Here is a 141,084-nt window from a genome sequence, read left to right as displayed (position 1 = left end):
TCCCTACGATCGTCACACTTTTTCTGTTACAAACGGACACCGGCCCCCCATCACAGAAGGGAAAAGTTATGTGGCCCTTACAGGAAACAGTTTGGGGACCTATGCTCTAAAGTAAACAGTAACCCAAATATAACTGCATAGTGCCTCTTTCTGGAGCAGCGTGTTCTACGGAAGACACATTGCTACACACTGGCCAATAAAGATGTTTCTGATTCTGATAAATCTGGCCAACTGGGGTGAAGAATCACATAATATGCAGCGCATTTTATACAACAAACAAGGAAAATTAAACTCACGGCTGACTAACGTTTACTGCATGTGTGGTACAAACAGAAATTATTTTACCACAGTATCTGTTACCAGCAATTTATAGCTCCCCAGAAGCCATCTGCTGAAACGGCATTGATGGCTTCATTCATCAAGTTTCCCTCATAGCTGTTGCTAAGTTTAGAAAGAGGGAATCCATATAGCCGGAACAAGACTTTTTCTTCCCTCCACGAGACAAGCACGCACTTGCCACACATTATTTCAGTACTTGTCAACTCACGTGTATGGGCAAACAGAAACGAGATCGTTTAAATTGGTGCAATAGCGTCTCCTACTGGCTCATCACTATTGCATTCAACTCGAGGTATGCCTTTCGCAAATCCCAGTACTGTTCTTCGAGGAAAGGTTGAGTCACTCATTTAAGGGATGCGACACAAATGAGATTTCATCGATCATCATATCTTAATTCTTGAAAGGAGTTAAAGGTAATTCCATAGAGATGCCAGATACTGAGATAGAACAGTAGAAAGTGAAGGGAGACGAAGTGAAGAAGTGAAAACACAAAGCGTGGAAGAGGTAAAACGTGTGACAGAGGTGAGCCGAGAGAAATTGGAGACTACAATGAGCACGGTGAGTATGTGAGCGAAACCAGAAGAACATAAAATGAGCTGTTTGACTCATGACTGAAAATTTGTAGAATACTGAAAAATCGCTGCTGGATACTGATGCTGAAATCATTAATGACACACAGACAAGCCCCCGCCCCCCCACACCACGCACACACACACACACACACACACACACACACACACACACACACACACACACACACACACACACACACACACACACATAAAGGCGGTCATAACTTTTGAATAATTGATTAGCAGTGAAATTGCATGGCTCTTCAGTTTCCAGGATGTCATTGTATGTGTTTTGGGTCAATGGGTGGCAAGGAAGAAGTGAGGTGCTCATCATAGAGATGCGTCTCTATGCACTTATGACCACACTGTTCGCTCCATCTACCTCATATAATGAGAAACCAGCTTCATTTTCATCTCACATGTTCACTAAGGTCACTGGAACGCCGGCCGTGAGAGCAAAATGCCTCGCCACAAACTCTTCACAGTGGATGAGAGTAAGTACATGTCTCTTTTCTACATGGTCACCTTAGAAAGGCCCTCTCTTGGGAATGAAGTCATGGTGAAAATTGTATTTGCTTTTCCATTCCAATCTCAATCATTTAACCGATGTTAAAAATAAGCTCTGCACCTTTCTTTGGACTTTTGTTATTGTTCTAAAGCCTTTTTAGTCACCCTGTCTCCCTCATTTTGACTATTGTGTCCTCTGATATGCACGTCCGTAATGACCCATGACACCATGACTCTAATTTCATCAAGAACACACACTAAAGGGCTGATCTCTCCAGTGTGTCAGTCTTTGTTTTCAATTTATGGCCTTTATTGAAAACAGTGCTGGGTGTAAAATGAAGGAGCAAACTAATACAGTATGGAGCCAGTGCTGCATTGTGATGATAAAAATAAACACGATAGATAACATTTAACACAAAGGTTGAAATAAAAACCCTTATATCAGCATGAGCACGAATGCGCTTAATGGAAGAACGCATGAAAGGAAAAGAGACAAAAATTGAACTCCTGCCCAATAATTCAGGAAAAAAACTATGCTCCAGGATTTGTGTGTGTCTGTGTGTGTGTCTGTGTGTGTGTGTGTGTGGTCAAAGATTATATTTTTGTCATCATTCTGTAAACTCATTAAGGTGCAAATTTCAAGTATTTCTATTGATGGGATTTACTGTAAACATCATAAATACAAAACAGTGTTTTCCCACAACAAAACATAAACACCACCCCTTTGGAATCGTTTCCCTGAGAGAAGAAAAAAATCAGTCTACTGTCACGGTTTTGCAAGGTGGTGATGGCGGGTGCGGATCCCAAAAAGCAGGCAGGAGGGAGCAGGAGGTTGTGTTTGACAAATTGTATTAAAATAAAGGTCAGCAGGAACAAAATATAAAACATTGAAATCATCTGAACAGAAAAAATACAAAGTATCAAAAGAAGACCAAGAGTAAAAGTCCGCCAAGGTTAAACAAACACTTGCACAGCATACAATGTATACAATTGCATACGAAGCATACAACAATGACCCGACACCGGATGGTCGTGTCGGGAGTCCTTTGAAGTGTCACTGATTGTAACGACCAGCACCTGCGAGGCAGCAGGCAGGGCTGACAGCGCCACCCATTGGTCGCCAATCCGAACGTGGCAGTCCGCCAAGGCTCAGGACGACCAGCACCTGTGCAGGTGCAGGCGGGGCCGACAGCCCCACCCGTTGGTCGCAAACCACATCATGACATCTACATTGTGTCGTCCTTATGGGTTGTGCCATGGTTGATTATATGGCCCACCATTGTTACTTTAAGTTACCAGTAATTGTATTTTTTCCCCTCTCCTCCATTAATCACTTTCATGTGCTCTTTCTCTTGTCATTCCTGTACTGTACGGACACTTTTACAAAGTTTGTGTAGCACAATTACAAAGTTAAAAAAAGAAAAAAACTAGACAAAGAATATAAATAAATCCTTAACATATTCAGGATATGCATGTTAAATGTGTTAAGGATTTCTTTATGTCATCACATTTCTAATACTGCTTTGCACTCTGTTCTTAGTTCACATTGGACTGGATACATGTAAGTGTCAGTTGATCATCTTTATGCATACAATATCTCCCAAAACATTTGTTTCGTTGACAATAATTTCATGTATAAATAAATGCATGGCAATATTGCAAAGATTTAAGTGTCCGGTTCGAAATGTGCAGTCTGGACAAAAACAAAACCAAACCCAAACCACACCACACCAAACCACACCACACCACACCTCACCTCACCTCACCTCACCTCACCCCACCTCACCTCACCAAACCAAACCAAACCAAACAAAACAAAACACAGTTCAAACTTGAGATAGGTTAGTCAGTGTCCTTGACTAAACTACTACTGACATTGCAAATTCTATTATATGGAAAACAAACCCGTTTGGCTAGGGGTTTACCTACATCACACATGCTCTAACTACTGTTATGGTCAAGATAAATCTGGATAGGACTAGATCCCACCAAGGAAGGCAAGGATGAGAGTATACAGTATAACAAAATATTAACAAACAAGTGGTGGATGCTCGGCTGTCGATGAGGGGAAGCTCAATTTCAGCCTACTTTATAAAACGTGTCAGTCTAAATTCTACTCTCTGTTCCTTTTCAAGAACGCAACCCTCTCATACCAACAAGGCGTCTTTTCCAGAGACTTTACTTGTGTCCTCTTAATAGCCAGCAGAGCCAGTGCTGAAGCCCCATAATGTTGTGCGTGTAAGACTCCAACTGCTTGAAACAGGAGAAGCTCCTCGATCGATACACCTGCAGATGTAGCTCCAATCGTTGCCACGAATGACAGCAGTTTGTAGACCTGAGACAGTGGACTGTCTAACTCCGTGTCTTTCAGAAACAACACACTTTGCCCTGTTGCCCTTATTCAAGGTGGAGGGGCCCAGCAGCACCTGCTGATTGGTTAGGATCGAAACTGTGGTGATATTTGTCAGTCTGCGAACACGAGCAAGTACAATAAAACCCAAAAGTTATCAAATGTTAATTTGTCTCTAATTGTTTTCACCAAAGAGAATGTCGCAAAGATAATTAAAAGTTGAAAAATACTCCCATGGTTGCCTACACTAAAAGATCAGTGATACGCTCATTTCAAAAAGAGATTAAGCCTCATGATAGATCATTCGATCATTATGCAGAAAAGCATGACATAACCAACCGACCGACCAACCAACCAACAAACCGACCAACCAACCAACCAACCAACCAACCAACCAACCAACCAACCAACCAACCAACCAACCACAAATGTACAACTCAGAACGTTGTTGATAACAAAGAACCAGGCCCCCGCCTAACAGACCAAAATCATATGCAAACGCCAAGAAAGGAGAAAATTTAAATGGTTAAAAAAAACATGAAAATACAAACCGAGATGACATAATAATGAAAAAAAAAATGCAAGAGAGACATTGAACTAGGTGGCAGCACAATGAGGCAGAAATCAAAGCAACAGAACCGTGAGCAAGTTCTAAGAAACCACCAGCCAACTGTTGGCGTGGGAATCTTTAAAAGGAGTTGATAGAGGCAAAATTACAGACAGTTACGGTTCACCAGGAAAGCCCTCTACTGCCACCTACCGAAGACTAATAAAAACAGCATAATGTCAACTACAACTGCACTAATAATAATAATAATAATAATAATAATAATAATAATAATAATAATCACCATCATCATCATCATCATCATCATCATCATCATCATCATCATCATCATCATCATCATCATCATAATAATAATAATAATAATAATAATAATAATAATAATAATAATAATACGAAGAAGAAGAATTAATAAATACAATTAAAGTGCTGAATATGTGTTTTATTGTAATAATCACAACAACAACAAAAATAACACATTCAATTCATAAAAACGTTTTTATCAATGTAATTATATTGCAGGTGATGAAGATCATATTTGCACAATACGAGAGGAATATGAGAGAAAGAAAACAGAAAAGAAGAAGCAGGATGGTAAAAAAGAGCTAAAGAAGAAAAATCATGCGGCAGAGTCTCAAGGTGAGCTTGTGGACAGATCAGATAGGAAAGTAAAAAGCAAGCGGAAGAGAGGAAACAATGATGCAAATAAATCCTCAAAGGATAGTGAGAAGGAAGAAGAAGAAAAGACCACAAAGAAGAAGAACCTTAAGACTAAAAAAGTAAGGGCAAAGGTGCAGAAGGTGAGCGGAGCAGAGGATGAAAATGTCAAAAGGAAAAAGAAACATAAAGGAGACCAAAAAGGACAGAGAAAAGTGCATATTTGTCAACCTGAGAAGGAGAAACTACAAGGGGTAAAGATGAAAAACCAGCAAAAAGTAATTGAAACAAGGTAATTTCCTGTTAAGTTTTCTTGTAGGAAATATGTCTACACTCAAGGTTCATACATCAACAAACAAATTATTGCATCTCAGTTCAGAGCAGGAGACAAGTGAGGAAGACAACCAAAAGGAAGAGGACAGCGATGACCAAGAGATGAGGCCAGAGTCTCTAACAGCAGAGGATCTCAATGAGCTTGAAGAGGAAATGGATGAGAGGAAGAAATTGGTCCAGAGCCTCCGGGGAAATCCGTGGTCGATGAAAAAGAAGCTGTTCGCCTTACGGTAACGCCTTCAAAGAAGTCACAGGTCGACCTATTGACTTTAGTGAATCTGGAGTGAAGGCATCTTCCTACTTGCAGGGAGTCTCAGGAATTTGTGGAGAACTATGAGGGGGCTTTGGGCAAAGGAAAAGGTAGAAAGCTCTACGTATTCAAGGTCATGATAAGCAAGGTAAGAGGACTGTGGCTATTAATTGACTGAAATACCATTAGAATGCTCATTCGCTCAACATCTTTGTAAACTCATGTTTAGCACAACTCATATTTAACTTCATCTGTTTCAAATGTAAAATAAATGACATGGTACTTTTCATTACTGCGTATTTTACAATCAAGATTTCTTCAGATGTCTTATCCACAGGTTATTTTTGTTTGTTTTTCCCAAATTTTAGAAATGGATGAAGTTTCAACGAGACTTTCAAAACTTCAAGACTGCTTGCATCCCATGGGAGATGAAAATAAAAGAGATTGAAAGTCGGTTTTACATAATGTATTAGTCTTTTAACCTAACAATGGTTGTGGTGCATGTGCATCATTGAAGTGAGTATTCATGCATGTAACAGTGATCCCCCCCCCCACTTATTTGACACAAATTGTAGGTCACTTTGGCTCTTCTGTTGCCTCTTACTTCATCTTCCTGAGGTGGATGTATGGCATCAACATGATCTTGTTTGGCCTCACTTTTGGTCTGGTCATGGTGCCAGAGGTCTGTTGCTTTCAGGGTTTCCCTGTGTGTGTTTGGGTTTTCTTTTTCATGTCAGAGTTCGCTCTGTTTTCGTAAGTTAGGCATTAATGGGGCGACCTTATGGCAGCATCTCAAGAAAGACGGTCCCCAGAGCTGAGGAAGGGAGTGCCATGGACTTTGCTGTCTTGTGGGACTTTGGGGTCAGTTTATGTATATGTGACACAATGTCAATTTTACTTGCTTTTATGGATTAAAACATGTCTTTACAGGGTTATGCTCAGTATTCTGTCCTCTTCTATGGTTACTACGATGACCAGCGTGCCATTGGCTGGCTCAAGTTTCGTATGCCTCTGTCTTATTTCCTGGTTGGAATAGGAACAGTGGCCTACAGCTACATCGTGGTCATTAGAACGTGAGTTTATTCCTACTTTATATGAAGTAGAATGCTTTACTTTATGATTATCTCTTGTCTTTAATAAAAGGATGGCCCGTAATTCAAATGAGACTGGCGTTGGAGATGATAACAGCTTTAGTTTCAGCTGGAAAATATTTACAAGTTGGGACTACCTGATTGGGAACGCTGAAACTGCTGATAATAAATTTGCCTCAATCACCACCAGCTTCAAGGTGAAGTCATTGCATTGGTAGTGAGGATGTTGACATTCATGTAATAACTGGCAGAGATTAATAATTACTTTGAGTATCCCCTTCCTTGCTCCCTCCCCAGGAAGCCATCCTGGAAGTACAAGAGAACCATAAGGATGATCACATCCATCTGACGCGCTTCCTGCGAGTGTTGGCCAATTTCCTGGTGTTGTGCTGCCTAGCCGGAAGTGGATACCTCATTTACTTTGTCGTGAGGCGTTCTCAGAAGTTTGCGTTGGATGGACTAGAAAATCATTCCTGGTGGGAAAGGAATGAGGTACAAATAAGAGAAACCAAGGAAAGAATGATTGAAATAATGATATGTTTTTTGTTTTCTTTTTCTTCACGTACTCCTTGGTCACACTCATACATTACAGAAGTGCTTTGCCACCTTTTTTGAGTATTCAATCAAAACATTTTATTTTGCATTCTCAATTTGAACATTTAATTCTTTGGCATTTTTGGATTTTAAACCTCAAACAAACACAAACATTCGTCTGCGTCTGCTCTCAGTCATACTACAGGAGTGGTCCATCGAGGAAAAGGTTTCTTCAGCCGTCATCTGTACTTCTTTGAAGGTATCGGATGTTTCGCTCCTCATCCGAAGAGTTTCGTTAGCGAACTAAAGTTGTGCCGATAACCCTGGCCCTATACGCCTAATGGACAGAGGTGGCCGTGCCAGACCTCTGCTCTTATAGGTCTCCTGTTCTCTTAGGGCCCTGGTTGGGGGAGCAGTGGACCACTACCTGAAGCTTATCTGATCACTTCTATTGTTCTATCCCCTGCCCTGGTTTCACCTCATTAGCCATTCCGATTACCTCTCCACCCTGATTACCGCTATAGTTCTATCCCTGTTGTTAAAGTGCTATATAAATTGATATGTATTGTATTCTTGTATCCAACTCTCTCATTATCAAATCTATAATTATAGCTGAATATTTTTATTCATGGATGAAGCTGTCATTTGGAGAGATTGTGCTGTTACAAACTACTACTAATATGATATTTGTGCAATACTCATCATCAAAATCAAACATAAAAAAATGTAATTTGACTGCATTTCTGATGTGTGTATTAGTATATGGTTGAAAAGCAAAGTAGCAACATGAAAGATGTTCCAGTTATCTTCAATCTGTATTGTACAACATCTGCTGATGTAATCCCCTGAATATGGCAATCTCCAGAGGGCACCGCTGATTTTAACAGGAAGTGTTTTTGTTTTTGTTCTCAGGTAAATATGGTTATGTCATTACTGGGGATGTTTTGTCCCATGCTGTTTGACATCATTAGCAGCCTGGAGAACTATCACCCTCGAGTCGCCCTGCAATGGCAGCTGGGGCGCATCTTTGCCCTCTTCTTGGGAAACCTTTACACGTTCATCATTGCACTTATGGATGAGATCAACCTCAAAGTAAGAATTGTCGTCTGCACATGAGAGACCGTTTGTTAAACGGTCAAATCAAGAGTGTGGTGTGTTTCAGAGGGAAGAGGAAAACATTGTAAAAATTAATATAACACTGTGGGAAGCGAGTTTTTACAACGTCACAAGTCTATCAGGAAACTGTACTGCGTCACCTGCTGTTGATCCTGCCGATGTGCCTCGTGGGCCATGTTGGGAGACCATGGTTGGCCAGGTAAGACAATACTGTACACTTACCATCACATGAAACAATCAGAAAGTGATCTCTCGCATAACCACAAGCTAGTGTCTTTAAGTGCCTTTCGTTGATGGTTTTGCTCATACATAGACACATTATGCATGAGTACCTTGTATGTACAAGGGAAATGTTCCCCTTTAGCACAGTAAGAAACATTTCTTTCAAGAGAATGAACTCACAGAAGCACAGACCTTTGCAGGAGTTTGTGCGGCTCATCATATCTGACACCATGACCACCTATGCCACACTGCTTATTGGTGACTTTCTGAGAGCTGTGCTTGTTCGTCTTCTCAACTATTGCTGGTGCTGGGACTTGGAGGCTGGATTTGTAAGTCAGCGTTTTCTAACCACCTCCTCAAAATGTCAACGGTGGCTCTGAAGATATGTGTCAGGCGACATTTTTTCCTCTTCACTTTCTGAAAGCCATCCTACTCTGAGTTTGATGTCAGCGGGAATGTACTGGGCTTGATCTTCAATCAAGGAATGATATGGTAAGAGTCTGTGTTTTTCTTTTTTTTTCTTTAATAAAAAAGGTGTGACGGGTGTCACAACAGTGACTGTCTTCATCTCCACGATGCTGCCGTATTAATGAAGACGAGACGCGTGAATGTGTCTTTTTATTTCTTTTATTTCTGCAACACAGTATGGCAGAAGGGATGGGTGAAGTTGCATGGGTTTCGTCTTGTGATTAACCTGAATCTCCTCGAGATTGTTCTGGAAACTATGGGCGGGACATAGTGCCACACTGTGCGCCGTTGCGTCACTTCCTTCATAATTTAATAATCTAAGCGCACAACTCCGTTACATACACCCCCCTTAAATTATGCAGAAGTGAGGCAACATACACACGGAAGACAACAGAAAGACCAACATGCAAAATAGACAAGGTTATCGGGCAAGGATGTACAAGAATGCTGTCTAATTATGTCACTCATCTGACCAACTCCGTCAGGTGACTTGAGTAAGGGATCTGTCGCCGGTGTGTCAGGGTCTGTGCGCTCGTCGGAGATGCACTGCACTGGGTCTGGGAAGGAACTCTGTCCCCACTAACATAAGTGGCCTCAGCTCGCACCTGCCCATTCCCCTCTGCACAAACTACATCACCCTGCATAGCACTACATAACTGTGACAGACTGGAGAAAGGGATCTGTTGCTGGTGTATCAGTTGTCTGTGCGCTCGTCGTAGATGCACTGCACTGGCTCTGGGAAGGAACTCTGTCCCCACTAACATAAGTGGCCTCAGCTTGAACCTGCCCATTCCCCTCTGTACACCCTACACCACTCTGGATTACACTACACAACTGTTACACGGTTGGGAAGCCTCTACCTCTACCAACACACTCATTCAAAGGTGTGCTACTTGTTACTTGTAAGGAGCTCATTCTTAGACTTAACACACAAAACACGTACATGAAAAAAAAAAAACACACTAATTGCAAAACAGCAGGTCAGACAATTAACACTCTACATGTATTTCCAAAACGGGGGTCGACACACCGTCCACCGAGTGATGGGACTGCACAGCGTCTTCATTGTGCAGCATCGCGGTCCCGGTCCGAAGTGGAGAGTCACTTGTGATCCGGGTCACGGCACCAATGTGACGGGTGTCACAACAGTGACTGTCTTCATCTCCACGATGCTGCCGTATTAATGAAGACGAGACGCGTGAATGTGTCTTTTTATTTCTTTTATTTCTGCAACACAGTATGGCAGAAGGGATGGGTGAAGTCGCATGGGTTTCGTCTTGTGATTAACCTGAATCTCCTCGAGATTGTTCTGGAAACTATGGGCGGGACATAGTGCCACACTGTGCGCCGTTGCGTCACTTCCTTCATAATTTAATAATCTAAGCGCACAACTCCGTTACAAAGGGAAAACCGAAAAAATAAGAGTATTGACTGCAACTTTTCTATCCAGTGAACATGATAAGGAAGACAGGCCTTATCATGTTCAGTCCCACTCAAACATATACCATTCTATTCCATCCTATCCATGTCACTGCCATTGAACCCACAGTCCAAGCCACAGCACATTGCAGAATGCTCAATTGTGCAGCAACCCTAATGAGGAAAATGGATGGATGGATTGATGGATGTATCATGTCCCATCCTATTCCATCTCATCCCAACTGATAATGTCCCATCCTGCTTTATTCCATCCAGTCCCATCCGGGCACTCCGCCTATTCTGTCATGCATCGCAATTATAGTGTAAATATTCCCCTGCCAGTGTGTACAAGATTTTTTTTTTGTTTTTTTTTTGCAGGATGGGTGCCTTCTATGCTCCGTGTCTGCCTGCCCTGAATGTCCTCCGCCTCCATGTCTCCATGTACCTTCAGTGCTGGGCTGTCATGTGCTGTAATGTGCCACAGGAAAGAGTCTTCAAGGCCTCTCGCTCCAACAACTTCTACATGGCCATGTTATTGGTCATTCTCTTCCTCTCCACCCTACCTGCAATGTACACCATTGTCACAATCCCTCCATCCTTTGATTGTGGACCATTCAGGTAATGAATGGATCACATTTAAAATGCGGGTCATGGGCATTCACTTTTTCTTTCTTCATAGTGGCAAGAATCGCATGTTCGATGTAATCCATGAAACTCTTGAGTCAGACTTCCCAACCTGGTTTGGAAAAGTGTTCAGCTATGCCTCAAATCCTGGACTTGTCCTACCCATCATGTTGTTGATGGTGTGAGTAGAATTGATAACAAGTTTTGTACGTATAGTAAAACGTGATGCGTGGCTTTCATGTCTTATTGAGGGTGAAAACTACATTTGATTTTCTGATGATACAACCAATCTAGCTGAGTACAGTTAAGTCTAGTTGTGCTCAAATTAGCATTATCTGTGTGTGAATAAGACAGCAGTTGCAGTATTTTTTTTCCTACTAGCATAAACCAATACTGTGTTGAGAAACGACTAATATATCAACAATGTAATATGCATTTTTAGGTAGAAAAGCACTACACAGTACAGGAAATGCAGTTAACATTGCCATTAATTATGTACTCTTCTTTTCCTTTTGGCTTTTCCCTTCGGGGGTCGCCACAGCGAATCAGTGTCCTCGATCTAACCCGGTTTTGTGCATCCTCTTCTCTCACATCAGCTACCTTCATGTCCTCCTTGACAACATCCATAAACCTCCTCTTTGGTCTTCCTCTCGGTCTCCTGCCAGGCAGTTCAAGGCTCAGCATCCTTCTCCCGATATAGTCACTCTCTCTCCTCTGGACATGTCTAAACCATCTTAGTCTGGCCTCTCTGACTTTCTTTCCAAACCTTCTAATATGAGCTGTCCCTCTGATATACTCATTCCTGATCCTATCCAACCTGGTCGCTCCCAAAGAAAACCTCAACATCTTCATCTCTGCTACCTCCAGCTCTGCTTCCTGTCTTTTCTTCAGTGGCACTGTCTCCAGTCCAAACATCATGGCTGGTCTCACCACCGTTTTACACACTTTTCCTTTCATCCTAGCTGAAACCCTTCTGTCATACATCACACCTGACATTTTTCTCCAGCCGTTCCAGTCTGCCTGGAGACGCTTCTTCACCTCATTTCCACACTCCCCATTGCTCTGAACAGTTGACCCCAAGTACTTAAACTCCTCCACCTTCTTTATCTCTTCTCCCTGTAGCATCACTCTTGCACTTGGATCCCTCTCATTCACACACATATATTCCGTCTTGCTGCAACTGATCTTCATTCCTCTCCTTGCCATTAATGATCAATCTCTATATTTTATAGGCTGGCCATTTATTACCTGCATTCCACATCCAAAACATTTAAAGAAGCAAATGTTGAACTGAAGAGAAAAGTACAAATGGTAAATTTGTTGTTTTCTCTTAACACAATTAAGTGGCGGGCTATGGATTTCATCACTATGCTATGTCTGAATCAATCCAGACTGAAAAACGTGGGGAGTGATTTTCTACAAATCCACTAGAGGGTAGCATTAGCCATGAAATAACTGTCCGACCTTTCTTAATGATATCCACATTTTCTTGAAAAGTCAGTCTTAAAAATTGCTTTGACAGTAAATATGCAACCAAATTAATTTCTTCTCCTTCAGCCGTTGTGGGTTGACAAAACCGCTATTAAATCAACAAAATATATTTGCTTATGCAGCTTGCTACCAATACAGTGTGCTAGCTGTGGCCAGTATGCCCTTGTCACTGTTGGCTTCTGATCAGAGCAGTTTTCGCAAACTATGATTGTCTAATAACTAGCCAATCATAGTTAGCGAAAACTTTGACGTTGACCAGTGACTTCAAGAAGGCTTTGGTACCACTTTTGGGTTGCCAACTTAAAATCTGATTGGTTAAAACAACAGTTTGACCGACACATTTGATGCGGCAAGGCCCGCAGAACTGATTGTGAAACCATCCAAGTAGATTTCTGATCCTGGTAAATGATGGCCGAAATGTGATTGGTTAAATGCTTAAATATGAAAACACACATCTGGAAGTAGTGCAACAAGGGAACATTAATGACAGGAAGCTGAAAGACAATTGGAATTATTTAATAAAAATTTAGGGATAAAATATAATTAACATTAGTCCGTGATTTAGATTTTTTAGGCCAGCAGAGAAGGTTTTGCAGGCCTTGACGGTCCGCCTCAGTCACAATTTCAGATAATAATACTTTGAACACAACAATCTATATGTGCGCTGATGACCAGCCCAGAGTATATATTCTTGCGCAAAATTCGGTTATAAGGTACAGCCAATTAGAAAATGGATATCTGGAAGGACAGAATGCACCTTCCATATAGTATTCACAAGTGCACAACAAAAGCACGCTGACTTTAACCAGATAGATATGGATTTTCATACTGAAATTGGGAACATTTTGAGCAAATTTGATGTCCCGGTAAATGTTTCAAAGTCTTTTGGAGTACTACTCTTATGCAGAAATACAATAAATTAAATACATGTATACAAATGACGACACAAAATAGTTGTACTTGTGGCAGTTAACCAGAAGGTAGCAGCAAAACGAAGACGTGATTGGATCAGAATGAGAGGTTTAATTCATTCATAGTTTTATGATGTATTTCATATTGTCAGCATGACGTAAGTGGTTCTTATGAAATTTGTGTTTTTGATTTAAGCAAAATGAAGAAAACAAGAGAAAGAACAAGCAAGCTGCACTGAGAGCCACAATAGATTTTGAAGCCAGAAAAGTTGCATCTGAGGCTGCAGAAAAACAAAAGAAGGAAAAAGATTTGCTGCAAGACAATGAAAGTGAGAAAATGCACGAATCAACAATAACAATAAGGCATTTGAAAAATGAATTACAAGTTAGTGGATTTCAATATTTGGTGGTCTATTAAGGATTCCTCCTCCTCCTCTACAGATGGGAAAGAAAAGATTGTTGGAGTTCAGAAATCACATTGTGGCAAAAATGCTCTCAGAGACAAAGTACGCGCAGCAGCCAGAACCTCGACCTTCGGAAGTTCTCTTTCTTGGCACCACATCCATTAAACAATGGTGTCTTTTGATGGGTGATCACTCCGGTTTAATTCAGCTAAGTCCAAGTGTGCCCTAATTTTAAATCTATTCATCATGTTCTCCTGAGCTGATCTTCATCATGTTACAAGGATGTCTGACTTGAATTATCTGATAACGGTGTCCTGCCAGATCCAGTATCCGAGCGGCTGTTTTGGTCTGTGGTCCTGTCACTCAACAACCTCTCAGCTGACCCGTTGGTCAAATATTAAAATGTGTCCTGTAAGTTAATTCATGGATTCATTACAATAGGGCATTTTGTGCACCACGGAATGTTGATGACAAATATAAAACCTAATTGTTTGTGTAAATAAAATGCATCTCTGTATAATTCGTCCTACTAAAGAAATTAAATTACTGTACTAATCAATTCTTGATCCGCCTATGCTCATGATCAATTCATGTCAAGGAAGCATCAAGTTGTCACTCTTTAGTTATTTGAGAGTCACTTGTCAAGAATCATGACAAATGTTTGTCAATCATGTGATTCGCTGAAGGATAACGATCAGTTGCATAAAAAGAGCCTCCCTTATATACCCCTGGCTTGATCCTCAAAATTCTGTATGTTAAAACCAACCCACTGCTAATAACTCTGCTTCCATGTTGTGCCAGGTAACTGAACCTCACATTGGCACACTATCTGATATCTTAACTTTCTCTATACATGGGCATCTCATATTTCCTAATCCTAATAAAGGGAAGAGTAAGTCATTGTAGTACAACAGAACATTGATTTGGTTTCTCAGACTGTAGTGAGATCTGGTTGTTCGTTGTGTTAATCCCCAAAATTGAGTGGATGGAATCAAGTAAGGTGAGCTCAGGACAAAGTCCTCCTTTTTTTCAATAGCAAAATATTTATACTCAGCCCATTGACAGTTCTACCGTGTCCCCCTCCCCTCAGGTCAAGAGTCTGGGTGTCATGCTCGATAGCTCACTTTCCTTTCACTCCCATATTAATAACATTACTCGGTCTGCTTATTTCCACCTCCGTAATATTAACCGTCTCCGTCCCTCGCTCACCCCTCACTCCGCTGCTATCCTCATCCACAGTCTTGTCACCTCCCGCATCGATTATTGCAACGCACTTCTCTTCGGTGTCAATCAGAAATTTCTCCATAAACTCCAACTCGTCCAAAATTCTTCAGCCCGGATCATCACTAAAACCCCCTCCTTTCACCACATCACCCCTGTACTCCAGCAACTCCACTGGCTACCGGTTAAACATCGTATCGAATTCAAAATACTTCTGTTTACTTTCAAAGCCATCCATAACCTTGCTCCTCCCTATCTTTCTGACCTGCTTCAAATCTCTGTTCCCTCTCGGTCCCTCAGATCCTCATCCTCCCTTCACCTCTATGTGCCCTCTGCCCGTCTCACCACGATGGGATGCAGAGCTTTCAGCCGCTCTGCTCCCAAACTCTGGAATTCACTCCCACCCAACATCCGTAATATTGACTCCCTCCCTATTTTCAAGGCTCATCTCAAAACCCATTTGTTTAAAATTGCTTTCAATGTGTAATTCTCTCTGCTATTTTATTATTTATCATTTTACTTATGGTTTTATTGTTATGTGCTGTGTTCTATTGTTTTTATTGTAAAGTGTCCTTGGGTGTTTTGAAAGGCGCTTGAAATAAAATGTATTATTATAAAGATGAAGGAAATGACCCGGTTTATATTTTTATTCGTCAACTAAATGTTTTGGCCTGAAATACAGGTTTGGTCTTTGCTTTTATTGTAAATACACAAAGGTTTGAACTTTGAGCGTTCAAAACATGGACGTGCAGACACGACCTTTGAAAAAAAAACACTTTGTGGTGAGGCTTGAACTTTTAAATTGAGAAGAGAAACTCCTTTGTGGCCACAATTAACTACTAATGTGTGCGAATGGACTACAGTACTACATTGTGTACGCAAAAATGGCTTGCTGTGCAAAAAGTAGTCGTGGCTCCATACTGGTCATTTAAATTGGAAATCATTCACAGCTTCTTTCAAAGTTTAAAGGTTGATGTAAGGCTACCAAATAATAATAATACATTTCATTTATAAGCGCCTTTCAAAACTCTCAAGGTCACTTTCCAGTCGCAGGATACATTTGTCTGTGGGCGGCAGGGACGGCGTGATCAGAATCATTTTCGTGACTTGGGAAGAGTTATAAACCTGAGCATTTCAAGTAAACTATTATCATCAAGAGACTTTTGAATAGGCTGATGAGAGCCAGCTTGCTATCCTGGCTGTACAATTTGCACGCTTCGATCAATTTTATCTTCATAGCAAATGCAATGCTCTGTAAGGGGTCGTGGTTACCGGTGGATGTATTGTGTAAAAAAATGATAACTTTCTTATAATAAGATCGCTAATTAATGTTCTTATGAAATGCAATAATTTGTATGTTTTTGAAGGCACTGATTAGGTCAGTGACAAGGAGTTGGTGAAGGCGCACTCGTTTACCCTTTTGTTCAACAAGGAATCAGCAATATGTCATGTGCACACGAACTCGGCATTTCATAACCTGGGTTCGATTGAACCCAAGGAGTTCAGTGAATCAGTCTCACGGGTTGGCCTGTGCCAATGCGACTCAACATTAAATTAGTCACCATCATATTGGCCATCAATGGCTGCAGATGATCACAACATTGCTTGTCCAATCAGTGCTCTGGGAAATGTACTTTGCTTAGTAGTGAACATGTGACTGTCGTGATTGTCCGCCGTAAAATAAAAAAAAATGAATATATTCCCATCCATCCATCCATCCATCCATCCATCCATTCATTATATGAATCGTCTAATACTCACTGGGATTGCAGGGGGGTGATGGACAATCCCATCTGTCTTTGGGCAGCAGACGGGGAACACCCTGAATTGGTTGTCAGCACAGAGACAAACAACCATTTGCGCTTACACACACACTGAGGGGCAATTTGAAATGTTCAATCAGCCTCCCATGCATGTTTTTGGAATGTGGGAGGAAACCGGAGGGTCCAGAGAGCTCCACACTGGGACGCCAAAGCGGGGAATGAGCCCATGGTCTCTACACTGTGAAGTCTGCGTGCTAACTACTTGACTACCAATGTGGATCAATGTGGTAACTACTTTGCCATTCATATGAATTTATTTGGTTTATTAACACTTTTGTGGGAAAATCAAATGAGATTTGGAGAAGGATAACACATGATCACAAAAGTAATGCAGGTAGGATAGATTGAAATGGAGCGGACAACTGGGAGGTGCACGTTCAATGGACCAAAATGAGGGGGTTCTGGATGACTTCATATTGCACAGCTCTCTTTTTTCAATGCATTATTCAAAAGGACCAACCTGACATTTGACAACAGGCTCACATCACGGTTGTTGTAACACATCAGTACAACATTAGCTTCTCAATTTTGCATCTCCTCTATTAAATATCGACAGTATTCATGTAACCTATCCTCACCCTGAACTTTTACTTGAACATTTTACAGTGTTTACACCACCTGTCACCCAACTTTGATTGTTTTTATTTTTTTTATTTTTTCGCTCTGATTTCTCCTTTCCAGTTCAATGACAGCTTAAAACAAACCATTGTATGTGCTATGTGAGAGCCACTTCCCTTTCCAATGATCATCGCGTAAACAGTGTTGCACGTGTTATACATGACCCATTTAAAACGGGTGTCAAACTCCTTTTTGTCGTTGGTCACATTTTAGTAATTGTTCCACTTGGGGCACTGTTATCACTGAAACTACATAAAAAGTCGACAATAATGGTTCATACGACCATTGTTTAAAGAACAACTAACGTCACTTGTTTGTTTCTTAACTGACATCAGAAAAACGTTTTATAGCATCTAAAATACCCAAAACACGCAGTATGATATTTTTATTCAAATGCAAAGCACCAATAAAAATGACTCAAAGTGTCCAAAATCTGCGAAAAATTGAGCTGCGAATTGGGCATTTTCAGAAAGTCCCGCCCCCAGTTTGTGACGTCACGCCAAGACGGCTTGCATTGCTTGAGAATCAAAACAATGGCTTCAGATTCGGAGAATATGCTTTCTTGTTACACCTCCAGTTATGAATATGATTCAAATAGTTCTGAAGAGGAAAGCATACATGTTTGCAATCGATTAAAGAATTTATTCCATGCCATTTTGAGGCAACATTGGGGAGAAATGATCACCAGAAAAGAGGCACAAAATGGCGACCTCCCTTGGCCACCTCCGTTTCCACAGGCTGATAAATTCCTTATATGGAGCTTGGACCCCCTCTTCTGGTGGCTTTTGGGTGCAACACAAGGTTTTCAGACCAAACAATACAGCAAAATACATTGACGTGATGGAAGGACTGCTACAATGTGTCTTTTTTTCGTTCAGGGGGCGTTCCTTTAGTGACGTCACGTACGGACTCGTCACCAACTCAAAAACAAGACTTCCTGAATATTCAGCGCGAGTTTTAAAATGTAAAATATAGCTATATGCGGTGGAATCTTTTTAAAATACGCTCAGTAGAAGTCATTTGAAGCCATTTTACAAATTATGGACACAACTTGTCCGGAGACCTCGATTGTCCTTTAAGTTACTGTAAAGAGGAGTAAAAAGAAAAGATGCTTCCAATATGGATTGGACTGGATTTGCCATTATTAGTATTAGTATCATTATTATTATTTATTAAATAAGACAACTAAATCTAATTAGTGATTTTAGCAAGCATCATGGAAGTTCACATGCTTAATTTGCGCCGGACATAAAATGATGTGATATAAACCCAAAAAGATATAAACCCCACACCTTGAGTCTGACACCTGTAATTTATAAATTGACTTAACGTATCATTTACTATTTGGATTGACATGGCCAATGTCTTTTTACATGTTGTTAAAGTCATTTTTTTTCCTGGGTTACTGCTCGTCATCTGATGGACTTTGTTGCCAAGAAGCAGTCTGAACTGGAGCACATTTGCTCCTTCGAATGTGTGTGTGCATGTGGTTGTGTGCATATTTGCCTTCAGAGGTGGATGAGGCTCCCTCACTTGCAGACAGAGACTGAAACAGGAATAAGTCAATCGGTCAAATAGACAATCAACGACTGAGACAGAATGCCTTCTAAAAAAAGAAATGATGCAGCTATTGATGTTGAAGCCGGTGAGAATGCTTTTGTCAAAACGCTTTTGTCAGTATGCTTCCTGTTACATGGTTACAACTGGTGTCAGGGATCATTTGTTTGACTTTTTGCTTGTTCCAGTTGGCATGGAGGTGGATGCTGTCATCGACAGTGGAAGTGAAGGTGAGTCCGTTTTAGGTTCTACTCAAACTTGCCTTTTCAACTTATGTTTCAGTATTTTTTTTTTTATCTCCGATACAAGAATTGTATCAGAAATTCTGCTGTTGCAATAATAACAATTTTACTGCATTGTTAAAAAAGATTTCAAAAATATTACAAGTGACTTTCAGTATGATGCTGTTCAATAAATATTTCACTGACTCCATCAATTTAAATGGATTATTATTATGAGTATGAAGACACATCGTTGATGCTAGTTTCAAATTGGATATTGAACCGGTATTAGATTGCACATGTTGAACGGTTGCATTTTGTTTACATTTAAAGTTTGGAAATATTTTACACAGTAGACATTGTTTGTCTCTCTCTTTGCTTAGCTAAAGAAATCCACCGACATTTTGATTAACCAAAATGATTTTGGATTTTTTTTCCAGAAGAGACCAGGAGAAGAATTAAAATCAGAAAAGCCAAGCCTCAGCGTAAAGCGGAGCGGTACTGTGATGAGGATGATAGTGAGGAAGATGAGACACCGAGAAAGAGAGGAAGACAGAAGAAAGCACACCGTCGGGACAGTGATGAAGAAGAGGATGGTAACAAGAGTGTGAAAAGCAAAGCCTCCAAAACTCTTCCAAGGAAGAAAGCAGCAAGGGAGGAAAATGAAGAGGAGTGTGAGGAGGACCACAGGAGGAAGAAGAAAATACCAAAGGAGGTGTCAAAAAAGGACAAAGAGGAGCAGAATAAAGGGAAGAAAGGAGATGCTAAAGGGAAACAAGGAAACGATAAAGGTTGTGAGAAGGACAAAAAGAACACGGGAAAATTGAGCAGCAGGTGTGGTATTCTCTGAGAGCCTCTCTCACCCACAATACCCACAGACATTCAACTTTTGTAAAGCTCAGTATGCCCGTTGACCGTCGAACCATGCATAGGACTCCCGTTTGAATCAGTCAGCGAAGACATCAAATGTTGCCCACTATATTTGCTGTAAACTTCACAGCAAGTCAAGCATCATCCATTAGTCTGATTATTAACTCAATGATTCATTATTCCATAAAGCTCAACCTCCCATCTGTTTCATGGCATCCAGGGAACAGACTATTGAATGTGCTGACTTAAATTTGGGATTTGAAATGAGCACGACAATACTGTATACTGTGTATGTTGTTAACATCAGATATTTCAATCACTGAAAAAATAGATCTAATCTGCTTGATCATAAATTTTCAGTGAAGACGCATCCTTTCACTTTTATGAGAACTGTACCGTATTTTCTGGTGTATAAGGCACCCACCCTAAATAATGTTGTATTTTCACGTTTTTTTCCATATAGAAGGTGCACCGGTATAAGGCGCACCTTCAATGAATGACAATGTTTTCCAAATATGAGGCACACCACATCATAAGGCGCTACAGTAGAGGCTGGGGTTACGCACTACTTTTTCTACAAGGGGAAATGGTCAGTGGCTGCTGACAGTCGTTGCGAGACCTGTTGCGGCTCAATATTACTTCACATATAAGTCGCACCAGCGTAGAAGGTGTAGAGTCATCTTTTGAAGAAAATCAAGGCTTTTGGGTGTGTCTTATACACCAGTAAATACGGTAATTGTCGTCGTTGCAAAAAATCCATAGAACATGAATGCTCTTTCCCTTCATCAGCTCTTCTTCCTCCTCTGACTCTGATGAAGAATCTTTGTCTGAAGGAGAGATGGCAGCTCTTAAGGAAGAGGTAGAGGAAAAGAAGAAACTGATTGCCACTCTAAGGAATAAACCATGGCGTATGAGGAGGAGACTTATATTACTCAAGTAAAGAATGCAATCCTAAAAAACTAATTTCAACTCCTTTCCTTGAGACTGCACGTCACTGTCAGTTATTATGATGATGATGATTTTTTTATTTGCATTTTCTTTTTAATTACCGCATTCTCCGGTGTATAAGGTGCACTGGCCTAATAGGTGCACCCTAAACGAATGGTGCACCTAAATGGTGCACTTTTACCATATATCAGGCGCACGGGACTATTAGGTGCACCTTCAGTCATTTATGTTTCACAAACACTCTGATGAAGGCGGAAGTACACGCCGAAACATGTCAGGTGATTAAGCAACCAACAACGCCATTGTCTGTAATTAAATAATCCATTACAAATTAGATATGGTGAACAAAATTTTCCATATACGTATAAGGAAAATCACATTAGAAGGCGCGACACTAAAGGTCTTACGTTTTATATATCCCAGCATGGGCCACACACTACTTGGAGTTGGTGGCTCCAGACAGTATTTGCAAGACCTGTTGTGGTTCAATACCATTTCACATATAAGGCACATCGGCATATAAGGCTCAAGGTCATCTTTGAAAGAAAACGAAGGCTTTTGGGTTGGATTTATACACCAGAAAATGCATATTTTTTCCACGCAAAACCTTTCACGCGCTTCTCTTGGGGCCTCCCATCACATATGTCCTGTACATGTGATGATGACTGTGCGTATTAAAGCTTGTTTGTTGCTTTAACTGTTTATTTTGCTTCTCTTACAGAACCATGAGCCTTTACAAACTACTGACTGCACTTCATTGAGATCAAAGTTTTTGTTTTTGAATCGTATCTGCAATCCTGAGCTACTAAGTAGTGTGATATTCAAAGCCAAACCTTCTGTGTAGGTTTCAAATATGGTGAGCCGGACCATTTGTGTCACCCTATCATTTTAGTGCAGTGTTTGAACCTGTAAGGAATGTCACAATGGGCACACACATCTCCAGAAACCATCATGTGAGCTTTCCAGTTGATCAGTCCTACATGTGGTACAGTTTGTGTGACTGTTGTTTCGACGATTACTTTCGATAACAGTGTTGATTTTCAAGGATTTTAATCATTCCCAGTGATGGCGTGATGTCTTTGAAATAATAATAATAACAACAACAACAACATATGTTAGACTCTTTCACTGCCTTTCCCAAATGCATTCGGGAATTGAAAAGCGCCATTCCCGAATTTGTTCATATTTTGGGTTTTCTTGCTTGGGGGTGCGGCTCAAGCTGTGGTCAGACCTCTGGCAATGTGCTTCCCTCCCATAAGGGGGCAGGGTATGCCTTTTGTACAGCTGCCCCCACTTCAAGCTCAGATAACTCCAGATCCATATAACTTACAAATGAACAATTTTTTTCTGATGAAAGGAGTCTAAGGTTTCTTACGCTGTATTGAATGTTTATGTAGTCCTTCAACTCAATATTTTGTGGGTCCTGCAATTTGAGTGAAAATGACAAAAAAACCCTGCCACTGGAGTGGACATATTTTTCACATTATCTGGCAGTGAATGAGTTAATAGAAACATTTTTTTGTAGTTGGTACTTGAACTTAATGAAAGATAACTAAGAGGTTAATCAACCATACAAAACACTAGAAAGATAAAGTTTTGTAGCTGGTGTGAAAGTCGAGATGTTTGTAAGCAAGCACAACGGGACGTGTTGTCATTATTTTTTCATGAACTTGACATAGTTTTGTCTGTGGTGTGGTGGTTTCTGTCATGGTCATTCCATTTAGTACTATCACCATGTACAAAGTGTCATCCCAGAGTGACTCATTCCATCCTTCTCTCTTCACTTCCGGATTTCAACACTCATTAACAGACCGGATTGAACCACTGTTGATCGGTTCCTTTTCCCTGCATTCTCCATTTCTAATGATAGACTTTCTACGATTGCCTAATAGGGAGGCACAGGAGTTTATTGAAAAGTTTGAAGGAGCTCTCGGCAAAGGGAAGGGAAAGAAGTTGTATGCATTCAAAGTCATGATGACTAAGGTACTGTGTTTAATCGGCACATTTGTTGACTTGACTTGATTTGTTAAAGGTGTGACAAAACAACTGTTGGTGGTTTGAGACATGATGATATCAACATTTCACCGTAGAAATTCATCAAGTTCAAACGTGACTTTGAGAACTTCAAAACAGCCTGCATACCCTGGGAGAGGAAGATAAAGGAAGTGGAAAGTTGGTACCATGATGATATTCTCCAAGAAAGAATGGAATTCATGAAGCATTTTGGTTCCCCTACTAAGGTCAGCATCTGCTCTTAGGTCACTTTGGGTCCTCTGTGGCATCCTATTTCATATTTCTGAGGTGGATGTATGGTCTGAATCTGGTCCTGTTTGGGTTCATGTTTGGCTTGGTGGTTCTTCCTGAGGTACAACACTTTCAATTATTTGATATTTTATAAAGCCAGTGTTTGAAATAGCGTTTGCCCGGTGGCCCGGGGCGTACAACTTTTACGTCGGGCGTACAACTTGCAAGACATCTCGGCCCGGGTGGCCGGCAACTTCTTCAAGAAAAGTGATTTTTTTTTTTTTTTCAAATCAAACATTTGTTTTAGTCAATAAAGCAAAAGCTACAAGCAAACCGCTACAAGCCACGTGGACTCCTCTTTCTAAGCGGCTTTCAAAACGCTTCTGATTGGCTGCCGGTGCAGAGTATGCAAATTGTCATTTGCGAGTACGCAAATTATCATTTGCATACTCGGCACCGACAGCCAATCAGAAGCCTATTTCGTGCTTCGGACTACACCGTGACTGAAAAGTGTACTTGAGAGTTTTGAAAGGCGCTTAGAAAGAGGAGCCCACGTGGATTTTAGCGGACAATACAACGCAAACATTGCATTGTACGCCATGATGACAACTGGAGCAAACTCTTCAGCAAGGGATATTTACCATGAGCAAGGGAGCATTTGCGGTAGGTGTACTTCCTTAATTAAAAAAAAATAAAAATCTTATACTTCGCAACAATGGTTTTTTTTGTGATTAGTCATCTTATCGTGTTCCAAGTTAGGAAAAATGGGGCAGGCAACTTTATGGCCGGGCAGGCAACTTTTCAGAGTTGTCTGCCCGGATGTCCGCTAACTTTTTGTCATGAGTTTCAGACACTGATAAAGCCATCAAGTGCCTCCTCTCCGATGACCTGTTCTGTGTAATTTAGATTCTCATGGGTCTACCATATGGCTCCATTCCCAGGAAAACTGTGCCGCGGCAGGAGCAGGCAAAAGCTATGGACTTCTCTGTGCTCTTTGATTTTGGTGTGAGAATCTGACTTATATTGATCAACTGTCGTTATCCAACTTTCATGGATTCAACAAATTAATCTAAAATGATACTGTACAGTTGTTATTAATTACCGGTATGTGTGTTTTTGGCTGACTCCAAATATTACAATATTGTCGTACACTTCTTAATCACTCACTTATTCAATTGATCAGGAATTGAACATATTGAGCGATTCTATGCATTCATGTGAGATTTTTTTGGCCCATTACACAAAACAAGCTCCATCAAGTTTTTCCACCAATTTGGTTCTAGAACAACTTGCCCTGACCTCAACCCCAACAAATGAAACCATGAAACTTTGAGCCAACTCTTTTCTTGGGTCCAAGGTCAGTCATCTCTGGTCTCACAAATGTTGTTTTGGATGAATAAGGAAACATTATCCCAAACAAATTCCAAAACGTTGTACATTTGTCCCATAAATGTGGAAAATATTGTAACTGCAAAATTTTCAATTCCTACCTGAAATGGCAAACTATCCCACTACCTTTGTCAACACATTTTTTTAAATATTTTTTATTTTGGTATCCTTTCCTTTCCAACAGGGTTACTGCAAATATTCTTTTTTGTTCTACGGATACTATGATCATAAGCGAACCGTTGGTGTGCTGCAGTTCAGACTTCCCCTGTCATACTTGCTGGTTGGCCTTGGCATCTTTGGATACAGCTTGATGGTTGTCATTAGAACGTATGAAACACAAACACAGGCGCTTCTAGGGTGCAGTAGTCAATTCAATAAAAGTGGGCCATGTTATTTTTATCTTCCTTACAGGATGGCCCGAAATGCAAATGAAGGAGGCGATGGAGCTGACGAGGGAGAGTTCACCTTTAGTTGGAAGATGTTCACCAGCTGGGATTACCTAATTGGAAACCCAGAGACAGCAGATAATAAGTATGCCTCCATTACCACCAGCTTCAAGGTGAGAAAATCAGAATTTATATCAAGGAATCATTATAACGGGAATCAATTCCAGGAAATCCTCTCGATGGGGGATTGTCCCGCTTTTGAAATTCATGTTATTGTTTTTTTTCCTTCCATATAATTCAGATCAACCCACAAAAGTAAGTCTTAATGCCCAAGATTCATAAAATGTGTTTATGCAACCCGTAGGAATCCATTGTCGATGAACAGGAAAACCAGAAGGATGAAAACATCCACTTGCGTTGCTTTCTCAGGGTCCTTGCTAATGTTCTGATCCTGTGCAGCCTGGGAGGCAGTGGTTACCTCATTTACTTTGTGGTAAAGCGCTCCCAGGAATTTGCCAACATGGATAACGATGAACTCTCCTGGTTTGAAAAGAATGAGGCAGGTTGACGTTGATCGTTTTGTGGACATATTCTGATTCCGGGGTTAGAGGTGGAATTAAAAATTGTGTTTGTTTGTCATTCCACTCGATGAAACATCTATTAGGTGGAGTTTGTGATGTCTTTGCTGGGTTTGGTGTGTCCTCCTCTTTTTGAAACCATTGCTGAACTGGAGGATTATCACCCTCGAATTGCTCTCAAGTGGCAACTGGGACGCATCTTTGCACTTTTCCTGGGAAATCTTTACACATTTCTCTTTGCCCTTTTCGATGAGGTCAATGCAAAGGTAAGGCTGATGCGGCCGTGTGTAAAAGCAGTCTACTTAGATCATCCTTGTCCAGTGTTCTCTCGTCTATTTTCTTCCACACGCCACTCAGGGAAAAAAACAAGTGGTGACATCAGGTAGCTGTGTCTGACTGATTCTACCATTTGTTACGCAATATCCATTTACCACAACACACTTTGCCATCAGAGCAGCTTTGCTATTGAGGTTGAAGAGAAAATGCTATCGAAGCGTTCCAGAGCAAATACGATCAAGCACTTGGATTGGATTGGACATGGAATTGGATTAGCCTTTATTAGTCTTGCAGTGGAGAAATTTCATTTCACAGCAGCATAGTTATGGAAGCAAGAGGAAAGGTGGGGAATAAGTAGAAAAACTAAATACATGTACGGGAGCTGCTGGAAAGGTAGCCACTCTCGGGGCGCCATCTTGAAGTCAAAAGAACAAAAAACAAATTAACAAAATAATATGACAACACAAAGACACAGTCATTCAACATCGATCCAAAAATAATATGAGATTAGAAAAAATCCGGAGACTCTTTCTGTTGAAGAATGGTGGAGTGGGGTTAGGTGTTTATACTGAGTTTGACAATGGATTTACAGTTTTGAGCAGCAAATTTGTGTTGAGAATGAGGACTAGATGCTACACCTTTTGCTATTCAGAGGTCTCCAGTGCTGAATGCATATTCCTGATCAGAAACTAATTGTTAAAAAAAGCCCATATTAAGAGAATCCCCCTTTGTAAAATTAATGAAAGAGCAATTCTAGATTTTTATTCCTGACATTCCTATGCACCTTCTTTGTATTCTAAAGCTGGAGAGTGAAAAGACCATCAGGAATAGTACAGAATGGGCGTTAAACGAGTATAGTAGCAACTTTAACACCACAGATGTGCCTCCTCCTGATGTCCACCCTGCCGACGTCATCAGAGGACCCTGCTGGGAGACCGCAGTTGGCATTGTCAGTAAGAGTAGCGACAGGTTTCTCCTGGTGAACACATCCCAATGCTCCTCTACTCTGTCCATTCTCACTGTTTATTTTGCTTTGCAGGAATTTGTGAAGCTGATTGTTTCTGACATGCAAGTGAACTACTTGACTATCCTGATTGGGGACTTCTTTCGAGCTGTCATTGTCCGTTTCCTCAACTACTGTTGGTGCTGGGACCTGGAGGCTGGATTTGTGAGTGCTCACATTTTATGTCAGTGACTCTTAGTCAGGTAGCAGCACATTTTATTTCTTATGAGTCATCATATGCCTAATTTGTTCTTGATTAGGTTTCTTCTGGTACACATACAGCAGAAAGGGCTCCTACTATGTTTATGCTAATGATGTACTGTATTATTGATGTCCGACTACATCAAGTTAATCTGATACATTCCAACGTGGCATCAAGATAGATGATCCCAAGAAGGGAGTGAAACATTACACCGCACTGGGATCTTAATTACAGGAAGTGAGACACATGATTACAACTGCTCGGGGAGGAGAGTAATGTTTAAACTGTAACTGTTTTAAATTCTATTAAAACGCTTGTTTTTTATTCACGCCAGCCTTCTTATGGTGAGTTTGACATCAGTGGAAATGTGCTGAGTCTCATCTTCAATCAAGGAATGATATGGTGATTTGGGAACATTTACTTACTGTATTTTCCAGTGTAGAAGTCGCACATAAAAGCCTTCATTTTCTTCAAAAGATGTCCCTGCGCCTTATACCTGAAGTAATGTTGAGCATCAACAGGTATCGCGACTACTGTCAGCAGCCACAACTCCATTGTAGAAGAAGTAGTGCACAGTCCATGCGGGGATGTACTGTATAAAACGTAAACCCTTACAATATGGTGTACCCCGTATATGAAAAACGTTTTAAAACATGTCATTAATTGAAGGTGCGCCTTATATTCCGACGGACCTTACATATGGGAACAAAATTGAAAATACACCATTCATTGGGGGGCGAGCCTTATAGTCCGGTGCGCCTTATACACCGGAAAATACGCTATGTAACACTACAGCATTCTGATGAAGATTTTCTTTGCTCACAAGAATTTTTCTTTCAGGATGGGTGCATTTTACGCTCCAGGGCTGGTGGGTCTGAACGTATTGCGTCTCCTGTGTTCGATGTACTATCAATGTTGGGCTGTGATGGCCTGTAATGTTCCTCACGAACGAGTCTTCAAAGCCTCACGCTCCAACAACTTCTATATGAGTTTGCTGCTATTGGTGCTCTTCCTTAGTCTGCTGCCAGTGGTCTACACTATAATGACTCTGTCTCCATCATTTGACTGTGGGCCATTCAGGTCAGTCATGGGATTTATGCTTTGGATATAATGTAAAAAATAGCGGATGAAATGACTTCTCATTAAAGTTAAATACATTGTATTTCCTCATTTTATTTGACTTGCAGTGGCCAAGAGAAGATGTATGACGTAGTCATGGAGACTATCGAGCAGGATCTTCCTTCCTTCATTGGGAATATATTCAGCTATGCCACCAACCCCGGACTTATTATGCCTGCTGTACTTCTTATGGTGTAAATTCAAGTTAAATGTACCATCACAAATTAAGTCACGCTTCATATTCATGACTAGTGGTATTATCCAAAGCCTAGTAGCTATAAACATATGCGTAGGGTTATTCAAAGACTTAAGATTGTCCATTGGCTGTTGGTCTATATCTGATCCAAAATCAGCTATGCGGGGCTCAGGCTCAGCTGCAAATCTAATGAGAGCTGTAGGAATTGGATAAATGGACAATTAAACTTTGTGGAGGGATAGAACACTGAACAAGCAACAACTTGTAAATCATTACTGCAGTGAATGCGTGCTTCTAGTACTCTACATGTGTTCACAAGACTCTTAGTTACACTTCCATACGCTAATATGATCTGCACAAATAAATGAGATACTGTGTCATCATCATGTTTGAAAGAGCAGTTAGTGTGATGAAAAGTTCAGCTACAGTCATAAGCACTGACAAATGTAAATCACAAAATACTCTACATGTGCTCGCAAATCCTTTAGTTACACTTGTAATAAGTGTATCATCTTATTCTCCATGCCATAACTCATTTATTACATTTCATACAACAGGCTAGCTATATATTATCTGAATGCGGTGTCAAAAGGATATCAACAAGCAAATGTGGAACTTAAAAAGAAGATGCAAATGGTAAGTATTGCCATTCCCAAAATGTACTTATTTCCTGTTGAAGAAAAAAAGCCCATTAAACATTTGGTGACTCTGTAAGGCTCGAGATGAGGAGAAGAATCGCAGGAACAACACGGACAGTACGAATCAAGTCCTAAAAGATTTGGAGGACTTACTGCCAGACAAATCTTTGATACTTCCACTGACTGAGGAAGAGCCGCGTCCACCGGGTATGCCCAAACAGTACTTTATTTTTGCTCTGCATGTCGTCCAATTTCTACTTTGTATTCACTGCTAATCTTTTCAGAAGTTGTCATTGGAAAAGGAACCAAGTCTCCAAAAATGAAGCCAGGCGCAGCAGCCAACGGGAAAGGGGTTAACCTGCAAAAAGATGTGTCATTGGCTGCTTCCAATCCCCGGGGGGCAGTGACCCGGGCACCGGGACTAAGAAGCCAACCTCCTGGAAATGCTCGGCGGCCTCAACCCGGACAAGGCAGGGGAAGAGGACGAGGCAGGCCTCCAAGATAATAGGGCTTTAGTCTCAATGACAAAATGTGTGCCCAAGTCAGACGCGTCTTGATTTTTGTACAGGTGCAAGCCTCATTTAGCCTGTTTATTAATTTGGCAGACTTTGCTTTGCGTTCCGGCGGACCAGTGGCGTTTTCTTTTCCAAAAGGTGCACCTGACAATTTGGTGGCTGAAGGGAGGCTAAGTTTTAAACCATCTGAAAATAGGTCTAAGTTGTAGCACAGGTGGTGTAATGCAATGTTGGAGGTATGTGAGCTGCATGAATATGTATGGTGAATGCTATCGTATTTCATGGATTAACATGACAACAATGTACAACAACAACAACATTTTCACACAGTCACAAACGATCAGGTTGGAAAATGATCTCTGTGTGCTCATCAAATCGTCTGTAATTACATCATCCACCAGTGGAGGTCTGCATCCAATTCCATATGAGCTTTGATCTTTAGTCCGGAGTGCAGTGAGTTTATTTCGGGTCAAATCTACGCACCTCTCATGCCGTGATTTTAAAGGGAGTGAAAGGAGCCTTCCATCTGACGGAATGATAATCGGCTGTGTTCACGCCCATCATGGTGTGTTTCTAACTGAGCTTGTCTGAGAAATTAGCAAAAGAAAGAAAACACCACGAGTGGGCAAAATTACACTTAGCTTTGTGTTAGACTTGTGCTGTGCATGAAAATAGAGCCTTGGGTGTTTAAATCCAAGATCACTAATTGACGTCAAAGTTGACGTTTTTTTTTGTTTTTTTTTTGGTCTTTTGACTTCAGACGGCGCCGCGAGAGTGGCTGCCTTTCCAGCAGCTCATGTATTTTGTTTTTCTACTTTCATTCCTTTCATAACTTTGCTGCTGTGAAATGTAAATTTCTCCAGTGCGAGACTAATAAAGGCAAATCCAATCCAATCCAATCCAAGACCTAATATACCACAGACTTATCTTCATGCAGAAATGGAGGTGATTTTTACTGGATCAAATTTGAAGGATAAACATTCCAGATGCACAGGAAAAAATGTGTTTACTTCTAAAATAATTACTGTACGGATTAACTCGTTAAACATATGGTCTATTGGCATTTGTATTGATCATTTGAAAATCTGTGTAAATGGTATTTGAATGTATTTTTATTTTTGTAAGACGTCTATTAAATGTATTTATTCATGGAACCAAGTTTATTTTTATATGTTCATGGCCATATTACATCCATCAGTACAGATCTTGAACCAAAATGATTGTACTTGTTGCTGCATCACAGTGACGTGCGGTGAGGTTCATGGCTGGTGAGGCACTGACGTCATCGATGACGTCACCACTCGTCTCTACTTCGTATTTGAATGGTAAATGTGAAAATTCAGCGATTTTGAAAAAAAACCTAAAACGGTGAAGTTAAATGGACAAGAACTTTAAAGTACAAATCACTAAATACATCTAACTGTTTAATTTATGTTTTCATTTGATATTTCCATGACAGCTTTCCATGATGGCATGTGAGGCACTGCCTCACCTGCCTCCACTGACTGCACGTCACTGCTGGTGAGGCACTGACATCATCAGTCAGATTTACAAACATATGACCCTACAGAGCAGCTTATTCACCATTTGCTTGGCAACAGTTAACGTGTTTTCCTTAAAATTTAATTTCTACATTTTTTCCATATACAAACTCTAGCATTGAAAAAACACATAAAACATCATTATCATCTTACCTTTACTTATAAATGAAGTCCATGTGCCGCTCCTTCTGAAGAAAAGAATCCAGAACTTGTTGGTAGAAGTGCTCCTTTTCTTTCTTCAGTTTGAAAAGTCTCTCCATCTCAATGGAGATTACTGCCAGTGAATCGATGAGAAGGTTTCTTCAGCCGTCATCTGTACAAAAGTGAAGGTTTCGGACGTTTCACCTTCTATCCAAGAGGCTTCGTCAGCGAACTAAAGTCTGACTGGTCGTATCGGCCCCATTTATATATCCCTAATGTCCAGACATGGTGGCGCCGGAGACAGCTATGATAGGTCCCTACTCTCAGGTTGGGGGGGGGGGGGGGCAAGGGACCCCTCCCTGTGGCCCCACTGATTGTTCCTACATTCCTGACTAACGACTGGCCTATTACCCCCACTCCCCCCGGTATCACCTCATCAGCATAACGACCCTCATCAGCATTGCGAAAGTTGCCTAACCTGTTTTGCCTAAGCAGGCTATTGTATGAACGATCCAAATTGAACCTCACCCCACCAGACCGGTTTAATGAAGGATTTTGTTGTTTTATAAGAATCGCCTCTTTTACCCCCCTTTCAAACCATCTATGTTCTTTCGCTAAGATTTTAACCTCATTGTCGTCAAATGAGTGGTTGCTAGCTTTTAGGTGCAAATGTACTGCCGATTGAGGCCCACTAGTATTATCCCTGCGATGTTGATAAAGTCTTTTTTTGAGAATTTGTTGAGTCTCCCCAATGTACTGCTCTTTACAATTTTCATTCTTACAATGTATGGAATAAACTACATTACTCAATCGGCAGTACATTTGCACCAAAAAGCTAGCAACCACTCATTTGACGACAATGAGGTTAAAATCTTAGCGAAAGAACATAGATGGTTTGAAAGGGGGGGTAAAAGAGGCGATTCTTATAAAACAACAAAATCCTTCATTAAACCGGTCTGGTGGGGTGAGGTTCAATTTGGATCGTTCATACAATAGCCTGCTTAGGCAAAACAGGTTAGGCAACTTTCGCAATGCTGATGAGGGTCGTTATGCTGATGAGGTGATACAGGGGGGAGTGGGGGTAATAGGCCAGTCGTTAGTCAGGAATGTAGGAACAATCAGTGGGGCCACAGGGAGGGGTCCCTTGCCCCCCCAACCTGTGAGTAGGGACCTATCATAGCTGTGTCCGGCGCCACCATGTCTGGACATTAGGGATATATAAATGGGGCCGATACGACCAGTCAGACTTTAGTTCGCTGACGAAGCCTCTTGGATAGGAGGCGAAACGTCCGAAACCTTCACTTTTGTACAGATGACGGCTGAAGAAACCTTCTCATCGATGGACCACTCCTGTACGTCTGAGAGCTTACACAGACGTACTGCCAGTGAAGAAAGTCGTACTTCATCCATCCTGTTACGACTGTATGTTTTCAGTCTTTTCAGCGTTGAGAATGACCGCTCCACCGACGCTGTAGTGGCTGGAATAGTGAGCACGAGCTGGAGCAACTTTGCCGCCTCAGGAACAGTTGTGATGAGATCCTTCTGGGCCAAAAAGCTGAGAAGCTGTCCAGGAGATTTACATTCATCCCTCACTGTTTGTGAGTGATATAGTCCAACGAGATCCGCCTTTAGTTTCACAAAATCAAAGAATTTGGCATACTTTGATAGGCTCTGAAGTTTTGTATCATCAAATTGTTGCGACATTTCACTGAATTTCGCGCAGTCTACCAAACCAAGGAAAGCCAGCTCACCAAAATGATCAAACCTGTCCTTCACTTGACAGTTAACATTGTCCAGAATGTCACAAAACACTCGTTTTCGTTCACATCTAACTGAATGTCTGTCTCCACTCTCTTTTAATCCTAGTGCGCTACATTTCTGCTCAAATCGGTCACAGAAACTGTCAAACTTCAGTCTCATGCGCTCGAGAGCTGCAACAGAGTCGCGGATGCGTGCACGACAATATTCAATGTCCATTACTTTGTTTTGCAGCACTCTGAAAAGTGCATCAGTTTCATTGAAAATATCCTCATACACCATAAGGAGAAAGCAGGTTGATGCTTTTGAGAGCCACCGTTCATATCCTGCTGCCATCATCAGTGTGTCATTATCCCAGTTGTCCGCAATTTCCATAATTACATGGAATAAGGCGCGCAGATCATTTTGGTGCATGCTTATTGTCTGGAGCAGCCTGGAGTTAGAGCTCCATCTCGTAGGTGCTGCTCTGGGTAAGCGGCGCTTGACAACATCATCCAGTAAGTGAGTGCGCTTTGTGGACTTGTTGAAAAATGAAGCTAGTCTCTCAGCTGTTTTAAAAAACGTGCGACATTCTGGCATGCACTTTGCTGAATGCATGAGCACCAAGTTCAGCTTGTGTGCGTAACAGTGCGTAAACATGGCTTCGGGCACTTTTTCTTTAACTTTAGCTTGCACGCCATTGAGCTCTGAGGCCATTACAGCGGCACCATCATATGTCTGAGCGATAAGCTTGTCAGTACAGTTATATACTTCTCCAACACTCCCAGGACGTACTTGGCAATGGCAGGAGCGCGTCTGTCCTCACTCGCGTCATCAAAACCCAAAAACGCCTCCTTCACCTCACAGCCTGCTTCAGATGAAACCACATACCGTAATATGACTGAAATCTGAGCATGGTTTGTGACATCTGTTGTCTCGTCTACTTCTACAGCAACAAATGGGGCTGCACCGATCTCCTTTTTAATATCATTCCTTATGGCATGTCTCCTAGCATGTCGAGCTAGCCGGTCATCTTTCTCAGCAAAAGCATGCAATAATTCAACAAAGTTGCCACGATTAGCAGAGCCCAAACTTCCATTTCCACGAAATGCCAACTGTTGTTTGGCGAGGAAGCAGGTGGCATTGATTAGATCTTTTAAAATCTCTCTGTTCTCCTTTACCTTAGCATTGTGGATGCTAATGTTGAGCCTTCGCTGTTCGTCCAAAGCCAAGTCTATCCTGGACATCCCAAACGTTTTAAGCGCGATTTGACTTTCGATGTGCGTGGTCGACCGCTCATGTTTAATGAGGCTTCTTTGCAAATTCGTCAAGTCACAATATGAGTCCAGACATTGTTAGCAGTTGAAAACAGAAGGCAGGAAAAGCAGAAAAGGCGGTTTCTTTTTGGACATCCACAAAGCCAGTCTTTTCGTGTGTACCAGTCCGTATTAAATGACCGATTCTTCTCTCCTGTTGTCTGTAGCATACCTAACTCCGGCGTTGGTCTTCCTTTAATAATGATCTCCTGCTTCGACTGAAAGTCCAATGTGGAAAATTTCCTGAGTTTCGACACGTAATCTTCCATCTTGAAAATGAGGCTTGAAAATATGGACAGATGCTAACTGTTGTTAACTGCTTACTGTAGCTTGCTACCACTAATTCTATTATCCTTAGGCCACAGCGTTGTAATGTCTGGGATCACCAGCGACCCATAGCATGAGGCAGGAAAACTGCGTGCCTCACCGAATGCCTCTTTGCTGGCGTTTTATGATCACTCAATAGCTCAGCACAAGAAACAAACACGTTACACACATAATGTTGTTGATGAAAAAAAACAGCACTGTACATTATATACATCAGCGAAGCTATGTAAATTTAGCTGTGGTTGAACATTTTAATAAACATACCGACATACAGAGAGACAGCAATACCATCCCACGGCATAACTGTTGCGCAATCCATGGTGAGGCTCAGAGGGAAGCTGCCTCACCGCATGTCTCTTCTCAGTATTTTAATGGAAATTCCGCGATTTTCAAAAAAATTAACATCCAAAATGGTAACTTTATTAGTTCCACAGTGGATAAATTTACATTTCACAGCAGCAAAGTGATGAAAGGAATGAAAGTAGAAAAACGAAATACATGAGCTGCTGGAAAGGCAGCCACTCTCGCGGCGCCGTCTTGAAGTCAAAAGAACAAAAAAAACTAAATAACAAATAATATGACAGCATAGAGACAATATGACAAAACAAAGCCACAGAGAGACATTCATTCTTCAGGACTTGCTGTACCCTCTTTGTGATGACATGAAACAGTTCTAGATGAAAGAGGAGAGGATCAAAGCGTCTTTCCACCAGTGGATCAGGGACATCATGGTGGAATGTGCATGTCAACTACAAGCTAAATGTTGAAAATGACAGGTGAGGCACTGCCTCCCCTGCCTCTAGTGACTGCACGTCACTGCTGCATCATAATGTGACAATGAAGATATTCGAGTCATTCTTGAATTACATATTACAAGTAATGAATGAGAGGTGGCCCGGTAGTCGAGTGGTGAGCACGTCGGCTTCACAGTGCAGAGGTTGCCGTTGGCGTCCTGCTCCGGCCTCCCTGTGTGGAGTTTGCATGTTGTCATCGGTCCCGCGTGGGTTTTCTCCGCGTCCTCCGGTTTCCTCCCACATTCCAAAAACATGCATGGCAGGCAGATTGAACACTCCAAATTCTCCCCAGGTGTGGGAGTGACTGTTGTTTGTCTTTGTGTGCCCTGCGATTGGCTGCCAACCAATTCAAGGTGTCCCCCGCTGGGATAGGCTCCGGCGCCCCCCGCGACCCTAATGAGGATTAAGAGGTCTGTAAAATGGATGGATGGACGGACGTAATTGAAGTTTTTAGTATAATACCCGCCGCAGACCACAAGAGGACGCTTTTGTTTGGTCAAAGACCGAAGCACAAAGCACCGCCCTAAAATATAACGCCCTTTCTCCTCCTCCTGACTGCCCCTCCAACTGTATACATCTGATGTGAGCAATGTTCCCTCTAAACTGCGCGCGTGCGCAATCGCGCACAGTTTGCACATAATTCAGCGCACAAGAACATCTATGCAGCGCATATTTTGCAATGTAACTCAATGAGTGACAGGTGTCCAGCCAATAATGCCGAACAATTTACGTACGTGACGCAGCCAATCGGAGCAGAACGGTGCGAATGTGCCCTGCCCATATGCGCCGTGATACTGGCGTGAAACTGTTGTGTAGCCACACCGTACTCATTAGTGATGGGAATTCCGGCTCTTTTCAGAGAGCCGGTTCTTTTGGCTCGGCTCACTAAAAAGATCCGCCCTTATGGCTCCTCAGTTAGGAACCAGCTCTCTTTGTTCACTTCAGAGATCCGGCGTTAAGAACCGGCTCGCTCGCGAACGACACATCACTAGTACACGTCTGACGTTGCTCACCGTGGTCCTCAGTGTGCTCAGGGATCTTGTGTGTCTGCTCAGACACATGAAAAATTAGAGGGAACATTGGATGTGAGGCGCTAACCCCGAAGGTAGTAAAAGCGCCACCCTTTAGAACCCCATCAGATGTACCAGGGTGACCACGTGAGTATGAGTTAGAACACAACTCTATTGTTTGCAAGCACTTATGGTCATCAATGTAGACATGCAGTTAATATTGGCCTGTAAAACGAATGCAATGACTGTTTTGTTACGTTGTTAGGGTTGTTATATAACAGCACACAACTGCATAGCATAAGCATCTTGTGGAATGTCTCCAAAAATATGTAAACAAAGTACACCAGCCTCACTAGTTGCTTATTAAATGTCTTCTTTTGTGCAAATTGCTGCAGACATGTTTTGCTTGTGGAAGTTTTGCTATCACCAGTCAATCTGAAGATGCAAAAAAAGGTTGGTGTTATCCAGGGCCTGTGAGAATAAAGTTGAAAACTAATTGGTTTAAGAAATAGTCCCAATACTAATACTCATACCATCGGCCATCGCTGCTGATTCCGAAAGTGGGTTAGAGTGACATGGCAACACTTCTTTTCCTTTCGGCTTTTCCCTTCAGGGGTCGCCACAGCGAATCAATGTCCTCCATCTATCCTGGTTTTGTGCATCCTCTTCTCTCACACCAGCTACCATCATGTCTTCTTTGACCACATCCATAAACCTCCTCTTCGGTCTCTTCAGCATCCTTTGGATTGGATTTGGATTGGATTTTCCTTTATTAGTTTCACAGTGGAGAAATTAACATTTCACAGCAGCAAAGTAATGAAAGGAATGAAAGTAGAAAAAGAAAATACATGAGCTGCTGGAAAGGCAGCCACTCTCGCGGCGCCGTCTTGAAGTCAAACGAACAAAAAAACCCCTAAACTTCTCCCGATATAGTCACTCTCTCTCCTCTGGACATGTCCAAACCATCTCCGTCTGGCCTCTCTGACTTTCTCTCTAAAGCCTCTAATATGAGTTGTCCCTCTAATGTACTCAATCCTAATACTATCCAACCTGGTCACTCCCAAAGAAAACCTCAACATCTTCAGCTCTGCTTCCTGTCTTTTCTTCAGTGGCACTGTCTCCAGTCCAAACATCATGGCTGGTCTCACCACTGTTTTATACACTTTTCCTTTCATCCTAGCTGAAACCCTTCGATCACACATCACACCTGACATTTTTTTCCAGCCGCTCCAGCCTGCCTGGACACGCTTCTTTACTTCTTTTCCACACTCTCCATTGCTCTGGACAGTTGACCCCAAGTACTTAAAATCCTCCAGCTTCTTTATCTCTTCTCCCTGTAGCATCACTCTTGCACTTGGATCCCTCTCATTCACACACATATATTCCGTCTTGCTGCGACTGATCTTCATTACTCTCCTTTCCAGGGCATATCTCCACTTCTCTAGTTTCTCATCATGGTCCAAGGAGATTCTTGTCTAACATCGTCTGTCAGCCTGTCCATTGTAATGATATGAGCAAATCGTATTTGCATGTTCTACTAGTGATGCCTGGCTTTAGATCAAAGGAGCATGCACGCTGCTGCAAGTCAGTCTGATGAGAGCCTACGAGAGCGACACATGTCAATTGCCTTCTCCCTCCAACCAACACAGCCGTCCTAATAAAGAAACACGGAACCTACCTGAACTACACACCGGTGACCAAGTACGGTACAAAGACAAAACAGACACATGGTCACAGAAAGGAACTGTTCTGCGTCAGGTCCAACCAAGGTCATACAACATTCAGACAGAGGAAGGTGCTGTTTTAAGAAGAAACCGCCGAGATCTTCTCAAAGAACCAACCATAGCAAGTCAACGAACAGAGACTGTAACAGAGACTGTTGTAACACCTCTAAATCCAGGACATGCTATCCGAAAATCCTCAAGGAAAGTGATACCACCTGAAAGACTGATTGAAACCATTTAACATGTTTTTCTAAGTGATCATGGTGAAAAAAAAATGATGTGAATGTTTCATGTGAATGTTTCATTTATTGTTGCAAAAGTTAGAAATACTTTATTCAAGTTTAAGGTTGCTAATTACTGACATAATTAAATTCATTACATTTGTTAAAAGTAAAGAATTCCATTAAGAAAGGGAGATGTAATGATATGATCAAATCGTATTTGCATGTTCTACTAGTGATGCCTGGCTTTAGATCAAAGGAGCATGCGCGCTGCTGCAAGTCAGTCTGATGAGAGCCTACGAGAGCGACACATGTCAATTGCCTTCTCCCTCCAACCAACACAGCCGTCCTAATAAAGAACCTCAACTCTATCCAGAAGTTGTATCATTTACCGAACCCGCTTACACAAAGCAACACATCCATCACCAGAGCAAATAAGAAGGGGCTCAGAGCTGACCTCTGGTGGAGTACCACCTCCACCTTGAATTCCTCAGTCACACCGACAGCACACCTCACAACTGTCTTACAGTCATGATACATGTCTTCCACCGCTCTGATATAATTTTCTGTCACTCCAGACTTCCTCATGCAATACCACAGCTCTTCTCCCTGTCGTACGCTTTCTCCAGATCTACAAAGACACAATGCAATTCCTTCTGACCTTCTCTGTCCTTCCCTATAAGCATTCTTAAAGCAAACACTGCATCTGTCGTACTCTTTTTTTGGCATGAAGCCATACTGCTGCTCACAAATGTTCACTTCTGCTCTTAGTCTAGCTTCAATTACTCTTTCCTAGAGTTTCGTTGTATGGCTCATCAACTTTATTCCTCTGTAGTTAGTACAACTCTGCACATCTCCTTTGTTCTTAAAAATGGGCACAAGCACACTTCGTCTCCATTCTTCAGGCATCTGTTCACCATCTATGATCTTGTTGAATAACCCAGTCAGGAACACCACCGCCACCTCTCCAAGACACTTCCATACCTCGATTGGTAAATCATCAGGCCCGAGTGCCTTTCCCCCCTTCATCCTCTTCAGCGCCCTCCTCACTTCATCCTTGCTAATGCTTGCTACGTCTTGGTCCACAACAGTCACGTCTTCTACTCTTTGTTCCTTCTCATTTTCCTCATTCATCAATTCTTCAAAGTACTCTTTCCATCTTGCCATCACACTACTGGCACCTGTTAATACATTGCCATCTCTATCCTTAATCACCCGAACCTGCTGCAGGTCCTTACCATCTTTGTCTCTCTGTCTCGCTCGCCTGTAAAAATTAGTCTTGCCTTCCTTGCTGTCCAGCCGAGCATACAAGTCATCATAGGCCTCTTGTTTGGCCTTTGCCACCTTTACTTTAACCGTGCGCTGCATCTCCTTGTACTGCTGTCTCATCTCGTCCGCCCTCTCAGTGTCACACTTCTTCTTTGCTCACCTCTTTCTCTGTATACACTCCTGCACCTCCCCATTCCACCACCAAGTCTCCTTATCTACCTTTCTTCCACTCGATACACCAAGTACTTTCCGACCTGTGTCTCTGATGATGTTCGCTGTATTTTGCCAGTCATCTGGAAGGACCTCTTGCCCACCCAGTGCTTGTCTTACCGTCTTCCTAAATGTCATGCAACACTCTTCCTTTCCTCTTACTTTGCAGTCACTGATTTCCTTTAGATGGCGCCGTTGACACAAAATGTTGTCTACCTGTGTACTTCTGCCTCCACTCTTATAGGTCACCCTATGTTCCTGTCTCTTCTGAAAGAAAGTATTCACAATAGCCATTTCCATTCTCTTCCATTCTCAACACATAGTGTCATTAGTGACATGGCAACACATAAAGACTAAAATCTGATTGGACAAACAACTGCAACATCCACATTAAAATGGTGAAAACAATGCGGCCAAGTGAAATACTTTATGATTAAAAGAATGGAATGCTAAGAATATATGCATTCAGCCTCGCGAAACTTGACAATTTCATTTATAAATGGAGGCCAATGCTTCTGACAGTGCCATCAAATAAGGTATTGCTGCCATTGATTGTGCGCCACTGATACACTGGGTACATTTGTTTGTTGAATTTAATCAATTCCTTTTTTTTCATGTGGTTGCAAAAAATTAAATCGCTTGAATCCAGTGACTCTTTATATTTTCAACCGATTCAGTGTCTGCCATCACTGGGCAAAATAAAATTAAGTACATTCAACACACCATTTTTCATTGCTATACGTGATATGTTAGCTCTATTGTTTGATTCAGCATAATCTACATCAGTCCCGAGTAACACAAAAACACAATTACATACAATTGACCAGACCACAAAACCACATTGCACATATTCTCTCAGTTATTTGTCAATCTGTGAAATTACCCAATACTCAGATAAGTCATTCCAATGTTGCAAGTGCTTTAATTTTCAGGGAGTTATTTCTTGTTTGGGAGTAGTCATCCAATGGCTGTAACACTCATCCTGTTCAGGGCTGCTGCGAGCTTGAACCTATCCAAGCTGATTTAGCAGGAAAGGTAGACAGTCTATGTGCTGCTAACACATTTTTGCCACCGGCCACATTGTAGTTACAGTTTCCTCTCGAGGGCCATTATGAATTGGGGAAACCATTAGAATATTTAATCTCCTCCACATGTTCCATACAGAACGCAGAACAAATTAATGAATAACTAGTGTCGAAATCTGAAGTCAAGAATAATGACTATTAATGTGGTTACATACAACAATTTGAAATTTTAGTTTGGACTTTAGCAATCATCATGACATTTGATATGCTTCATTTGGTTTCGCGGGCCGAACAAAATGATGTGGTGGGCCAAATTTGGCCCGCGGGCCTTGACTTTGACACCTGTGATGTACTGGACCGGTCACTCGTCACTTATATAAAGGGTACATCGAGAAACAACCATGAACACATATGCACATTCACACCAACGCTGATTAGGGGCTGAACCTACAGTCTGAACAAAATTATGGCAAATACAGTAAAGTCTCGTTATATCGATATTCAAGGGAGTCCGAAAAAATATCGATATAACCGGGACTATCGATATATCCGACCCTGTTTGCATGTAATTTTCTCAGTGCGTGCATAGGAATAGTATCGATATAACCGGGACTATCGATATATCCGATATCGATATAACGAGACTTTACTGTAAATATTTCTCCACAATTGTGTCCAATTTCAACTTAAAGTTCAAGTTGAATTGAGTTGTCCGTGTCTTTTTTCATGTACGGCAGGGGTGGGCAATTAATTTTTATCAGGGGCCGCATGAGAAACCTGAATTGTGTCAGAGGGCCACCAACTTTCATATTTTGAATATCTGGTACTGATAATCAGAAGAATAAAGCACTCTGTAAATATTTATATTAGGTTATGTGAAATTGTGGTGTATTGGTTAAATAAGAAAAACAATTATTGAACCAGTGCGATTTATTTTTAACTTGTTAATCTCCACAAACAATAACTTGTAATGTTTTCCACCTCATGTTACCTCTTCAGTGAGAATAATCCAGTCTGTTCTGGGCTTGAACAAGGGCATTGAAATCTGGCGGAATGTCTGAAGTGGCTATCCGAAGGACAGCTGAGAGGTGGTCATCAGTCATAGAGGATCTGTGTTTGGATTTGTTGAACTTCATAACTGAGAATGTCTGTTCACGATGATAGGTAGATCCAAAGAGGACTAGGATCCTCTGAGCATGCCTCCTCAGGTGTGGAAAATTCTCCTCTTTGAGGGCAGAGTAAAAGTCCAGCAGTGAGACTGACTTGAAGTGATCTGCCAGAAGTGTGTCAGACTGCAGATCAATGAGTTCCATCTGAACTTCACTTGGTGCATCATCCACACTGCAGTTGAAGGGAGAAGAAACCATGTGCATTTCACTATCAAGAGTTTTGAAATCTTGAAATCGCCTTGAAAGCTCTGCATGCAATGCTTCTAATGTGGTTCGTTCATTAGTGCAGTCACATCCACAGCGAATTCGAGGTCTGCCAACCAGTCGTTATCTGAAAGTTCTGGGACGTCATGACCTTTCTGAATACAGAACTCCTGAATCTGGTCTCTCAGGTCCCAGACACTTTTCAGAACCTTGCCAAGGCTGAGCCACCTAACAGTGCAGTGATACCTTATGTCACCATGTTCAGCCTCATTTTCCTCCAACAAAGCAACAAACTGTCTGTGATTTAAAGCTCTCGCTCTGATAAAATTAACTATTTTAGTGACAGCATCAACGACATGTTTCATTTTTAACACTGTCTTACACAACACTTCCTGGTGTATGATACAATGTAAAAATGTCAATTTCTGATCAGGGTTCATTTCTGTCACTTTATCATGCATTCTCCAACATTTTTCCCGGGTAGATTTGGACAACCATCTGTTGTCACACCTGCAAGCTTGTCCCATTTCAGTCCTAACATGGCCATACATGCATTTACCTCTCTGAACAAGTCATTACCAGTGGTTGTCCCTTTTTTTGACTGCATGGCTGCCAACTCCTCCGTGATTTGAAAGTCTGCGGTTATCCCACGTAAGAAGATGAGCAGCTGGGCGGTGTCACGTACATCGCAGCTCTCATCCAAAGCCAGAGAAAAAAAGTCAAAGTCGGCCGCTTTGTTCTTCAGCTGAAGCTCTAAGTTTCCGGCGATGTCCTCAATCCGCCTCGTTACAGTGCATCGGGAGAGTGAAACGTTCTCAAACGCGCCCTTTTTCTCTGGGCACATCAGCGCAGCAGAGTCCAATAAACACTCCTTAATAAACTCTCCGTCGGAAAATGCCCTACTTTTTCTGGCGATTTTGTGAGAAATGACATAACTTGTCCTGACGGCTGCATCTCTGGGAGTGTGAAGTTTAGTGAAACATCCTTGTTGGGTTTGTAGTTTTGCAAGCAATGCATCAGACACCCTTGCACGCTCTTCACCAGACAGATTTCTGTATTTATCTTCATGCTTGGTCGTGTAGTGGCGATTCAAATTATATTCTTTAAACACAGCAACCTGTGTACCACAGACTAAGCACACTGCTTTACCTTTAATTTTTGTAAAGAAATATTTGGCAGTCCATGTCTTGTTGAAAATACGGCATTCGTTATCAACTTTTCTTTTCTTGGGGTGTGCCGACATCTTGAGCCTTGAGGGTAACCTGGCGAACAGAATCGCCTTCACTCACTTCCGTGTATACACGTAAGACCCTCACGTATATTCACGTAAGACGTAGAGTCTACGTCGTGCATACGTAATGACCTAACGCTTTTCAAAATAAAAGGTAAATCATTTTTTTGTTTAATTTATGGCGTTTATGATTGGCCACGCGGGCCGGACAGGGACGTACAAAAGGCCGGATGTGGCCCGCGGGCCGTAATTTGCCCAGGTCTGATGTACGGCAATTTTGCGCCCATACTCACACCTCGGGACAATTTAGAGTGTTTAATAAGCCTGCCATGCATGTTTTTAGAATGTGGGAGGAAACCGGAGTATCTGGAGAAAACTCACGCTGTGTGGAGATAACATACAAACTCCACACAGGAAGGCCGGAGCCGGGAGGTCAATGCACTAACCATTGGACCACAGGGCCGCACTCCTTTATTAATATATATATGTTTTTTTATTATAAATATTGAAAAAAAGTAAAAAGAAAACAATTCTGCTAATGTCCAGAAAATGCTGAGGTGGACTGTCATGAATTGTAATTTGTAATATCACCAAACACCATGATATAGCAGACCTGTGTGCTTATTGGGTACTACGGAGGAATCCATCAATCCATCCATTATGCTTTTTTTCCTCACAAAGGTTGCGTGGTACACTCGAGCAGTGGTTCTTAAACTGGGTTCGATCGAACCTTAGGGGTTCAGGAGTCGGTCTCAGTGGTTCGGTGGACCCTCCGCCCCAGAGTTCCACCCCTCAGTCTCGTCTGCAGATAGTGGGCACAGTCATTCAAAGAAGGGTTCGGTGAATGAGCATATGAAACTGGTGTGGTTCGGTGCCCCCAACAAGATTAAGAACCACTGCACTAGAGCCTATCCCAGCTGACTTTTGGCAATAAGCAGAGTCACTCTGAATTGGTTGCCATCCAATCACAGGGCTCACAGCGACAATAAAATGATCAGTGCTCACACTCACATCTCGGGAACAATTTAGAATGTTCAATCAGCTTGCCGAGCATGCTTTTGGAATAAATGTGGGAGGAAACCCACGCAGGCATGGGCACAACATGCAAACTCCACACAGGAAGGCCATAGCTGGAATTGAACATCAGCACTGTGAGGTAGCTCACCACTGGATCACCGAGTTGCGCGACAGAGTATGTCAAATACATATTTTAACATGGAGCCGCATCAATATTCACATTTTAGGTGAGATATATTTGTCAAAAAATGTGCGCATTTGTTTCTCGTTCAACAGACTTGTGCCATCCCATGATTGTCATTTTTTAAATTATGTCTACATATGGGTCTTTGTGATTGAATAATGATCCATCCACCTTTTCCCCAATCCTGTAAAGCTCTGATTATGCTTTGCTAAAAGTGGGTGATTTGTCGAAAAATATAATTTTTATTAGTTGGGAAATTATCCAATGATTTTTTTTCTTTTACGTATAAAGGTGTGTGATGTCATTCAACATGATGAAACTGGAAGGACAGTCAACAGTAGATGTTCATCACAGCCAGCAATGAGTTCATCTCGTCTATTGCAATATGATGCCTGAGGGGAGAATCAACTCCAGGATGGGTTGCGATGACAACGTGCCGCACCTGGTGAAAATTCATTACAACATGCCAACGTTTGTGGGATATATTGTGCTGATATTTCACAATACAGTAAAGTCTCGTTATATCGATATTCAAGGGAGTCCGAAAAAATATCGATATAACCGGGACTATCGATATATCCGACCCTGTTTGCATGTAATTTTCTCCGTGCGTGCATAGAAATAGTATCGATATAACCGGGACTATCGATATATCCGATATCGATATAACGAGACTTTACTGTATATTGTCAGTACACAGCTGCGCTATATGAAATTATCAGATGTTGTGTTTTACAGAAGCCATAATTGCAACGATAGTATGGTATTCGAAAAGAAAATAGTATGATAATATCCAAGATGGCGCCGCGGATGGCAGCCTCGGTGACACGCTCCCTAGTATTGTTCCTGGTTTTGTCATTTTCATTTGTTTTTTGCGATCCTACGCGACTCAGTTACACGAGGGAAGAGTTACTGAGCATTGGGGAATCCACTCTTGGACTATTTTCACCGACACACCAAAATCTACAAGGTTTTTCGGGGCTTCTCGCGAGCGGCGTAGCAGCTCTGTACGGAGCTTTGAGACGCCGACGTAGGAGGGGGAAGCGAGCCGGCGTTCTCGTCAAGCTTCGGCAGCGTGGATTTCGAACGCCGCTCCCATCGATCCACCTCGCTAATCTACGCTCACTACCAAACAAGATGGACGAACTTCTGCTTCTCACAAAGACCAATAAAACGTTCGCCCGCTCTGCTGCGCTGTGCTTCACTGAGACTTGGCTCAGTGACCGCCACCCGGATTCCGCACTACACCTACCCGGATTCCGTCTCCTTCGGGCCGACCGTGATACGGAGCAATCGGGGAAATCCAAAGGCGGTGGACTATGCTTCTACATCAACGAAGAATGGTGCACCGATGTCACGATGCTCGACGCACACTGCAGCCCTGGTTTGGAATCGCTGTCTCTCAACTGCAAGCCATTCTACTCGCCACGTGAGTTCGCTTCCTTTATTCTCGTTGCCGTGTACATCGCGCCACAAGCTAATGCTAACGCGTGTATACAAACGCTAGCGGAGCATGTAAACCATCTCGAACTAAAATATCCAGAATCACCCCTGATCATTTTGGGCGATTTTAATCAAACACGTTTGAACCGTGAACTTCCCAAATATAAGCAGCATATTGACTGTTTCACCAGAGGAGAAAACATTCTAGATCATTGTTACACAGCACTCAAAGGCGCATACCGGTCTGTTGCGCATGCAGCATTGGGTCTTTCTGACCACTATTTAATCCACTTAATTCCCACATACAAACAGAAACTCAAATGTGTAAAACCGGTAGTCAAGACAGTTAAAACATGGACAGATGAAGCAAAGTTATCGCTACAAGAATGCTTAGACTGCACTGATTGGAGCGTCTTTGAAACTTCAACGGGCACATTGGATGAATACACAGACACTGTAACATCATACATCAGTTTCTGTGAGGACATGTGTGTACCAACAAAGTCCTTCCGCTCATTCAACAACAACAAGCCATGGTTCACTCCCAAACTCAGGCAGCTTAGGAAAGAGAAAGAATCCGCATTTAAAAGCGGCGATCGAGCAGTTTACAAACTCGCCCGAAACAGGCTGACGAAGGAAATTAACATCGCAAAGAAAAGTTATGCGGAGAGGCTTAACAAACAGTTCTCCGCTAACGACTCTGCATCGGTGTGGATTGGCCTGAAAGCAATAACAAATTATCGTTTACCTTCCCCCCAAGCAGTGTACAACAATGGTATGGCTGATGAGTTAAATACATACTTTTGCCGATTTGAAAAGGACACCACCATTTCCCCGGTCTGCCCACCATTACCAGAAACTACCGTATCTCCGCCCTCTGCCCTACAGATCCACGAAATGGACGTTAGACGGCTCTTCAAGCAGCAAAAGATCAAGAAAGCTGCAGGACCTGACAGAGTGTCCCCCTCCTGCCTGAGAGTCTGCGCTGACCAGCTGGCTCCGGTCTTCACACACATCTTCGACAGATCCCTGGAGCAGTGTGAAGTCCCATCCTGCTTCAAACAGTCTACTATCGTCCCAGTTCCAAAGAAACCAGCACCCTCGGGATTGAACGACTATAGACCTGTCGCTCTGACGTCTGTGGTCATGAAGTCCTTTGAACGCCTCGTGCTGAACCACCTAAAGAACATCACCGGACCTCTGCTAGATCCTCTTCAGTTTGCCTACCGGGCAAACAGGTCTGTGGAGGATGCAGTCAACATCGGACTGCACCATATCCTCGACCACCTTGACAACACAGGAACCTACGCAAGGATCCTGTTTGTGGACTACAGCTCTGCGTTCAATACCATCATCCCAGAACTCCTCATCCCCAAACTTCTCCAGCTTGGTGTGTCCCCCACGATCTGCCAGTGGACCCTCAGCTTCCTGACAGGACGGACACAACAGGTCAGACTGGGAAATATATCATCCACAACACGAACCACGAGCACTTGAGCCCCGCAGGGATGCGTCCTCTCTCCATTGCTCTTCTCTCTCTACACGAACGACTGCACCTCAACGCACCCAGCTGTCAAATTCATAAAGTTCGCAGACGACACCACGGTCATCGGTCTCATCAAAGACGGCGACGAGTCTGCGTACCGACAACAAGTGGAGCAGCTGGAGCTCTGGTGCAGCCGTCACAACCTGGAGCTGAACACGCTCAAGACAGTTGAGATGATGGTGGACTTCAGGAAACATCCATCACCACAGATACCCCTCACACTATCCAACTGCCTGGTGTCAACCGTTGAGACCTTCAAGTTCCTGGGAATCACAGTCTCCCAGGACATGAAGTGGGAGGTCAACACCAACTCTATCCTGAAAAAGGCCCAACAGAGAATGTACTTCCTGAGGCTGCTAAAGAAGCATGGCCTACCACAGGAGGTGCTGCAACATTTCTACACGGCTGTCATCGAATCCATCCTGTGTTCTTCCATCACCGTTTGGTTCGGGGCCGCCACAAAAATGGACAAAATCCGACTTCAACGGACAGTTAGGACGGCGGAAAAAATCATTGGCACCGCCCTACCCACTCTCGAGGACTTGCACACTGCAAGAATCCAAACTAGGGTGCGGAAAATCCTACTGGACCCTCCGCACCCTGCCCACCACCTTTTCCAGCTACTCCCCTCAGGCAGGCGCTACCGATCCATGCGCACCAAATCCAGCAGACATTTAAACAGCTTCTTCCCCCAAGCCATTAACTCTTTGAACTCTTTCAACAGTAGCCAAAATGGAACTGTATAGTGCCACTTAGCAGTTTTTTGACAACGATACTAGTGCAGCGTGTTCTACCGGAAACAAATTCCTTGTGTGTCCTACATACTTGGCAATAAAGATGATTCTGATTCTGATTCTGATTCTGATTCTGATGATGTTGTTGCATGAATTTAGAGAAATCAAAGAGCAGGAAGACAGGAGGAGCAGGGTAATATTTACAATTTTAAAGATAAGCGTAAACTGCTAATACGTATTAGCTTGTAATATTGTAACCTGGCAATTTATGGACATTGTAACCTAACAAGGGTGAGGTGAACAAAGTGTCTTAAAAACACTTGCAACAAGACATTGGAAAATCTAAATAAAAACACAAAACAAAAACATGACAGAAGCACACAGATTAACAATGATCCAACATGACTGTCAGAACCAAGGAACAAGAGAAGGGAGACAATGAGAGACACCTATAGACGTGCCGTGAGGTTCATGGCTGGCGAGGCACTGACGTCATCACAGTCAGATTTACAAACATATGCACTCTACAGAGTAGCTTATTCACAATTTGATTGGCAACAGTTAACATGTTTTGTTTAAAATGTCATGTCAGCATTCTTTAGATAAACTGTAGCATAGAAAAAACAAATTTCAAAAAGAATGTTATTATCGTGTTACCTTTACTTGTAAATGAAGTCCATGCGCTGCTTCTTCTGAAGAAAGGCAACTATACCTTCCCTATCTTTCTTCAGTTTTAAGTATCTCTATTTCTTTCAATTTAGATATGTAATCCTCCATTCTGAAAATAAGGCCAAGCAACACGAAAAAAATGACTGGATGGTTGCACTTAACTTTCTAACTGTTTACTGTAGCTTGCTCTCACTAATTCTATTATTCTGCAGCCGAGGAGGCGCAGGCGCTTATACAGTAAAGTCTCGTTATATCGATATCGGATATATCGATAGTCCCGGTTATATCGATACTATTTCTATGCACGCACGGAGAAAATTACATGCAAACAGGGTCGGATATATCGATAGTCCCGGTTATATCGATATTTTTTCGGACTCCCTTGAATATCGATATAACGAGACTTTACTGTAAATGAAATGTATTATTATTATTATTAAGAATCTCTGTAATCACCAGCGCCCCCTGTCATACGGCAGGAGAACTGTTGCCTCACCTATGCACACAGTTTTGATAAAAATAAAATAAAATACACACTGTTGTACAGTGTTTATAACGTACAGTGACTGTACATTATATACACCATCTAAAGTGTAGAAATTTAGTTCATATACTAAAAGTGTTTAAACACTTTAATCGCGATATGCAGAGGGACAGCAATGTGGTCTCACTGCAGAGCAAGCCTGCACAGTTAGCATAGTCATTGCGCAGTCCATGTTAAGGCTTGCCTCACCGCTCGTCTCCACTTAGTATTTGAACGGTAAATGTGAAAATTCAGCGATTTTGAAAAAAAAAATCCTAAAAATGGTGAAGTTAAATGGAAAAGAACGTTAAAGTACGAATCACTAAATAAATATAAATGTTTAATTTATTTTGTCATTTGATATTTCCATGATGACAGGTGAGGCACAGCCTCACCTGCCTCCCCTGACTGCACGTCACTGCCTATAGATAAAACTCAATGGGTTGGGGGAGCTGATTGGTTAACCACAAGGGACTTGCATGATGAGAACAAGCAAAGGCCAAAAGTGCACGAGGGAACAAAACCAAATGTAATATAAAAAACCCCACAAGAAATCATGCTTTTTTGGGTGTTTTCCTTGATACTTTTATGCATTCACTGTGTTTAGTTAAATGAAAAGGGAAACACAAAAGACCACCATAATCTATCCAATAAATGGGGTAACAATTTGGAGTCACTTTAACCGAGTAAATTTGAATCATGAAATATCTTAAGCTATTAAATACATACAGAAATTGAGGAAGGTTTACTGAACACAACTGAATTACTCCTTAGAATTGAGGTAAAGATACTTTTAGGTTACAACGCTAATATTAGCATTTTACGGTTATCTTTAAAATGGTTTGAATCATAAAACCCATTACTTCTCAAAATTCAATCTCCTTCCGCTTCATCCACACAAGGGTCACAGATGTCCTGGAGCCTTTCTCAGCTGACTGCGGGCGGTAAATTAGGTACACTGGACTTGCATGGCCTTTGAGGCATTTATCCCATCACATATGCTTACTACTTGAGCCGAGAAGTAGTTGGCCTGGTGCGGCACAGTAGTTTCCCAGTTTTAGTGGCATTGATAGAACGAAAATGGCACAATTAATGGGGGAAGGGGGGCATTCATAGCAAGACATATTCTACTAGTGCAGTGAATTGTCTTTGTGAGCATAAAGAACATATAAGCTCTACACATACAACTCGAACGACCCGCAACAAGGATGTCCGATAATATTCAAATGAGTTTCCATTTTAAGCCATTTGAGTTTTATAAGGAAAATTCAAGAGATTTTTTTTATTGTATTATAAGTACCTGAATAGAAAGAGTGATGTGAATAAATTCCAAAACTGCATGGGGAGGAAGCAACAAATTGGATACCATTAAAAAATGGCTACCATTTATTGTAATATTTAAAGATTTGTTTCTCTATGAATTTATGGAACATTTTTACACTGTTTGTATTCCACCAAATGACGTCTTCCTCTTTTTTACACGTACACTGAAGCTCAGGAAGGGAGGCAAGGAAGAGTTAAAACTGAAAGGAGGGTGTGGGGGTGAGCATGGGCCGGGCTCGGTTCAAGGTGGAGTTTCTCGCCAGTATAAATGAACTGCCTCAGCTCGTCGACCGCCCCTGCAAAACTCACACCCACAGAAACGACTCTCCAGCCACACGGTAAGTCATCTTGCTTAAGTAAACAATCTCAAGAATGGTGTCTTGCTTCTGCTTGTGACATTTAAATGCACAAATGCTCTGTGCTTTGCTGGACTGGGTTAAAGTCCTTCTATCCTAGCTTCGAAGTATCATTGGCGTGGGTGTGGCCGGAAACGCATAAACAGTAAATAAACCGCTCCACATACATAAGCGACCGTCAGTGTTTGTGATTACGCAGACTAATGTCCATATATAAATGCACACGACACGTCTGACATAGCCACACGGCCTTCGACACACAACCGCGTCAGTGTAAACGTGGGTGTGGCCAGGCAGCCTCCACATACTGTACTGTAATTTCTATCATGGAAAACCACTATACACCAGATGTAAATGATCATTACTAATGCTCGTATACATAGGAAGGCCGTTTAATTGTAAAAGCAACATTGCCTCTCTTTACCTCTTAATATTGTTTTTTTTTTCACCCCCAATATATTTACTTTCTTCTGTGTCCTCATTCGATAGTGTCCTGCAGCCAGCCCCACCATGTCTTTCATCAAAGAGTTCATGATGCAGACAGTCTATCTGGGCATGCCCGATGAGTCAGTAAGTCACTGCGGTTCTCTTCCAGTTGCTAAGGCCAACCACCATGTTTGTTCCCTTTTTTTCTTTCCTGTGGTATGCTCGGGTGGAAAGTTTTCCTGGCAGAGTTGAGAGAAAAGGAAAGAGGAGGGAAGATGAAAAGATAGTAGGAAGAAAAATGAATGAGTTCTCATGTTTTAAAGTTTAGCTATAGAAGTGAGGGGTGTGGCAGGGAAATGACGCAGTATGCATGACGATTTCATGAGACAAAGGGACGATGGCCATTGGAGATTCTTTTCAGGCCTCAAAACTCAGTAAAAAGAGCAATATTGAAGTATATCTGTCTTGTGAGTGTGTGACTCAGCGGAACAGGAATTTGAGCCCCTCCCAATCGAAAGTCTTGAAACAGTAAAATGCCTTTCACCATTTCACTCCTTGTGTGTTGCACAACGTTATCCTGCATCATTGTCTTGCACTATGCTTATGTTTAATACAAGGTTGATCACTAGCTAACTCGTTCACAAATTTAAAATTCTTATTTTTGGCCTATATTTTCAGAAATGCGTGAATTGACAGAGATCCAGTAGATCATCTGCTACAGTATTCTTCATTGTTATTGGCTAAATTAAAGTGAAAGGAGACAAGGTGCCATAATAAATAAAATGTGACCACGTGCACATCACTGGATGATAGTCAATATTTACCAAACACTACAAGTCAACACTAATCTGTGTTGGATGTCAGGTATTAAAGAACGAGGGGACTGTGAAGGCAGCAACAAACTTCAGCGCCAGTGGCGATGCAGCTGTCTTGGACCAGGCCATCAAGGCAAAAGGTGATGTCTGCTTCTCCAGTCATAGAATTGTGACATCTTGGAAAAAATGGACTTTTTTCTATAACTCTGCGCCGCCTGCTGGTGGGCATTCACAAGTGCGCCGAGATCTATTAATTTTCTGCCATTTTTCTTGGCCACACAAAAGATCGATATGACATATGAGGCCTTTTGGTCAACAGTTTAAAATGGGTGTGATACATTTTGGACTGCGCTCAGATGCATTGTATCTTAAATTATGGATGTATTTCACAGAATGTATTTTGTGCAGGTGTGGATGAGAATACCATCATTGAAATACTGGTGAAGAGGAGCAATGAGCAGAGGCAGCAGATTAAAGAAGCCTACCAACAATCCAGCGGAAAGGTAGGAAAGGGTTACAACTCATGGAGTTTTACAGTAGCCAAAAGTTGTACTCAAGTAAGAGTACTTTCAAATAATACTCCAGAAGAAAATATTTTAGGCAGGTAGACGTGACATCGCATGCTATACAATAGCTGTTCTTTTTCCAAGTGTCTAAGGTAAACCGGAAATGCATGAGAGGCCAGAGAGGGTGTGCCTCTTCTGAGTGTGAGTGTCGTTCTTTCCCTTGTCTCTGCAATGCTTCACATAAACTCGCCACTTTGAAATCTTCACATCTGTGTTTGGCCACAAATACTGTGTGCAGTCATGTGGCTGTGTGGAGCAATTTGATTGGTGAAATGGAGTTGAGCGTCATTAGTGGTTATATTGAATAGGCTCCAGAGAGTCATGTGACAGCGCCTGAGGTCGAAGTGTAACTGACAAACTGAAGAAAACAAAAGATTGTGTAAGCAATAATAGATATTAATAAAAGTAACAAGTGGGATGTAGCTCACTTTAATGATTTAAAAGTAGGGGGTCGACTAATCAAAAATATTGAAAAGTATTAAGTATGATGCTTTTTCACCTAATATCTGTTAAGTTTAGTAACTTAAGCTTGTTACTCATGCACTCTGCTCATGAAAAGTACAGGACACACAGAGCAACTCTCAATATTTTTTGGTTGTACTGTTTCCTTGAAGCCTCTGGAGGCAGCACTGAAGAAGGCTTTGAAGGGAGATTTGGAGGATGTGGTCATGGCTCTGTTGAAAACACCGGCTCAGTATGATGCCCAGCTGCTGAAAATGGCCATGAAGGTACATGTGCACTACTTGCTCTACCCACATTTCCCTTCCTCTCACGTTCATCAGCGAAGGGGAAACTGCTGTTTTTGCACTTTGGAGGTCAATACGGATTTAATTCCATAGCTCAGTCATTTGTTTTAGTCCTCCGCCCACTTCCACGTATTCTTGTTAGCTCTCCCATTTGGCTAATAAAAGGAGTTGTGAAAGGCTGCTCATGGAATAGTCCTGAATTAACCCTTGGATATTTGATTCCCTGTTTTAGGGTTTGGGAACAGACGAGGACACCCTTGTGGAGATTTTGGCCTCTCGAACCAATACAGAGATTCTGGATATCAAGAAGGCCTACAAGGAAGGTGCAGCCAATTTTCATGAAGGAATCTGAAATTTCCTTCAGAATGTTGTGTGCAACATTATTAGCCTTCCACAAGTTTGTGGTTACAAAGAAATTAGCGTGGTTGACATTCTTATTAAAACACGAATGTAAATAGTCAGACAAATACTATTAGCAGGAGCATACAGAAACTCCAAAATAGATTTCTACAAAACTCTGTTGAGAGGAGATGCATAGGCCACATATTTTTATTTAGATGTAGTTTTACACAGTGAAACAGACTCAGTCACTATTCTTTTTAATCTCGGAGTTGTATCTAAACAGTGTAGGTACAATTGCCTACCCCGGTTACGAAAGTAAATATAAAAAACGATCAGAATCTATTCGCTCATCTTCCATGAGGCTGTCACCAGTGAGTAATTTATGTAATACAGTAAAGTCTCGTTATATCGAGATTCAAGGGAGTCCAAAAAATATCGATATAACCGGGACTATCGATATATCCGACCCTGTTTCCATGTAATTTTCCCCGTGCGTGCATAGAAATAGTATCGATATAACCGGGACTATCGATATATCCGATATCGATATAACGAGACTTTACTGTATATGGTAAAAGGTAGAAAAATAAGATGTACACTAAATAAGACATGTCAGAAGTATATGTGTTTTGACTGTTAAGATTACAAGAAGGACCTGGAGGAAGACATCAGATCCGACACCAGTGGAGACTTCAGAAATGCTCTCTTTTCCCTCTGCAAGGTACAGCATGTGCACGCATTATTTATTTGGTCGTTTGAGGCGGATTTTGTTCATCCTTTCTTTCTTTCACAGCGGCAGAATAGTTTTAGGTTAAGGCAACATACCACTCCTACATTGTAGCTGCCACGCCAGGGGAACTTCAAATACACCCTCCACATGCAAATATTTAGATAACATTCACAATGATGAATTTAAACTGTTGTTGTATATATTGGGGGAAGTATAGACAGTATATTTCTCTCACAGGCCAATCGCACGGAGGGAGTGTGTGAACAGCTGATTGACAGCGATGCCAGGTCTCTATATGAAGCTGGAGAAGGAAGGAAAGGCAAAGACTGCTCCGTTTTCATTGAAATCCTTACTGTCAGGAGTGGCCCTCATCTCCGTGAAGGTCAGCTCGCTCGCTGCATTCCTCTACAGTGTCTGTTCTCTTCGAGCACGACCTACATGAGTCTTCTGTCATTTTTCAGTGTTTCAGAGGTACTCAAAGTACAGCAAAGTAGATGTGGCCAAAGCAATTGATCTGGAGATGAAGGGTGATATTGAGAATTGTCTCACAACATTAGGTGAAGGCACAATTGTGTGTTAGAGCATCATTACAATGAATATACATTGGTCATATATGTAAAATATGTTTCATTTGAATCATTCTAGTCAAGTGTGCTGGGAGCAGGCCTGCTTTCTTTGCTGAGAAGCTCTACTTGTCCATGAAGGTGTTGTATGCACAGAATGCGACATCATTTAAGAATCTGCACGATCCTCTCAAGATCTTCATTCTTGACTGTTCTCTTTCAGGGATCTGGAACACGCAAAAACATTCTTACCCGTATCATGGTGAGCCGCGCTGAAAAGGATTTGAAATTAATCAAGGCTGAGTACAAGAAGAAATATGGCAAAACACTCTACCAGGACATTTTGGTGAGAAACAGTTATACACATCACCAACTACACTTGGTTTCTATATGGTTCAAGACAGTACAAGAGTTTCAATGATCAAACACTGCTTTCTTTTTCCAGGATGATACTAAAGGAGACTATGAGAAGATTCTGCTAGCTCTCTGCGGTAGCGAGAACTGATGTCTCAGCTACTGACTAAGCTCTCAAACAGTTGACATGGCCAATTTAAAGGAAGGTTTACCTGAAAGTTCAGCTCTGTAAAATAATCTGCTGTCGTGACATGAATTAAAAAAAAACAAAAGACCAATGAGAAAAGACTTATTCCAAGTCAGCATTGCCTCAGCAGATACATTCTGATCCTTGTAAGAAATCAATTCTAGACCCAACATGCTCTTATCTTGCCATGGATTTGAGTTTGCCAAAAGATGTGTTGTTTGGACCGGTCAACTGGTATTACATAGGTGCTTGAAAGAAGAGTTAGTTTTTACAACACTGCAACCAAGATATCATCCTAATGACAACGTTACTGTATACCTGTGCAATTGAAGGAACTTCTGCAAATAAAAGCATTTTTCTGTGTGATCTGTCTTTTTTTCAAATGTCAACTTTGAGTTATGAATCTGGAGGAGATACTACACATTTTACGACACAAATTAAGCATGTACACTGAGGCACATTATCAACACATATATTTAAAAATGTAATTTTGTCTACATACCACAAATAAAAGCATGCTTTACAGTAATTTGACAGACGGAATAGCTCATAAAATACATTCAGTGTCTCATGGTCTGAGTATACCTGAGAGAGGGGGGAGCGCAAGCAAAAAATACATAAACATAAATACAGTAAAGGGAACCTAATGAAATGTTGAAACCCTCCACAGACAAAAATGACAAAATGCCTGATCAGTGATGATAAATATAGTGCAATACATTGATAAATATGTACACATTTTAAGGTATAAGAAAATGAAATCTTTGAAAACAAACGTAACAATAGGATATTGAAAGAAAAATAATGAAGGCAGACACATTACACAATGTAAAAGCAAGTTTCTAAACGTTATTTTTCAGGATTTAAAATATTACATTTATTTACCTGGTAAGGACTGAATTCCAGCTGGAACCCCTGGGAGGCAAATTATGTTTCATCTACAGCGTATCAGAATATTTTAATACACATTTAAAAAAAGTATCACGGTTGCCAGGTTTGATACACTTCGACCATCTTTTGGTGTCAGCAGATGAGGGACTTGTACTTACCGATCTGGCAACCAGGTGTCGCACCAATGTAAACATTGCAAAGAGAGCAAGTGAAACCTTGTGCTAGCGGAGACGAGCCAAACCAACTTTTATATTATCACCGTGTTAACGTTGCTATACATCACAAGTTTAACCATCAGTAACGCCCAGAAGAGTTCACAAAGGTAATGCGTGTATTTTAAACCAATATGCTTGCATGACGGAAAATGCCAGAATATTAGCTAAATGCAACTGAGGAAACGTCACATAATCTAAAGGGTTAGGTGATAAAACGAACGGACACTTTAAAAGATGGAAAAAAAGTTGCTTTGAATGAAACTATAACATGACATAAATCTTTCACGCCCTGCTCTGCGCGCATGGCTTGTGTGGCTAATGTTAGCGACAGTTCTGATGACCTGGGCTAGTACACTAAACAAAGGTTGACTTCGGTGTCCGACTATTGATAGGATTGTAGCGTGGTTTAATGAAAAACTCAGCGTCATTAACCATGAATTTCATACAACTTTTACCATTCCAGGTCATTTCCTCCTGAACCGACTGACCCTAAACGATGACAACAACCTGACATATGGAACACTGCCCAATTGGAGCAAGATCATGAATGACAAACTAGTGTTCCTGGGCCTGCTGTACTTTGTCCAGGGTATTCCATATGGTCTCCAGTCTTCTCTGCTTCCAGTTTACCTACGTGGAGCCGGCCATTCCCTGACACGCATAGGCTTCACAAAGGTCCTTTATTTCCCATGGGTTCTCAAGGTCCTTTGGGCTCCTTTGGTGGACAGGATTGGCACCAAGCGTCGTTGGCTGGTGGCAACAGTTTCTGGACTGGCTCTGACATGTCTCACCAGTTCAGCTCTCGCTCCAGAGATGCACATCTGGGGAGTAGCAGGAACCCTGCTAGCCATGAATACCCTGGCCTCTGTTCAAGATATTGCAGTGGATGGAGCGGCAGTAGGGCTTCTGAAAGGTCGCGGGGAGCTTGGGCTCGGTAACACAGCACAGGTTGTGGGCTATAAGGCCGGATCGGTTTTCGCTGGAGGCGGCCTTCTGGCTGTGATTGATGTGGCCGGGTGGACCTGGATGTTTATGCTGCTAACATTCGTGTATGCAGGTGTGGCCTTGTTTGTTTGGGGGGCTACTGTTTTGGATGATGAGCCTATGAGGGGCCAACAGGCTCATTGTAGTAGAAGAGCAGTATATGGAGTTGATTCTTTGATGCCATGGAGGGTGTGGAGGAAGCTGCTGGCTGTCCCTGGCACTGCTTGGACCGTCCTCTATGTTTTCACATACAAACTGGGTGAGTCTCATGTCTAAAGAAGCGCATATGCACTTATACTGTAACTCACGGATGCCAAAGTCAAGGACCAGAGTTAAGCTATGGTCCCCCACAGCTTATTGGATTGGATTGGATATGCCTTTATTAGTCTCACAGTGGATAAATTTACATTTCACAGCAGCAAAGTGATGAAAGGACCTACTAAACAAATTACTGCATGTCCTGTTTCTTTTTAAAATCTGGACCAAAATTACACATTTCACTCATTTCTAAATAACCCACATTGGACTATAGTAATCATTTATTTGGTTCCCAAACATCCTTTTAAAGTAAATTGAACAATAGTTAAACAGTCTGTATTTTGGACTTCTGATTTAAAAACTATGTATATATATATCTGTTGTTTATCGAAAAATGAAATCATGAGAATATTCTTATTTCCAGAGTATGGTTTCACAGTCGGGGCGGCCCGGTAGTCGAGTGGTTAGCACACCGGCTTCACAGTGCAGAGGTCGCCGGTTCGCGTCCCGGTCCGGCCTCCCTGTGTGGAGTCTGCATGTCCTCCCTGGGCCCGCGTGGGTTTTCTCCGGGTCCTCCGGTTTCCTCCCACACTCCAAAAACATGCATGGCAGGCAGATTGACCACTCCAGATTGTCCCTAGGTGTGAGTGTGAGAGTGACTGCTGTACGTCTTTGTGTGCCCTGTGATTGGCTGGCAACCAATTTAGGGTGTCCCCCGCCTTGTGCCCAAAGACAGCTGAGATAGGCTCCATCACCCCCCGCGACCCTAATGAGGAATAAGCGCTATGGAAAATGGATGGATGGGTTTCACAGTCATAATGGCCCCCTGAAGGAAAACAAGAACTAAAATGTGGCCTGTAATAAAATATATTTGACACATGTAGATGAGTTATTATATTATATTATATTATATTATATTATATTATATTATATTATATTATATTATATTATATTATATTTATTGTTTTGTGGCAACAGACTCAAAAGCCAAATAATATGGGTGCACAATCAACCAAAATCCATAACATTTGTGCTCAAATTTGATTGAGAATGTTACCCTGGCATATATTTGACCACTATGTTGATTGATCCATCCATTCACTGTACTGTTGCGCTCATGTTCAAGTCTTTCCTTGCTGTCTGTACTTAAACAAATTGAATCCAAATACAATTCATCAGAATTCTATGATTACATCTTTGGCAGTGTTAGGGAAGTAATTTACGTGTGACTTCCAAATGCTAATTGAAAATGGCAACAAAATGTAATGTATTCGCTAATATTTTTTTTTTTTACTGTACAAGAAAAACGTGTGCTAAACTGAGAAGTTTTATCCCATATCCCACTTGTTTATGGCTTCGGTCGATATGTAGTGTTCAAATCCACCACTGGATGTCGGTGTGGACTTGTCTATTTAAATCACAGCAGAAGTTTCTTGGGTTCTGGTTGAAAATAATCCACCACACTGGTCAAGAGTTTGTTTTGAGATTACATATACTGAGATATACATAAACAAGATACTGTTTTTTAAGGTAAACGAATAATGCATTGAGTAGTGTGTAAGCACTTGCAGGTTTTTACCAACAATATAGTTCTCTGGGGTACAAAAAGTAGTTTAGGATCATTTCTGTGAGTGTGTGGGTGAACAAGTATAACTTTGGAGGCAGAGGGGATTATGGGAGGATTACAGTGTCTTTGTTTTATGCCGTTGGTAAACTGAAAGGGAAGAGCGCTTCATTCTGATGTGTGTTGCATGTGGGTGGTATTGGAAATGCAATTGTCCGTACCATTTGCATAGCATTCACTTAAACATGTGTGAAAATGGATCGTCCTTTTGTTTTTGAAGTCAGATGTGTGTTTTTGAGAGAGTGTTCCATAATCGGATGAGCCCCGACAGACGACACTACTAGACAGAATATGAAGGCTGACTGGAGCCCCTAATCTGTCTCGGGAGCAAACCCCCAGCCCACAGCACTCTCTCTGTCTCATGAGCCAAAGGGTGAAATCAGCAGCTTCTAATTTAGGTGTTTTCATCATGACTACTTTCCATTGCTGATTTATTGACATCTATATCACTTGTTTTTATTTCCCGTAGCTGAACCCCCACAGTTTCTCACCGATGCACGTAAATACGTACAACACTGTGTAATTGATTAGGCCTCAGTGTTCCAATGTAATATCCAATTGGAGACTGTTATGTTTTTTTAGAAGGGCGTATGTTTATGTGAGATCGGTGATCTCTCAGTCTGGACCCACTCCCCCACACTTCCAATCGTCTTTGTTGACACAAATATCAGACGAGACCCCCTTTTCATCTCTGCCGAAGTGTAAGTGGTCACCAATATCTATAGACACGATGTGCTCATTTTGGCATTAGTTTGACCTTACTGAGATGCAGAGGAACCATGCAAAGAAGAGGGCATGAAACAACCAGGAAAACAGAAAAAGCATATATACCGTGGTCTTTTTGTGATCTGACAACTTTGAATTTGAACTGGAGTAACATCACAGCCTGGGCTGTTTGAACTTTTTTACTATTCACAGTTTAACACTTGGTGTTGCCAAAAGTGCCAAAATTCTACAATTCTACAAAACCTCCATGTGAATGCTCTTGCAATTCTGTGTGCTTGCTTAAAAGACAACCGACACCTGGATTATGGACAAGTTGTGTCCATAATTTGTAAAACACTTCAAATGACTTCTACTGAGCACATTTTACAAATATTCCACCGCAAATAGCTATATTTTACGTTTTGAGACTCACGCTGAATATTCAGGAAGTCTTGTTTTCGAGTTGATGACGATGCTTGACGTGAAGTAACGTCAGGAACGCCCCTGACTGACAAAGCACACACAATGCATTTTGGATACTTTGTTTGGTCTTGAAAACATCGTGTTGATCTGTGTTGATGGTGAAATTAGAAGGAAAAACACACAAATAACGCGATGGTGAAGAATCGTTGTGTGTCGCACTAAGACAACCAATTGCGGTAACACCAGACAGAAGTGGACACAAATTCCCAGCAGACAAATCAGCCCATTTCCAACGGAGCTTGTGCGCCATCTTGTGTATTTTCTGTGACGCTACATTGGAGTCCAGATGGCTGGAATTGATACGGAAGAACTTCATTAATTGATTGCAAACATTTATGCTTTCCTCTTCAGAACTATTTGAATCATATTCCAGTGTCTGAAACTCATGACAAAAAGTTAGCGGACACCAGGGCAAACAACTCTCAAAAGTTGTCTGCCCGGCCATAAAGTTGCGTGGCCCATTTTTAACAACTTGAAACACAATAAGACGACTAATCGCGAAAAAAAACCCATTGTTACGAAGTATAAAGGTTTTTTCTTAATTAAGGAAGTACGTACCACAAATGCTCCCTTGCTTAATTTATGGTAAATATCCCTTGCTGAAGATTTTTCTCCAGTTGTCGTTTGCAAATTTCCCCAGTGTGGAACGATTAAAGACATTCTGATTCTGATGTTAGCAAAAATAAATATCTGAGAAAGAAAATGTTTATAACTGGTACAAACTCAAACTATTTTCAGAGGGTGACATTTACAAAAAACAACAAAAGCTACAGAGAAACAAGTGAACTTAGTGCTCAACATTCATTCACAACAGTCTATATGCTCATGTTCATTGAAAGCTCACCATTGTTCGATAATCCCCAATTTCCTTTTCCCCGATGTATCGGTGATCCATTGAAACATGAAAATGCACCTTGCATTTTTCTCCTGCACAAATGTTAAGATTTCTGAAATTGTACTGAATTCACTATTTAACTTTTATTATCTTGGTTTCTTCTCTCATACCCAAAGCATTTTGTTGGGTTAACTGAAGACTCTTAAGAAGTGAATGTGTATACTGCCCGCTGCTCAAAGTCATCGGGGGGAGGCTCAAGCTCTCATGTTGTGTGACACGAATGTGGAGGAGCACCAAAGACCCCCCCCCCACGACTCCAATGTTAAATTCAGAATGTAGTGCAATATAGTCAAAATGTCGAATGCAAATCTCCTCAGTATTGACATCAAATCTGTATTACCGTCCAAGCTGGACTGTTTCCACAGACATGCATTAGTCAAGCACAGTTGTGGGGGAGGAGAGGAACTTATGGCAATAGGAGGATATTTTCCAGAGGGGAAAAGGACTTGCAGGGATGGGAGACTGATGGAAGGGATGAATTAATGAACATGCACCACATGGTGCCCTGAGAGGCATAGAACACTATGAGCATAGAAATAAACACATTTGGCAATGTGGAAAAATACTTTGTTGGTGCATGTCATCCTTATTACCGTGACCAGATTGTGAAGAATAAAAAATGGTTGATATTATTGACACAAGAAAAGTACAATAAATACTTGTGTGCTGGTCATTAATGGTGATTGCCCAAACAGTACCTTGTTCTTTGAGGCCCGTCCGTGCATGTCCCCCATCCACTGCCCAAAAACCTTTGGGATACACTGCAGCACCCCTCGCAACCCTTGTGCGCATAGGCGGATAGGAAAATAGATGAATGGAATTAAAATTTAAAGCTTTCACTCGCATCTATATTTACGCAATATCTTGTACCTACAGTATTATTTTAACCTTAATATTTTTATTATTCCATTTTAGCCGTATCAGTGAATATCTAATATTAATGTAGCCACAAGGGGGCACAAGCCAGTGTCTTGTTGTGCCGGAACCAATCCCGGATAAATACAGAGGGTTGTGTCAGGAAGGGCATTCGACGTAAAATTTTTGCCAAAACAAATATGCGAATCAAACCTCTGAATCCCATACCGGATCGGTCGAGGCCCGGGTTAACAACGGCCGCCATTGGTACTGTTGACCTTCAGGGTGCCAGTGGAAAATTGACTACCGTTGGTTGAAGAAGGAGAGGAGGGATGTGTGCCCGGAGGAAAAGAGAGAAATGGAATGCCGAGAGTATAGAACTAAGAGTAGGAACTTTGAATGTAGGAACAATGATGACAGGTAAAGGTCAAGAGCTGGTTGACATGATGCACAGAAGGAAGGTAGACATACTGTGTGTCCAGGAGACCAGGTGGAAAGGGAGCAAGGCTAGAAGCTTAGTGTCAGGGTTTAAGTTGTTCTATCATGGTGAAGACAAAAAGAGAAATGGAGTTGGGTTTATCTTAAAAGAGGAGTTTGTTAGGAATGTCTTAGAAGTAAAAACAGTATCAGATAGAATGGTGAGTCTGAAGCTAGAAATGGAAGGCGTGATGTTCAATGTTGTTTGTGGGTATGCCCCACAAGTAGGATGTGAGCTGGCGGAGAAGGAGAAATTTTGGTTGGACTTTGATGAAGTCATACAGAACATCCCGAGAAGTGAGAGGGTTGTAATTGGTGGAGACTTCAATGGACATGTTGGGGCAGGAAACAAAGATGATGAGGAGGTGATGGACTGGTTTGGACTGCAGATGAGGAATGCTGAAGGACAGATGGTGGTTGACTTTGCTAAGAGAATGGAAATGGCTATTGTGAATACTTTCTTTCAGAAGAGACAGGAACATAGGGTGACCTACAAGAGTGGAGGCAGAAGTACACAGGTAGACTACTTTTTGTGTCAACGGCGCCATCTAAAAGAATTCAGTGACTGCAAAGTAGTGGTTGGTGAGAGTGTAGCCAGACAGCATGGGTTGGTGGTGTGTAGGATGACGCTGGCAGTGAGGAAGATGAAGAACCCAAAGGCTGAAGTGAGGACAAAATGGTGGAAGTTGAAAAAGGAAGAGTGTTGCATGACATTTAGGAAGGAGGTAAGACAGGCACTGGGTGGGCAAGAGGTCCTTCCAGATGACTGGAAAACTGCAGCGAACATAATCAGAGACACAGGTCGGAAAGTACTTGGTGTATCGAGTGGAAGAAAGGCAGATAAGGAGACTTGGTGGTGGAATGAGGAGGTGCAGGAGGGTATACAGAGAAAGAGGTTAGCAAAGAAGAAGTGGGACACTGAGAGGACGGACGAGAGTAGACAGCAGTACAAAGAGATGCAGCGCACGGTTAAAGTAAAGATGGCAAAGGCCAAACAAGAGGCCTATGATGACTTGTATGCTCGGCTGGACGGCAAGGAAGGCGAGACTGATCTTTACGGGCTGGCGAGACAGAGAGACAAAGATGGTAAGGACCAGCAGCAGGTACGGGTGATTAAGGATAGAGATGCCAATGTATTAACAGGTGCCGGTAGTGTGATGGCAAGATGGAAAGAGTACTTTGAAGAATTGATGAATGAGGAAAATGAGAAGGAACAAAGAGTAGAAGACGTGACTGTTGCGGACCAAGACGTAGCAAACATTAGCAAGGATGAAGTGAGGAGGGCGCTGAAGAGGATGAAGGGGGGAAAGGCACTCGGGCCTGATGATTTATCAATCGAGGTATGGAAGTGTCTTGGAGAGGTGGCGGTGGTGTTCCTGACTGGGTTATTCAACAAGATCTTAGATAGTGAACAGATGCCTGAAGAATGGAGACGAAGTGTGCTTGTGCCCATTTTTAAGAACAAAGGAGATGTGCAGAGTTGTACTAACTACAGAGGAATAAAGTTGATGAGCCATACAATGAAACTCGGGGAAAGAGTATTTGAAGCTAGACTAAGTGCAGAAGTGAACATTTGTGAGCAGCAGTATGGCTTTATGCCAAAAAAGAGTACGACAGATGCAGTGTTTGCTTTAAGAATGCTGGTAGAGAAGTACAGAGAAGGTCAGAAGGAATTGCATTGTGTCTTTGTACACTGTAAAACCCAACAAGTTGAAAGTACTCAAAATTTTTATGGCAACTGATTACGTCAAAATTTTTGAGTACAGTTTACTCAAAATGTTTGAGTAGTGGAAATATATTTTATGAGTTTGACTGAACTTAAATGTTATGAGTTTGTTTGGACATAAATGTTATGAGTTTGAATGAACTTAAAAGATGTACTTTCAGTTTACTCTAATGTTTTCTTGTTATCTTAATTAAGTTAAGTTAATTATCTTAATTAAGTTAAAATTAGGTTTCATATTTAAGCGTAACCAACTCAAATTTATAATGTAACATGAAAAAATATATTCATGTATACTGTACTTACATTTGCCTTCTATGTCTAAAAACAAAAACCCACCTCACATGTCTGATTTAGTGCACATTTTTTTATTAAGGTTTAAAACAACCTTTGATAAAACATTCATGATAACAGTATCAAATGCACAGCATGTCCACGTACCAAAACAACAAATAAACCCCTGAGCAGTTCTTTTTTAGTAATTAACACAACACCATGATAAAGATGTGAAATAAACACAACAACAAAACAAAACAGAAAAAAACCAACAAATTACACTCTGCTGTTCTGTTAAAAAAATAAATTCTCTGACAAGCATATACTTGAATAATTACAAGAGAATACATTTCAATGTACTCGTTATAAGGTGCAAGTCAAAGTAAAACTTACTAAAAACACAGTATTCAAGAAATGAAAAAAGACATTTTGGTGAAATCCAGGTTTACACATCAAATTATGAACAGAAAATCAGTCACAAACAGTGCATCAATGTTTAGGTATACAAAGCAGAGTAAAACTATGAAAATAGCAGAGCTGAAGATGTTGAGGTTTTCTTTGGGAGTGACCAGGTTGGATAGGATCAGGAATGAGCACATTAGAGGGATAACTCATATTAGAGGCTTTGGAGAGCAAGTCAGAGAGGCCAGACTGAGATGGTTTGGACATGTCCAGAGGAGAGAGAACGACTATATCGGGAGAAGGATGCTGAATCTTGAACTGCCAGGCAGGAGACAGAGAGGAAGACCAAAGAGGTTTATGGATGTGGTCAAAGAGGACATGAAGGGAGCTGGTGTGAGAGAAGAGGATGCACAAAACCGGGATAGATGGAGGACATTGATTTGCTGTGGCGACCCCTGAAGGGAAAAGCCGAAAGGAAAAGAAGAAGTTAATATCTAATATTGACTGAAGTGTGTTTTGGGGATATATTACTCAGTTCTACTTATTGAAACAATTTATATCACTTCATTTTTTTCCATGCCTTTGGTTATAATAAACACATACACTTTCATCTTTGGGGAACACATTGGCACATATGATGCGGTTGGATGGTGGTCTCCAATTACACATTTTGAAGATCTGCAATGTAACCTGCCAACATTATGTCGTGCTCCCATAAAGGTCTGTTTGCAGTTCCCTACAAATGCATTTTCCATGCCCCAATATGCCACAGGACTCAAGCACATCGGACATTGATGTGCCATATCGAGGACTATCATCTTGTCATGCACAGCCTGTAAAAGGATTGAGAGCCACTTTGATTGGCGGTGAAATAAGTCAGCTGTATTCACGCTCAGTGCAAACCCCTTTTTAAAAATGTGCCACGCTGTACAGCTCATCCAAAACCTCAAGAATACCAAAACTGAATTTCCCGCCAAAGTTAAAAATACAGTTAACTCATTCACACTGCCAGACAATGTGCAAAAAATGTGTCCACTCCAGTGCCAGGGTTTTTGTCATTTTCAGTCAAATTGCAGGACCAGGAATATTGACTACATAAAAATTCAATGCACTGTAAGAAGCTTAGATTCTCTTCCTTCATCAAAATAAAAGTTTATTTCGAGCTTACTTGGTTGTCGAGTTATCTGCATTGAAAGTGGGGCAAAAGTGTACTAAAGGTAAATGCTACGCCCTCATAGGAGAGAAAAACATGCCAGAGGTCTGACCAAAGCTCGAAACACATTCTCCCGCAAGAAAAAAACAAAACCCAAACAAATTCCGCAATTGCGCTCAACGTCATTGTCACGGTTTGCAAGGTGGTGACGGCGGCTGTGGATCCCAAAAAGCAGGCAGGAGGGATCAGGAGGTTGTGTTTGACAAATTGTATTAAAATAAAGTCAGCAGGAACAAAATGTAAAACATCGAAATCATCTGAACGGAAAAAATACAAAGTATCAAAAGAAAACCAAGATTAAAAGTCCGCCAAGGTGAAACAAACACAAGAACAGCATACAATGCATACAATTGCATACAAAGCATACAACAATGACCCGGCAGCGAATGGTCGTGCCGGGAGTCTTTTTGAGTGTCACTGATTGGGAACGACCAGCACCTGCGAGGCAGCAGGCAAGTCTGACAGCGCTACCCGTAGGTCGCCAATCCGAACGTGGCAGTCCGCCACTGATCGGGACGACCAGCTCCTGTGCAGGTGCAGGCGGGGCCGACAGCGCCGCCCGTTGGTCGCCAACCAGATGATGAAAGTCAAGGTTTTCAATTCCCGAATAAAGTCGGGAATTGCAGTGCCAGTGAGTTAAAAATAAAAAGACATGGCTCAGATTATATACATCAGTTCTTGCACTTATTGAATCTACCAGCATTGACATTGAATTAATTCCAAAGGTTGTCTGTTCAGGGTTTGACACTGCTTATTCTGATCCCGTACCCATGAGTAAGATTGGACAATACCGATGCAAGTACTTGAAATATTGGAGTACCCAGAGAAAATGAGCACACGCTCAGAGAGAACAAGCAAGTGCCACAGAGGAAGAATTCCATTATAATAATTCCATTTTATATGAATTATTCATCTTAAAAAACAAAAACATATAAACAGATTTTAATAAACCACCATATGATGCTGTCACACTTGTTTCTAAAATATGAGTCCTCTTTAAAAGTTAGAATAGAGCACGTGCTTTTGGGTGATAATTTAGTTTGTGGCACCAATCAAATTTCATTGGCGCACAACAAGCACCCCCCCCCCCCCCCCCCCCCGTCTGAGATGCACCTTGTATGTGTTATAAAGCTGTTCTTCTGGTTTGTGCATGATCTAATGAGTATTGACTTGGTTTATTTCAAATCATCTGTGAGGGCCATACTGGGGGATAATAGGAAGTACTGTATGCTCTAAAAATGTGTCTATATTAGTAGTTGTTTATCTCTGTGTGCCCTGTGATTGGCTGGCAACCAATCCAGGGTGTCCCACACCTAGTGCCTTAAGATGGCTGGGATAGGCTCCAGCAACCCCTGCGACCCTAATGAGGAATAAGCGGTACAGAAAATGGATGGATGGATAATTGAGCAGGTACACCAGGCACAGATGTTTCTTGGTTAAATGTCATTTATAATGGGAAAAGGGTTGAAGGATGTACTGATGTGAAGGGCCTTATTTTAGCAAATTTACATTAGTGTGAAATAGGCACAACTTCATTTCAGACAAAAATAGCCAAAAATAAGACCTAAAACGAGATGTGAGACGGTCAAGGGAATTCACAGAATGATCATGATTCAATTTGGGGAAAATCAGCGACATTACTATTTCTGTTTTTTATTATTTTTAGTATTCATTGTGTCTTCCTAAATATATACCCACATTTAAATTATTTTTAACAAAAACATTTAAAATTTGTTCTGTTATAATACCCATCAGTAATCTCACCACTCATTTAACTCATCGTGTCGGCTGTCCCTTGTGCCAGAACTGCATTCGCTCACTGGCTGCAAGATTCGGTACAGAGCTTATTGTGAGTCGTGTATTTGAAATGTGATTGAATGGAGTTGTACATCCGTTACATGGTGACCAACAGTGTCAAACGGCTTAAGCTCCAATGAGCAGATAGAGAAAACAGTCTCACTGTTGTGGTAAATGTCACTTGGACAAACCATCTCACTGTAGCTGCAGTATTCTGTGCCCCCCCCCCCCCCCCCCCCCCCCACACACACACAAACTTTAATAACATTAGTTTTGTTGCTCCCACTGTATTTTTTGTGGCATCTGCCTCTAATGTAAAAACAAACAGTACAGTTGCTTTGAGCCTTACATCCTCCTCTGCTTCCTCCTCACTAACCTCATAACAATGTCTGTGTTGTAGTGCCTCGCCACCCCCACCCCACGCGCCCAAACCCCAGCCTTTTCTCTATCTTGAGCTGTCTCCATATTTGACTGCTCTCCTTTCTCTCTAGTCATATTTTAGTCAAATTTTGGGGAAATAAAATGCATCCTGATTGTCATTTCCTGCTTTCTATGAGCTTCTTTTGTCGCCTCCCACCTCTACTCATCTTTTGGCCCTGTTGTTTCTTTCATTTCATTCATTGTAAATTACTTTGAGTTCATATCTCCCCCCCACCTCATCTTTTTCTTTTTTCTGACACTATTTTTGTAATCTCATTGATTCTGTCCTCTCCCCAATTTCTTTCGCCTCTGCTCTGTTTAATCGCAATACATCTAATGAAATCCCTCCTGAAATGGACAATTGTTGCTTTGAGAATATTAATAGAATGGAATAATCAGCTCTGTCGTGTTTGTCTACACCCCCCCCTTGTTCCCATCCTTTTAAAGAAATAATTAGTTGAATGTGGGTCTATGGAAGCCCGAGCGTTGAGCTCAACAACAGGAGAACATGCAGATGAGTATGTGTAAACAACCATGGATACTACTGCTCATTAACACTTAGAGTGATCATAGAAGGATAAGTTGAAAAAAAAAACCTACTTCCTGAATTCGAATTTTCGTAACTTTTGTCACACATTTGCTACCGGTGACCAATTTCACACTCCAAGAATTGATGATTCCAAAGAAAATATTTGCAGTTCTCTGAAATGTAAACAATTCGTGGGAAAAAAAAGCCGATCAAGGATCACGTCGTCTATGTGTTCATGTGATATGAGCAAGCTGATTTTAAGTCCATTAATAATGTATATTATTTTTTATATTTTTTACACAATCTATGCCAGCAGAATTTAGTTTAAATTTCCTTAAAATTTTTATCATATGCATTTTGTCACCATGTTGTTACTTGGCTTCAGCCTGAAATTCCGTTCGATTCATTTGCACCATCCATGTTATGTATGTCTCATCTCGTTTCATCTTTTTGTTTTTCCTCTCTGTCAGTTATGCAAAAATCAGCCACTTAAAAACATGCATATTAGGCCTTTATATTTGCTTAATATCAAGAAAAACAACTTTTCTTCTTATATTATTGAATTAACTAAACCCAAGCGTTAGAATAACAATCAGCACATGATAGTTGTTCCCAAAGGGTTGACCTGGTGCTTAATCAATCCATTATTGTTAGAATTGTCCCTCCCTGCACAGGGTTCAAAATGTCTCATCTGATATATACATGTACAGGTAACATCCGATTTAAGACCGGTGCAAGTTATGACCACCCACACTACGACCACGACCGTCAGACGCTTTTTTTTTTTTTTTGTCTACGGCTGGACCCGCTCCAGTGAGATCTGCAGCGTGTTTGCGATGTATTTGGTAGAATAAAGACTCGAGATCGTCCTTCTTGTTTAGATTGAACAAGTAGGATGTTTATTTGCCGGAGCACAGAGATCAACCGCTTTCTCAGCATTGAGAAGTATTTTTTTTAATCGCTGTCAAAGCACCATATGTTGCGTTGCCATATCCGTTCCATATTCAGCAAGCCTCGTTTATCTTAACATAGAACATTACAGCATTGCACAAAATGAGGATACAAAAACTTTCTTCACAAACGCGTACGACAATTTTGGCCAGTCAGCGCGTGATGGTGTTGCGCTACCTATCACAGTGGCACAGGCGAGGGGGAGTGTCCACCGACGCAGAGCGGGTGGGGGTCGGCGCTCGGGGTCGAGGGTCCCCCAGATGCCGGCCTGGGCGAAAGCCAAGGTGGGTCGGCTGTCGGCGCGCAGGATCAGCGTGATGAGAACGCTGTGTCGGATCCATGCCGCAACCGCCTCATTGAGCCTTTTTTCCTTCGCCGTTTATATATATATATATATATATATATATGTGACGGGTGTCACAACAGTGACTGTCTTCATCCCCACGATGCTGCTGTATTAATGAAGACGAGACGCGTGGATGTGTCTTTTTATTTCTTTTATTTCTGCAACACAGTATGGCAGAAGGGATGGGTGAAGTCGCATGGGTTTCGTCTTGTGATTAACCTGAATCTCCTCGAGATTGTTCTCAAATGCAAAACATTGTAGATAACAAAACAGAATTAACAACGTGTGATCGTATAGTGGTTATTTACAGAAAAAGAGAATACAACACAAGTTCACTGTTATTTACAAGATGTCCCTGAACGCATCATGGGCGGAGACTCAGCAGAACACGCGGTGCGCTTGTAATGGCTGGCGCACAGTTCAACCAGCCACGGACACTCACGGGCAAATGAGACACGACACAAGAAACTAAATATTGTTCAATAAAAACGAAATGAAACAATTATTACCTGCAACACAGTATGGCAGAAGGGATGGGTGAAGTCGCATGGGTTTCGTCTTGTGATTAACTGCGCAATAGAAAAGCACTATGAAGCTAAGTTCCACTCGACAAAACGTGAAGTAAATAATGACACAAAAAGTAATCTGGACTCGAATGAATAAGGGAACTAATTAGATAACACTAGACAGTAAAAAAGGGGAAACAAAATAAGATATTGTCATGAAAATGCGCGTTAATCAAGACCAACAGAAAATTGCGACTCACCCTGAATCTCCTCGAGATTGTTCTGGAAACTATGGGCGGGACATAGTGCCACACTGTGCGCCGTTGCGTCACTTCCTTCATAATTTAATAACCTAAGTGTACAACTCCGTTACATACACCCCCCTTAAATTATGCAGAAGTGAGGCAACATACACACGGAAGACAACAGAAAGACCAACAGGCAAAATAGACAAGGTTATCGGGCAAGGATGTACAAGGAAGTCAATCATAGGAATTCTTCTTTCAGAAGTGTGAAGGAATAGGGTGGTTCAAAACCCATCCTATCACAGACTAGTAGAAATGCCATTTACATTTCACAAAACAGCACATAACAACACCCGTTACTGAGAAGCCATAAAGATAATGGCGACAATTGGCACACAGCACAAACCCAAAAAAAAAATCAAATGGTCATATTAAACCCACATTAATGTTGGCATCCCGACTCTCTGATAGGACATTTCACATATCAGCCTGTCAGGGGGTTTAACTGTCCTACCACATCTCGTGAAATTGATGGGGCCCTGTGTGTCTTGTGGTTGTGTGCAAATTACCGCCTCAAGTTCAGTCTCATCTGGGGGTGAGTCAGGGGTCGAGCGTGCTATGTCAAACACCGGGTCTGTGGAAAGTTCAGTCTGTGTGTGGATATCATGGCCTGCTGACAGACTTCTCTCACTGACATCCCCTCGACATGCATCGGCGGAATCATGCTCTGAAGAGAAGTGCTCATGTTCCTCTGTCTGAGCTGGAGACTGCATGACCCAGTTCTCAGTGCGCAGCTGAGTGTCCTCCTGATCATCAGGGACTGAGCTTTTGTCACTCCCACAATGTGCGTCCATCTCTGACCCCTCTGAACACGAACCAGGCTCCACCTGCCCAGAGAATGTCAAGAAGTCAACCGGGAGCAGTAAGTTCCTGTGTACGACCTTCTCTCTGCCTGTGGCATCATCTCGGATCCTGTACACATTGATCAACGGCTTCACAGACACCACGTCATAAGGGGTTGACTCCCAACGATCCGCAACCTTCCGCTTGCCCTTCTCGCCTCGATTGGCTAGTAGCACCTTGTCACCAACAGCCAATGGCGACCCCTTGACTTTGCGGTTGTAGATCTGGGCGTGGCGGGTCTGTTCCTTGGCTGCATGCTGTTGAGCAATTTGCACGGCTTCAGAAAGGTCTCTCTTCAAGGTGCTCACAAACTCATTGTGACTGACAACATTGGCGTTCTCCAAGACATGATGGAACATGATGTCAATGGGCAAGCGAGGGACACGTCCAAACATCAAATAGAATGGCGCAAAGCCCGTCGTCTCATGTACTGTGCAGTTGTAGCAGAAAGTCAACATATTCAACATTTGTGGCCATTTGGACCTAGACTTTGGGGGAAGTGTTCTGATCATCCCTCCAAGGGTCCGGTTGAATCTTTCTGCGATGCCATTACCCATGGGATGATACGGTGTTGTGTGGGACTTATGCACCCCTGCCATCTCAAGAAGATCCTTGATGAGTCTACTCTCAAAGTTGGCTCCCTGATCCGAATGGATCCTTCTGGGGAACCCATAAATGCAGAAGAACTTGTCCCACAGGCAGCGGGCAACTTGCTTTGCTGATTGGTTCCTGCAGGGGAAGGCGAGAGCCAACTTTGAGAAGTGGTCGGTGACGACGAGGACATCGGTGGTTTTCTTGTCGCCGGACTCTGCTGTCCAAAAATCAATGCATACCAGTTCCATTGGAGCCGAAGTGCGGATGTTCTCCAGGGGTGCCCGGGCGTCTGGCTCGGGGGTCTTACCCAAGATGCACCTCTGGCACTGCCTTACATGTTTTGTAATGTCTTTCTCCATCCCTGTCCAAAAGAACCGTTCACTAGCCAAGGAGAGTGTCCGAGAACAGCCCTGATGACCAGCCGCGTCATGCACACCATGTAGGACTTGGTGTTTCAGAGACCCAGGTATGACGAACTGAAAGACTCTTCTGTTCATGTGGCGATCTTTCCTTACTCTGTAAAGAGTCCCGTCACAAACTTTCAGCTTCTTCCAGTGCCTCAGCAACAAAAGAACACAGCTCGTCTCAGCTGCTCTTTCATGTTTGGTAGGTCTCATATGTCGCTGCACATAGAACATGACTCGGCTGACTGTTGAATCTTGGTGCTGCAGGTCACGTAACTGACTATGGGGAATGACAATGGAAGGGTCTTCTTCAGGTAGCTGTAGTGACAATGGGGTTGCTCCAGGGAGTCGAGAGGTCCCGCCAGTCTGATGGACGTCTAAAACTGCAGACACCTCCTGCGCATCAATTGCACTTCCAGAAGACTGATCAGGAGCTTCTCCCTGGGAAACTTCTCCATCATGATCACCAGCCATGTGGACAGCCTGACAGTTGGTGGTGAAACGGAAAGCATCCTGTACAGTCTCATTCACGACACCTTGGACTCCATTGAGTAGGTATTGGTAGGGTTCTTTCACCAGGCGATGGCTCACGCAAGACTGAACGAAGGGTTCTCGACTCAGTGCATCAGCCACTATGTTCTTGGGCCCTGGGACGTACTTCAAGTCAAAGTCATATGCTGCCAGCTTCGACACCCACCTCTGCTCGCAGGCATCTAGTTTGGGCTTCGTCAGGATATATGTCAAGGGGTTGTTGTCAGACCATGCAGTAAAATGTCTGCCTTTTAGCCAGTGGGAAAACTTGTCACATACGGCCCACTTTAAAGCAAGAAATTCGAGCCGATGTGCAGGGTAGTTCAATTGGGCTCGTGACAGCGTTTTACTTGCAAATGCCACTGGTCTCGCAACCTTGTCATCAGGCTGAAGCTGGGAGAGGACAGCTCCAATGCCGTCAAACGATGCATCGACTGCCAGGATGAAAGGTTTCTCAAAGTCAGGGTGGGCCAACGTTACACTGTTTGACAGATCGTGTTTCAGAGTCTCGAAGGCAGTTTGACATTCAGTGGTCCAGTCCGCCGGTGTCAACTTCACATGACTTGATGCATCCGATGTGGGTTTCGACCTGCGTCTGGCCTTACCACGGGTTTTCTGGCCTGAAAGGAGCTTGAAAAGGGGCTTGGCCTTGATGGAGCAGTCCTCAATGAAGTGCTGATAATACAACACCATTCCCAAGAAAGATCTAATTTTCTTCTGCGAGGGAGTGAGGCCATCACTGTCCATTAGGTCTGGTACCTGTACACTGTTTATCGCTTCCACCTTTTCAGGGTCTGTCCGTACCCCTGACTCTGAGACAACATGGCCAAGGAACTTCACGGATCTCCGAAGAAAGTGACACTTCTTCGGAGCAAGCCTCAGATTATGGTTCTTCAAGCGGGAGAAAACCATCTCCAATCGCTCAAGCGCAATCTCTTCTGTCGGACCAAAGACCATGAGATCGTCAAGATAGCACAGGAGGCTGGTGAAGTTCTTGTCCCCGAAAATGGAAAGCATCATCCGCATGAATGTAGCCGGGCTGTTCGAAAGGCCTTGTGGCATCCGGTTATATTCATGTAGGCCAAATGGGGACGAGAAGGCGGTGTACTTCTTATGGTCCTCAAACAGGGGCACATTATAAAATCCCGAGGTGAGGTCCATGGTGGAGAAGAAGACATTTCCTCCAAGTGCGGCAAGAGCGTCAGCCTGATGGGGCAATGGGTGAGCATCGCGCTGTGTCCTCGCATTTAGCCATCTGAAATCCGTGCAGATGCGCAACTCCCCATTCTTCTTCCACACTAAGACCAATGGAGATGCATATTCACTCGTGGATTTCCGAATAATGCCTTTTTCTTCCATCTCATTGAGAGTCATTCTCAGCTTTTCATATTGACTTGGTGGCACTCTTCGATAAGGCAGGCGGAATGGTCTCTCATCCACGAGGTGTATCTTGTGCACAAATTCAGAGGCCTCTCCACAGTCCATCCTGTTCCGTGAAAATACTGCTTCATATCTCTCAATGAGTTGGAAAAGTCTGTCCCTCCACGTATCGGAGACAGCACATGCATCCAAGTCCAGATCATGTAGTCCAAGCTCGTCCAGTGCTATTTTGATGTCTTCTTTGGACCTTGGCCTTGCGGTGGCATTCTGAACAGATTGGGACATAATTTGGATGTTGTCAGGTTCAGACAAGTCTTCTGTCGCAATGCAGGGAAATACATCTGCCAGCTTTGTGTTTCTTCTCAACACCACTTTTTCAGTCGAGGGGTTGATGACCCTCACTGGGAGCCATCCATCGCCCCACATCGGTGTGATAATCCGGCCAACCAGAATCTTCCTGGATCTGCACCTTGCTTGAGTTGGTTCAACTATGACCGTGCTGCCAACTGACATTGGTGCGCAGGCGGGAAGCTTAGCCCAAACAAGATGTTCACTCTCTGGTTGCAACATCACACATTGCTGCAACTTCAGCGTGCCAACTTTGTCAGGAATCGTTCCACCCCTCCATTTCTCTGTGTTGGAAAGCAGTGAGAAAAAGTGGTGAGAGTCATCATCAATCGAACTACCGGGCTCTGACATGAGCCGCCAATAGCCTTCAGTCTTCCGCATCAGGTGAAGGATTTTCTTAATGGCATTGCTGCCAAGAATTATGTCGTCGGTTTGTCCAGGCACCACAAACATGGGCACAGCTAGCTTGCAATTGTACACGACTATTTCCAAATCACATATGGCCGAAGGCGTCACCTGATGACCACCACATCCTACAATGACAACGTCATCTGCAGAGTAACGTTTGATGTTAGGGTTGCACACTAACAATCGTGCCATAGCCGACTCACTCAATGTGCAACCAGTAGAGCCGCTGTCAATCATTGCGGTCAGGGAAATGCCTGCGACAGTGGCAGTGGTGTAGAACAAGCTATCTGACTTCAGGACCTTGTGTGTGCCTTGGAAGATAACAGTCTTCTCCGTGGGGACACTGGAAGTGAGGGACTCTAATATCGAATCAAGATCATCTGTCGAACTGTTGGGAGGGTCATGAACTTCATCCGCATCATACTCCCTTGGATGCGGAGACATTAGTTTCCCGACAGTAGTGATCTTGTGGGCTGCACTTGTGTGGGGCAGTTGCGTCTGGAGTGATCAGGTGAAAAGCACAGAAAACAAAGTCTTTTTTCGCGGCAGTGAATAAGCGCAGAATGGTCAGCGCTAGCACAGACAGCACATGGTAGCTTATTCAAACCGTCCACCATTGGAAGCCTTGACTTGCGTCTACCAGAGGCAGAGGGATTGTTAGCTCCTTGCAGCAAAACTCTTTCCAGCATGGAAATGACACGCTCAAGATTTGCGGAGTCGGGTGGCCTGGCTGAGTGGGATATTTTATCGTTGTCCTGACATGCTGTATTCTGAAGCATTTCACTTTTATTTACATGAATGGGTTGACTGTTCGCCGCAGCTGGAGTGGCAGTCCTGGGACTCATTTCTGTCTGGTACTCATCCAGGATGGCTTGGACCTCAACTGCCGACCATTTATCCACTGTTTTTGACCTAAATGTCATGGAAAGATCTTTGGATGGACATTTTTTAATAAACATCCGTGTTACGTCGAGGGAAGAACAGTCGAAATCTCTGCCCTGTTCTTTGAGACGATTGGTGGCAACTTCAGCTGCGTTGTTAAGCCTCAACCAGTAGTCATATGGGGCCTCCTTATCCCTGGGCAGCGTGGTGTAAAAGTCTGCTAGAGGGAGAGGTGAACAAGGGGCAGTAGAAAAATGCTTGCGAAGAAGGCTATAGATGGCATTTGGGTTCTGGGTTACATCAACTCCACTGTTTCTTGTGCTAACCTTGACAACATCTTTAGCTCTACCGCTGATGTTCATGAGGATTTCCTCTGCCTGATGCTCAGGAGCTACTTTTGCTCTCCTTATGTAGTTCCTCATTAGGTCTTCCCACTCATCTACATTCATTTGATCAGTGTGGTCACCCTTGAAAGTCGGGGGTTCGCGAACTTTCCTGTGCGGTAGTATCAGAACTTGTGATGAGTCAAGACTTTGTGTTGTTGTGTCAATGGGCGTGTCATGTGGGAATGAGGTGTTATGCATGGGGACGTTATGTGTTGGGCTGAGATGTGCAACAATGCTGTCTGCCAGCTGCTGGCCAATGTGTCTAATTATGTCACTCATCTGACCAACTACGTCAGGTGACTGGGGTAAGGGATCTGTCACTGGTGTGTCAGGAGTCTGTGCGCTCGTCTGAGATGTACTACACTGGGTCTGGGAAGGAACTCTGTCCCCACTAACATAAGTGGCCTCAGCTAGAACCTGCCCATTCCCCTCTACTACATCACTCTGGATGGGACTCCACACCTGTAACATGGTCGGGATGCCTCTACCTCTACCAATACACTTATTAAAAGGTGTGCTAAATGTCCCTTGGAAGGAGCTCATTCTCAAACTTCACAAAAAAAACTTACAGGAAAAAAAAAAGCACAACAATTGCAAAACAGCAGCTCAGACAATAAACACACAATTTAAAGAACGGGGTCGACACACCGTCCACCGAGTGATGGGATGAAGACACTGTGCAGCATCGCGGTCCCGGTCCGAAGTGGAGAGTCACTTGTGATCGACGGGTCACGGCACCAATGTGACGGGTGTCACAACAGTGACTGTCTTCATCCCCACGATGCTGCTGTATTAATGAAGACGAGACGCGTGGATGTGTCTTTTTATTTCTTTTATTTCTGCAACACAGTATGGCAGAAGGGATGGGTGAAGTCGCATGGGTTTCGTCTTGTGATTAACCTGAATCTCCTCGAGATTGTTCTCAAATGCAAAACATTGTAGATAACAAAACAGAATTAACAACGTGTGATCGTATAGTGGTTATTTACAGAAAAAGAGAATACAACACAAGTTCACTGTTATTTACAAGATGTCCCTGAACGCATCATGGGCGGAGACTCAGCAGAACACGCGGTGCGCTTGTAATGGCTGGCGCACAGTTCAACCAGCCACGGACACTCACGGGCAAATGAGACACGACACAAGAAACTAAATATTGTTCAATAAAAACGAAATGAAACAATTATTACCTGCAACACAGTATGGCAGAAGGGATGGGTGAAGTCGCATGGGTTTCGTCTTGTGATTAACTGCGCAATAGAAAAGCACTATGAAGCTAAGTTCCACTCGACAAAACGTGAAGTAAATAATGACACAAAAAGTAATCTGGACTCGAATGAATAAGGGAACTAATTAGATAACACTAGACAGTAAAAAAGGGGAAACAAAATAAGATATTGTCATGAAAATGCGCGTTAATCAAGACCAACAGAAAATTGCGACTCACCCTGAATCTCCTCGAGATTGTTCTGGAAACTATGGGCGGGACATAGTGCCACACTGTGCGCCGTTGCGTCACTTCCTTCATAATTTAATAACCTAAGTGTACAACTCCGTTACATATATATATATATATATATATATATATATATATATATATATATATATATATATATATATATATATATATATATATATATATATATATATATATTGTGATATGAGAGGGTAGCTCTCAGCGGGACAGGACAAGAAGTGCAATGGATGACAGGTTTGGATACAAATAAAAGGTTTTAATCAAGGGTTCCAGGGGGAATTCACAAGCAACAAAGGTTTGACTAGTGTCTCTTCCAATACTAAATAAAGTCTCTTCTGCTGCTTAAATCCAAATAAAGTCTCTTCTGAGGTAAACCTGAAGACGGACTTCTTTTCCAAGAGTCTCTAGGCCTCACCCCTCTTGACGTCCTCCTCATGTAGCCTAGCCACCTTAGCTAGGTTCAAATCCAGTGTCCAGTCGTGTGGTCCCAACTGGCAATGAGTTCCACGCAGCAATCAACTTCTTCACAGAGCACAGCAATCGAGCTTGTCTTTCCCCAATTAATTGCTGCCTTCCACCAGATGGGGCCAAGACTCTCTCTGGGTGGAGCCATCTTTTGGCCAAGCTTTTATGTCGGATGCCCTTCCCGACACAACAGATAAAGACAGGCAGAGATAGAGGGAGCTAGCAAGCTAGCGAGCAATAAGTTAGCGACCGAGCAAGCAAGCTAGCTCTCTCGCTTTAGCTCACTACCACGAGAGATAAATAGATCGATAGATAGATAGATCGATAAATAGATAACTAAATAAGTATTTAGATAGCTAGATAGATAGCTAGTTAAAAGCTAGATAGATACAGACAGAGCGTGATTGTGTATATTCAGATATTTTTTTTCTCCTATTTGTACATATTTAGAAATGTTTTTTTTTATATATATTTGCATGTTGCTGTGCCAATGACCATTTCGTGTTTGGGACCCTTTTCCTGAGCATCATCTTTATTAAGTTCATCGAGTTGCTTGTTCTGTAGCCACAACGGGACATAAGCCAGTGTCTTCTTGTGCCGGTCCCAAGCCCGAATATACAGTGGGGCCTCAGTTTACAAATACAGTAAAGTCTCGTTATATCGATATTCAAGGGAGTCCGAAAAAATATCGATATAACCGGGACTATCGATATATCCGACCCTGTTTGCATGTAATTTTCTCCGTGCGTGCATAGAAATAGTATCGATATAACCGGGACTATCAATATATCCGATATCGATATAACGAGACTTTACTATACTTTGCCTTACGAATTTTTCGTTTTACGAATGTTAAACATATGAAAATTAAACCTTGGAATACGCACTACTTTTCGGGATACACATGGAGCTCTGCCCCACCATGGCTGGCGGAGTAATCTTCGGCTGAAGAACACCAAAGCACACGACCGAACAGCGCCCCAGCCGGCCTACCTTTCTACACCCCCTTTCACTGAGTACACACATCGATCGTCTTCACGGATTTGTTACAGATACTTTTGCTGTTATGGGACCGAAAAAGACCCCACCACAGGCTCGTGTTCAGCCGAAGAAGACACAAAACAAAATTACAGTCGAGGAGAAGAAGGACATCATTGAGAAACACGAACGAGGTGTGCGTTTGTCTGATTTAACAGCCTAGTACCAATATGCTAAGTTGCGTGTGTTGCTAAAGGATTTTCCGTGCTCTCAAAGCAACGGTCTGGGGCAATAGAAGAGGTTGAACAACTTCTGTTAATTTGGATTCACGAAAAGCAGCTAGCCGGCGACAGCGTGAATAAAGCAAGTATATCTGAGAAAGCACGGTGAATTCACTCTTGATATCGTCATGCAACAACCTGGAAGTTCGATGTTTATTGGTACAAGGGATCATTCCTCGAAATGGTGAAAGAAGAAGGCTACGTTCCTCAGCAAGTATTTAATGCAGATGAGACCGGCCTTTTTTGGAAAAAACATGCCTAACGGGACTTTCATAAAACAGGAAGAGAAGTCTGAACTTCATTCCATCAATCCGTCAACGATCATCACAAAGGTAAATAAAACGACTTTATTTTACAATACAGTTTATTTCTTTAATTACAGTCCTTATGGAACTTTACTCCTTTCAAACAGCAATTCTCTCCAACCTGCCACTCCATTCCATCAAGCCATCAACGACCATCACAAAAGTATATAAAACGACTTTATTATACAGTGCAGTGTATTTCTTTCATTACAATACAATATCACATTTATTATACAAAGAATAACGTATATTGTTTGTAGTTTTAAGGCCTATTTAGTTGAAAATTATATTTTATGCAGACCTGGGTACGTATTATTCTCATTTTAATGGTATCCTATGGGAGGTAATTTTTGGGATACACACTTTTCGCCTTACACACTCTGTCTGGGAACCAGTTAAGTGTGTAAGCCAAGGTCACACTCACACTGTATGTATCTCATCTCATTTTCCGTACCGCTTATTCCTCATTAGGGTCGCGGGGGTTCCTGGAGCCTATCTCAGCTGTCGCACGAGGCTGGAGACACCCTGAATTGGTTGCCAGCCAATCGCAGGGCACACAAAGACATACAACAGTCACTCTCACACTCACACCTAGGGACAATTTGGAGTGGCCAATCTGCCTGCCATGCATGTTTTTGGAGTGTGGGAGGAAACCGGAGGACCCGGAGAAAACCCACGCGGGTCCGGGGAGAACATGCAAACTCCACACAGGGAGGCCGGACCGGGACGCGTTTTTTTCCCTCTCCCTGGACGTGCCCATAACCGTAGCCCATAAGAGTTAATAACTTTGTTAGCCAATTATTATATTTAAAATTGTGAATATAGTGACTAGCGGTGATGACAACTGTGTAAGCTGCCAGCAGGGAAACACGAGTGACAGACGTGTAAGAAAGACACATGTTACCCTAGCAGCACTACAAATCCACATTTCCTTCTTCACGTTTCTTTTTGTTGGTTTGTCACACCACTGTGAAAGCATTGACACACTTGCATTCTGTTCTGCACTGCCGATCATTGGGCGCGTCTCAGATTTTTTTTCTTCCCGTGCAGTCTGTTTCAACTGTCTGTCTTCCTCTTTCTCTATTTTTGTTTGTCTCCTGGCTGACTGAGTGAGCGACTCACTGGTGGTGTCGTGCGTCTTTGACAGCAACCTGGGAGCCAATCTGTCACTCACAGAGCTCCTTGGTCCCACTGTCTTTCTGAAGTCAGTCTCCATTAATATAATAATGGTGTGTCGTCGGCACAACTGAATATTTTACTGTAATGTTCAGCAGAACATTACCCCCACACTCAACACCACACAGAAGTGTGACTGCCTGACAGAAACTTTTTATTTTGACTGAAATGTCGGTGTGATGTCTGCCTCGCCTTGGAAGTTGTGGTGTTTTTGTTGTGTTTTCCTTTGCGCATTAGAAAAAGTGGTAGACCTCTGTTTGATCATGACTGAGGGCATTCTTTTTCTTGTCAGACATCTATTATTGACACTTTCCAGGAATAGGCCGAGGTGCACAGAATGCCGGTTTGCTGGAGGTGATACGGTAGTCATCATCTCTTGTTTTGTTCGCTCTTTCAGCCTTGACAACTTGGAATCACATTCTCATTACAACTGACTGTGTCTCCTTTCAATAATTGTTTTACATCTTTATTATATTTCAAACATCTTGAAATGATTAAATGGCTGAAAAAAATTCCACCATCTGCTTCACTTTTTGGTTCCTTCCTCAATGCTGTGTTTTCATGTAAACTACAAAAACGATGCACTTCTGCACATGTCGTACAGGGGAGCCCCCATTTCCCAATTTTAGAAATTATATTGTACATACAGTAAAGTCTCGTTATATCGATATTCTCGGGAGTCCGAAAAATATCGATATAACCGGGACTATCGATATATCCGACCATGCGCGCATGTAATTTTCTCCTTGCGTTCAGAGAAATAGTATCGTAATAAGCGGTACTATCGATATAACGAGACTTTACTGTATTTTAAAAATGGAGATGATCCCATATAAAGCTATGGCATTGATACACAAAAGATGTACAGTATTAATTTATAATATTCGACTTAAGCTAAGGCCATCTCTTCCCCCCCCCTCTATTTGTGCATCCCCAATTCCTCCTACCCATCCCAAATGACATCGTGTACAGGCGAGCAGGGTGCAGTCACCATGTTTCCCTTGTTTCTGCTGGATCACCATATGACCGCCAGGGAGCTCGGTTTCTGGAACGGCGTCATCGCCATGGGCTTCTCCATCTGTGGCTCGTCACTGGGAGGTCTGCTGCTCGCTCAGTTCAGGTAGTCTTTCGCAGAAAATGTGTCATTTCTGGTCATCAACTGTATTACATTTAAGCATAAGACCACACAATTTCTTTTCTGCACAAACACTTGCATACAATTGCAATTTTCCACCTCTTTCTCATTATGCACCTACTTTATTTTAAGTTGTTTTCTGTACCCAACTCACTCTGTTGTATGTTGACTGTTTCTCTTCTATTTAATTCAATTTTTTCGAGGCTGTTGTGTGTGTATGCATGCACAATTGTGTACGTGCTCAGTATGTTCCGTAATTTAAGTAAACATCGGCTTGTCGGAGAACCCCTGGAACCCCCTCGTGTCTGGTGTGTGGTATGAGAACAACATGAACAGCAATTCAATTACACACAGAATTTTACACGTACATGTGCAAATATACATGCACAGTTTCTTTGGGGTGTGCACACACTATTGTTGAATTTACAGATACAAATGTGTTTCACTGTCTGATTAGTCTTTCACTGGGGCCGGGGAAATTACACCAGACGTTCAGACGTTCAGTGTAACTTTAGTGCTGACAGTTATACTGTATTTACCCTACATTTTTTTCCAATTAATTATTATTGTTTTATGATTCAATAATTGCAAACCCCACACATTAACTCTCAAATCAAACAAATACACTACTCTGCTTGTTTTTAGTGATTTGTTTTTCTTGATTTTTTTTTTATCATCTCAGAAAATGATTCACAATTCATTGAAAATTGGCTCAAAGCAGCGCAAATATGAGTCGTCAGGCCACTGTACAGTCCAGAAAGTGGTTATTTTGCATCACGAGCACCAGTCAACCAAAATAGGGCCCTTAGACATTCTCGAACAGTTATGGGAGTCACATCAGTTACACATACAGTTAAACATTCTGCAACTCCTGTACATTACATTGGGAACTCCTTACATTGGGAACTCCTTCCTCATGGATACAGTTTGGTTACCATAAAACAATTATTTTAAACTGTTCTCAACTTTTGCACTGAATGATTTCAATGCAACCAAGTCTGACAGGCCGTAAGGGTCTTCATTTTATTTTACACTGCATAAAACATTTTTAAAAAATTCCCTCTTTCGTAGATCTCTCCTCTTTACACAATCGTGAGCAAGCACACACGCACGCACGCACGCACACACACACACACACACACACACACACACACACACACACACACACACACACACACACACACACACACACACACACACACACACACACACACACACACACACACACACTGTCTCTTTGAGTGGCAGGTATCCCTTGAGTGATTGGCATTGTTAATCCTTGATGTCAAAAAACAGTGTGGGTTCATGTGCATGCATGTTTGTTTGTTTATATTAAGTGTGATTAATTATCTTCCCCATGCTGGGGTTCTCCTTAGTTTATTGATTACGTCATGAACCAAAACCACAGGGGGATGATTTTCTTGCTCTAACAGCGAATCAATTAGTGTCTGGGGACTTGTTTACTGAAGCCCACATGCATGTGTGTGTGCCTGTGCGCGTGCCTGTGTGCGTGTGTTTGTGTGTGTGTGTGTATGTGTGTGTGTGTATGTGTGAAAAGACTCATGAAGAGAAACCTGTCTTGTCACTTGTCGGTCTTTTTTTCTGATCTCTGCATCATTTATTTGTCACCCCCACTTAGTATCAGCGCGCTGATGCGACGCGTTTTCGTTTTACGGACCGTCAGTATGGTCTTCCAGAGCTCCTTGCTCACTGTGCTGGAACCATCGCCACTCATGAAAGGTGAGATATTTATTGAAATTCAGTCAACTCTTCCGGCATTTATTTCCCTCCACTGTAGAATATACTCCAGGGCGCAAAAATCAACACAATAGTCTGTCTTGACAAACATAATAGTGCTCAGATATGAAAGATGGCATCCAAAATAGAAAAGGTGCTTTTGCCGTACTGCACCACTGCAATCGAGACCGATGATAATAAGTAATAAAAATTCTGCTTCCACAATCCTAGCTGAGTAACATTGTCCTTGTACAGGTATAATAATGTTCATTCTTGTTTATAGTCTTTGGTTTTCAATGAGTACTTGGACCCATCTTGGCCTCTTTTTTTCATTCAAACAACAGTGAAATATTTTTCTATAAATACTAAGAAAAGAATCACATCTAGAAAACAAACATTCTAAAGCCAAATGATTGGCAGTAAAGAGCAAAATAAAAGTCATCTAAATTATTATAAGGTTGGCGTTCTCTCTCCCGAGAGCCATTCAGTCGTTATTGCCTGAATGACACGTTATGGAGTTGCACAGCTCATCTCAAAGCATTTGGGAATCAGATGAGCGCCACTTTTCTCCACCAGTTCTCTGTTTCCCGTTTCAGACTCTCAGACTGAAGTGAATGCCCCCCCCCCCCCCCCAACCCCCGCCCACCATGTCTTTAAAGCCGAAACAAAAAATATCAGGGAAAAAGGAACCAGAAATAAAAGAAAAGGGAAAAACATTCACTTTCGGAAATTTTCAATATTACATGATAACCTTCTACTTCCGCAGCTCCATTCTGATCATTGTGTGTGTGTGTGTGTGTGTGTGTGTGTGTGTGTGTGTGTGTGTGTGTGTGTGTGTGTGTGTGTGTGTGTGTCTAGTGTCATTGAAGAGTCTTATTGTGCACAAACTCTTGCAGCATGACTGAATAATTCAGCGTTCGCAGGAGCAGTGACAGATCAGCTCTGTGGTTCCTCTGTGTTTCTCACCGATACCTCTCTGCACATTCCCTCAGAGGATACACTACATGTGTTTTGGGGACAGATAGGGGGGTGGGCGTCGGTACTGAAAAAAGACTTTTCAGCTGCATGCTTTGAGTTTGACGCAAGATGTTGTAGCAAGCACGGGCAGGCTGAACATGGTCTTTCTGAAGAGTCGCTTTGCAACATTGTCAATGTTGTCTCCCGAAGGTATGGCCGTCTTGAGTATGAGCGTTCAACATTTCCTGGGTGGTCTGATCACCACGCTCACTTTCACTACCATGATGCATTGCACTCAAAGGGCCGAGGAGAGCATTCAGGTAAGAGTGATGTCATTGTCCAAGCCCTGCTAAAAGGGAACTTGTTTTCCTTAAGTGTGAGGTCATCTTATCTTTACAATTTGTTTCTTTGCACTTTGCTCACCACCTTTATATCCTTTTAATTGTGCCATTTTGGAATGTGACAACGAATGATGAGGAAGGAAGTCTGGGAATTCCTGGCTAACAGCAGCGCACCGAGACCCATCTAGCTGCCGTCACCCGCTCTGCCTGTCACTTCTCATCAGCTGTTTCCACCTGGAAAAATTCAAAAAGTCATAGCAGACCCACTTTCTATTCAGTACTTCTTTCCTCTTTGACCCTCCCCGACTGTTCTGTTTTGTCCCCCTCCTCACTGGAAGAGTACCCCCCAAACCACTTCCCTATTTCTTTGTCATTCTCTGGTCCCTTTAAGTGCTCCCTTTTTCATTCTGACTTTTTCCCGCTTCTCTTTCGTCTTGCCCTCTTTTGACATAACTCCTTTTGTCCCCGTCGTAACTGGGCCATCATTGCCTGGAGGTGATCGTTGTCATAACGCAGTCATTCACTCAGTCGATCTCAAGGTGACAAATTATCATTTTAATTGCTGGCATGTTTGAAGAGCAAATTCAAAAGGGAGGTCGGGGGGGTTGGGGGGGGAATCACAATTTAGCTGACATATGGTTTGTTTTGTTACTGTAGCAGGAGAATCAACTAAAGGTGCATTTAAAAGATTCTCGTCTCACACGCACACCCACGCACAAACACACACAGTTATTTTCAGTCTACCATTTGTGCATGCACACGGTAGAGGGAAGGCGTTATGTCAACCACGCATACGGACAGATGACGGCTGAAGAAACCTTCTCATCGACACGCATACGGAAGTACAATATCTCAGTGTTATTGAAGCGAGAGCTATCCAGTGACTGAAAACCAATAGGGTTAGTGCTTGTTCACAATCCCCAGGAGAAAGAAACCAAATCTGTGAAACAAGTTGCTTAGAATAAAGGAACGCTACTTACTGTAGATGCGGCCACACGGGCTCCTCGATATGCTCGGTCACGCTAAACTCACCACCGTCACTCATCTCAGTTTATTTTATCCACATTTTACTGATGTGTGATGTCTTTTGATGCGGTTAAGTGGTGACAGAAGGAACTGCTCTATTTACTTTGGTTGAGGTGTTTTAAAATGACCATAAAATCACAACCATATATACAGGAGGCCTATGTAGTGGACCATTCTCGTGACTTCTCCAATGACATCTATTGAAGAAACTGCTCAATATTTATTGGCATTCTACCTTTAGGATGGTTATGCTGTAGTTACCTGCTAAATGCAGCGCTCTTGGGAAGAAAGGCAAATCTGGGAGAGATTAGCTAATATCTTGCATTTGCACTCCATCCTGAAAGCCTCAAGGCTGTGATCAGATCCTATTCTTAGTTGGCTTCCACCCATCATCGCAGGCTACAGCATGAGCTCACTCTTTTTCCAAGGCGTTTCTTCAGCCATCATTGTTCCCTTTGTAATGTGTGTTGTAATCATCTTACTGGAACAAATGTCACATTTGACTTTTGTCATTGACCACCATGCGTTTGTGTGTACACATTAGGGTTAATATTAACTGCTCTTTTAAAAATCCATTAATCTGTCAATTATGTTTTCCATTAATCGATGAATTGAATAAATACAATTATAATTTCTATCCCAATATTAAATGGGGCCGATACGACCAGTCAGACTTTAGTTCGCTGACAAAGCCTGTTGGATAGGAGGCGAAACGTCCGAAACCTTCACATTTGTACAGATGACGGCTGAAGAAACCTTCTCATCGATCCCAATATTAAAAAAAAACTTGACACTTCAAACTGGTGGTGCAGTAAAGTGTACAAAGAGGTTCCTGCATGAACATCCCTGACCTCTTAAAGGAATAAAACGATCAAAGATGACAACAAAAGTGACATTAAATACAATCTTGATTTCAAAAAGCTTGACAACAACAGCAAATAATATCGTCTGCTATTCACTGTGCACCAAAGTGTTTGATAGGAATAGCTGTCATAGCAATAAACAATATTTAAGTTATATTTTATTCATACCCCACATTTAAAGAACTTCAGGTGACTGAAAGAAGAAGAAGAAGGAATGCTGAACTAAAAAGCTCAAATAAAATGTATTGCTCAGACAAGTGAGATATTAGGGTGGTCGCGGTGGTGGTGGGGGGATTACATCGTAATATACATTGATTGCGATGTTTCACCTGGCCACGCAACAGCTGAACTGCTCATTATTTTATTAATCTTTAGTCCTTCAAAATTGCAAGGCACATACTACATATTATTACAGCATTCATGTGTTTCTTCTGATTCATATTATTATTTCAGCATTCATGTGTTTCTTCTGCTTCTGATTGTTTTTCTTCTTTGTTTTTGGTTCATTGGTGGATGACAGTTTTGATTGCATACTGCCATCTACTGTGCAGGAAGTGCAAAGCATTTCCATGTGTAGTCAACAGAAGCACCCCGTCGTCCCTTCTGCTTGTGAACAAACACATGGGATAGTAAAGATAATGTCAGCAATATTTAACAGAAAACCACAACTACACTAAGTTATATGCAAGTGGCTGCCTTTCCAGCAGCTCATGTATTTTGTTTTTCTACTTTCATTCCTTTTATCGCTTTGCTGCTGTGAAATTTAAATTTCTCCACTGCGAGACTAATAAAGGCAAATCCAATCCAATCCAATCCAAATAAATACACATACATAAAATATTCGTCAAACAGTTGAAGATGTTTCTGTGTTAGCCGTCAACAAAAGAGCCATTCTGTTAGTGCGTTAATACTGACAGAATTTTCACCTTTGCCATTAACCAACAACTATTTCTGTGACAGATTATTCAAAGATCAATTGTTTGATCAAAGTATTTTGCCTATTGTATGTTTTTGTATAATCGTTGCTGTAATTTTTATTCAACACTCTCCTATTTTAGGCAACTCACTACAGTTTCCTGGCAACTCTGGAAGTGTTGGGCAAGTTGTTGTTCAGCGCTTTGGCCGGAGGTGTGGTGGATTGGTTCGGCTTTCAAGTGGCCTTCCTCTTCTTCCTTACCCTCTCTGCTGGAACAGCATTGCACGTATGGACGGCTACTTTTACCGGTGCTCTCAGGGAACAGCAACTCAAAGAGCAGCCCAAATGAATATTAAACTTTTGACTGTAAGAGGATATAAGTCCACACGCGCGCACAATTAGTCTTAAAGGACAACCGACGTCGCTTTTTTGTTTTTTAACTGACATCAGAAAAATGTTTTATAGCATCTAAAATACCCAAAACATGCATTATGATATTTTTAGTCAAATGCAAAACACCAATGAAAATGACTTAAAGTGTCCAAAATCTGCAAAAAATTGAGCTGCGAATTGGGCATTTTCAGAAAGTCCCGCCCCCAGTTTGTGACATCACGCCAAGACGTCTTGCATTGCTAGTGAATCAAAACAATGGCTTCAGATTCGGAGAATATGCTTTTTTGTTACACATCCAATTATGAATATCATTCAAATAGTTCTGAAGAGGAAAGCATACATGTTTGCAAACGATTAAGGAATTTATTTGTGCCATTTTGAGGCAACATTGGGGGGAAATCTCTCACCCAAAAAAAGAGGCACAACCTGGCGACCTCCTGTGGCCACCTCCATTTCCACAGGCTGATAAATTCCTTATATGGCGCTTGGACGCCCTCTTCTGGCCTTCTGGCGGCTTTTGGGTGCAACCCGAGGTCCCCAGACCAAACAAGTACAGAAAAATACATTGACGTGATGGAAGGACCGCTACAATGCGTCTTTTTTACGGTCAGGGGCGGTCCTTTAGTGACGTCACGTACGGACTCGTCAGCAACTCAAAAACAAGACTTCCTGAATATTCAGCGCGAGTCTTAAAACGTACAGTATAGCTATATGCGGTGGAATCTTTGTAAAATACGCTCAGTAGAAGTCATTTGAAGCCATTTAAAAAATTATGGACACAACTTGTCCGGAGACGTCGGTTGTCCTTTAAAGACATTTAACCCCCCTATCCATCAAGGTATATGTCCACAAGCAATGCACATACAAATGTATTTGCTGGCTGGAGAGTAATACCTGGCCGGTGGAGTAATACAATATGACACAATACTATACATATTGAGTAGCAGTACGTCAATGTGCAAAACAAGCGCAGGCATTGTGTCCTTGTGTTTTTGTAGACATTAAGAGGAGCCAGGAAAGACTTAAAAATAATACCAGAAACACCAACAATAAATAATAAAAAGAAGCTTCATACTGGAGGAGGATCATATAATATGATCATATTTTAACCAATTTATGCCGAGCGTGTTCATATGAACACAGATAAAGTCATTAAAAAAAATCTAAATAAAATTAGAACAGTATCAAATAGATTCAATACACGTTACAACAATATAAGTATATCTAATTAACAATATTTAATGTGTCAAGAAACAACATGAATGCATTTGGAAATGAATGTGTCTGTGTTTATATGAACATGCGCGCCATAAATGGGTTAAGATACCGTGTGGAGCAAAGCACATTAAAATTTCAATTCGACAACTTTTAAATGCTCTGCAAAACTGCAATAAAGTCTTAAGTCTTAACATTTGCTCTAGTTTGATAAAACTTGGTAGCAGAAGCCACCTCGTGTGATAAGCGTAACGATTTTGTGTGTTGTAAATCTTACTGTGCTCGCTGTGCTGACAGTTGAAATCTAGAGCATTAAATGTATGTTTAATGGTGCTATTTTAATGTTCATAATCTAACAAGAACTGTAAATGATAGCAATATCACGAGTCCTCCATGAGGTTCTCAAAATATGTAATGTATATGGATATAGGTTATTGTCTAGAATTTAGCCAAGACACATGAGTACTACCTCATATGGTACGACACACAAAATGTGAACGCTGTAGCTGTGCTCAAGATTTACTCTAATCTTGACGCACCATGTTAACCAAGGCTGGAAAACCATTAACCAGAATTTTGTCGAGATTAGAAAATGATATTATGGAGTATTGCTTAAGAGGAGGTCGAGATATCAAAATTGCCCATTTTAGGTTTGCACTGGCCCTCTACCAGTGCTATTTAAGCTTCCTACTTATAGCAAAGCTCAGCTTGCAATGCTGCGTGGTGTCATCATCTTTTTTTTTTTTCATTGAAAGAAACGAAACGTGAAACGAATAAACTGCAATTAGACTGTTCTTTGAAACTTGAAAGACCACAATTTGTACCCGTCTGTGATCATGTTGAACAAACAGGCGTGTGCACTGTCAAGTACTGTATATTTTATCCTATATACTCTCCAATCCTGTTTATGCATAAAACATGAAGTGAAGAGTTTTTCCTTAGTAGATTCCAGGTGAAATCCAATTATATATAATAGGAACGTTAGTCTTAGGTAAAACCAGTGTTTCTTAAAATGGACACATGCTTTTACAAATGTGATGGACATCTACAAATGAGTATTAGGGCCATACTGGAAAAGAAATCTATGTAAACAGTGTCATAATTACAAAAACAATATTGATGTAAGACGATGTAATACGACACAATTTATTTATGTCAATGTCGTTCAAATTGTTCACGCGTAAACATCCCCGATCTTGTTACACAGGCAACATCTAGAAAATCAATCGATACTTCGGCACGTCAATTCTGTCATCGTTTTGATGCTCAAAAAAAGTGCTGCACTGCACGAGTGGTTAGCACATCCGCTTCACATTTCTGATTGGGGCAGTTAGACACCACTGTTTCAGAGTGTTTTCTTGTCATTGTGGCTTGAATATTCCTTCGTAGATGTCACACTTGACCCACGAATTACTAGTGTAGTTCAGTTATCTGATGATAACTCTTGTTGCAAAGCACATCTCTTATCTCATTTTCTGTGAGATTTGCACTAAGAATAAATATGCTGGGTGAAATGCAGTTCGGTGTTTTGTGTGCGTGCGTGTGTGTGTGCGTATATGCGTGTGTGTGTGTGTGTGTGTGTGTGTGTGTGTGTGTGTGTGTGTGTGTGTGTGTGTGTGTGTGCGTGCGTGCGTGTGTGTGTGTGTGTGTGTGTGTGTGTGTGTGTGTGTGTGTGTGGTTTCTAATATTTGCTAATCACGCTATCTATGCTCTGGGTGGAGTGGGTCCTGGGTGGTCATCAAATGTGAAGTCCTGCTTTGTAAATCGAATGTTGAACAGGAGACTATAGTCTTTCTGGGAGTGTGGCTGACTGAGGCCTGTAAAGGGCCCGTGTCCTTGTATAGACGTCCAAGTAGCTCTAATAACCCTACAAATGCTGTGAAGGAGAGATTAGGCCGGTTTCACGACCCCTTAATGCACCTCTACTTTAGGCCTTCTCACCACAATTGACGACACATGTTCTAAGTGTGAGGGCTGCTGATGTTTTTAGTTCCGAAACAAGAGGCCAGTTGATAAAAATCCACCTCTGGTTCATTTTTGATGAAAATGGTGTCAGGTGTGGCTAAATCATACCTAGTGTAATCTCTATTGTGAAACCTGAGCAGATAAGCAAAAAGGACGCTGATGAGAGTGAGACCTCCCACAGAATGCCACCACATCCACCATGTTTACCATCAATGGATTGGATGTTCATGAAGTCATTCATGGAACACTGCAACATATGGGATCATCGCAAATGTGAAAGTTACGATTGATATCTGATCTTGACCCAAACACATGACACGGTGCACTGCGGTATTATTTTATGTCAACAGTTCTTCACTTCCCCAGACTGTCATCTTAAGTCTTAAATTCACCAGTACACAATCATATCAAAGCAATGCCCCCAAAACAATGGAACACAAAGATAGGGATTAATTTAAGATCTTCTGAGATTGGAAAGAGTTATTTGACAGTTGTCCAGACTATCTGGGAAGAACGAGGGGGGGGGGGGCAGCTCTGAGCTGCGATGGAAAAGACGCAGAAAAAGTAAAATTTTAATCTCACCAACCACAGTGCTGAACCCTCCGTCACCATCATCTCTTTTATCTGTCTGCTCCTGAGGGGGAAAGAGGTGTTGGCTCTTTGCACAGCTTTTGTCCTATGGCCGCCAGAATGGACTTTTAGGAAACCTGAAGGAGGAGCTGCAGGTCCCACCGTTACTTTTTCTTTATTTGCACATTGTACAACATGGTCACCTTTCTACTTCTTCATGCTCAAGCTCAACTGATCTCATCTTTGTTTTATTTGTCCTTCATATTGCCACTTAATTAACTGTATGTAATGTAACTATACCAGTGTAACTATACTAATGTACCAATGTAACTATATTGTTTACAATGTCCAAATAGTCTGCAAAATTACACATTGAAGATCAGGCATGTCGGACTCGTGTCGCCAACATTTTCCAAAGTGAGAGCTATTCCTCGGTTCTGATTAGTGTGAAGGGCTACCCGTTCGATACCCACTGCTCAAATTACCTTTTATCATATATTATCATTCATAATTCATGATATGAAGAGACTGATCATGCAAATGATTTCCAAGAATAATAAAGAAGCAGTTAGATAGCAATATGCAACAATTCTTTTTGTAGATCTCTACACGCGTTTAGATTCTTAAGTAATCACTACAACACTTCTAGGAAATGAGAATGTCGCATCAACGATACGCTGTTTTTAGAACAGGCCAACTGACTCATCATGTGACTCTGGGGGTCTTGTTGTATTGTTATTTTTATGTCGAGCTTTGTTACAGCCATATTTGTTAGAAAATGTGCTATATAAACAGAGTTGTCTTTTAAGATAAGAAAACATTTGTTTGTCTCACATTACCAATTTACAGCAATTTCTTGCATTCCAGCTTTTGGGCTATTTGGAAGCGATTTGTCTTTGTCAGAATACTCCATATTTTCACAGTAGGTAATAACTTAAGATGAAATATTGAAGTGTATTTTCTTCAAAAGAAATAGAAGAAAATGTGTGAGGAGTGACCAACGTCAATGGCGCAACTGCAAGGGCTCACATTGGTCTCAGTTTAAATGCAGAGCCTGAGCTGTAACTTTATCCTGAGGTGTGCTCTGCAGGTATTTTGACCAATATACCAATGCCTTTCTGTGCTTTGCTCATGTATTGATCAAGAAAGCGTATGACTCCATGCCACACACATGGATCACTGAATGCTTGGAGTTGTATAAGGTCAACAGGACCCTGAGAGCCTTCATTGCAAACTCGATGAGGATGTGGAAAACCACACTTGAAGCCAATGGCAAGCCACTAATGCAAGTGTCCATCAAATGTGGCATATACCAAGGTGATGCACTCTCCCCACTGCTGTTCTGCATAGGACTGAACCCCCTCAGCCAAATAATCACCAAGACAGGCTATGGATACCGTCTCCGAAATGGAGCTACAATCAGCCACCTCCTCTACATAGATGACATAAAGCTGTATGCTATGAGTGAAAGGGACATAGACTCCCTGATCCACACAACCAGGATCTACAGCAGTGCCGTTGGGATGTCATTCGGGCTGGAGAAATGTAGTTGGATGGTGACTAAGAGGGGCAAGGTAGTCCACACTGAAGGGGTCTCACTCCCTGAAGGAACAATAGCAGACATTGAAAACAGCTACAAGTACCTCGGTATACCACAGGCCAATGGCAACCTCGAACTAGCAACAAGGAAAGCGGCTACGACCAAATACCTCCAGCAGGTGAGGCAAGTCCGGAGAAGCCAGCTCAATGGCAAGAACAAGACCCGGACAATAAACAGCTATGCCCTGCCAGTGATCAGATACCCGGCATAAGATGGCCAAAGGAAGAGATTCAGACCACGGATGTTAAGACCCGAAAACTCCTCACCATGCATAGAGGGTTCCATCCCACGTCCAGCACCCTGAGACTGTACACAAGCCGTAAGGAAGGAGGCCGGGGACTAGCGAGTGTGAGAGCCACTGTCCAGGATGAAACATCAAAGCTCAATGAATACATCAAAGAGAAGGCTCCAACGGTCAGGGTGTAGTCCGAAGCAGGCTTCTGATTGGCCGCCGGTGCCGAGTATGCAAATTGCCAAACGAACGTTCGAAGATGCGAAAAATTATGACACATAATTTTTGTTAAATCCTCTCGCAACTTGCCAAACGAACGTTCGTTTGGCAATTTGCATACTCGGCACCGGCAGCCAATCAGAAGCATGCTTCGGACTACACCCTGACTCAAAAGTGTACTTCAGAGTTTTGAAACCCACTGAGAAAGTGGAGTCAACGTGGCTGTCAACTCGCAAGTGATGGGAGCAAAGAGGTGGTTTCGGTGTTCGAAAAAAATCGCTTTTCGAACAGGGTCCTGGAACGAATTATGGTCTAGAACCGAGGTACCACTGTATATATAAGAGAGAGAGAGGGAGGGAGAGAGGGTCTTAAAATGTAGGATGATGTGAAGATTCAGAACCATTTTGTAAACTTCTGAAAATTTCCTGAAATACACATATTTCTTCCCACTGAATGGACATTTTATGTTCTTAGCTCATTTCAATAATACACAACTCATTTTCATACAGGATTCCCGCGAACATAATCATCGTTGCCTATTTTTAGACACTGCCTTTTAATTGGCATGTATATTCCAATGAGCGACCAACATGTGCAGGACATGAACAGGTGCATAAACAGCTTCAAACAAGAGAAAGTACTTTCACAACATTTTCTTGCATATGCAATATTGCATCCTTCCACTCGCCTCACACCCCCAGTTTCCTGTTGAGATCGTCAACCACAGTGCCTGCGGACAGCACGTGTTCGTCTCGGCACTTAGTTGGTTGCCCGAATGCTGAATGAAAGGAAAAAGAAGTCTGTCTGTTGAGCAAACTCAAAGCAATGTATTTGAAATTCAGTGTTAAAATACTAGATGAAACAACAACTCAATGGCTCCAGTTCATCAACTCTCTGCACCTATAACACTTGAAAAAGCATGGGTTAGAGCAATCGTAATTAGTGGCGTGCATTTTCCAATGTTATCTCAATTGTACATGGGACACAATGCGATTCAAGTGGAACACTTTTCTGATTGAAGTCTGCTTTCCTTACACCTGTAATACATACACCCATCCGTCCATTGGCTAATCTGCTTCATCACCAATAGAAATACCATACCATTAGAATTATGCATAAATGCTGAAAATGCCCATACACCGCTTTGGCTAAGGCAAAATAAAAACCTTGAAGATCATTTTGCTCTGTGATCCAACAGTCTGTGATATCAAGTCCCCCAATGATGACCTGGAATGTGACAAGCTGCCAAGTCATATGGTGTTGAGCCTGACTCACTTTGCCTTGGTCTCCCTTCGTCTTTGGACTCAGTCTCTCTCCCTTCTCGATCCCTACCTCTGTGAAGTCCCACCACGCATATAGCCCCCAGTGGCACGTCACACCCGCCCCCAGCCTCATTTGGACCATTAAGGCCAAGACAGACGAAGCCTCGTTCTCCTGTGCACACCCCACTTCTTGGTGTTCGTTTCCTCTCTGTCTATTTCCTGGTGCCCTCCATTCTTCCATCTCATCTCTTCTCTGCCCTCACATGCAGACACCCCGTCTGGACTAGTTGGGGAAGATGCTTTGTGGTGCTCTTTAAAGGTCTTCTCGATTTATCTAGCTGACTCCATGCCTCCTGGTGATGGAGCCTTTTTAGGTCACAGCATCAACCCATCTATCCATCTATCTACCCATCTATCCATCTATCTACCCATCTATCCATCTATCTACCCATCTACCTATCGACCCATTGATCCATCTATGCATCCATCCATCCGCCCGCCCGCCGGCCCGTCTCTCTCTCTCTCTCTCTCTCTCTCTCTCTCTCTCTCTCTCTCTCTCTCTCTCTCTCTCTCTCTCTCTCTCTGTCCATCCATCCATCCGTCTGCCCGCCCGCCCTTCCATCCAAACCACCCTTCCTTTCTCTCTCCCTTAGGTCTCTCCACGAATGAAACCTCGTCAAGGAAGAGGCTTTAAGCAGATACACTTTTAGAAGTGGGCTGGCTGGTCATAGATTGACAGTTGAGCAGGGTGTGGTTGCAGTGCATTCAGCACAAAACTTTAGAAATCCGGACAGTGACAGGCGCTGGCGCCACATTGTAATCCATCGTCCCCTATAGGTACATTGTGATATAATGTGATTTCCCATAATCTCTATATAGTACGGGTATACAGTATGTATACTATGCCTCATAAAAAGTATTGTACTCTATTACTTTCGAGTCATCTACTATGTAAAAGCACATACAGTTCTGTATTAATATTGACCCAACAGAAAGTCTGCACGCACATCCCAACACATGCCCAAAAATTGATATATTTTGCGTTTGGTCACTGTAACTAACGCAACGTTCTGAAGGATGAGCAGACAGAACCATTACTTTGCTGTTTGACATAATCGCTTATTTAGCCCTGGGCCACGAACGTACACACACACACACATGCAAACGCACATGCACACACACACACACACACGCACACACACGCACACTCACGCATGCACGCACACACACACACACACACACACACACACACACACACACACACACACACACGCACACACACACACGCACACACACACACACGTGCGGGCGCATGGTACACATGAGCCCAGAAACAGAACACCACATGAGGAGATATAAATTCATGCATGATGTACTGCTTAGAGCTGTACAAGCACATACGATGATGTACAGGAAACAAAAAAGGTGTCAAACCCAACAATATTTTGATGCGTTGCTTAAAATAACAAACTAGCCCCCAAAATGTTTTGCCCCTCTATTGTTTTATTCGGGGACATAACCCTGCATAAAGTGTGATTTGTGGTATAGAATGTACTTCTATACATGTTGCCTGAGTGGAGATCAAAGAAAAAAAGCAGCCAGTACCTTGTAAGCTGTTTCACAGGTTTATCTGTGCACTTTTTCAGGGGGGGAACTGGTTTACAGCGCAACTGCAGCAAAAAGCCAAATCACCAATACCAGCATTTGTGGTGTACTGCTTTCGCTTATCTAACACTAGCACTCCATTGACAGCAACTCGTTGTTGCACCAAATTGCAACATTAAAGACACAACAAAGAGAGTAAAGGTGACAGAGAAAGTGAGCATCAACACACATTGTCACAGCGGGTTTTGTGTATATGACAAAAAGCGAAGGATGTTGGGCTGGGAAGACACTGCAGAAGGGTATCTGGTAGGACAATCAGAGAGTCACCGTTGACTCATGCTGACAGATGGACATGGATTTTTGAATCTGTCTAAATAGGATCTGCCCAATGTAGGCTTTTCTCCAAAATAGCAGGCGTAACTCCAAGGTTGTGACAACTAAATGGCTAAATGGTAAGACAAGAGCACTCAGAAGTGATGCTCCCCTTGCGTGTTAGAATGTGAATGTACACATTGAACTTGAAAAGTCAAACAGAATCCACTGTGGAGTCCCTAGAACGTCTTAATGCACGATACTTCAGTGAATCTGTCCAGGGGTTCGACAGAGCGTTTGTCGATTTAGTTAGGACACGCCTGCTTGACCATCAATGGCTGGTTCATTTTGAAAAAAAACTTATACTAAAGTTATTTAAGTTTTTTTTGTCTTGAATTGGTAAAAGAAATCCCATTTTAATGTTTCATTCATGAACGGTTCAGTGATTATGTATACGAACTAATTGGGTCCGGTACTTCTGACATCCGCCCCTACACACCTGCCTATTGGCTCACGCCTGCTGACCAAACAAGTACAGGGTGACCAAAAAAAAAAAAAAAAAAACGGGCCAATACTGTAATAACGCCCCGTTTCTTAGTGTTTTGTCCAAATGAAATGAAACTTTGGTCATAACTAGTTTATTATATTCAAAACATGAACACTTGGGTCTCTGGCCTTTTATCTCCGTTCTACAGCATATGTTCTAGATCAGGGATGTCAAACTCTGGTCCTCGAGGGCTGCAGTCCTACATGTTTTCCAAGTCTCCCTGTTGCAACACACCTGTAGCAACACAGCCTCAGGTGCGTTGCAACAGGAAGACTTGGAAAACATGTAGGACTGCGGCCCTCGAGGAGCAGAGTTTGACACCCCTGTTCTAGATGGTCTCCATTTCGCTCCATGCATTTCTTGAGGTGCAGCACAAAGTTGTCCATGACTTTCTTACAGACTGAATTGGTAATGGCTCTCATCTCCCCCCTGATGGCTTTTTTGAGTTCCGTGATGGTTCTGGGTTTCCCTGATGAGACTCTGTCCTTCACTCATTCCTCCCGGCAAACGACTACAGTCGTTGTGTTTTTACTTCCGTGTATCCCGAGTCACGCCTCCAATCGGGCTGAAGCGATAACAAATAATGCCGGATGCCAACTGCAGGCGGGCCGTGAATAGATGTTAACCCTTTACGGACGATTGTGCTTCTCGATCGAGAAAATGAAATATAGAAGAAAATTCGTCGCAAGCCAAGAATAGGTTGTGAGCAATGCAAGGTGAAACTATGCATTCCATGTTTTAAACCATACCACAAATAAAAACATCCTGAATTATTTTAAATGCATTCTAGGTTTATTTCATGCATATGTGACCTGTGAATGCATTTTGTTGTAATTTGCAGGTTTTGGGAAAAAAATCTTCATTAACATTGCAATAATTTTCTAAAACTTCAATCAATTTCACAAAAAAATCTTTATCTTATTCTATTATATGTTATGAAAGTGTACTGAAAGTTTCATAAAGATTGAACAACAAATAAAGAAGTTATAACAGTTTATTTGAACACATATGTTAGTTATGAATTTCCTGCTGAAGCCACTCAGGGAGCACGCTACAAAGCTAGGCTGCAGGCTCTGTAGGCTGTGGGGTAAGAAATTCAAAATGCCTGCTAGGGAGGAAAGAGTTAAGATAGCATCAACCCCGTCCTGAGATTGGCTGTAAGAGAACTTTGGAGGCCGAGTGAAGTGAGCAGTCTCAAGAGTGATTTGGAGTGGCCACCCCGTAGCCCAAACCTAAGGCCCCTAGATTTTTTTATTCGAACTAAACGGAGGCTCAGTTGCTGGTCCCTTTCTCTGGAATGACCTCCCACTGGGTACTCGTTTGCATTGATCTTAGTTTTACTCCTTGGTGCTTTAGACCATCTTTATTATTGATTTATTGCTTTATTGTTGGTTAGTGCGTCAACTTCACAGTGCAGAGGTCGTGGGTTCAATCCTTGCTCCGGCCTCCCTGTGTGGAGTTTTCATGTTCTCTCCAGGCCTGTGTGGGCTTTGTCCGGATCCCCGCAAAAAACATTGATGGCAGACTGATTGAACACTCTAAATTGTCCCTCGGCGTAAGTGTGAGAGCGGATGGTTGTTTGTCTCTGTGTTATACTATAGTTTATAAAACACTGAATATCTTATGTTTGGTCAACATAAACCTTTGCCTCTGCTTTCATTTAACTGTTATCATCAGATCATGTTATTTTATTATAATAAATTATTACCGATTGATTTTACATTAAAAAAACATCAGAGCATGAGGTCAGACAGTTTTAGAGACAGTGGAGGTGTGTGTATGTGTGTGTGCATGCCCACATCATCCTGGCCTATTCATCAACTCTTTCAGACAGGCGAAGCGGGTTTACGAGATGGTGATGAGAACTCTGTTTAATTGGGCTAATCGACGCGCTTTTAGGGACCTGCCTATTAGGAAGCAGCCACTGCACACATGCACAAATATACACACGCACGCACACTCTCCTCTCAGAATCGAGTGAGACAAGCAGTGACAGCTCTTCCTCCTCACCGCGTGCATGCCTTTGTGGCCTTGGAATCAGTCTGTGAGAGTGTGAATGTGTGGTGATCATGGTCACACAATGTTTAACTGTACAGTACTGTACTTGAATATGACACTTACTGTAAATGGTGTTAGGCTCAGAAATGGAGAGGGTGCAAAATCATACCAATAATATTATTATTAATATAAAATATTAATAATAATAAAAGAGGTGATTCAGTTCCAGCATTGTAAACCACATTGAAACAGAAACATTCAATAAACAAATGATTCATTAAATAATGTCCATTGATTTTGAGGAAAAAGGAGTTGCAATGATTTTGTGTGTGTGCTTGCGTTCCTGTGCGTGTGTGTGTGCGCATACTTGTCCATTATTGATTATAAATGAGGAGCATGCTCAGTGTCAGACTCAAACAATTAACAACACTTTTACTCATTGTCTGAAGCAACAATGACTGAGACTGTTTCACTGAATCTGCTCCCTGTTATTGTTGTTTTAAGAGAAAGAGGGATGTGAGGATTAGACACTGTCTGACTCTGCCTCACCCCCAACCCCATCCCCGCACACACACATGCACGCACGCATGCACGCACATCTCATGCTTGCAAAAATTACCCATTCCTACACACATTTTTTTTGTATTTTGCTGTTTTAATGCTCATCTGATTTCCAGCCTCAGCATGTGAGCATTTGGCTTCAGTTTGACCTTCCGATCGGGTATCGGCAGAATGCATGTTCGTAATGCATCACAAAAGCATCTGCAAACGTCAGTGCAACTCTGAATGTGGCCGGTTGTCTGACAGAAATTGATGCCAACTATTGCAGTTATTCTTGGTCACCTCTTGTGTTGTTCAATTCCCAGCAAAAAGCTCAGTACCCACGTTGACTGTCTCACACGGCTATCATTAGCCATGCATTCTTAACAACATGGGATTACATTTCCACAGACAAAATCACAGCGCACTTAGACAATAGGACTTTTATGTTTCGCTGTGTTCTCCGGTGCTCTTACATGATGTTGCCCCGTCCTGACTGAGGGTCAACACATATTGTTTATGAAAAACAAAAGGATGATGACGTGATGTCCTGTCTAGACTCCATGCTAATGAACGAGGTTCCTAAAAACCTCTCGCGAGCTGGCGTACAGTATTTACAAAGCCCACGTGACAACAGACACGCACTGAGTGGCAGACAAAGTGGGAATGATTATGATAATGATCATAATCATGGCTGTCACCACCGTGTTCTCCACCATGTTAAAAATTAATCGGAGTTAACGGTAATCCACATCTCCTCATTAGATTACTGGTGTGGGGAGGGGAGGCTCACGAGCCATCTGTACATCATTAGTAGAGTCTCCCTGACAGCCGACTCCCAACATCAACTTCCTTCTCCATCCTATAATCACATCTCTTTCCTCCGTTTCACCACGATGGTCCCCCATCCGTAGTCACGGAGGATCATCGCCGAGTCTCGTATCTGTGATGCCATTCAACATTCCCGCCACCCATTTTCTTGTCCCCTCCTGGCAGACAAACCCCAAATGTGAAAAAATACGTTCCACCACCCAGGAGACTGTCTAGCTGGATGATGATTGACTGAAATCCTCAAATTCAACCAGGTGGCAAACATGAATTTAAAGGACAGTCTTTTTCCATCACAGACTGCTCTGCTGTCAAGAGAAAATGGAGAAAGGCACAACATAGGCTGAAACGTAGAGATATTCATCATTGAATCATGTTGCACACATCACTGGACCAAATAGAAACAAGAACAAGACAAACAGAGAAAGTCGCTGAAGGGCAACATCAGGAAATGACAATAAAAGGCATATGGACGTACAAACAGGAGAACATACCAATCGTTAATGAGACAGGGGGACCACAAATGGGTTTAAATTGTAATTAAAAGAGAAAGGCTGCCGAGCACAGAGAGGACAGCAAATGACTGCGAGGCCTTGATAATTAATAACATCTGTGCCTTTATTTCTTCAACGTGCCAATCTGTTCAAAAGTCTAACCCGACGTGGACAACCCTTCTTCGTGGCAAGCTTTTACAACCACGCTGCCCACGTTAATTACGAGTGCAAAGAATATGTTTGTTTTTTTTAATGAACTGCATTTTCAACTTAGCAAGATAGCCAAATCAAAATCCAATATATAATGTACATAGCATGACAAGAGTTCCTACGTGAAACAGAGGAGATGGAAATGATCGGTTTTGGAAAGGAAATGTGTGCCATACACACAGAAAATTTCATTGTACGAACTTACCGAGGTGTGTATAGATGGATGGATGGATGGATGGATGGATGGATGGATGGATGGATGGATGGATGGATGGATGGATGGATGGATGGATAGCTGGATGGATAGCTGGATAGATGGATTGATGGACAGCTACTCAGCTGTAAATACTGAAGAGATGGCATACCCCACTCATGTTGGAAATGTTTACAAATTTATCACTAATAAATAAAGGTGATAATGAATTTTTCCTAGAGGAGGAGACCCCTAAAACAGGCCTAATGATGTCACTGCACTGCACTGCATGTCATCAACTCTCATTGCATCATCTGCAGAAAAGATGGTAAACAGAAACAGCCATCTGCTCTCTCTCCCAACTTCCTTCTCCTGATCAAAACCGTATTGATTTTTTTCTGTGCAGACTTTTGGGGTGGCTTTCAAACTTTTAGAAGGCGGAGCTCAATTGGTTTTGTATGTGTGTTTCTATTGACAGATGGTTGTCAATGTTTGAGACCTGATGTGCACATTCATGTAATAGATGTAGAGACCCACAGCAAACATATGTAGTGGACAGCAGGACTCGCTGACTGGAACTAAAGCATGCATGTTGTCAACACACACACACACACACACACACACACACACACACACACACACACACACGCGCGCGCGCGCACGCACGCACGCACGCACGCACGCACACACACACACACACACACACACACACACACACACACACACACACACACACACACACACCAAAAGACATCAATTAACATTTTGTATGTGAGTGCATTGGTGATGTGAGGCACAGGTTGTGTGAAGTGAGCATTTCATGTTTTGCGCTTCCACATCCTACTGTCTTATTCTGTCATTTTAAAGTCATTCAACATGTTTTAAAGATAAGTTGCCTGCAATCAAAGGATGAAACACTTAAGTCATCACTAAGAAACAGCGAGAGGTGCTGTCAAGCCGCTGAGAGGTTTGGTAAATTGTGCTCGGCAACTTTATTTCTCTACACTCTGAGCATGGATTTTGTCAATGTGTAGATCCTGTGTGTTGATGTGGAAAGGCCTCCACCCCTCCACAAGCCCTGCCTCTCCATGCGCAAACACCTAACTATTCTTGACAGCCACTGGCTCATTATCTTCTATCTTCCAACTTCCAGCCGCCCACTCGCAGTTGTCCGAAAACCAGCCCCCGCCTAACCATAGTGTGTACGTGTGTGTCAGCTGGCCTTGCTCAGGCCCGAGTCGGGACGGCCGGAGGGGGCGAGAGGGAAAAAGGCGAGGGGCCTATTCATCGGCACAAAGACATAATTAACCAAATTGGAAAATGCTTCAAGAAACAGCTCCTTCAAAATTTTGTTATCCCCTGTGGTTTCTATAGCAGCATTACATTTGCATCTACTGTTGTATGTTTGTTTGAACTTTGTATGTTTCTATGTGTTTGTACGTGTGTGTGTGTGCGCGCGCGCGTGTGTGTGCGCGTGTGCGCATGTGTGTACATGTGTGTGCATGCGTGTGCATGTGTGTGTCTATTTTGGAAGTAGTTTGTGACCAATACTTCCATTTTTGACGACACACACTCGTTTAATTCATTCATTCATTGTACCTGACTCACTCTTCCCCAATGCTAATTTACTGCTACTTTAACTCACTCACTCACTCACTCACTCACTCACTCACTCACTCACTCACTCACTCACTCACTCACTCACTCACTCACTCACTCACTTGCTGGCTCATATCTCACTCTTTGACTTGTTCAGTCATGCTCACTCTCACCCTTTCATTCGTTCTCTTATTGAGTCACTCATTCACTCCCGATGTCCAGCTGACACCCCGTTCTCTTCCGTGCTAATACGTGTGTGCACGTCAGCCCAGGGAGTCAATAGGCCATCGATCACAGAGTGACAGCGGGACAAACCTCAAGGACACACTACTCAGAGATCAATAGTTGTCACTGCACTATGTGCGTTTGCTTTCTTGTTGCTGTGCTTTTCTCCTCCAAATAAAAGCATTACATATTAAAAGTTGTCATGTGGAGTGAAGGGCCTTTCCCTCGAGCAGGCGCGCCTGCTCAGCATTTACCAATGTGTTTGGGGACTGCCAAGCTGTCTAGTCACTTGTCAGACTATTGACCTTGCTGGCTGTTGTGCTTCTTGTGTTGTATTGTTGACCTCTCCATGTCTTTCGTAGTCATTCTCGTTTTGTCATAAAACTTTGTAATTTTTGTTCATTCTTCCTTTATAGCGAGCTAGATCTTTCGATTTTTTGACTTTTAGTATCATATTCTTGTTGTTCCTTTGCAATTGCCTTTTACTTCTATCCATCCATCCAATTTCCAGACCGCTTTATCCTCATTAGGATCGCGGGGGGTGCTGGAGCCTATCCCAGTCGTTTTTGGGCACTCGGCACCCTGAATTGGTTGCCAGGACGGCACTTAGAGACAGACAACCTTTGGCACTCACGCTCACACCTTGGGACAATTTAGGGTGTTCAGCCTCCCATGCAAATTTTTGGAATGTGGCAAAACAGTGAAAACCCACACGGGACCGGGGAGAACGTGCTAACGCCACACAGGGAGGACGGACAGGGTCTTGAACTCACAACCTCTGCACTGAGAAGCAGGCGTGCTAAGCACTTGACTACCAAGCCGTCCTTTTCTTCCATGCATTGTTCTTTCCTGGCTCCTTGTGCACTTTTCTGCAATAAATATTTGTGTTATCGCCCTTTGTCTGAGCCTGCATTTCAGGAATCCAAAACATTATTTGGTTCATTTCAGAACCAGACAAAAGTGGTGACAAGACATGACTTCTCTCTTCTCTCTCTACACGAACGACTGCACCTCAACGCACCCAGCTGTCAAATTCATAAAGTTCGCAGACGACACCACGGTCATCGGTCTCATCAAAGACGGCGACGAGTCTGCGTACCGACAACAAGTGGAGCAGCTGGAGCTCTGGTGCAGCCGTCACAACCTGGAGCTGAACACGCTCAAGACAGTTGAGATGATGGTGGACTTCAGGAAACATCCATCACCACAGCTACCCCTCACACTATCCAACTGCCTGGTGTCAACCGTTGAGACCTTCAAGTTCCTGGGAATCACAGTCTCCCAGGACATGAAGTGGGAGGTCAACACCAACTCTATCCTGAAAAAGGCTCAACAGAGAATGTACTTCCTGAGGCTGCTAAAGAAGCATGGCCTGCCACAGGAGGTGCTGCAACATTTCTACACGGCTGTCATCGAATCCATCCTGTGTTCTTCCATCACTGTTTGGTTCGGGGCCGCCACAAAAATGGACAAAATCCGACTTCAACGGACAGTTAGGACGGCGGAAAAAATCATTGGCACCGCCCTACCCACTCTCGAGGACTTGCACACTGCAAGAATCCAAACTAGGGCGCGGAAAATCCTACTGGACCCTCCGCACCCTGCCCACCACCTTTTCCAGCTACTCCCCTCAGGCAGGCGCTACCGATCCATGCGCACCAAATCCAGCAGACATTTAAACAGCTTCTTCCCCCAAGCCATTAACTCTTTGACCTCTTTCAACAGTAGCCAAAATGGAACTGTATAGTGCCACTTAGCAGTTTTTTTGACAACGATACTAGTGCAGCGTGTTCTACCGGAAACAAATTCCTTGTGTGTTCTACATACTTGGCAATAAAGATGATTCTGATTCTGATTCTGATTCTGATTCTTTGACCATTTAAATATGGATTCCTGCATGAAAAAAAAGAGTTGAACTGTGAGCAAGTCAAGTCATGTTGTGCAGAGACAAGTTTCATCTGTCAAAAGTTGTTGTTTTTGGAGTTACAGTAAGTTTGCTAGGTTTGTTTGCATCACTAAAGTTATGTGTGTTTCTCCCGCCAACTGCAGCTTTGTTTTAAGGTTAGTTTGTGTAAAGTTGTGCCTTTTGGCACCAAGCAGCATTGTGGTTTGGGAGCTTGATGCTCAGTTATAGATAAACTTCAGGTCTGACTGAAGAGTTCAGTCTTCTTCGCTCTTGTCCCTCCTTCTGCCGCTCTCTCGCTCTTTTTCTTCCCCTCCCGCCCCTCATCAAGCCCCCAGAGTCACAACAAGAAGCAGCAAACAGCTTGAGCATCCTCTGTATCAGGAGAAAATGCCCCATTTTCATCTGTTTGAATCTGACATTTTTGGCACATTAAATATTGGACATTAATAAATTAAATGTAATGAACTGACATGAAAGAGGAAAAAGTCCAATGGTACAATGCAAGAAAGTATAAAAGGCGAGAGTGCGAGAGAAAAGAAGCACAACAACAACACACGAGAAAAAAAGTCTGCAACTTTTTCCCTTTAATTTCAATTAACCACACTAGCTTTCTGAGATTATTTTTCATGTTCATTTATTCAAGTAAATATTGAATAATTGATTGGAGCGGGAATAACAACATGGCGTTCGCAGAGGAAGAAGACGGTCTATGAGGGGTGCACTGTTAATATATTGAACTTATTGGTCATTTAATCTAATTAGACGCCCTCTGGGTGTTTTGTAATATTGAAATAATCATAACTTTGGGAAAAAAAGACAGATACTCTGTGACTAGCAACAGCACTTATATAATCATTGATTCAGTTGGTGAACAAACAAACAAAACTTTGGCAAACAACTTGTGACCGTAACATTTGTATAATTTGCATACATTTTTAACGGTACTCACTTTAATTGTGTGGAATAATGTTAACAAAGTCACTGTGTCACTGTGTCACTGCTCTGCATGTAACGTGTACAGCAGTGTACGTAACACCAGTGCTCACACCCTGTGTTTCTGTTGCATGACATCCTGGCGCCATAGTTCATCACTCGCCACCTCATCTTGCCACCCAAGAAATCCGTGAGTGTGGCCTTCAAAACACACATTGTAGTACTGTATCCGTTTCATTCACTTTTAGATGATGGGAAATTCGAAAAAAAAAAAAAAAAAACATTGAGAATCTCATTTTTAATCACTTCATATTGGACAAAAAGGAATCACGATTGTATAGTATTTCAGTTTGCGATGTGACATCACTTGGAATGTGGGAGGAGGGCCAGAGAAAACCCATAGAAGCAAAGGGGACCTCATCGAAAACTCCACACAGGAAGGCATAGGAAAGGCAAAATTTGAACCTTCAACTTCGGAATGTTGAGACAGACTTGCAAACCACTCATTACTGTGCTGCTTGCTAATTGGGTATTGGCTATAGTGAGTTGAAAATCTTTGATTAGTACACATTTTGTTATACACAGTGAAATTATTTGATTTTATTAAGAAACAAAAATAAGGACGTATTTAATGATTGTAGTGTTATTTTAGATCAAATGTAGTTGAAGTTAGTCATCATTTTTAAAATTAGTTGTCATTTTTAAAATCACTTGCAATTTTTTTCTCCAATTTTAGTGTATTTTTCTATTTCATTTTATTTTTAAAGAATATTTTTTACGAATAGCCTTGGTTTAATACCCTCTCATTATTGTTTATAGGCAACGTGGCACCTTTTGGCCGCAACAGGAAAAAGTACTAACCAGGGTGGTATTTGTTTGTCAGACACAGCTGATGAAAACATGTCTGCTGTTTTTTTTTCTTGTTTTCCCTGCTGAGCCCTGTGATTTCCTGTACCTCATTGGTGTGACTGCATGTACTACCTCCTAGTAAATTGCATGTGTTTTTTACGGCACCTCAGGACCAATTATGCGGACCACTCAGCATCCTTGCATCCAAAAGGCCCTATCAGCGACCTGTAAAGGTATCACAAAGAGACCAGAGACCAATTTGGCATCCCTAATCTAATAGACAAGTGACAACCTACAAGTCTCATCGACAAATTCCATTTCCTCGCGACTGCATGTGTCACCGAAGCAAGGTGTGCCAATTAAAGCTCTTGGGTTCGGACCCAACTGGAGGAGGGCAACTCTATATGAATGCAAAGAAGCACTCTTGGAGTGATTTTAGTTGTTTGCAACAATATGAGGCATGGGTTTGAGGCTTCATTTGGACTGACAGTCAAAATGTGAATCTTATAAGGCAATATTATTCCACATAAGATACTCGGTAGCTTTCTTAAAAAGGGGTCAAATCGAGGCAAAAACAACTTGGATTGTCTTTATGTGTGTATATATCATCAGACTGATCAGCTCCTAACATGCCGATCGGTTGTGACTGACCGAGACATCACTACACAACACAAGACCAAATGTGCTAGACCGGAGAGAACCAACTGTGGTGTGAAGCGGTAAAAAAAAATGGAACACACCCAAAAAATGGAAAACGTAAAACAAAGCTTGAGGGCATGTATTTGTTCTTGTTGCCTCTGTCGCAATGATATGACCTCAAGCACTGCATGTCAACATCATTCCTCGAGCGACCTGTCAGATGAGTCAATAATTTGGCTGAGTCTCAACAGTGGCATATCCCACTGAGACGCTCGCTAAAAAAAGAACAGTGTGCGCAGTCAACACTAAAAATCATATTTGAAGTGGAATCTGATTGGAATCAGATTTGCCTGCGGTCTGAATGCAGACTTAATCAAAATATTCCGTGCTGCCAAAATAGTTAGAAGAAGCCCCAGTTTCCCGCCCCCAACTATGCACTCCTCCCAAACCTCCAACAAACCCACCCCAGCATCAGGCGTCTGGAGAGAGCAAGGCCAGGTCTACGGTAAAGGATGAAAGAATCAGCAGACCTAACAGCCAACTACCAAACCAGAAGGTTTGCGGATGGTTGCGATGGAGAGGAGGAGGAGACCGAGGGGGTGAAGGAATATAAAAACAACAACAAAATCAGCAAAGAAAACAAACAACAAAGGGGGGAAAACCACAAGAAGAAGAGAGAAGCTCAGAGGCGCCCAAGGTCCTCGAACTAATTAAGATCATTTGCATTTATTTATGAGCTTTAATGAGCAGCTTTTCAATAGTTTGTTTTCCCCTAATATGAATATTTCCTTTTCATTATGTTACATAGATGGAGAATCCTATTCTCTCCAATATTCACATCCTGGTTTTTTTCTGTTTCTGCAAATGCAGTCTCAACAACACTTTCTACTTGTGTTTCTATGTCTTCGCTCTGCTTTTGTTTGTGGAGTAGTTAAAATCTTCATCCTGCTTTAAACAACTAAACAACAGAAATGAGGTTTTAGCTAGCGGGCCAAACTGGCCTAGAAAAGGTCAAGGCAGAAATGATATGTTTGTGGCAAAAAAAAAAAGAATAAATAGAAAGAATAGGGAATGAAACCAATAATTCTCAAGATACAAAAAGGAGAGAGGTAGCAGTACCTTACATTGCAGGAGTTTCTGAAAAATTACAAAGAGTCCCTTGGCAACATAAAATTCCAACTTATTTCAAACCGATAAACACGTTAAGGCAAAAATTAGTGCATCCAAATGATAGGCTACCAAATGAAAAACAAAGTAATGTAGTTTATTCCATACATTGTAAGAATGTATGGAATGTGTGTGTTTTTTTCATTCGTTTCATTCTTTGCTGCTGTGAAATGTAAATTTCTCCACTGTGAGACTAATAAAGGCAAATCCAATCCAATGAAAATTGTAAAGAGCAGAACATTGGGGAGACTCAACAAATTCTCAAAAAAAGACTTTATCAACATCGCAGGGATAATACTAGTGGGCCTCAATCGGCAGTACATTTGCACCTAAAAGCTAGCAACCACTCATTTGACGACAACGAGGTTAAAATCTTAGCGAAAGAACATAGATGGTTTGAAAGGGGGGTAAAAGAAGCGATTCTTATAAAACAACAAAATCCTTCTTTAAACCGGTCTGGTGGGGTGAGGTTCAATTTGGATCGTTCATACAATAGCCTGCTTAGGCAAAACAGGTTAGGCAACATTCATAATGCTGATGAGGTGATACCAATGGGAGTGGGGGAAGTAGGCCAGTCGTTAGTCAGGAATGTAGGAACAATCAGTGGGGCCACAGGGAGGGGCCCTCTGCTCCCCCCAACCTAAGAGTAGGGACCTATCATAGCTGTGTCCGGCGCCGCCATGCCTGGACATTAGGGATATATAAATAGGGTCGATACGACCAGTCAGACTTTAGTTCGCTGACGAAGCCTCTTGAATAGGAGGCGAAACGTCCGAAACCTTCAAAATTGTACAGATGACGGCTGAAGAAACCTTCTCATCGTAAGAAGTGAATGCAATGATTACATTGTAACACTTGAAAACTCTTTGGTTTTTAATGCTGTGAAATAAACATGGAACAAACTAATATTTGTGATCAGCAATGTGAAAAATAATACATTTAATTTTCAACAAGATTCTCAAAATTGTATGGTCCATGAAAGTTCAACGATGATTATCAATGATATTTTTTTATTGTTTTGTTTTCTTTGGGGATCATTTCATTCGTGCAAATCTGCAAATGTCAACACAACAGAAATAGACTATTTCAAGCAACATTCAAATCACTACAAAAACAGGAGACAAAATCAATGAGTAATGACAAGCAGATGTTAATCAGGATCCTGTTGACCTGCTGTATTGCAGCACACTTTGTTGATGGTCATTAACAAATAGTTATCTAACTCAGACGTACTGGGCTCTCTGGGGGGCTGCACACTGAAATATGAATGAATGAGCCAATAAATCCACAGTAACATGATTGAATGTTTATTTGCTGTGTGTGTGTGGTGATGGTGGGGTGGCCACATGGAAGTGATTATACTAAATATACTAGAGTTGATTGTTGATGTGAGCATCATTTAAACTAAGCAATGGTGACAAACTCAGTTTTTGCCCTGGGCCAGATTGTTGTTGCTCCAGGACCGTTATGAATTTGGGGAAGCCATTAGAATGTTTCATCCGTTCCACATATTACATACAGAGCGCACAACAAGTTGATGAATAACTACCAGTGATTTTCAAATTTGAAGTCAAGAATAAATACTATTTTTGTGCTTTACATACAACGTAAAAAATGTTGCCAAAACAAATATGCGAAAGAACTACTGTTGGTCGAAGAAGGAGAGGAGGGAGGTGTGCCCGGAGGAAAAGAGAGAAATGGAACGCCGAGAGTATAGAACTAAGAGTAGGAACTTTGAATGTAGAAACAATGACAGGTAAAGGTCGAAAGCTGGTTGACATGATGCAGAGAAGGAAGGTAGACATACTGTGTGTTCAGGAGACCAGGTGAAAAGGGAGCAAGGCTAGAAGCTTAGGGTCAGGGTTTAAGTTGTTCCATCAAGACAGAAAGAGAAATGGAGTTGGGGTTATCTTAAAAGAGGAGTTTGTTAGGAATGTCTTAGAAGTAAAAAGAGTATCAGATAGAATGATGAGTCTGAAGCTAGAAATTGAAGGTGTGATGTTCAATGTTGTTCGTGGGTATGCCCCACAAGTAGGATGTGAGTTGGTGGAGAAGGAGAAATTTTGGTTGGACTTTGATGAAGTCATACAGAACATCCCGAGAAGTGAGAGGGTTGTAATTGGTGGAGACTTGAATGGACATGTTGGCGCAGGAAACAAAGATGATGAGGAGGTGATGGGCAGGTTTGGACTCCAGATGAGGAACGCTGAAGGACAGTTGGTGGTTGACTTTGCTAAGTGAATGGAAATGGCTATTGTGAATACTTTCTTTCAGAAGAGACAGGAACATAGGGTGACCTATAAGAGTGGAGGCAGAAGTACACAGGTAGACTACATTGTGTCAACGGCGCCATCTAAAGGAAATCAGTGACTGCAAAGTCGTGGTTGGTGAGAGTGTAGCCAGACAGCATAGGTTGGTGGTATGCAGGATGACGCTGGCAGTGAGGAAGATGAAGAAAGGCTGAAGTGAGGACAAAATGGTGGAAGTTGAAAAAGGAAGAGTGTTGCATGACATTTAGGAAGGAGGTAAGACAAGCACTGGGTGGGCAAGAGGTCCTTCCAGATGACTGGCAAACTACAACAAACATAATCAGAGACACAGGTCGGAAAGTACTTGGTGTATCGAGTGGAAGAAAGCTAGATAAGGAGACTTGGTGGTGGAATGGGGAGGTGCAGGAGTGTATACAGAGAAAGAGGTTAGCAAAGAAGAAGTGGGTGCCGGTGTGACTGAGGAATTCAAGGTGGAGGTGGGACTCCACCAGGCGTCAGCTCTGAGCCCCTTCTTGTTTGCTATGGTGATGGACAGGCTGACAGACGATGTTAGACAAGAATCTCCTTGGACCATGATGTTTGCAGATTACATTGTGATCTGTAGCGAGAACGGGGAACAGGTGGCGGAGAAACTAGAGATGTGGAGATATGCCCTGGAAAGGAGAGGAATGAAGATCAGTCGCAACAAGATGGAATATATGTGTGTGAATGAGAGAGATCTGAGTGCAAGAGTGATGCTACAGGGAGAAGAGCTAAAGAAGCTGGAGGATTTTACGTACTTGGGGTCAACTGTCCAGAGCAATGGAGAATGTGGAAAAGAAGTGAAGAAGCGTGTCCAGGCAGGCTGGAGCGGCTGGAGAAAAATGTCAGGTGTGATGTGTGATAGAAGGGTTTCAGCTAGGATGAAAGGAAAAGTGTATAAAACAGTGTTGAGACCAGCCATGATGTTTGGACTGGAGACAGTACCACTGAAGAAAAGAAGGAAGCAGTAGCAGATGTTGAGGTTTTCTTTGGGAGTGACCAGGTTGGATAGGATCAGGAATGAGTACATTAGAGGGACAACTCATATTAGAGGCTTTAGAGAGAAAGTCAGAGAGGCCAGACTGAGATGGTTTGGACATGTCCAGAGGAGAGAGAGAGAGTGACTATATCGGGAGAAGGATGCTGAGCCTTGAACTGCCAGGCAGGAGAACGAGAGGAAGACCAAAGAGGAGGTTTATGGATGTGGTCAAAGAGGACATGAAGGTAGCTGGTGTGAGAGAAAAGGATGCACAAAACCGGGATAGATGGAGGACATTGATTCGCTGTGGCGATCCCTGAGGGGAAAAGCCGAAAAGAAAAGAAGAAGAGATTGTGGTTTACATACGACAATTTGAAATTCATCTTGGCACTTGACATGCTTGATTTGCCTGATTTGCGGGCCAAATAAAATGACGTTTATATTTCCTTGTGACTCAATAAGCCTTTAAATTTGGTTATAATGCAGATAAATATGAGGATTGAGGAATCTATTTGCCATTTCAAAGTTAGTTTTCACCATTTTCGTTGTGTACATCAAGTATGTGGTGAATCAGCTCCATTTCATGTGGTATGGTTGTTGCTCAACTAACATGGTGGACTATAGAAAGGTGATGACAGTGAAAGGTCAAAAGAGGAAGACTAAAGTCTGGCTTTGGATTGTTTTGACAACTTCTTTGTCTCCAAAATCTTTTCAGTCATTGCACACGACATTTCCATCCGTGGATACATGTAAGACAGACTGTATTACTAGTGAGTGCGTGTGCTTGTGAAACTGTGTGTGCGTGTGTATTTATGTGTGTGTGTGTGTGTGTGTGTATGTGTGCGTGTGTGTGCGCGTGTGCGTGTGTGTGTGTGTGTGTGTGTGTGTGTTAGTGTGATGAATTGTGACTGGTGTTGTGACCACTATCACTGCAGGAGAAGATGGAGGAACAAGGGGAGGGAGTAAATGAGAGTAATGCAAATGATTATTTAATTACCAAACACACGCGCACACACAGTAATTTTTGTCAATCTTACTTTATTAATGAATCTTCCAAACCTGTCATTAAAGCTGGGAGAGTTTACTGTTGTCTGCTCTAAGATACAGTGTGTGTGTGTGTGTGTGTGTGTGTGTGTGTGTGTGTGTGTGTGTGTGTGTGTGTGTGTGTGCGTGTGTGTGTGTGTGTGTGTTTGTGTGTGTGTGTGTGTGTGTGCGTGTGCGTGTACGTGTGCGTGTGTGTGTGTGTGTGCGTGTGTGCGTGTGTGTGTGTGTGTGTGTGTGTGTGTGTGTGTGTGTGTGTGTGTGTGTGTGTGTGTGTGTGGTCCATTTTTAACTTGTCCCCAGGAGGTTAGCAACCCCCACATGCAAATAAACACATTTCAAGACTGATCATCCCCACCTTCATCTGCCTTAACATGTCAGTTCACACAATACAACATGCAACATGCATAACATGCATAAATGTCACCTGTATGAAATCTACAGTAAATGTGTATTTGTGCATGTGTGAGTATGACATGTTCTCAGTGAACTGTCAGTGCTTGTCACCTTTTCACCTCCTGAACCACTTGTGTTCTCATCTCAACACACAGTAGGAGAGTACAGTAGTCAAATCAATATATGACACGGTACCAGGTCCGGACAGTCTCCTATGGCAACTATACAGTACAGATGCTGTAGCAGTTTACAGTGAAACGTAATGGGTCCTATATTTCAATCTTCCATGCACTGAACTCACGATATGTCTTATACAATTGGTACACAAGATGATTGCAAAATTGGAAATGTGTTTTTACTTTAGTTACACATCCGGGGAAAAAACAGAACGTGAAAGGTTACACACACGACAAATTTAATTAAAGAATGAAAAGTAAATATTCTAAGCGACTGGCCAATGTTAAAATAAATATAAAGATATGCCAGCACTGTTTTTGATTGGGAGAAATGTCGGTGCCATTTGACTGACATCGCTGGACAGCTCTGGGACGATTGTGTTTTATTGCGCCTGTGATGGGCAGCATCTTCACAGTCCTGCGTTGTTCAGCGGAAGGGTCGGTGCTGTTGGACAGGGTGTGGCTAGATGGATGCATGGTTTGAGGAGCCCGCAATGAGAAGAAAGGAGGATCAGCACAGAGCGCCGATGCGTATTTGGACTGTTGCGGTTTGGAATTGAGGCGGATTTACGTGGGACAGATGTGAGACAATGTCTTTTTGTCAATGGATGCTATAGCCTCGTATTTGCTCTCAATGTTTGCTTGGAGCAAACGTGCACATTTCACTACAAGGTCTCTGATCCACTGGTGAAAAGGACACTTTCATCATCTCCTCTTTTATCTACAACTGCTTCATACAACAAAGAGGCAGCAGAAAGTGTTAAAGATTGAATGATTGTGTCTTTGTGTTGTCATACTATTTGTTGTTTTGTTTTTTGTTCTTTTGACATTCCAAGATGGCGCTGCGAGAGTGGCTGCCTTTACAGCAGCTCCTGTATTTTGTGTTTCTACTTATTTTCCTTCCCTCTTCCTTTCATTACTTTGCTGCTGTGAAATGTATTTTTTTCCAGTGTGAGACTAATAAAGCTTTATCAAATCTATTTTAATCTAATCTAATAACGCATGAAAACATTAATGATAATTTAATCATCTGAAGGTGCGATCGTGAGCACAAATGTTTCTTAGTCTATGTGCGATGTGATTGTCTGTCAACTAGTTCAGGGAGTTATTCGGCAACTGCCCGAAGAAAGCTGGGGTAGGCCCCAACATACTCCGCGACCCCTGTGACGATAAATGGATTCGAAAATAGATGGATGCATGGATTCACACCGATCGGTGTATCTATTTATCTGATGTAATATTCCTTTCATATATTTTTCAATCTGTTTATGCTCACAAGAGTCGTGGAGATATTGGAGCCCGTCCCAGCTGTCTCCGGGCAGTGGGCTGGACACACACTTTATGGATGCTTGTATGTACCGGTACTCTTTTACTGACAGTCAATATGTTGTCTTTATTTGGTTTGTTTTCATTATTGACATATTTGACTCAATTTGCATCATGATAATGGACCATTTTTTGGGGAATTATATTTTTCAGTTTTCTCATGTTGTAACAATTGTAAGGACTTAGTAAAGAGGAGTGCACCTTCATAGCACATTAAATAATTTTAATATTGAAGTGGCTTAGTGGCATAGCTCTCACCTTTCCTCTTCATCGCCGCACCTCACCATCATCCTCTCACCTCCCTCTCTCCCATTCCCTCCAATTTCACCTCCTTCCTTCCTTATATCACTTGTTAATAATTCAGCAGCAGTGAACACTTGAGTGGTCATTGGTGAGCTTCACATGGGGGATCTGGAGGACAAATGAACCAGAAGGGTGGAGGAATTAAAAACTTCCCCACGGCTCCGCTACAACGCCAGAGGAATCTGCCGGCTGCTTGCCTGCCTGCCTGCCTGGCAGAGGCACGTCTGTGCATCCGAAGCCTCTCTTCCCCCTCCGCTAAATGTTAGCACGCCTTTTCAGGGAGGGGTTGTGAAGACTTTAAATGCTAAGTATGGCCCGAGTGTGGCAATGGCTGGGAGGGGAGTGCAGACCGCCTGGTGACATTTTGTTTCCTCACACAGCTTGTCCTCCCATTAGAGAGCTTCGTCCATAGTGTACGCTTTGTACCACCATGGACGCAATCGATTGTGGTTCTCAAATGAAAACATCCCACAGGATTTTTGTTTTAAATGCACACTCAAGAAAGTTTATCAAGTGGATTTTTTTTCCCGAAACATTATAGCTGTAAATTGCAATCTGTATTAAAATCCATATTGCGAAAGATTGTATAAGTCTCATCAGAAAAAAAAGACATGATTTCATCATTTTGTGTCTAAATTATGGAAGACGCAAAAAGCAATCTCTGTTGACCCGCGCTAAATAAATTACAAGATTTTTTTTCATAATCAAGTTTCACAGGTTTTTATTATCAGTGGTATTCTCATCAAAATAATTTGACTGTTCCCTGCAGCTAATTGTTCCTAGATGCGACTGTTAAGTAAATGAGACTGGAAGAACGAAAACACCTTCTTCAGTTAGCAAACACTTAATGACATTATCGAAATTTTTTTTTTTTTTTTTTGGGGGGGGGAGTCACGACCTTACAGTGTACTGACCCCGGACATGTTGGGGCGGAATTATCCTTTCCCTTTTAACATTTAATTTTTGAGGAGTCAGAAGGTAAAATCACAGGGTGACGGTGGTGCATTTAAAGGAGATCAAATTACAGGTTTAAATTGAAGATTGTATCAGAATCTTCAGATGCGTGTGTGTGTGTGTGTGTGTGTGTGTTTGCGTGTGCGTGTGTGTGTGTATTTGCATGTTTGTGTGCGTGTGTGTGTGTGTGTGTGTGCGTGTGCGTGTGCGTGTGTGTGTGTGTGTGTGTGTGTGTGTGTGTGTGTGTGTGTGTGTGTGTGCGTGTGCGTGTGCGTGTGCGTGTGCGTGTGTGTGTGTGTGTGTGTGTGTGTGTGTGTGTGTGTGTGTGTGTGTGTGTGTGTGTGCATTCTCCTGTTATCCAGTGATTGAAGTTATCCATTATTAATGATGTCCTGATGAGATCAATCAAGCCTGAGTTTTGCCATCTTTGGCTGTTGGAGCTGATAATGCCGTTATGACATACTAATCGTCATCACATGAATATTTAGATCACAAGAAACACAAATTCCATATTCATAACCCCTATGTTTTTGTTTTTATTTTTATTTTATTTTAACTCTCCTGTCTGAATTCACCCCCTTGCTCCTTCATACATTTCTGCATGTGTTTCTGTCATAATTGAGGTCTGTTTCCTCACTCGTGAGAATAATTTCCAATCGGGATGGAAGACATCTTTTTACATTGAGCTGTGACTCCAACTCCACAGAGAACCAAACCACCAGTTAGCGTTTCTGTTGCATCTCCATCTCGTCTGTTGTACTTGTTGTTTTATTCACCTCTGAGACAAACACCATATTTATTCATGACTTCCCACAAAGTGTTGGTAAAATAAACATTTGTTTCTTGCTAATGAAAAGCATGTTTGCGAAATTAGCTGTTTTGTTTTGCGCTCGACCCCGAACTACTCATCTTAAATAAAATACGAGTGTTTGCAAATAAAAAGGTGATCATGTGATTGGTTACCACATAAATGCATTTGTTCCAGCAACTATTCTGTGGAGGGAGAACCATCAGAAATAATTCATAAACAAAAGAGCTAACTGCGTTCATAATTCATAAGAGGAGAAATACATACACCTACCATCGCTGTGGTTTCATGGGCCTTAAGGCGCAGGGAGAAGTTGCAGTTCCTTGCAATTTCTCTTTAAATCAAGTCTGCACAAAGGTTTTGTTTTGATGGTGGTACAGCACTTATTGTTTTTAATGAAATACTTCTTCTGTACACGAGACCATAACAGTGTTTATGTCTGGGTGGGCATGTGCCCGCTGACTTGCATGAATATATCAAGACCTAAATGGTGGCACATTCAATCTTCACTCCTCTTTAGGAGAGGCCTCTGAAATATGCATATGTGTGCAAGTGTAGTACATTGAAATATGGTGTGTGTGCGTGTGTGCTCTTATGCTCCTCAAATAACACGTTTATATCAGAATCAGAATCATCTTCATTGCCAAGTATGTAGAACACACAAGGAATTTGTTTCCGGTAGAACACGCTGCACTAGTATCGTCGTCAAAAAAACTGCCTATATAGAGTGAAACCCAGCCTGATCTGGATTCATTGTGACAAGGGTGATCCTTTCATGGCATCAATATTCACAGGTCAAAATTCCGTTTTTTAAACATTGGGAAGAATCTGTTGACATGCGTGAGTTACTGCTGTAATGTATGGTAATTGTGATCGAGTAGAATATTCCCATTTCCAGAAAACCACGCATAGACATTATTTCTGCTTATTATTTCCTATGAAAAAATACACGATTACATTCATGTCACTCATCACATTAATGACATTTCTTTTTCTCCTCGCTCCAAAAGTGTGCTGCTGATTTTGTGTCTGAGTTTCGACATTTTTCCTGATCTGTGCATGTGTATTTCTGCTGTATTGTGTTCCATCCAGAGGGCCACACACCGTGCATTTTTTAAACTCGTGATTTCACCAAAATAACAAATAAACCCCTGAGCAGTTCTTTTTTAGTAATTAACACAACATCGTGATAAAGATGTGAAATAAACACAACAACAAAACAAAACAGAAAAAAACAACAAATTATACTCTTCTGTTCTGTTAAAAAATAAATTCTCTGACAAGCATATACTTGAATAAATACAAGAGAATACATTTCAATGTACTCGTTATAAGGTGCAAATCAAAGTAAAACTTACTAAAAACAAACAGTATTCATGAAATGAAAAAATGAAATTTTGGTGAAATCCAGGTTTACACATCAAATTATGAATAGAAAATCAGTCACAAACAGTACATCAACGTTTAGGTATACAAAGCAGAGTAAAACTATGAAATTACTTATCCAGTGTTGCTTTGTTCCGTAATATTGGAGGCCTTCAATATTGCGGAACAAAGCATTTTTCAAACTTAGCAGGCGTGGTTTGAGTGGTCTATTATCATCAAGACACAGCAGTATTTTCTGAATGAAGGTGAATGTGTGGATTAATTATTTTGGAGAATCTAAATGCAACGCATACATTAAAGCAAACAAGAGGAGGTGTGTATCAGCCAACCTGGGGAGACATCTCACAATAATGCCATCTTCTATCACAACAGAAATGCTGTTGGCGTTAAACAAGATGGCGCTAGTTGTCAGTTGCCACGGAGAGAAGTGCGACAGGAATGTTTTCAATGTCTGGATCCTCTTCCCACTGCAAAATACATCAATAGACATTTGTAATTTTAAGCAGATTCTTTACTTACAGACAGTGTGGGTGTTCACTCTGACAAAGGTGGAAGTAGTCGCCGAAACATGTCAGCTATTTGAACACCTACACTGTCTGTAAGTAAAGAATCTGCTTAAAATTAGATATCCAGTAGACAGGATGAACTTAGTACAACGAATAGACATTTGTGTTAAGTCAGGCAATACATACATTGCATGTTTTGGAGAACTGTGAGTCAACTTCTCGTAGGTATCCGTGGAGAGCTCGAAGGGCCAGACTGCGTCTCGTGTATATCATGCTGTTCCTTTTATCAAAAGCAAGAGGAGATAAAAGCAAAGTTTTAATTTGGGGAAAGCGACAGGAGCTTAACATTGCAGCACTTGTCTTCAGCATCTCAAACCCAAGACAGTGGCCTATGGAGACCTATGGAGAATGAAGTTTAGGTAAAATTCTGTTCAATATAAAAAAATACATACATGTATTATTTTTAATATGATTCGGGTAATTAATCATGTAGCATTAATAAAAATGTAAACATACCTTAGATAATGGTGGTGTAACTCAATTTCCACCCTGGGGCTAAAAGGTTGAATAGAAAAAACAGACAATAAATGTAATCATTTAATTTAATAAAACACATTGATCCATGTTTACTTTTTAAATTGAATAAATAATCTAATTTACCAGATTAAATGATGCCATCAAGCCAGTCAGGTGTTTGTAGTTTGAAAAATGGTGTTTGCAGTTTCAAAAATACATTTAAAAAGTTTTATGTTTACACATGAATGACCATTTAAAACTACACCAATTGTACAGAGTGATATTTCATTTGGCTATAGCATTATATTTACTTAGTGCCTTCTTAAAACGGCAGCACAACTGTTGCACGTTGAATTAGCATGATTTATTGTGCTGCCGTTTAAAAAAAAAGTTAACTCAAAGCACCAACCTGCTGGCATTGCAGCATCTGTGTGGTGGATTTCGGGTGACCCTTATAACTTTTGAAGTTCATATAAAACTTAATTTAACACCCATTTGACTATTATTCTCGAACCTTCGCGGACACAAACATAACTCGCAACACCCCGTGATAGATATTACGCCACCACCGCCCAAACAAACCTTCGCGGTACAATTCTCCTAATAACCCTGCTGTGTCTTTCAACAAACAAGAGACGTTTAAGAAACATTCCTACTTACCACAGAAGAGATCGTAACATTAGGAGAAGTCCTTGGCTCGAGCGGCGGATATAATGCCCCAAACGGACTTTCCAAAATATTCCTTTCCTGTGGAGCGACTACAGCATTGACACACTGGGTCCTTGTAGTATACATATATAGTATATTAAATACGATATTGTTTGTCTTTCCACCCTAATTTAAAATAAATAATCCGTCGGTCTCTGCCAGATTCAGCCGTTGAGAATTCAAATGGCGTCCAATGAGAGCACGCAGTGACGTCATCACGCAGCTTCCTGCCGTGAACTCAAAATGTTTGAGTAAACGATTGCCATGAACTCAAAAGTATTGATCTACTGCAAATTAAAAACACAGGACTCATTCAAAAACTCAAAACGTTTGAGTTTTTGAAACAAAAAACTCTTTTGAGTTGACTGACCTCAATGAATTTAAGTCAGTAGTACTGTTTGGGTTTACAGTGTAGAACATACAATCAGCAATCAGTTTTGAACAAACATAAAGATGTGCCAAGGGAGCAGAATCCATACAATATAGTCACCACGCGAGTATTTCCTGCGTTTAAAAGGCTAAAGGCCTTAAGGGCCTCTTTGGAAACTTACATATCCTTACTTTGATCATTTACTTTTGTCCATTGTCGAGTTTAGGAGAGATGAAAAGATTCACCCTTATGAACACTGTAATGGCCAAACTGCTCAAAGTTAGCGGGGCTAGGCTCAGGTAACTGTATATATATATATATATATATATGTGACGGGTGTCACAACAGTGACTGTCTTCATCTCCACGATGCTGCCGTATTAATGAAGACGAGACGCGTGGATGTGTCTTTTTATTTCTTTTATTTCTGCAACACAGTATGGCAGAAGGGATGGGTGAAGTCGCATGGGTTTCGTCTTGTGATTAACCTGAATCTCCTCGAGATTGTTCTGGAAACTATGGGCGGGACATAGTGCCACACTGTGCGCCGTTGCGTCACTTCCTTCATAATTTAATAATCTAAGCGCACAACTCCGTTACATACACCCCCCTTAAATTATGCAGAAGTGAGGCAACATACACACGGAAGACAACAGAAAGACCAACAGGCACAATAGACAAGGTTATCGGGCAAGGATGTACAAGAATGCTGTCTAATTATGTCACTCATCTGACCAACTACGTCAGGTGACTGGAGTAAGGGATCTGTCGCCGGTGTGTCAGGGTCTGTGTGCTCGTCGGAGATGCACTGTACTGGGTCTGGGAAGGAACTCTGTCCCCACTAACATAAGTGGCCTCAGCTCGCACCTGCCCATTCCCCTCTGTACAAACTACATCACCCTGCATAGCACTACATAACTGTGACAGACTGGAGAAAGGTATCTGTTGCTGGTGTATCAGTTGTCTGTGCGCTCGTCGTAGATGCACTGCACTGGGTCTGGGAAGGAACTCTGTCCCCACTAACATAAGTGGCCTCAGCTTGAACCTGCCCATTCCCCTCTGTACAACCTACACCACTCCGGATTGCACTATACAACTGTTACACGGTTGGGAAGCCTCTACCAACACACTCAAAGGTGTGCTACTTGTTACATGTAAGGAGCTCATTCTTAGACTTAACACACGAAAACACGTACATGAAAAAAAACACACTAATTGCAAAACAGCAGGTCAGACAATTAACACACTACATGTATTTTCAAAACGGGGGTCGACACACCGTCCACCGAGTGATGGGACTGCACAGCGTCTTCATTGTGCAGCATCGCGGTCCCGGTCCGAAGTGGAGAGTCACTTGTGAATCCGGGTCACGGCACCAATGTGACGGGTGTCACAACAGTGACTGTCTTCATCTCCACGATGCTGCCGTATTAATGAAGACGAGACGCGTGGATGTGTCTTTTTATTTCTTTTATTTCTGCAACACAGTATGGCAGAAGGGATGGGTGAAGTCGCATGGGTTTCGTCTTGTGATTAACCTGAATCTCCTCGAGATTGTTCTGGAAACTATGGGCGGGACATAGTGCCACACTGTGCGCCGTTGCGTCACTTCCTTCATAATTTAATAATCTAAGCGCACAACTCCGTTACATATATATATATATATATATATATATATATATATATATATATATATATATATATATATATATATATATATATATATATATACAGTAAAGTCTCGTTATATCGATATCGGATATATCGATAGTCCCGGTTATATCGATACTATTTCTATGCACGCACGGAGAAAATTACATGCAAACAGGGTCGGATATATCGATAGTCCCGGTTATATCGATTTTTTTTTCGGACTCCCTTGAATATCGATATAACGAGACTTTACTGTATATGGATGGATGGATATATATATATATATATATATATATATATATATATATATATATATATATACTATTTCTATGAACGCAAGGAGAAAATTTACATGCCGCAGGATCGGATATATCGAGAATATCGATATAACGAGACTTTACTGTATATATATATATATATATATATATATATATATATATATATATATATATATATATATATATATATATATATATATATATATATATATATATATATATATATATACAGTAAAATTAGATATCCAGTAGACAGGATGAACTTAGTACAACGAATAGACATTTGTGTTAAGTCAGGCAATACATACATGTGTGTGTATGTGTGTGTGTGCCTTACACTGTTAGTTGAAGCATGAGGAGTGTTCTCAGCTGAGCTATTCTTATGCTAATTCAGGAGTATATATATATATATATATATATATATATATATATATATATATATATATATATATATATATATATATATATATATATATATATATATATGACGGGTGTCACAACAGTGACTGTCTTCATCTCCACGATGCTGCCGTATTAATGAAGACGAGACGCGTGGATGTGTCTTTTTATTTCTTTTATTTCTGCAACACTGCAACACAGTATGGCAGAAGGGATGGGTGAAGTCGCATGGGTTTCGTCTTGTGATTAACCTGAATCTCCTCAAGATTGTTCTCAAATGCAAAACGTTGTAGATAACAAAACAGAATTAACAACGTGTGATCGTATAGTGGTTATTTACAGAAAAAGAGAATACAACACAAGTTCACTGTTATTTACAAGATGTCCCTGAACGCATCATGGGCGGAGACTCGGCAGAACACGCGGTGCGCTTGTAATGGCTGGCGCACAGTTCAACCAGCCACGGACACTCACGGGCAAATGAAACACGACACAAGAAACTAAATATTGTTCAATAAAAACGAAATGAAACAATTATTACCTGCAACACAGTATGGCAGAAGGGATGGGTGAAGTCGCATGGGTTTCGTCTTGTGATTAACTGCGATAGAAAAGCGCATATGCTCCTAAGTTCCACTCGACAAAACGTGAAGTAAATAATGACACAAAAAGTAATCTGGACTCGAAATGAATAAGGGAACTAATTAGATAACACTAGACAGTACAAAAGGGGAAACAAAATAAGATATTGTCATGAAAATGCGCGTTAATCAAGACCAACAGAAAATTGCGACTCACCCTGAATCTCCTCAAGATTGTTCTGGAAACTATGGGCGGGACATAGTGCCACACTGTGCGCCGTTGCGTCACTTCCTTCATAATTTAATAACCTAAGTGTACAACTCCGTTACATATATATATATATATATATATATATATATATATATATATATATATATATATATTCCTCTTAGAGCAAAATGTGTTCCGACCTGTCTAGCACTGAACAATTGCTAGTCATTGTGCTTCTACTATACAATTATGTGTTAAATTAAAATGTGTTTTACTGTACAGGTGCAGCAACTGCTAATACTATATGTTTTAGATAGCAGTACCGTATTGAGCTCTGCTCTGGGGCAGAGATGGGGGAGGGAGGGCACATCTAAAAGCAGTGTTCTCTTTAAGGAGCTGTCTAGACCTCTTGGGAGACTGCAGAACATTACATGTGGCTTTTATTCAGACATACACATTAAAACTCTCTCTCTCTCTCTCTCTCTCTCTCTCTCTCTCTCTCTCTCTCTCACACACACACACACACACACACTCACGCACACATACACACACGGATACACGCATGCACACTCCTTGTAGCAAATGCCCATGCATTGTTTTTGTAAGCTGTATAGGATGCTTTAGGCCTTGGGGCTTCACGGTAAATCCCAAACACTAAGCATGGATGAATGAATGATGGATGACTGAACGAGAAGCATTACATTACACTGACCTGAGAGATGGAGATAGAAGCCTCTGGTCAAGATCTATATTCTCTTTCTCATTCTTCCTCACCTATTAAATGATTACAAGTTATTGTTACTCTTTTCAATTTAAAGCTATTCAGAAGCAAATGCTTATCTATTTTTTCTTCTTTGCTGACGCTTATGCTCGAGCTTTTTTTCATATACGGTACATGCATCTTATGTTCTTACACACACACTAACACACACACGCGCGCAAACACACACACGTGCACATCACCCCCTACTCTTGATAGGCCAGAGGGGGTTCCATTAGCCCATACCACCTGCTGTGGTACACTCACTCATCCCCCCCCCCCACACACACACACACATACACGCACACACAAACACACGCACACACACACACACACACACACACACACACACACACACACACAAGCACACACACGCGCGCGCGCACACACACACACACACACACACACACACACACACACACACGGTATTTTCACTAACTCTATTACTGTCACCTAATGGGAACAAAATATAGTACACATAATTACATTTGGAGTGTAATCCATAAATTGCATTTAATTACTGTTATTTTAAGCATGAAAATAAAAAGCATCGAAAGCATTGTCACATTTTCACACGACATTTAATTAGTTCAATTGGTGACAAATTGAAGCCCAATTGCTGAGCATCAAACTAACAAATCAAGAGCATATCCCTCTTTCATTTTCTGCACCTTCTTTTTAGCCTTGATGTTGCCATCACTTGCTTCACTTCCACCCCCACCCAACCTCGTCTCCCCCTGTCTCCCATGTCCCTCCTCGGCTCAGTCGCCGTGGCGAAGACGAGGTGACGCTCTGCAATTACTCTAATTGGTTGTGACTTCTTCATTTACATGACAAGTGCTCAACAGTCCTGGGAACCAACGGCCTGCTTTCTGCACCCTGCTGCAGCTCCGGACATCGTGTGGGTCCGTGGGGTCCGGTGAGGTTCTGTTGGTGTGAGGGGGTGCTGTGAGAACAGTGGAAGGAAAGAGGAGGGTATGGTGCTGGATGGCCTGAGTATCAACCACGAGGTTCTGAAGCCCCTGGCCCATGGGAGGACGGGCCTCAAAGGCTTTGGTAACGATGGGTGATGAAGTTGTTCATTTCAAGAGTTTTGGATTATTCCAAAGACTGACGCAACAATTTATGCCAGCATGTTCATTTCATATGTGTGCATGAGTAGACAAGCATGGGGGTGGAGATGGGGGCGTGTAGAGACCTTGTGGGAGTTTTGGATGGACGCTGCAGAACAATATTGTCTGCTCCTCCACATTCCTCCTGCTCATCGTCACGGTGACGCTGCCACCAAGGCTGCAACAATCTCAAACAGTGAAACTACTCATTAGTTTGGATGTTGTGTGTGCGAGCACATGCGTGTGTGTGTGTGTGTGTGTATATGTGTGTGTGTGTGTGTGTGTGTGTGTGTGTGTGTGTGTGTGTGTGTGTGTGTGTGTGTGTGTGTATATGTGTGTGTGCCTTACACTGTTAGTTGAAGCATGAGGAGTGTTCTCAGCTGAGCTATTCTTATGCTAATTCAGAAGTTAGGTATTCATTCGGGTGGGCGTCTATAATGTTTGCTTTGCAGATAAAAAGGGGTTCTTCTTACCAGCTGAAGTTCACTTGTCAAGACTAATCTTGTTTAAACAGCCATTCTGCAGGGAGCAGCGTACATGCATCCTCCACTTCAGGCCCTTTGGCGGCAGCTTCATTGTTGCCTTTCATGACTGACACTTAAGGATCCCCACACAAAGACTATGCTACGTTTGCTTGCTACTTTAGGACTGCAAAGATCAGTTACTTGACATCCAAATACAAATAATTGACACTTGCAATAAGTGCACATCTTCAGAATTCATCTTTTCGGGTGCCATCAAAACTCCTATAAAAGAACATACCTTTTCCCACTCATGTGACTGCCCTTATCTGATACTGTCTGTGTATACGGAGGGTTGCTGGTCGAAAACTATGGAGCACTGCAGCAGGAATTGCGCACAGCGCCCGGGCTCCCCTCCGTAACGGGCGGGATGTGGGATGTTGGGTTCGCGGCTCAAAGTTTGGGGAGGGACGGCCCCCGCGGCGAAGGCGCCGCTGGTCTCAAGTCTATCTACCCGTTGGGCTAACCGGGTGATGTCGCGGCGGATCTCCGCGATGGCGGGCACCACTTGACCGAGCTGCTCCGCCTGCTGAGCGAGGACGGAGAAGATTCGGTTACTGTCCGCAGGATCCATGTTGGTCGGAAGATTCTGTCACGTTCCGGCGGCGACAGTGGCAGCTGGCGAGCAGGAACGTGTGGTATTGGCGGTGGATCGTTAAGCAGGACAGAGGCGTGGGTACCGGCAATGGATTTATTAACATAAAGCGCGGGTCCGAAAATACGCGGACCCGGTAAAACTCGTGAAACAAACTCAAAATGACAACTGACAATGTTAGTGGGTGAGTGGCGGCAATCCACCCAACCACACTAACCAAGAAAATAAAGTGGCACACGGGGGTGCAAAATAACCTACGACGCGGTGCAAACAACAAACGCGATCGTGGCTAAAATCATTCCTCGGGCGAAGCAAATAATGTACTGGTGACAAGTTCCACGTACTGGCTTGGCACAAGGCGAAGTATCTTCCGACGCTGGGTGAATGCCAGCGTCGGGTTTAAATGTCCACAGTTAATGAGGAGGAAATTGACAGCAGCTGGCGAGCGGCGGGAACGGAGGCCCCGCCCCGCTGTCAACTGGCTCATGACACTTTTGAAGTTCATATAAAACTTAATTTAACACCCATTTGACTATTATTCTCGAACCTTCGCGGACACAAACATAACTCGCAACACCCCGTGATAGATGTTACTCCACCACCGCCCAAACAAACCTTCGCGGTATAATTCTCCTAATAACCCTGCTGTGTCTTTCAACAAACAAGAGACGTTTAAGAAACATTCCTACTTACCACAGAAGAGATCGTAACATTAGGAGAAGTCCTTGGCTCGAGCGGCGGATATAATGCCCCAAACGGACTTTCCAAAATATTCCTTTCCTGTGGAGCGACTACAGCATTGACACACTGGGTCCTTGTAGTATACATATATAGTATATTAAATACGATATTGTTTGTCTTTCCACCCTAATTTAAAATAAATAATCCGTCGGTCTCTGCCAGATTCAGCCGTTGAGAATTCAAATGGCGTCCAATGAGAGCACGCAGTGACGTCATCACGCAGCTTCCTGCCGTGAACTCAAAATGTTTGAGTAAACGATTGCCATGAACTCAAAAGTATTGATCTACTGCAAATTAAAAACACAGGACTCATTCAAAAACTCAAAACGTTTGAGTTTTTGAAACAAAAAACTCTTTTGAGTTGACTGACCTCAATTTACTTTAAGTCAGTAGTACTGTTTGGGTTTACAGTGTAGAACATACAATCAGCAATCAGTTTTGAACTGTCATGATCTGGTTGGCGACCAACGGGGGGCGCTGTCGGCCCCGCCTGCACCTGCACAGGTGCTGGTCGTCCCGATCAAATTGGCGACCAGCGGGTAGCGACGTCAGCCCTGCCGGCAGCCTCGCAGGTGCTGGTCGTTATAATCAATGACACTTAAAAAGACACCTGGCACGATCATCCGGTGCCGATTCATTGTTTGTTTGCTGCTTGGTTGCTGCATGCATTGTGTACGTGTTTGTTTAACCTTGGCGGACTTTTACTTTTGGTCTTCTTTTGCTACTTTGTATTTTTCCATTCAGATCATTTTGATGTTTTACATTTTGTTACTGCTGACCTTTATTTTAATACAATTTGTCAAACAACCTCCTGCTCCCTCCTGCCTGCTTTTTGGGATCCGAACCCGCCATCACCACCTCGCAAACCGTGATAGAATGAATCGGCCAACCATCGGATCCCGCAGGTACATCGGACCCGTCTCATTTCCACCCCGTGCCTGACAATGCTACGTCCACGTTAGCGCAAGCCTCGTCGCGTTTGAATTGCGTCACTCGACGAGCCGCAACGTCCACGTAAACGTCCGGCCGAGACCTCCTTCCAGGTGGCCGTCCAGGGTGACCCTGGGTGACTGGCATTGCACGCCCACGTCCAGCCACGCTGTCGTCGTGCAAGACGGATTGAGTCTCATCCACGACGAGCCGTGCAACGTCCGCGTCAATGTCAGTCCGAGACCCCACTCACCGCTGGATCCCGGAGCGGCTCTGGACCCGTCTCGTTCCCCCGGAGCCGGGCAGTTCACGCCCACGTCGGCGTCCGGCCGAGACCTGGTCCCATACGGCCGTACGGGGTGCCATTCTGCGCCTGGCAGTCGACGTCTACGCAGAGCCATGCGCCGTCGCGTGAACGTGCGAGAGGGATCGCACTCACGCCCACGACGATCCGTGCCGCGTCTTCGTCCACCCCAGGCCGAGTCCCGTTCCCATCAGGCCGCCGCCCGTCGTATGCGGGAGAGGCCGCGGTTGCCCTCTCCACCGACCGTTCCCTGGCGAGTGGACCTTTTGGGAGACTGTTGGGACTTCTGGAAGCAGCCCCTTGAAGGGGGGGTACTGTCATGATCTGGTTGGCGACCAACGGGGGGCGCTGTCGGCCCCGCCTGCACCTGCACAGGTGCTGGTCGTCCCGATCAAATTGGCGACCAGCGGGTAGCGACGTCAGCCCTGCCGGCAGCCTCGCAGGTGCTGGTCGTTATAATCAATGACACTTAAAAAGACACCTGGCACGATCATCCGGTGCCGATTCATTGTTTGTTTGCTGCTTGGTTGCTGCATGCATTGTGTACGTGTTTGTTTAACCTTGGCGGACTTTTACTTTTGGTCTTCTTTTGCTACTTTGTATTTTTCCATTCAGATCATTTTGATGTTTTACATTTTGTTACTGCTGACCTTTATTTTAATACAATTTGTCAAACAACCTCCTGCTCCCTCCTGCCTGCTTTTTGGGATCCGAACCCGCCATCACCACCTCGCAAACCGTGACATGAACAAACATAAAGATGTGCCAAGGGAGCAGAATCCATACAATATAGTCACCACGCGAGTATTTCCTGCGTTTAAAAGGCTAAAGGCCTTAAGGGCCTCTTTGGAAACTTACATATCCTTACTTTGATCATTTACTTTTGTCCATTGTCGAGTTTAGGAGAGATGAAAAGATTCACCCTTATGAACACTGTAATGGCCAAACTGCTCAAAGTTAGCGGGGCTAGGCTCAGGTAACTGTATATATATATATATATATATATATATATATATATATATATATATATATATATATATATATATATATATATATATACAGTAAAGTCTCGTTATATCGATATCGGATATATCGATAGTCCCGGTTATATCGATACTATTTCTATGCACGCACGAAGAAAATTACATGCAAACAGGGTCGGATATATCGATAGTCCCGGTTATATCGATTTTTTTTCGGACTCCCTTGAATATCGATATAACGAGACTTTACTGTATATGGATGGATGGATATATATATATATATATATATATACTATTTCTATGAACGCAAGGAGAAAATTTACATGCCGCAGGAACGGATATATCGAGAATATCGATATAACGAGACTTTACTGTATATATATATATATATATATATATATATATATATATATATATATATATATATATATATATATATATATATATATATATACAGTAAAATTAGATATCCAGTAGACAGGATGAACTTAGTACAACGAATAGACATTTGTGTTAAGTCAGGCAATACATACATGTGTGTGTATGTGTGTGTGTGCCTTACACTGTTAGTTGAAGCATGAGGAGTGTTCTCAGCTGAGCTATTCTTATGCTAATTCAGGAGTATATATATATATATATATATATATATATATATATATATATATATATATTCCTCTTAGAGCAAAATGTGTTCCGACCTGTCTAGCACTGAACAATTGCTAGTCATTGTGCTTCTACTATACAATTATGTGTTAAATTAAAATGTGTTTTACTGTACAGGTGCAGCAACTGCTAATACTATATGTTTTAGATAGCAGTACCGTATTGAGCTCTGCTCTGGGGCAGAGATGGGGGAGGGAGGGCACATCTAAAAGCAGTGTTCTCTTTAAGGAGCTGTCTAGACCTCTTGGGAGACTGCAGAACATTACAAGTGGCTTTTATTCAGACATACACATTAAAACTCTCTCTCTCTCTCTCTCTCTCTCTCTCACACACACACACACACACACTCACGCACACATACACACACGGATACACGCATGCACACTCCTTGTAGCAAATGCCCATGCATTGTTTTTGTAAGCTGTATAGGATGCTTTAGGCCTTGGGGCTTCACGGTAAATCCCAAACACTAAGCATGGATGAATGAATGATGGATGACTGAACGAGAAGCATTACATTACACTGACCTGAGAGATGGAGATAGAAGCCTCTGGTCAAGATCTATATTCTCTTTCTCATTCTTCCTCACCTATTAAATGATTACAAGTTATTGTTACTCTTTTCAATTTAAAGCTATTCAGAAGCAAATGCTTATCTATTTTTTCTTCTTTGCTGACGCTTATGCTCGAGCTTTTTTTCATATACGGTACATGCATCTTATGTTCTTACACACACACTAACACACACACGCGCGCAAACACACACACGTGCACATCACCCCCTACTCTTGATAGGCCAGAGGGGGTTCCATTAGCCCATACCACCTGCTGTGGTACACTCACTCATCCTCCCCCCCACCACACACACATACACGCACACACAAACACACGCACACACACACACACACACACACACACACACACACACACACACACACACACACACACACAAGCACACACACGCGCGCGCGCACACACACACACACACACACACACACACACACACACACGGTATTTTCACTAACTCTATTACTGTCACCTAATGGGAACAAAATATAGTACACATAATTACATTTGGAGTGTAATCCATAAATTGCATTTAATTACTGTTATTTTAAGCATGAAAATAAAAAGCATCGAAAGCATTGTCACATTTTCACACGACATTTAATTAGTTCAATTGGTGACAAATTGAAGCCCAATTGCTGAGCATCAAACTAACAAATCAAGAGCATATCCCTCTTTCATTTTCTGCACCTTCTTTTTAGCCTTGATGTTGCCATCACTTGCTTCACTTCCACCCCCACCCAACCTCGTCTCCCCCTGTCTCCCATGTCCCTCCTCGGCTCAGTCGCCGTGGCGAAGACGAGGTGACGCTCTGCAATTATTCTAATTGGTTGTGACTTCTTCATTTACATGACAAGTGCTCAACAGTCCTGGGAACCAACGGCCTGCTTTCTGCACCCTGCTGCAGCTCCGGACATCGTGTGGGTCCGTGGGGTCCGGTGAGGTTCTGTTGGTGTGAGGGGGTGCTGTGAGAACAGTGGAAGGAAAGAGGAGGGTATGGTGCTGGATGGCCTGAGTATCAACCACGAGGTTCTGAAGCCCCTGGCCCATGGGAGGACGGGCCTCAAAGGCTTTGGTGACGATGGGTGATGAAGTTGTTCATTTCAAGAGTTTTGGATTATTCCAAAGACTGACGCAACAATTTATGCCAGCATGTTCATTTCATATGTGTGCATGAGTAGACAAGCATGGGGGTGGAGATGGGGGCGTGTAGAGACCTTGTGGGAGTTTTGGATGGACGCTGCAGAACAATATTGTCTGCTCCTCCACATTCCTCCTGCTCATCGTCACGGTGACGCTGCCACCAAGGCTGCAACAATCTCAAACAGTGAAACTACTCATTAGTTTGGATGTTGTGTGTGCGAGCACATGCGTGTGTGTGTGTGTGTGTGTGTGTGTGTGTGTGTGTGTGTGTGTGTGTGTGTGTGTGTGTGTGTGTGTGTGTGTGTGTGTGTGTGTGTGTGTGTGTGTATATGTGTGTGTGCCTTACACTGTTAGTTGAAGCATGAGGAGTGTTCTCAGCTGAGCTATTCTTATGCTAATTCAGAAGTTAGGTATTCATTCGGGTGGGCGTCTATAATGTTTGCTTTGCAGATAAAAAGGGGTTCTTCTTACCAGCTGAAGTTCACTTGTCAAGACTAATCTTGTTTAAACAGCCATTCTGCAGGGAGCAGCGTACATGCATCCTCCACTTCAGGCCCTTTGGCGGCAGCTTCATTGTTGCCTTTCATGACTGACACTTAAGGATCCCCACACAAAGACTATGCTACGTTTGCTTGCTACTTTAGGACTGCAAAGATCAGTTACTTGACATCCAAATACAAATAATTGACACTTGCAATAAGTGCACATCTTCAGAATTCATCTTTTCGGGTGCCATCAAAACTCCTATAAAAGAACATACCTTTTCCCACTCATGTGACTGCCCTTATCTGATACTGTCTTGAACTGACAAAAGTGTTGATGCAGTCTATGATGTGAATTCATGTGGGTCATGCGAATCACAGTTATGTTCTCCCCATGCTAACACGGAGAACGTGCAGCATTAATAAGCTTTTCCCAATTCATGTCGTTATTTAAGACAACAAAAATATTTCACCCCAGCCTCATGACTTCAAGCTTCAAGTATTGAAAACAATCTGTTTAATAATAACCCAGATTAAGCAAAGACCATTGTTTGCCCGCTACGTGTGCAAGAGCAATAAATAAAATAATAAACGAAACTATATTTTGATGTGGATATGTTTTTTTCGTCACTGTTCCAAGTTACCAAAAATATATAATGATTTTTTCTTTTGAATTTTGCACTTAACTCATTCACTGCAAGACGTGTGCAAAAATGTGTCCACTCCAGTGCCAGGGTTTTTGTCATTGTCACTTGAATTCCAGGACCCACAGGATATTGAGTTTAAGGATTACACAAACATTCAATACAGTGTTAGAAACCTTATACTCTCTTCTTTCATCAAAAAAAATAGTTAATTCTTAAATTATAAGGGTCTGGAACAATCGCAATCAGGGTGGCTGTCACAAATACAATGCAATACATGTATATTGGTTTATATAGTGCTTTAACAACAGCTGAAGCTGGAACAGCGTGCTGACATGTAGAAAAGGGAAATGCTGCCCCCTTGTGGAAAAAAAAAACATTGCCAAAGGCCATAGCCAGCCCTTTATTGGCACCCAAGCATGAAAAAACAAAACCGAACAAATTCGGGAATGGCACAGTACGTCATCTTTTCAATTCCCGAATAAATTCGTGAATGGCAGTGAGTTTTCTTTTCACTTTAAATTCAGGAGTTGAATCAGTACTTTTATTAGAGTTGCATTTTACAAGTATCAGCTCTTCAGTGCAGAGTGTGAAAATGTTTGGCACTTCGAAAAATAATGTGGCAAGAGAATGCCACTTCAATCCCAATTGGCTCCTTTTCTAAAGTCTACGGGATGATGATTTCCAGGGGTTCCTGAACGAAGGCCATCCATGGATGTGTTGACCTCTGGCGACCCCGGGGAGGACCCTTAACGACATAACAATAGACACTTTCCCTGCGGGCTGCAAGGGAAATGATCAACTGACAGTGATGAGGTGGAAACGGCTTTTTAAATGCCTTGTAATCTTTTCAAAGCAACGGGGTTAGATGAACGTGACAAAGTGCTCAAGCCCTCCTTTATGTTTGAAAAACACAGTGGCGACACCAGTGACACAAGCGAGACCAGAGTGCCGCTAAAGGAATCCTACCTGCAGGGATGGACGTGCGCTTGAGCATGTGTTCACATTGGATCTCCCCCCCCCCCCCCCAAGTGATGGCTATCCAATTAGACTTTTTTTTCAATATAAATCTTGAAATCCAATTAGTCCACACAAAAACGGAGCACCGCTCTCCCAAGGTGCCGGTGGATTAAAATAGATTGCCAATTTCAAGCGATCATTTAAAACAGGCTTCAACATATTTTTTTGATAGCACGATTACTTTCAAATCAATTACTTGCAGTTAAAAAAACATTGCTGTCATCCAGGTCAATAAAATTCCAATTGCAATTATCTGCTTCCTGATTTGAGTGGACAGAAAGAGAATGTGACAGCAAATCGGTGGCAAATCCGACATTGGATAGGAAATGAAGGTTTGGGCTTGTTACACTTCCAGTCACAATCGAACAGGATTTCATCAAATCTTGAAAAAAGGAAAACTGCTTTGCGTGACTGATTTTTTCATCCCAACTGGAAATACGAACACAGTGATAACTCAAATGGATCACTTCCATATGCATCTGAATGGGCAATCAACAAACATTAAATGTACAGCTTTGTGATTAGTCACGCATTTGTGTCAGAAGCAGTATTTCCAAGTTATTGATTAGGAGCTCTGCCAGAAAGCTCATGCATAATAATACATGGCCCGTAATTGAGAAATAGGAAACACGAAGGCGTGTTTTGCACGACAAACGTGATCCTTGATGTGCGAGCATACAATGTCATACGCACCCCCCAACACATACACACACACACACACACACACACACGCACACACACACGCACACACACACACACACACACACACACACACACACACACGCACTCATACACACACACACAATCCCAGCTGCACAAACCAAGAATGAAACCTAAAGCTTATATGAGTTCTCCCTGGCTGCAGCTGCTCTACTCTCACACCCCTCAGGTGTCCCACACGCACTAACACACATGAACACTAAAACACACGGACAAAAATCCACTTATGTACGCATACACATTTTTTGTCAAACAGTCCCATAAAGACATCCAGAATGCAATCTACAGAAAATCCTGCTATCCCTAACATTTCGTCAGACTTTCTGCTCCCCTCGTGGTATTTCTCAGTGCCGGGTCGTGACCAAAGCGACACAAGAGATGAACTCAGCGTGAGGCTCCATAGGAATAGTGAGGTCATGACCACAGCAGCACTAAAATGAACCTTTGACTAGCACCGTGAGACCGAGAGGATGTGAGGAGGATGAGAGTTGGAGGAGGAAAGTATATTGCTAACAAATTAGTTTTTGGCTCATCTTTCGACATTGACCATTTTGATTGGCTCCCCGAGTCTCTTTGGCCCACAGCAATTAGGAAGCACACAACTGCTGATCTCCACCGAGACAAAAGCTGGACCCCCCCCACCCCACCTCACCCCCTTACACTGCCATGCCTGAACCCCGGCTGGATTCATGAATTACGAAGGAAGACAAATACTGTACAGTGGAACTTTTGAGTCGAACATAATTTAATCCAGGATGTTTAGATTTCAAAACCTCTTCATCCTATAAAAATTAATAGAATTGATAAAGTCCAGGGTCAAACTGGAGCCCAGGCCAGCATACTTGGTTTACACCCCGGAATGGTTCTGGGGCCATTGATCATCAAATATTTTATGCTAAAACTGAATGCAAAATCTCATTCTCAAAACACAGCGGATGAATAAAACTTGAGCAGTCAGTCAAATGGGCAAATTGTTGTGGGTGGATTCAAGTTTGTAACACCACAGGAGAAAAAATTGCATTCTGGTTGCAACATATTTTAACACAATAATTGCATATTTAGGAATATAAAGTCAAACAGAGAAGATTGATGCATCTATGTAGGTATTCATTTTTAAAGGAAATCTTCTGGCAGATGCGTGGATAAATTTTTCGCCATAATTGCCTGAATGATGAGCTTCTTTTCAACAGTACCACCCAGTGATTCTTCCTCAGATTTGCGAGCAGCTGGAACCGATCCCGTGAGACTGGAGGCAAAAGCGAGACTCCACCGTGGGGTGATTGTTACTTCATCACTGGGTACAGGAAGAAACAGTCAACCATTTTCAATTACAACGAAGCCGCTGGCACGAATGACCGTTACCTGACCCAGCAGCGTTTTTTTCCTTCTTTTTGTATTTCCAATAAGAAACATATGCTCTGTTGAAGGTCACGATAGTCTTTGCACACAGTTTATGTGTGCGTGTGTGTGTGTGTGTGTGTGTGTGTGCGTGTGTGTGTGTGTGTGTGTGTGTGTGCGTGTGTGTGTGTGTGTGTGTGTGTGTGCGTGCGTGTGCGTGCGTGTGTGTGTGTGTGTGTGTGTGTGTGTGTGTGTGTGTGTGTGTGTGTGTGTGCTGTTGCTCACTTTCAGTCAGATCCCCCAAAGGGCAATGTTGTGTGGTCACTGCAGGGCGTCCTCCTGTCCTCCACTCACTTCAGCAACAGCCACTCTAACCTTGTCTGACATATTCACTGTCCTGCTCTCATGGGTCTGATGCCATTATGTGTGTGTGTGTGTGTGTGTGTGTGTGTGTGTGTGTGTGTGTGTGTGTGTGTGTGTGTGTGTGTGTGTGTGTGTGTGTGTGTGTGTGTGTGTGTGCGTGTGTGTGTGTGTGTGTGCGTGTGTGTGTGTGTGTGTGTGTGTTTGTGTGTGTGCGTGTGTGCGCGTGTGTGTGTGTGTGTGCTGTCCAGCTCAAAGCCGACAAGCCTTTAACTATGATAGGGACTTGTCCTTTAAGATTTGCAGACAAAAATAGGAGATGCATTACATTTTAGTCTCTTTCAATGTGTATTTGGATTAAAATCTTTCGACAAATGCATTGTGAGTACGCAAACACACACACAAAATTCAGTCAAAGTAAAACTCAACATTGTACTCGGAGTGGTGGCTGGAGAAACACTGATGGCTTCAGCAATCAATCCACCCTAGAACTTCTTAGCACCACTCTATCATATCGACTGGTTTCACCAATCACAAAAATCGTTCTATAAATTTGCAATAAAAAGGGGCAACATGATGGATAGATGTACCTTCCAGTTCTGATGTTCAGGGTTTGAATCTCGGGTCTGACATATCTGGATGAAATGTGCATGTTCCCGTCATGCTTGCATGGATTTTCTGTCAGCACTCTGTCTTCCTAGCACATTTAATTGAAGACTCTAATGAGTGAATGGAGAGGTAGGAGGAGTACAAAGAAATAGCAAGAGCGTTAAAAAGGGTGTTTCTTTCAAGAGCTCATTTCAAGGTTAATTTCAGCCGGCCAAGACGGCCAAGCATTAATTCAGCATTGCACTCATATCATTCCCATCTCTCCTGATGTTCATCATCAAGATCCTCTCAGGGCAAAAAGTTACTGAAGTTTGCGCAACTGTTTTGGCTTGGGTGGCTTGTACAGAGTTCCCTTATTCATGTGTTATTTGTTTATGCGGATTAATAATTAAAAATTTGGTGCATTTCACAAAGGTTGAAGTCGACAGATAATGATTCCTTTCCATTCTTTCCCGATGGGTTGCGTTTGTAATTTTCTTGAATATAAAAGTTGCATAATTCATGTATATCAGCGGGCCGCATCTATTAATGATGTCAGTCTTTTAGGTGTTTGTGTCTATCATGACTTCTTTTCCATTCAGTCACTCTTTATCACTTTCTGTCTATCTTCGCATCAACGTTTTTTCTCTCCTCGTCTCTTTCATCGCTCATGAGTTCACGAGGGTCAAATGGGCTGCGTCCAACTTAAAATGAGCAAAGATGAAAAGAAAGAATGGGGAAAAGGAAAAAGTTTGCAGTGGCGCTGTGATGTAAATGCCCTTATTTAGTAATTTATAGAAGAGGGAATTGAGCACAACTCGTTGGAGACTCATCAACTATTGATGTGTGTAATCTTTCAGATCCTGCCAACATGATGATCATGATCTGTGTTGGTGTGAGGATTTCCCCCCACCCTCTTTTCAACCCAAACCTCACAACAATTCGTATTTATGTTACTTTCCATTGTATTCACTTTCACCTGAAATTCAACACTTTGTTGCTCACGGCGAAACGTCCTGATAAGTTTCGTAATGTCTCTGCCCTATGCCTTCCATCAGTCAGGCTAAAGTAGGCACAGATGGTACCAAATGTTGGCTGGAGTTCAGATTGCCAAATATGACACTGGCAACATTTGTGATTAAAGTGATTAAGCCTCAGCTGTTGATTGCACATGCCCCACATGCTACATTTCAGAGGTCACTAATGCCATTCTTGCAGCCTTTATAATCCGGATCCTGTGAAAGAACCGATTAAAAACAAAAAAATGTTTGATTCTTATTTTATATGCTTGTCCCACCCATTGAGAAATTTATGATTTCAGCCTTCACATCATATTACCGTAAAGTCACGTGAAATAAATTAATTGAACAGTTACGAGGCATATAGTGCAAACACTAGAGAAATAAAGACACCAAATTACAACTGGCATTAAACCAGAAAGGTAGTTGCACCCGATTCAATATTTCAAAATGCCATACACAATTTACGCCAACATGTTTTTGGGTCGCTTTTCTAACCTTGCACTATTTTAACTTACTTTCCAGTGTGAACGCACATGGTATAAACAGATGCTACAAAAGAATAGCATCCATGCAATCTAAATAATACAACCATCAGGACATGCCAATTCTCCCAGGCTGCGATTTTCCCCTAAGGGTGAAGGCCTGCAGCTGATTTGTATACAAAACAAATCTAATGCATGCTTTCCACATGTATTTAACATATGCCACTCCTTGATAAATTATTTAGGAAATGATGGTTTAATTTTTAATCACCAATGTTTCTTCATCCAAATAAGACACGAAGAAATGATAGGACAATGGGTCCAAAAGGGGGAAGTCAAA

At 42.2% G+C, this 141,084-nt stretch overlaps 4 protein-coding genes across 4 annotated transcripts; all 4 read left to right on the top strand.

The window, feature by feature from the left end:
• The first annotated feature begins 561 nt into the window (after positions 1-561).
• Positions 562-14,798, top strand: tmc1 (transmembrane channel-like 1). The gene is made up of 21 exons (XM_088994685.1): positions 562-897; positions 1,343-1,405; positions 2,959-2,979; positions 4,856-5,282; positions 5,365-5,553; positions 5,631-5,721; positions 5,942-6,023; positions 6,149-6,255; positions 6,336-6,434; positions 6,504-6,646; positions 6,717-6,861; positions 6,962-7,156; positions 8,111-8,290; positions 8,361-8,513; positions 8,737-8,865; positions 8,961-9,028; positions 10,802-11,041; positions 11,103-11,228; positions 12,280-12,358; positions 13,646-13,778; positions 13,891-14,798. Exons 2-21 carry the CDS (start codon positions 1,372-1,374, stop codon positions 14,016-14,018), a joined length of 2,769 nt encoding a protein of 922 aa, XP_088850811.1. The 5' UTR covers positions 562-897; positions 1,343-1,371; the 3' UTR covers positions 14,019-14,798.
• Positions 14,799-19,045: 4,247 nt separating this feature from the next.
• tmc2b (transmembrane channel-like 2b) lies at positions 19,046-30,785 on the top strand. Its single transcript, XM_088994684.1, has 20 exons — positions 19,046-19,160; positions 19,261-19,302; positions 19,734-20,127; positions 20,953-21,099; positions 23,004-23,094; positions 23,202-23,283; positions 23,370-23,476; positions 24,262-24,360; positions 24,929-25,071; positions 25,156-25,303; positions 25,495-25,689; positions 25,795-25,974; positions 26,787-26,933; positions 27,024-27,152; positions 27,524-27,591; positions 28,030-28,269; positions 28,377-28,502; positions 29,062-29,140; positions 29,220-29,349; positions 29,427-30,785. The coding sequence occupies exons 1-20, from the start codon at positions 19,115-19,117 to the stop codon at positions 29,645-29,647; spliced, it is 2,814 nt and encodes a 937-aa protein (XP_088850810.1). The 5' UTR covers positions 19,046-19,114; the 3' UTR covers positions 29,648-30,785.
• A 20,493-nt stretch (positions 30,786-51,278) lies between these two features.
• Positions 51,279-56,463, top strand: anxa1a (annexin A1a). The gene is made up of 12 exons (XM_088994682.1): positions 51,279-51,353; positions 51,861-51,941; positions 52,662-52,752; positions 53,021-53,115; positions 53,793-53,906; positions 54,157-54,247; positions 54,908-54,987; positions 55,234-55,378; positions 55,458-55,553; positions 55,642-55,700; positions 55,783-55,905; positions 56,005-56,463. Exons 2-12 carry the CDS (start codon positions 51,882-51,884, stop codon positions 56,062-56,064), a joined length of 1,014 nt encoding a protein of 337 aa, XP_088850808.1. The 5' UTR covers positions 51,279-51,353; positions 51,861-51,881; the 3' UTR covers positions 56,065-56,463.
• A 716-nt stretch (positions 56,464-57,179) lies between these two features.
• Positions 57,180-92,508, top strand: slc33a2 (solute carrier family 33 member 2). Its single transcript, XM_088994681.1, has 6 exons — positions 57,180-57,313; positions 57,670-58,449; positions 83,386-83,533; positions 85,188-85,288; positions 86,453-86,562; positions 89,531-92,508. Exons 2-6 carry the CDS (start codon positions 57,750-57,752, stop codon positions 89,735-89,737), a joined length of 1,266 nt encoding a protein of 421 aa, XP_088850807.1. The 5' UTR covers positions 57,180-57,313; positions 57,670-57,749; the 3' UTR covers positions 89,738-92,508.
• The last annotated feature ends 48,576 nt before the right edge of the window (positions 92,509-141,084 follow it).

This window comes from Hippocampus bargibanti, linkage group LG04, assembly GCF_051943395.1.
Source record: "Hippocampus bargibanti isolate YZ-2025 linkage group LG04, ASM5194339v1, whole genome shotgun sequence".
Classification (NCBI taxonomy): Eukaryota; Metazoa; Chordata; class Actinopteri; order Syngnathiformes; family Syngnathidae; genus Hippocampus; species Hippocampus bargibanti.
Note: the sequence above shows the minus strand (reverse complement) of the source record. Positions and strands in the feature narration are given on the sequence as shown.

Bases quoted from the DNA above. Each gene is read 5' to 3' on its own strand.
- tmc1 (XM_088994685.1), top strand. From the start codon at position 1,372: ATGCCTCGCCACAAACTCTTCACAGTGGATGAGA. The intron at 6,024-6,148 runs GTCGGTTTTACA...CACAAATTGTAG, and splicing joins GAAAATAAAAGAGATTGAAA to GTCACTTTGGCTCTTCTGTT. The intron at 11,229-12,279 runs GTGAGTAGAATT...TATATTTTATAG, and splicing joins CCCATCATGTTGTTGATGGT to GCTGGCCATTTATTACCTGC.
- tmc2b (XM_088994684.1), top strand. From the start codon at position 19,115: ATGCCTTCTAAAAAAAGAAATGATGCAGCTATTGATGTTGAAGCCG. The intron at 20,128-20,952 runs GTGTGGTATTCT...TCCCTTCATCAG, and splicing joins ACGGGAAAATTGAGCAGCAG to CTCTTCTTCCTCCTCTGACT. The intron at 27,153-27,523 runs GTGAGTGCTCAC...TATTCACGCCAG, and splicing joins GGGACCTGGAGGCTGGATTT to CCTTCTTATGGTGAGTTTGA.
- anxa1a (XM_088994682.1), top strand. From the start codon at position 51,882: ATGTCTTTCATCAAAGAGTTCATGATGCAGACAGTCTATCTGGGCATG. The intron at 55,379-55,457 runs GTCAGCTCGCTC...GTCATTTTTCAG, and splicing joins TGGCCCTCATCTCCGTGAAG to TGTTTCAGAGGTACTCAAAG. The intron at 55,554-55,641 runs GTGAAGGCACAA...GAATCATTCTAG, and splicing joins GAATTGTCTCACAACATTAG to TCAAGTGTGCTGGGAGCAGG.
- slc33a2 (XM_088994681.1), top strand. From the start codon at position 57,750: ATGAATGACAAACTAGTGTTCCTGGGCCTGCTGTACTTTGTCCAGGGT. The intron at 58,450-83,385 runs GTGAGTCTCATG...CATCGTGTACAG, and splicing joins TGTTTTCACATACAAACTGG to GCGAGCAGGGTGCAGTCACC. The intron at 83,534-85,187 runs GTAGTCTTTCGC...ACCCCCACTTAG, and splicing joins CTGCTGCTCGCTCAGTTCAG to TATCAGCGCGCTGATGCGAC.